Source organism: Cervus canadensis, chromosome 29 (assembly GCF_019320065.1).
Source record: "Cervus canadensis isolate Bull #8, Minnesota chromosome 29, ASM1932006v1, whole genome shotgun sequence".
NCBI lineage: Eukaryota > Metazoa > Chordata > Mammalia > Artiodactyla > Cervidae > Cervus > Cervus canadensis.
The window spans coordinates 12,936,135-13,080,313 of record NC_057414.1 but is presented as its reverse complement, the minus strand read 5'-3'; positions in this window follow the sequence as shown (position 1 = coordinate 13,080,313).

Here is a 144,179-nt window from a genome sequence, read left to right as displayed (position 1 = left end):
TTTAAGCACAGGGTATAAAAGAATTTCACACATACATGACAAAATATAGAAGAGCTGATTTGCACTAACATATTATAAACCAAGACAAGTGATTTGGTATTTCACCAAAATAATTATTTGGAGGGAAGATCTGAATCAAAAAGCAATAGTTATGCATTTCAGCCTTAACACAGAAGTGATAAAACCCTCCTTGATAGTTTGCAACTTTAAATAATGTGCTTTAAACATTTCATTCATTCAACACACATTTATTTGGTGTCTAGTGTGTATCACTCTTTGCTAGGAATTGATGCTGAAAAGTGAATTGTCCCTCCCTTTGTGGAATTTATAGATTAATATGGGAAGTATTCCCAATAATGCTGCGATAAAATTATGCATAGGGTAAAGAGATGACCTAAAGGATGGGTTGGACAAATTCACCTGAAAAACAGAGGGAAGATTAATGAAAAGATTCAGGGAGGCATGAACTGGTGAATCTTAACAATTTAGTAGGTCATCAAGCAGACATGGCAAAATCCAAATGGAATGAAAATTAATCTTAATTATAGCCCTTAGTAATGCAAACTACCCTGGTAGCACCAAATGTGTAACACTTGACAAATGCTCTTTTTCACATTAAACATACATTAATTTTATTCATTTTCTTCTTGTCAAATTGCCATGTACCAGTTTTTCAATATCATTTCTAAATTGTCATATGCTAAAATAAGGTTTTTTAAAATAAGCCAATTTTAACATGTATCGATTGAAGCAATCCCATTAGCCGCCAAACAAGACTCCTAGTGTTGCCATCACGTCCTCCCTACCTCCTCACGCTTGTTTTCCGTCACCACGGTTTCCTGCCTATGAGAATGTCGTCTGTATTGAATCGCTGAGTCTGTGAGTTTTTCAGACCGGCTCCTTCACTCAGTTTAATGCACTTGAGGTGCGGTCAGGTTCTTGTGGCATCGACAGTTTTTTCTCATTTTACTGCCAAGTTGGGTTCTTTTATATGTACACCAGTATATATGTGTACCAGTTTCCTTATCCACTTACCTGTTGAAAGAAACTGGAGTTGTCTTCAGTTTTTGAAGATGATGAATGGAACTGATACAAAATTGTATATAGGTTTTGGTTTGAGTTTAAAAGTGGAGATGATGAGTCACGTGCTAAGTATATGTTGACCGTTTTAGGACACTTAAAAATGGTCTTGCAGAGTGGGTGCACTGTTCTGAATCTCCAGGGCGATGTACGCATGTTCTATTGTTTCACTCCTTTACCAGCACTTGGGGTTCCTGGTTTTTCTTTTTTAAAGTTTAGCTATTTTAATGGGATAGGTGGTAGTGTCTCATCATAGTTTTATTTTGTATTTAGTTTTAATGGGGGTCAGTTTGTCAGTTTTCTTTTCTTTTATGGATTGTACTTTTGCTATCATGTCTAGGAATTCTTTATTTCACCATCATTCTTGAAATATATTTTTACTAGACACAGAATACTGACATGATAGCTTTTTCTTTCAGCATTTAAAAAGTGTCCTGTCACTTCCTTTCGGTTTCCAAAGTTTCTGATGTGAAGACTATAATAATTTAAGTTGCTTTCCCTGCATGGAAAATGCTTCTCTTTCTTCTAGATATTTTTAAATTATTTTCGTTGCTTTTAGTTTTCAGATTTTGATATGTCTGGACATGGACTTTTGGGGTCCTGCTATATGTTTGCTGAGCTTCTTGAATGTATAGCTTTATGTCTGTTATCATATTTTCAACCATTGCTTCTTAGGATATCTTCTCCGTATTACACTATTGTATGTAAAACGGATAGCCAGTGGGATCTGTTATATGACTCAGAGAACTCAACCTGGGCCTCTGTGACGACAGCCTAGAGGGGTGGGATGGAGCAGGACGCAGGAGGGAGGTGGGAGAGGGGGAACATATCCACCTGTGGCTGATTTCATGTTGATGTATGGCAGAAACCGACACAATATTGTAAAGCAATCACCCTTCAATTAAAAATAAAAGAATTTTAGAAATAGAAAAAAATCAAATTTTTTGTTACTGTCACTTAGGTCTCTGATGTGTTATTCACTTAGTTTCATATTTTTCCCCTGTGTTTTTCAGACTGAATAATTTCTGTTGATCTGTCTTCACTGAGTACCTTCCTTGTAATCTCCATTCAAAGATTTCAAAATTTCAATTATTTTACTTAGTTCTAAAATGTGCTTAGATATTATTTCTTCTTTTTGCTGATAACTTTTTTCTATTCATTTCAATAATGCTTATGATTACTTGTTGGAGTAATTTTTTAGTAGCTACTCTAAAATCTTTCTCAGAAAATTCCAAGATCTGCATCACTTTGTACTGATGTCTATTGATTAACTTTTCTCACGAGAGTTGAGGTTTTGTGTGTGCTCAGTAACTTTGAATTGTATCCTAAATATTTTGAGTATTATGAATGTATTTGTCTTTTTAAAAGTCTATGGATAATTTATTTTTGTTTTAGTTAACAATCTAATTAGGTTCAGATTGCAAGTTCTAGTTTATCTTCTATCAGTAATGGTTCCTTTGCTGGTTCAGTTTCAAAAGACCTTATTAGACTATTTGCATCTGTCTCCCACCTGGGGACAATCTGTGTGTTGGTTTAGTTCTCAAATTGTTTGGTATTTTTATTACTATCAGATCCACACACAAACAGCTCAAGATTTAGCTCAGAAGTTTATAAATTATTCTATGATGTTGCTTTCCCAAGCTCCATCCACACCATTTGCAGTCTCTCTGGATGTTTTGGTTCCTTTTTCCTGGAGCTCCCCTTTTAGGTCACGTGGCCAGAAAGCTGGGGTTTTAGTTAATCCTCCCTCCTTGCCCTTTCATAAATATGCCTGCTTCTAGGATGAAGCAGAGATACAGTGGAGTGAGAGAAAAGGCAGGGAAGGATCACTTCACCTCCTTGGGATCAACTTTCCACTGAAGGGGCTGAGTGTCCGCCTGTTTCACAGTTTTGCTTCCTATGGGTTTCTGTTGTGTGTGTGCGTGCTCAATCATGTCCAGCTCTTGCGACCCCATAGACTGTAGCCTGCCAGCCTCCTCTGTCCATGGAATCCAGGCAAGGATACTGGAGTGGGTTGCTATTTCCTTCTCTAGGGGATCTTCCTGACCCAGGGATCAAATACAGTTCTGCATTACAGGAGGATTCTTTACTGACTGAGCTATGAGGGAAGCTCTGGTTTCTATTAGAACTTTTATTTACCTCAGGCTTCCCTGGTAGCTCAGGTGATAAAGAATCTGCCTGCCAACACAGGAGGTTCACAGGAGAATCCCTTGGACAGAGGAGCCTGGTGGGCTACAGTCCCTGGGACTGCAAGGGGTCGGACGTAACTGAGCGACTAACACACACAGAAGTGTTGTTGGGGGTTCGAATGCAAGAGAGTGGGAAAAAGAGGGAAAAATGCAAAAAGGTGATTTCTGTAGTCTATCTCAACATTAGATGTTCCTTTTCCTGCTTTTTAAGTCAGAACTAGAGTGGTCTTCTAGAATGCCCTCTGGATGAACCCTGTGCCATTTCCTTCAGGCCTTATTTAATTTAGCTCTGAATGTTGTTGTTTAGGCCATTGTGTCCAACTCTTTTGCGACCCCATGGACTGTAGCCCTCCAGGCTCCTTTGTCCATGGGATTTCTCAGGCAAGATTACTGGAATGGGTTGCCATTTCCTTCTGCAGGGGTTATTTCAGACCCAGGGATCAAACCTGTATCTCCTGTATTGCAGGTGGATTCTTTACCGCCGAGCCACCAGGAAAGCCTTAAAGGATATCTTGGTAAAAGTAGTAATCTCACCTCTGGTTTGGTATTTGAATTCTAGTCATGATACACAAGTTTCCTGTATTACTGTTTCCAGAACCCTCAAAATCTGCTCCATGCATTATATCCAGGTTTTATAGTTGCATTCAGTGGGAAAGACAGGGTAAAATGTGCTTATTCTGTTTCACTCAGGATTGAAAATGCATATGCTATTTTTCAATATCTGTTCTTATTTATTAAGTCTTTACTTTTCCTTTGAGGAGCTATGAAAAACTTTTCATGTCTACCAGGCGTATTTATGTAGAATCAGCAGTGCCACTTGTGAATATATGACCCTGTCAAAGGGCATTGAGTAAGACTTGATCTCAATAAGTTGAAAATTGCCATTTGCTATTTTGCAAGTTATAAAAACCATTTTGTATTGTCTTAACTAGTTCCAGAATGGCATAAATGATCAACATTCCAGAATTAAAGTAACTTTGGTTTAGTAATATTAATGTATCTATAATTTTAGTTGTAAATTGTAAATTGTTTTTCTCTTTTTTTTTTTAATTTGAGGATATATATTTATATTTAAAAATATTGGTCCATACTTTGTATCTTTCTTCAGATAATTTAAATCACTGGGTCTACTAACAAGATAAAATAGTAAAAATTTGAATTAATACACATCTTTGAGACTCTAATGTAAGCAATGGACCCCTTTTCCAGAAAAAAAAAAAAAAAAGAAGCACAAAATTTAGGACTTTACAGATGGATTAGAGTTCATCTGTGAAAACTAGGTAAGAATCTCTATTATGATCAGCATATTTATTACTATTAAGTAGTCAGTCATTGAAGTCTGGTTAAAATTAAAGTTTTGATTAGAAAAAGCTGAAAGAGAAGACCCAAGAATGAGTTTTACATGCATTTCAAACAGGATAATCAAAGACTAAAGTCTGAAGAACTATAAAATATTTTCCTGTCAGAAAGTCTACTTTAGTTCAGCTTGAATATTCTACTTTCATCTGATATTACATTCAGTATTCAGAAGAAGAATATTTTGAGAATTTATGCCAAAGTCTTTTCACAGAGACACAACTGAGCTCTCAGAAATCTGAGCTATATCGTGACCAAATTGCTGACAGCATCTTCTAATGCAGACAGCACATCTGTTGACCTAGAGAAGCGATGACTGGCAGGATTGGCATCTCCTTCTTCTATATTAGGAAAGGGGAATTTATAATCGTGTGTGTGATTGGAGCAAACATTAGCATTTTGGCTGCTAGAACTATCATCTTAGTGCTTTGCCTGAAAAGACTGATCTGGAAGCAATTTAGAGAGTTTGATTTACAACCAACTTTGAAAAGAATAACACATGTTCTCAAGACGTCTCAACATGCAGTGAATAGGGAGCTGTCCAGCCACTTAAACTTGCTTTAATCTTATAGTTTAATCAAAGATTCCCTCACAAACTTCACCCTTGGGAAATTGGGGACACTCCTCGGAGAGCCTCAGGTCAGAAATCTACGTGCAGTTTTACTGCAGTTACCACATGCACCTCATGTTTGCAAGACATGTTTCAGCTTACGTGCCAGGCTGGACTTAATTGTTTCAGAACTGCAGATACCCCCAGAGAATGAAGATCAGAAACTGCACAGAACACTACAGGGACACAGCACGTCCTGACAATGAAATGAAAAGCATTTCTCCAGTGATCCTGGAGATTCTGCGTACTGGGTATCTGCTTGTTGAGTCTAAAGTGATGGAGCTAAGACATAATAGACTGAGCAGTTCAAATCACACTGTATACCTCGGACACCCTATGATAACACCCTGGTAGATACAGGGAGGGGAAAGAGACTTCAAGGAATTCAGCAGTTTTTAAATCTGTGATTTGAACTATAGTTTCACAGTTTTTGGTCTACCCTCTTAGGGTACGCACACATACAATTTTTTTCCCAAATAATTGTCTCTCCTTTATTGTTGTTAAATTAATAACGCCCATTACAATACTCTCATTATAAGAAAAAAAACACAGTACTTTTGCTAGAAAGAGATGGTAACCATATGGAGAAATATAGGGAAATACAATGAAGACAAAACAATATTAAATTATATTAACTATGTTAAGTTATGTTATTAAATAACATTAAACATTAAAGTAGAATTAGAGATAAATAAGGAAATTCAAATGCTAATAAATTTAGCTATTTATAAAATGTATTTCTAAATTACAAGAAAAGAAATTGCTCTTCTGGAGAAATGGAATATATTTTCCCTGGTCCTCCTGCTAAATACACCTAGAAATCTTGGACATCACACATAAAACAAACACAAAAAGAAAGATGGAGAGAAGAAGGCAGACTAACTAGGAAGGAATCTTGGGACCAAGGGAATGACACAGAGTATCCCCGAATTTTCTTTTTATGTATATCCCAGGCTTGGAGCTGAAGAGGCCAGCAAACGGAAAACACCAAAAATCCCAACAGGAACCTGCTCTTATTCACTAAATGATCAAAAAAGGGGCAATAGAGCAAGATAGAAAACATTTAGACACTTACTGCCCTAAACTAGTCAAATACCATGGTTTCTGTGGTCCCACCCCTGTCTATGTCAGCAAAAGCCCTAGGGAACCTAGACATATACCCTCTTGAGGCTGTAACAAGATGCTAATCAACAATGACAGGTGTTGTTGGGAAAAAACAGAGACTCGAGACTTTCATTGCTGCCAGCTGGTAACGAGCTGTCTTTCCCCCACAGTGCTGTTGGAACTCATGTGGGGAGCCTGGCTTTTTAACCCCTACTTTGCAGTAAGGCATCTCTCCTATCTGCTGAAGAGGGTATTGGTGGGAGTCAGAAGGTTCAACATCTCCCAGGGATAAGAGGCCACCCTCAGTTCAAGGTGAGTGGAGACAATAAGGGGAACCAGAGCTCTTACTAAGCCCAGAAGTAACAAGGACCACCCACCCCTCAGGTATCAATGGAGGCTGACTGGGAATCCTGCCTCTCTACCTCTACCTGGCAATAACAAGACAGCATTCACTTTTCTCCCAATTGAACAGTGTCAGAGAAAGCCAGTTAATATAAAAATGTTTAAGTAAGATCTAGAGTTCCTATATTGTATGAAAATATTCAGGCTTAATTGAAAATCACTTGTAGCAAGAGCAGGAAGATTTTAGACTGAATGGTAAAAAACAATAGATGCCAACAGTGAAATGACAGAGAAGTTAGAATTATCTGGCAAATAACAAGGCATCCATAATAAAAATGCTTCAGTGAGCAATTATGAGCAATCTTGATATAAATGATAGACCAGGAAGCCTTAAGAAAGAAAGAGAAACATTTCAACAAGGGAATAAAAGATATAAAGAAGAACATGTAGAAAATTTAGACCCAGAAAATACAATAACCAAAATAAAAAGCACAGTGATTGGGTTTCCAGTATGAAGGAGGCAGAGAAAAGAATCAATAAACTGGAAGATAATACAATCTGAACAGCAGAGAGGAAATAGAGACGATGAATGAACAAACCTTAGATGTCTGTGGGATTATTAAAAAAAAAAAAATTGAATATCCATGTGATCAGAATTTCATGAAAGAATAAAGGGGGTAGGACTAAAAAAGAAGATGGCTCAAAACTCTCAAATTTGGCAATACATGTAAACCTATAAATTCAAGAAGCTGAGTTAAATAGGCCAGATAGAGAAAGACATATACTGTATGCTGTCACTCACATGAGGAATCTAAAAAAGTCAGAGGCATAGAAACAGAGGGTAGAATTGTGGTTGCCAGGGACTGGGGACAGGAGAAATTGGGAGATGTTGGTCAGAGTATAAACTTTCAATTATAAGATGAAGGAGCTGTGGGACTCCAGTGTGCAGCATGGTAAGTATCGTTAGTGAAACTGCCTCCTATCCCTGAAAGTTGCTAATAGAGTGGTAACTATGTGAGCAGATGAATGTGTTTATGAACTTGATTTTACTAATCATTTCACATGGAATCCATTTATTAAATTATCGCATTGTATATACCTTGAGATAATTAAATTTAGAGAAGAAACACTTAGAGAGTAAATCCCAAACAATATAAACCCAAAGATATCCATGCCAAAGCCCATCATAAATAAACTTATAAAAGCTGAAAACAGAGAAAAAATTCTTAAGGCCAGTGAAAGCAAAATAACATTTCTAGGGAAAAACAATTTGAGTGACAGTGGCTTTCACATCAGAAATTGAAGGACTGAAGGAAGTGGCATGATCCTTCTTCAAGTGCTAAAAGAAAAGAACTGTCAACCCAGTCCTAGTACACAGTGAAAATAACCTTCAGGAATGAAAGGGGAATCAAGACATTTTCCGATGAAGAAAGCATAAGAGAACTTGTTGATGGTAGTTCTACTATAAAAGAATGGTTAAAGGATGTTCTCTAAACAGTAAAGAAATGAAAGAAATACGAACTTGGGAACATCTAGGAAAGAAGAAAGAATATGAAACACAAAATATGGGTAAACATAATAGGTTTTTCTTCTCCTCTTGCGTTTCAACTCTGAAAATTGAAACAAAAATTATTGCACAGTCTGATGTGATTCTAAATGTTTCTGGAGGAAATATCTAATTAAATTGCATTATAAATGAAGGAAATTGAAGGAATGTAAAAGGAGGTGCGATTTCAATATTTCATTTTTCAGTCCAGTCACTCAGTCATGTTCGACTATTTGTGACCCCATGGACTGCAGCATGCAAGACTTCCCTGTCCATCACCAACTGCCAGGGCTTACTCAAACTCATGTCCTTTGACTCGGTGATACCATCCAACCATCTCATCCTCTGGCATCCTCTCCTTTCTCCTCCTGCCTTCAATCATTCCCAGCATCAGGGTCTTTTCCAATGAGTCAGTTCTTTGCATCAGGTGGCCAAAGTATTGGAGTTTCAACATCAGCATCAGTCTTTCCAATGAACATTCAGGACTGACTTCCTTTAGGATTGACTGGTTGGATCTCCTTGTAGTCTGAGGGACTCTCAAGAGTCTTCTCTGACACCACAGTTTAAAAGCATCAATTATTTGGCACTTACCTTTCTTTATGGTCCAACTCTCACATCCATACATGACTACTGGAAAAACCATAGCTTTGACTAAATGGACATTTGTTGGTAAAGTAATACCTCTGCTTTTTAATATGCTGTCTAGGTTGGTCATAGCTTTCCTTCCAAGGAGCAAGTGTCATTGAATTTCATGGCTGCAGTCATCATCTGCAATGTCTTTGGAGTCCAAGAAAATAAAGTCTTTCACTATTTCCATTGTTTCTCCATCTATTTACCATGAAGAGATGGGTCAAGATGTTATGATTTTAGTTTTTTGAATGTTGAGTTCTAAGCCAGTTTTTCACTCTCCTCTTTCACTTTCATCAAGACGCTCTTTAGTTCCTCTTTGCTTTCTGTCATAAGAGTGGTGTCAAAAAAAAAAAAAAAAAAAAAAGAGTGGTGTCATCTGCATATCTGAGGTTATTGATATTTCTCCCCACAATCTTGATTCCAGCCTGTGCTTCATCCAGCCCAGCATTTCTCATGATGTACTCTGCATATAATTTAAATAAGCAGGGTGACAGTATACAGTCTTGACATCCTCCTTTCCCGATTTGGAACCAGTTTATTCTTCCACATCTGGTTCTAACTGTTGCTTCTTGATCTGCATACAGATTTCTCTAGAGGCAGGTCAGGTGACCTGGTATTCCCATGTCTTGAAGAATTTCCCACAGTTCATGGTGATCCACACAGTCAAAGGCTTTGGCATAATGAATAAAGCAGAAGTATATCTTTTTCTAGAACTCTCTTGCTTTGTCTATGATCCAACAGATGTTGGCAATTTGATCTTAATATTTCACTTTAACTGGTAATAAAATGATGACACCAGTAGACCAGATATGTATATATGATGCAAGACATTGAACAACCACTAAAAACACTATATAATGATACATACTAAAAACACTGTTGCTAAATCAAGATCATGCTGTAAAATATATTCAACTACTTTAGAGGAAGGCAGAAAAAAGAAAACAGAGAAACAAACCCCAAAAGAACAGAGAACAAAAGATAAAATGCCAGACTTTAATCCAAAATATGACAATGAATAAACTACATATACATTTTCTAATAAACCAATTATAAGACAGAGCTTGAAATAATGAGTTGAAAAACACGATATAACTATATGTTGTCTATAAGAAATTCATGTTAAATATAAATATTTGTAATGTTGAAAATAAAAGGATGTATCAGTTCAGTTCAGTTCAGTCACTCAGTTGTGTCCAACTTTTTGCTACCCCATGAATAGCAGCACGCCAGGCCCCCCTGTCCATCACCAACTCCCAGAGTTTACTCAAACTCATACCCATCGAGTTGGTGATGCCATCCAGCCACCTCATCCTCTGTCGTCCCCTTCTCCTCCTGCCCCCAATCCCTCCCAGCATCAGGGTCTTTTCCAATGAGTCAACTCTTTGCATCAGGTGGCCAAAGTACTGGAGTTTCAGCTTCAGCATCAGTCCTTCCAATGAATACCCAGGACTGATCTCATTTAGGATGGACTGGTTGGATCTCCTTGCAGTCCAAGGGACTCTCAAGAGTCTTCTCCAACACCACAGTTCAAAAACATTAATTTTTTGGTGCTCAGCTTTCTTCACAGTCCAACTCTCACATCCATAATACATGACCACTGGAAAAACCATAGCCTTGGCCAGATGGACCTTTGTTGACAAAGTAATGTCTCTGCTTTTTAATATGCTATCTAGGTTGCTCATAACTTTCCTTTCAAGGAGTAAGCATCTTTTAATTCCATGGCTGCAATCACCATCTGCAGTGATTTTGGAGCCCAAAAAAATAAAGTCTGACACTGTTTCCACTGTCTCCCCATCTATTTCCCATGAGGTGATGGGACCATATGCCATGATCTTAGTTTTCTGAATGTTGAGCTTTAAGCCAACTTTTTCACTCTCCTCTTTCACTTTCATCAAGAGGCTTTTTAGTTCCTCTTCACTCTCTGCCATAAGGGTGGTGTCATCTGCATATTTGAGGTTATTGATATTTATCTGGCAATCTTAATTCCAGCTTGTGCTTCTTCCAGCCCAGCATTTCTCATGATATACTCTGGATATAAGTTAAATAAGCAGGGTGACAATATACAGCCTTGGCATACACCTTTTGCTATTTGGAACCAGTCTGTGTTCCATGTCCAGTTCTAACTGTTGCTTCCGGACCTGCATGTAGGTTTCTCAAGAGGCAGTCAGGTGGTCTGGTATTCCCATCTCTTGAAGAATTTTCCACAGTTTATTGTGATCCACACAGTCGAAGGCTTTGGCGTAGTCAGTAAAGCAGAAATAGATGTTTTTCTGGAACTCTCTTGCTTTTTCAATGATCCAGCGGATATTGGCAATTTGATCTCTGGTTCCTTGGCCTTTTCTAAAACCAGCTTTAACATCTGGAAGTTCACGGTTCACGTATTGCTGAAGCCTGGCTTGGAGAATTTTGAGCATTACTTTACTAGCGTGTGAGATGAATGCAATTATGCGGTAGTTTGAGCATTCTTTGGGATTGCCTTTCTTAGGGATTGCATAAAGATATATAAAGCACAGTTTAATCAAAGAAAAACAAGAAGAGCTATTTTTATAATAATTATTTATATATAAATATATTTTAATAGCATTTGTTAATAATTATTAATTACTATAATTATTAATACTTATTAATATTAAATAAAATAGATCAGAGTGAAGAAAAATTTTAGAGACAGAATGGAGCATTGTATAATATTAAGCAGGTCATTTCACCAAAACAGTCCTATGTATGCAACCAGCAAGAGAGTCATGATATAAATCAAACAAAAACTGACAGAGCTGAAAGGAAAAATAGACAAATCAATGATATAGTTGGAAACTTCAAAATCCCTCTCTCAAGTATTGACAGAATCACTGGACTTATAATCATCAAAGAGATAGGAGAACTCTGCAACATATATTAATAGGATGTAATAAGCATTTAGAGAGCACTCTATCCATAGTTCTCAGAATACAAACTTTTCAAGTACACATAGATCATACACCAAGATAGACAATATCATGGAATATAAAACAAATCTCAGTAAATGTCAAACAATTACAATTATGAAAGTGAAAGCATTAGTCACTCAGTCATGTCTTACTCTTTGGAAGTCCATGAACCGTAGCTTGCCAGGCTCCTCTGTTCATGGGATTTCTCGGTCAAGAATACTGGAGTAGGTAGCTATTCCCTTCTCCAGGGGAATCTTCCCAAACCAGGGATCAAACCTGCTATCTCCTTGTAGATAGCAGTTAAAATGATAAGTTGTATGCTATTTATATATACACAATAGAAAAAGTCAATTCCAGAATAATAATAAAAAGGTAATTCTTTAGGCTGACAAAGAATATGCATGCAGCATACAGAAGTCAGGAAAGTGAATGCCTTCTGGGAGTAGTAAAGGAAAAAAAAGTAAGAATAGCTTTGCAAGACTTCTTGATATGGGTTCTTACAACACAAATATTTCAGTTTATGGCATTTCACTGAGCTACACAAATAGGACATGTGCCCTTTCATGTATGTTTAGTATACCTCAAGAATAAATAAAAGCTAAATATTTCTAAAAATTATAAAAAGTGTGTCCTCTGATTACAAAATAAATCTAAGTAGAAATCAACAACAGAGACATAATAGGTAAATCTCTAAACATTTGGAAACTGAGTAGAATACTTCCAAATAATTTATGAGTCAAAAAGGAAGTCTCAAAAGAAATTAAAAAGCATTTATTGAACTGAATAAAAATGCAAATACATTATATCAAAGCTTTTGGAAATAGCTGTAATGAAAATTTATGGCACTAAGTGTATGTATTAGAAAAGAAGAAATCAGAAACTAATCATCTATACTCCAACCTTAGTAACCTAGACAAAGGTCAAAATACCCATAACAAAGAGAAGAAGGAAAATAGTAAAGATAAGAGTAGAAGCCAAAGAAATTGATAGCTGAAAACAATAGAGGAAAAATTAATGAAATAAAGAGCTGGTTTTTTGAAAATATCAATAGATAGTCAAAACTCTACCAAGATTAACAAAGGAAAAAAAAAGACAGAAGACACAAATTCCAATATCAGGAATGAAACTGGGATATCACTACAGATTTTACAGACATCAAAACAATAATTAGGAAAGTACTACGAAAATATCTACAAATAAATATGACAGTTTACAGAAAATGGATCCAACTCCTCAAGAAACAAAAAAAAAATACCAGAACTCAGTAAATAGATAATTTGAATTGCCTTAAAACTATTAAGGAAATTGAATTTATAATTATTATTCTCCCAAAAGAGAAATCTCCAGACTTAATTTCCCTGGAGAAATATATCAAGTATCTAAGGAAGAATGAACAGCACTTCTACACACTTCTTTCCAGAAAATAGGAAAAAACAAACAAACACTTCCCAGTTGATTTAATGAAACTACTATTATCCTGACACCCAAACCAGACATAGACATTCCAAAGTAAGAAAAGGTAGACGTATATATTCACTACTGTAGATACAAAATTCTTTAACAAAATATTAGCAAATGAAATTTATAGATGTATAAAAAGAATTACACGTAATGACCAAGCAGATGAAAAGCTGATGCAATATTCAAAAATCAGATGATACAATTCACCACATTATGAGGCTGAAGAAAAAGAAATCAATGAGCATATCAATTAATGCAGAGAAAGCATTAACAAAATTCCCCACTAACTTATGCTAACAGCTTCTGGAAAAATAGAGTGATAACTTTCTTAGTTCGACAAAAATTACCTTTGGAATTTTAGCTAACATTATCCTTAACCTGGAAAGACTGAATGTGCTTCCCTAAGATTAGGAGCAAGGCAAAGATGCTGATTTATTCTCACTCAACACAATGCTGGAAGTCAGTGTAATAAAAAAATACAAAAAATGAAAGCAATATCGACAGAAAAAGAGAAAATAAAATTGCTCCTATTTGTTAATGAGATGATTGTTTAAGTACAAAATTCCAAAGAATCTCCAAAAAAATTTAAAAAACCAATGCCTTAAACTAGTGAGTTTAGCAAGGTTGCAGGATACAGGATAAGTATACAAAAATCAATTGTATTTCTACATACTTACAATGAACGTGTGGACCTCAATTTAAGAATACAATACCATTTACAGTTGGTATTGGGATTGACACATACACTGCTGTGCGCGCTTAGTTGCTCAGTGATGCCCGACTATGCAACCCCCTGGTCTGTAGGCGCCAGGCTCCTCTGGCCATGGGACATCTCCAGGCAAGAGTACTGGAGTGGGTTGCCATGCCCTCCTCTAGGGAATTGTCCCAACCAGGTCTCCCACATGGCAGGTTGATTCTTTACTGTCTGAGCCAGCAGGGAAGCCCAAGAATACCAGAGAGGGTAGCCTATCCCTTCTCCAGGATATCCTTGTGTATCCCTTCTTCAGGGGATCTTCCGGACCCAGAAATTGAACAGGGGTCTCCTGCATTGCAGGTGGGTTCTTTCCCAACTGAGCTACCAGGGAAGCCCTATATACATACTGCTGCTGCTGCTGCTGCTAAGTCGCTTTAGTCGTCTTAGTCGACTCTGTGCGACCCGGTAGACGGCAGCCCACCAGGCTCCTCTGTCCCTGGGATTCTCCAGGCAAGAACACTGGAATGGGTTGCTGTTTCCTTCTCCAATGCATTAAAGTGAAAAGGGAAAGTGAAATCGCTCAGTCGTGTCCGACTCTTAGCGACCCCATGGACCGCAGCCTACCAGGCTCCTCTGTCCATGGGATTTTCCAGGCAAGAGTACTGGAGTGGGGTGCTATTGCCTTCTCCGATGTACATACTACTATACATCAAATAGATAACTAATAAAGACTCACTGCATAGTACAAGGAGCACTGCTCAGTACCCTATAATTACCTCTATGGGAAAAGTATCTAAAAAAAGAGTGGATATATGTATATGTATAACTGATTCAGTTTGTTGTACACCTGAAACTAACATAGTAAATCAACTATACTCCAATAAACTTTTTTTAAAAATTGGTGAAAAATAGAAATAGGTGTAAATCTAATAAAATATTTTCAGCACTATGTGCACAGGACACATTGCTGATGAAAGAAATAAAATAAGATGTAAATAAATAGACATTCTATGATTCTGGATTAGAAGACTGAGAGTAAAAATGATGTCTATAAAAATGATGTCTATTCTACCCAAGTTGGTATGCAAGTTTACCACAACTCTTGTCTAAACTCTACAAAACTTTTTGTAGGTATATGCAAAATTAATTTAAAATGTACAAGGAAAAGGAAAGGAACTAGTAAAAAACAAACCGCTGGTTACCAGAGGAGAGAGAAAAAGGAGGGAGTGGTTAAGTTAGGGGCATGGGAGTCAGTTATACCATCCACCATGGATTGATCTGCCCTTGTAGCTCAGTCAGTAAAGAATCTGCCTGCAATGCAGGAGACCCGGGTTTGATTCCTGGCTTGGGAAGATCCCCTGGAGAAGGAACAGCAACGCACTCCAGTATTCTTTCCTGGAAAGTCCCATGGACAGAGGAGCCTGGAAGGCTATAGTCCATGAGGTCGCAAGAGTTGGACATGACTTAGTGACTAAACCATCACCACCATGTATAAAATAGATAACAAGGGTACATTGTATAGCACAGGGAATTATAGCCATTAACATATAATGACTTTTAATAGAATGCAATCTGCAAAAATACTGAATCACTATACTGTATATCTGAAATTAGCATAATATTGTAAATCAACTCTACTTCAGTTAAAAAATAAGCTTGAAAAAGAAGAACAAAGTGGAAGGAATCAGTCTATCTAATTTCAATATTTATTATATCACTACAATACAGTAATAAACTGTGTGGTCCTGGTGGAGGGATACATGTATAGATCATTGGAATAGAACAGAGAGCTCATACAAATTTGCTGAAAAGATTGTTGACAAAGATGAAAAAACAATTCAATGTGGGAAAGATAGTCTTTTCAACAAATGGTAGTAGAGTAATTGGACATCAATAAGGAGAAAAAATGAACTTCAATCCAATTCTCATACTTCATACAAAAACTCAAAATTGATCATGGACTTAAATGTGAAATATAAAAGTGTAAGTCCTTTAAAAGAAAAAGGGAAATTTGGAGATTCCAGAGTTAGTAAAAAATGCTTAGCTTTGATGGAAAAGCCACAGTCCACAAAAGGAATAATTGATAAAATAGAATAAACAAAGAGTGGGAGGAAATATCTTTAAACCACATATTCAACAAAGAGTTCATATCCACAATATGTAATTATTTCAAAGCTCAACATTAAAAAATAATGTACTCAGTTAGAAAAATAGGTAATTCAGGAAATATTTCACTGAAGAGGATATGTTTACAATGACAACTGAATATATGGAAATGTTCAACTTCATTAGCCATTAGGAGTATTCAAATTATAACCACAATGGGTTATCACAATATGCCTATCAGAATGGCTAAAATAAGAAATAGTTGGATTACTCTCAACAGTTGTCTTTGAACCCAACTTTTGGTTCTACTCTCTTCTGGGTTTACCTTCTTGGAATTCTTTGAAGTCTTACCTTTGAATTTCTATCTCCCTCTAGATATGCTTACCCAGTGTGGAGATACATGATTTTCTAGTTATAACTAGAGGTGGAAAGTCAGTAGGCATCGCAGGTTGGTGTTGAATAAAATGAGTTTAAAGGTATTGCTCCTCTCTGCAGACAGTAGGCCATCTCAACGTGTATGCACATGTGATTCTCAGTGAAATAGTGTTTTTCCAGAAAACCAAGACCTAGCCGTCTTTAAGGTTAGAAAGGCAGGTGAAAGCAAGAAATAATGAGTAAGACATAAAGTGAACTGTTTCACAAATGTGAGGGAAATGGCAATTGTGAGCACAAATAGTTTCCCCTTTATAATGGGAATGTATCAGCCAAGAGGGGCATTAATCTCATAAAAATGACTTTTCTGTTAGAGAACCACCAGCCTAAATTCCAAAAAGAAGGCATACATGATCTTGGGGAATCTTTGGCACTCTGGGAACTCCTAAAGATGGCATGGGCATATTTGGCAGCATTTACCTCCTTGGGATGGTAAGAATCATTTCACGCTCTTGGTTTCGCTAATGTGCCTATAGGCGAGGCAATGAGCTGGCAGCCCGCAGACACTGGGGAAATGAAAGCATGAGCGCGGTGCCTTCCCTTTCCTTATCCTCCATGTCCTTTTGCTCCTGCTGCTATTCCTGCCACCATTCCTGCCCCTGCCTCTGCTGGAAACCAGAACGCTGAAACATTGCCATCAATGCAGCTTAGGGCTCAGACCAGGAGAACAAAGGAACAGTAAGTATCAGCCGGATTTTATGGGGAGGCTGAGTCCTTAAACACAGACTGAGCCTATGAGTGGAATTCACTCAGAATCAAATGCTCAGATTTCTAACATCCTGATTCCCCCCCACCCCACCCCACCATTTAATTTTTACTTCTGGGATGGTGATGTCTACCTTGAGTTGACAGCTTTCCTCCTCCTCATCTTTGACTCTGTTCAGCCAGTACTGATAATGGTGTATGTACAGGAGAAACAGAGAGCTGTTGAGATGCAGAAGTGTGTCTGGTCCCCCCGCTTAGCATGGACACCCTATGAGCTGAGTCCAGCTGTCAGTTAACTTAGTTTGCATTAGCAATAGGCACATATGATGTTATCTTCATCCATACCTGTTTCAGATGAACCGGAGTCTTGTTTTTCACTTGCCTACAGCTTTGATCCTTCAAATACTACTATCCAACTTTGTGCTTACATAGTGTGTTAATTAACCTCATTCTTACAACTGGGTAAGGCAAGCAGGATAGACACTATCATCATTTTTCACAATGGGAAGTTGTGGTGATTTGAAATGGTGCCATTTTACTTAATGTTTAATATCTGTACTGTTCTGTGTTGTTTCTGCTGCCCGCTGTCTACATAGCTATTGTCTGTATGACTACTTTGCTTTGAAGGTTGATCCTAAATCCTTATAAGCCTAGAAAATAGGTATTGTTGGCCTTGATGTGCTTTTGTCGAGGCCAAAATGGATCAATCAAAATAGCTCTTTAAACTTATCCCCAAACAATTTTTCTTTTGGTCTGGGATCACAATTTTATTTTCTTGTCTATCTTTCTCATTAAGAGAAATTGTGAGCTTAGGAGGAAAAATAACTTTGGATAATAAGTCAGAAAAAAATGAAATGACTGTTGACTGAGGGCTGACCTCACGCTGATACTCTGTGGGGCATAGTCTTTCAGGCTTTGAAAATGGTACAACTTACTGAGGTTCTTAAAAAGTAATCCTTCACATGACTCTGCTGGCTGTGTCTGGAGCCAGATCAAAGTTCTATTTGGCTTGTGATAGAGCCTCCTGGGGAAGGGGTCAGTACTTTGGCCTGCGTTTGTATTCTGCTCCATCACTGATTTATGTGTGACAGGTGAAATTGTTCAGTCTTTGTGCCTGAGTATCCTCATTCACAAGGTGAGGCTTGTAATAATACCTATCATAGGATTGAGAGCCTCCAGGAGATAGTATATCTCAGTTATGTAAAATAACAACCAGATACTCAGTACACATCAACTATATTATTGCCGATTTTCCCTTAGTCTGGCTGCTTGGAAAATATATACATTTTTAAACTTTTTTCTGAGCTTTTGATGGTAAATTCTAAGCTTTTTAAATTAAGGGGGCTAGTGTTCATGCTTTTGTAGGAATAAGTAATATTAGAGACAAGTCACTAGATGAATAAAGGAGTAGAAACCCAAAACTATGATCACAGTTTTGTGCAGCAAAGAGTGGATTTTAGGCTAATTAAGATTGTCTTGTTACTTATTAACTATGTGTTCTTGGCTAATTAAATAACATTTTGACTATATATCTCTGTAAGATGGAAATAATAACACTTCATCTCATCTTTGGTTGCTGTAGTGCTCAGAAATCATATTCAAGAAATGGTTCTGTGAGTGTCAAATTGTAAGAAGGTTGTTTATTATAATTCATGTTTAGATGAAACTTCAGGGTTTTTAAGTGAAGAAATCTGCTTTCAAGAGCTGTTAAATGAGCCACATAAGTTCTAACCTAGAGACTCTACTTCCTAAACTGCATGAGAACCTAAGTGTCTCTAATGACTCACTGAAATATTAATACATTAATTTCTTGATTATAAATGAGTCACAAGCCATTTTATATTTGTTTTAATGTTTTAAAGTTACAAGCTGTTTTCATGTTTGTAATCTAGAATACAGCTGTTGTTCAGTCGCTCAGTTGCGCCCAACTCTTTGTGACCCCATGGACTGCAGCACGCCAGGCTTCCCTGTCCATCACCAACTCCCGGAGCTTACTCAAACTCTTGTCCACTGAGTCGGTGATGCCATCCAACCATCTCATCCTCTGTCGTCCCCTTCTCCTCCTGCCTTCAGTCTTTCCCAGCATCAGGGTCTTTTCCAATGAGTCAGTTCTTTGTGTCGGGTGACCAAAGTATTGGAGCTTCAGCTTCAGCATCAGTCCTTCCAATGAATTTCCAATGAAGGAAATCAGTGTTGATACATTCAGAGTGCCATTTTCAGTTTCTGCCTGGCTCCTGTGACATCTGCAACACGTAACTAGAAAGGCCAGCAGTCTGTGGTGGTGGTGTTTCTTCCTCCCTCCCTCCCTTCATTCTTGCCTTTTTTTCCCTCTTTCCTTTCTTGCTTTCTCTTAATGAGTAGCACTGAATAGCTCAGAGGATGATTATTCCACTTTGAGGCTTTTCAGAAATTAACTTTCAATATTTCCATTTGGAAAATCAGCTCATCCATTAACTATTTCTTTCAAAATATCTGCTATGCTGTATACTGATGGGGATAAAATGAAAGCATAAGATATTTATGCTCGAGAATTTGAGGCAGCTGGCAGTACAGAATATTCTCACAACATTTATTTGACATTTTTTAAAGATTATACATTGTTTTTGATGTGCACTATTTCACTATCATCATGATATTACCTATTAATAATATTGCTACCATACTTAATGAAACTCCAAGAAACAGGGACCTCCGATATATGATACCTAATGACAAAAGTAAGGAATGCAATAAAAATGGAAGAGCGGGATACTACGAAAAGGTATAATAGAGGGATCTATTGTAGTCTTTGAAAGGAGGAGGCTGGAGTGCTCATGGAAAGATTCGAGAAGGAATTAACTTCAAGGTGATTTGCAGTGAAGCATATGGGGTTGGGTTGGGGGAACACTGGTGTTGGATGGGGGGAACATTGCAGACAGAAGAAAGTTCAGCAACCAGGAGGTGAGCATGCATTTGACATAGAGAACAGAAATCACCCTGTATAGCTAGAGTAGGGATGACAAAGGGGAAGGGTAGCCAGACCTTAAACTGGTGAAGCAGTCATGGGCCAGACCATGAAGAACGCTGTAAACATTGCAATGTGTTTTAGATTGTACCGTGATTGTGATGGGAAATCATTAAGAGGTTTTGAGCGGAAGGATGACTTGATTTTAAAATATCACTCTGGTTGTAAAATACATTGCTGTGTTTAGTCACTAAGTTGTGCTTGACTCTTTGTGACCCCATGGACTGTAGCCCAGCAGGCTCCTCTGTGGGATTCTCCAGGCAAGAGTACTAGAGTGGGCTGCCATTTTCTTTAGCAGGGGATCTTCCCCACCCAGGGATCGAACCCACGTTTCCTGCTTAGCAAGCAAATTCTTTACCACTGAGCTGCCTGGGAAGCCCTATAAACTATGTATGTGCTGGTTTGATATTGGAGGGCCAAATGAGCAGAGCTCTATCAATTTCAGGTAAGAGCTGACCTTTGAATTGGCGAAATGGAGGAGCTAAGAATTTCAAGTTGGATAATAGAGAATATAGAATTCTAAGTAAGAGAAATTCCATGTGAAAAGGTATTAAAAGGGGGGCATCAGTTCAGTGCTGCTTCCAAGGACCAAGGTATACTGTGACTAAGGGTTTATAGTGATCCATCTGTTTCTGGCCTTGGCAGGTGACAGTTCTAGGATCATATGAACAGTAAGGCAGTGGGTTAGGGTTAGTATGAAGTACTTCTTGTATTTCTTGGCATTAGAATAGCAGTGTAATGGCCTTGATCTTGAAAATGGGATCTATCAGATACTTTGCTTTAGGAAGCTTAGGATAAAAGGTTGGCAGAATAGGGCAAAATAATACAAGCATTTTAATAATAAAAAGAGACAATAGAGACCTAGAAATAGTGGAAAGATTTTTAAATTAAAGATACCTAAGCCACAAGTAAAGAGTGTTTAGTTGAACTACATTAAAATTAGGAGTTTATGTCCAGCAAAAGTTTTCATTAATGAGTCCAAAGAAAAGTCACTCAGTGGGAAAATATATTTATAACACATAAGCTGACAAAGGACTTGCATGCAGAATATATAAAGAATGGATATAAATCAATAAGGAGAAGGGCCAACTCAATACAAAAATAAGAGACTCTCTTCTTTTGCTAAATTGTTTTCATACATATCATTCCTCTGTAATGGTTCATTGTGTGACTTCTCCATAATTATCTAATATTGATGGATGTCTGGGTAATTTCCAGTATTGGACTATTAATAGCTCTATCAACATTCTTATATATATATATCTTTTTGCAGAGATAAGTACATGTTTATAAATTGTGCATCTAGTAGTGGAACTTCATAAAAAAGGGTTCATTGAATGTTTTAAAATTGCAAATATTATTTGTAAAGAGAGAAATAAAAATTAAGTCATATGAGCTTTCATTCTATACTAAAATTGAGAAGACCCAAATTACTATGAATGAAAAAAAAGTTGATGCAAAGATAATTGTCAGGAATGAAATTGGGATATTCTATTCGTGGGAATTCAAATGGCTGCAATGATTTTGGAAATGAGCTTTGCATAATCTCCTAATGCTGATAGTACACATGTCTTTTGCTTCTGGCTGGGAGAGTGATTGGAAGGGGCACTAGCGTAGTACTGGAGATACTCTGCTTCTTAGTAGTTAGTGGCTACAAAGGTATTCATTCTGTCTCAGTTCACTTAAGTATTTGTGTTTTATGTAATTTTCTGAATGTATTATACTTAAGCAATTTTAAAATATGAAAATAATTTGCCTTTTAAGAGAATTCTCCAGTGTGCCATTCATTTGAGTTTCCAGATTATATGTAGCTTCTAACTTATAAACAGATGAGTTGGCTAGCTGGATCATACATTCCACAGCTGAAGTTTCCTCTATATTGGGATTTTGGCCAAAAGATTCCATGTTACAGAAAAACCCAAACCAACATTTTAGCCAACCAAATACCATATATCCCTTTGGAAGAATTAATGAAGGAATATGAAATACTAGCAACATTTGGGGAAAATCTAATAAAAATTATATCAACCCTTTGACATTACAGAGGCTAACCCCAAAACATTTAATTTATTTATTCTTAAGTGGCTTGATGCTTTTGAACTGTGGTATTGGAGAAGACTCTTGAGAGTCCCTTGGACTGCAAGGAGATCCAACCAGTCCATCCTAAAGGGGATCAGTCCTGGGTGTTCATTGGAAGGACTGATGCTGAAGCTGAAACGCCAGTACTTTGGCCACCTCATGCGAAGAGTTGACTCATTGGAAAAGACCCTGATGCTGGGAGGGATTGGGAGCAGGAGGAGAAAGGGACAACAGAGGATGAAATGATTGGATGGCATCACCGACTCAATGGACATGGGTTTGGGTGGACTCTGGGAGTTGGTGATGGTCAGGGAGGCCTGGCATGCTGCGATTCATAGCGTCGCAAAGAGTCGGACACGACTAAGCAGCTGAACTGAACTGAAGTGGATCAATACTAGTCAGTTTACATATACTGGACTTGTTATTTATTTCAGACATCTTTAATAAAAATACGAAAATTATTATTCCATTTATTGGTAGGCAGGATTTTTTTCAGAAGTGATTTCCATAAATGAAAAAAAGGAAACTTGTTTTGACTAGTGTGAACACTGCAAATTTGGGAATTAGATAATCTAAATGGCAGCCCAATCCGGTATTCTTGCCTAGGAAATCCCATAAACAGAGGAGCCTGGAGGGCTACAGTCCAAAGGGCTACAAAGAGTCGGACATGACTGAGCACACACACCCCCCACACACAAACACACACCCACAGTTTGTCTAATTTAAAAATTCCATAATTACTTCTTATGATACTGGAAAGTGAGGCAGCTAAATGTATATGAAAAGTGTAAAGTAATGGTAAAATAATCCTTTTGTTATCAAGAGATGGATCACCAAACAAAAGCAAGGAAAATCATGTAATTTGCAAGCAATATTTCCATGAACATAATTGGAAAACTGAATGCATGTCAATTCATTTAGCAAATTCCTTCTTAAAACTGTAAAGTCCATACATTTTCAGAAATTTCGAAGTATCCTGAAAAAAACTTAACAAAGTTTGCATACATTTCAGGAAAACTCTTGCTTAACCTGCAGGAAAATTCCTCTAGGTTAGCACGATGAGAAGTGAAAAACAAAAACAAAAACAAAAACAAAAATACTGTGAAACAAAGAAACTAACAGAAAGTGAAGAGTTAGACAAAATCCTTGCATACCACATGATCTTCTGTCGCTTTATTGCAGTCTTTAATCACTTTTCCCTGAGGCATCTTAACTGGTGGCCCTGCCTTTCGCATTAACATTCACACTCAAGGAGCCTCTTCTTAGTCTCCTGTTGTGTGAGTGACAGTTAGCTTGAAAAAGAAAGAATAACAGAGCTAAAGCAGAGAAGATAAACATGAAAAAAGGAGTCACTGGGATCTCATTTATTTCACTTTATAGTAAAGAGCACATTTTAAACAGTTTCAGGAAACAACTAAAAATTTAACCAACTGGATGTGAAATATAAACTGACAAGTTCCCCCTCCTCACTTTTACAACAGTGGCCAAATCATAAATTTTACTCATGACTGAATAACAACAGGTATTCATTTTCTGTATCTGTGTGTGGGGGGCGGGGAAGGGGTTAATTTATTAGTTGGTAAATTTCAAGAAAGTGGGAATCATGTCTTACTTGTCACTCTTTAATCTCTACAATCTGGTAACAGTGATTTGCCCATCATAGACTCTCAATAATTACATCTAATCACATCTAGTCTATGAACACTGAATTCTAGTTGTTTGTTCCAAGAAAGGATGATTATTAGTTGAAGTGTGATTCTGATTATACCTTTATTAGGAGGGATCATGTGCTTCAGTAGATGCTCCAGACAAAAAAGAAAAAGAAAAAAGTAATGAGTAGACTATTTGGCTGAGTTTGTGACAAATGAAATTCAAGGAAACTTGTAGAAATCTGAGCATTTTAATCTGTTGTGGCGGTGCTAGTGATAAAGAACACATCTGCCAGTAAAGGAGACAAAAGAGATGCAGATTTGATCCCTGAACCAGGAAGGTCCCCTGGAGGAGGGCATGGAAACCCACTCCAGTGTTCTTGTCTGGGAAATCTCATGGACAGAGGAGCCTGGTGGGTGACAGTCCATGGGGTCGCAGAAGAGTCGGCCATGACTGAAGCGACTCAGAATGCACACACCAGCAGACTTTATCAATGCATGTGCTCTTAATGAAAATAAGGATACCTGGGCAATTAATAGAAACAGAGCTATTAATGGTTCTTATTTGCTTAGAATATTAGATTTTGGAGTTGACTCATAATTTAAATGGACACATTATGTACAGTATTCATACCTGTCTTCACAATATTTATTCTGATATTAATTAGGTTGACACCTAGGTTCTCATCTAAAACTAACTTCAGAACCCTCAAAAGTGTTGTAAGTATTACTTACCAGAGAACCACTTCAGAGCCTCTTCTCTATGTGACACATATACAGGTGCTGGAGTTTTAATATAAATCCATCAGAAGCAATTCCTGCCTTGCATGGTCTTAGAGTGTAGCTTGAAACATGTAGAATACAGTATAGTTTAAAATATGGAATACAGAACAATGTGAACATTTTAGTATAACCATGACAAGTATGAATGAGCAATCCTGATAAACATCCAGCTTCTTTCATATGTGTTCTTAATATTATCATGCAATTTACAAAACATTAAAATCCAAATGATCTGCATATTGTGTTTAGCTCTGGCTGTTGCTAATGTCTGTTGATGCCCAAGAAATGGTGAATGGTACTGAAACTTAATCTCCTATTAAGATCAATTTGCGATATGAGTGAGACAAGTTGAAGTCAGAGAAAGAAATAACATTTTTTAGGAATCCTCCAGTGAACTGAAAGGAAAAGGAATTAAAACTCAAAGAAGATGATCTGTGAACAAATGGTGTGTTTTATTCCCAGATAAAAACATGCTGTAATTATACAATTGTGGTTAACTCAACACACAACTCGACATATACATACATATATATTATTCCCTGTTCTCTGACTGGAATATCTATGTGGGTGCCTGTTAATTCACTTCAGTTGTGTTTGACTCTTTGTGACCCCATGAACTGTAGCCCTCCAGGCTCCTCGGTCCATAGGGATTCTCCAGGCATGAATACTGGAATGGGCTGCTTTGACCTCCTCTAGAGGGTCTTCTCAGAGAAGGCAATGGCAACCCCACTCCAGTACTCTTGCCTGGAAAACCCCATGGACGGAGGAGCCTGGTAGGCTGCAGTCCATGGGGTTGAGAAGAGTCGGACATGACTGAGCATCACTTTTCACTTTCATGCATTGAAGGAAATGGCAACCCACTCCAGTGTTCTTGCCTGAAGAATCCCAGGGACGGTGGAGCCTGGTGGGCTGCCGTCTATGGGGTCGCACAGAGTCGGACATGACTGAAGTGACTTAGCAGCAGAGGGTCTTCTGGACCTGGGCGTCTTCTGGACCTAGGGATCCAATCGGCCTCTCTTAAGTCTCCTGGATTGGTAAGAGAGTTCTTTACCACTAGCACTGCCTGGGAAATGAATACCTGTAATGCAATAAAAAACATAATGCACTTATTTTATTGTTTCCTTGATTCGTATACATTGCAGATATTTCCATGAGTTAGAAAAGACAATGTAGCTTATTTCCAAAGGAACATGTACAGTAGTTTTTTATGTGACAATCATAAAACGTAGCATTATAAAACTGTTAATTTGTTTTCATTTTCTATTCAGTTTACTATTTAGTTGATTATTTAATTCTTCCAAGTAACTGAATGATCACCTAATGTCTAGAGGTAGATTTAGAAGGAAGTATCTTCCTGTCTACTCATATGAGTAGAAAAAAGTAAAGCTAAAATAGCTTTGTCTCAATGAGGAGGAACATGGGCACCCCTAGCCCAGGCAGAGTTTGAGATATAGAGATTACTGTTCCTGGTAAAGTGAGATGCATGGAGAAGGGGTTTGCCTATGTTCTGGTGGTGAGATCTGCCACCTTGTTCATGTAAAGCAAAGATGGAAGTTCTTTTCAGAGTTTCTAGCACTGTAGCAGCATAAAAAACCAAAGTACATATCTGACAATTTCAGAAAGTCTCAGGGACCATAGAACAAATTTTTTTTAACATAGTCAACTCTTTTTGGGAATAGTGTGCAATTATGGACTGTCTCTCTTCCCCATGCTTATACAAGCCATTGATATTTCTAAAAGTTATTCCTAAGAGCCAATCACTTCTTAAAAGTTAAAATATAGCTGTTGTGCCTACATTCCACCACCCGCACCATCATGAAGGAGCACTACCTTGATTATTAATGCAGGTGCAAAAGACATCACCTATCTGGGGAACTAATCCACGAGGTCCATAACTGCTAACCATTGCTGATTTTTTTCTACTTCTTTGGATTTCTTTACAGTACGTATCTGGAAATGATTCAGAGCTGGCATGCAGGTACTATCAACTGAATTGCATTTACTGAAGATTCATTTCTCGCAATTGCAAAATGAAGCCTTTGAGAAAATGATAATGGATTTGGGATAATTTAGCCTACTAAGGAGAAAGCCTGCTCTTAAAATATTTTCATAATATTTTGTCCTATTTATACATCCATGATTTCCCATTTACTTGCAAAGGAATAAAACCTATTAAGAAAATGTTGGTAACAGTTGATCCAGGAAACAAATTACCAGTAAATCAAGGCATTTGTTGGGAAGTCCCTGGTTCCATGAAATAGAATTATTCCCAGGATCTCTATCAACTTACCTTGCTGAAGTTTTACCTTTGATAAATACCTGATGATCACATATGTGCATATACTGAGTGAGTCTGATTAGAGAAATACTTTCTAAATAATAGCCCTTCAGTTTGTAAAAGCCTCAATTTAATTTTCTACAGTCCATGCTTCAAAGGCCGCCTTTGTACCCCCACAGATCTTGAATGATGCCTTGCACAGAGCAATGGTCAAGAAACATTTCTTGAACAATATCTCACTTCTCCTGAAAATGAAAGCAAAAATTTGATGTCTAAGTTATCAGGACTTCAAATAGAGGCAACATGGAATATCATCATCAAAGTAGAGTTACTACCAATAATGTTTTCTTTTAATTGTTCATAGTTTTCTCATTGATTATTATATAGATCTGCTTTGTGGAGAGATTTGTGATCCTTGATAATTCACAAAAAAATTTAACATTGAATATTTCCTAGCACTTCCCTTGTTTTCTTCCATACAAAGATTTTTCTCTTTTGGCATCTAAAATGTTATAAATCTATCGGAGTTGAAAGGGGTATGAAATTTTTATACACAAATGTTCTGTTCCTGCTATATTCTCTATAGTGGAGAGAACTTGGCATGAATAGAAGCCAGGACTGCCAGTGCTCATAGGGAATGATACTGTCAGTGAGGGCTTATGTTGGTTTTCTTTCATGGGTTCATGGACTTTGCTATCTGTTATGTGAGTTCAAACTCTTGATGAGATTTGCATGTCCTAAGTGCCCCCAAAAAATCAGATGCTGCAAATTATTAAAAAACTTCCTGAAGAATATATTTTCAAGCCATATATCAGTACATGTTAATTAAATAAAAATATTTTGTCATTAAGATTTTAATCTTGTGTTTTGCAACCATAAAGTTTGACTCTCTAGAACAATTATTAGTATGGACACCTGAGAGTAGACATAGAATTTACCTAGTTAAAAGAGCTCAAAAAAAAAATTTAGTAGCCTAAAGTATCTGTTTCTTGGGCTGGAGTATAACTTGGGTTTTGCATTTGCAATGTTAGATTCATTTTTGTGGGCAAGAAAAACATGTTTTCATAAGTAAACTTGGAATTTCAGTGGAGGGTGATTTTCCTTTGTCTTTCTTTTTTCCCCATAAAAAGGCAGGTATATCTCCCGTTGAGTCACAATTTCACATGAGCAATGTCAAAGCAGTCTGGTTTCTGCTGAAAATACCATGTCAAGACTTGCCACATTCCTTGTCTGGTTTATGGCATGATAATATGAACTATGCTTCTGGTATCTTTGAATTTCTCTGCTCAGCTCCTGATGATGCTAGATAATATACTGAGTTGACTATATTGTTGAGTAGCCTAGATCAGGAGAGTAACCAGACAATCTACCTTATCCTAAGTAGCAGATGGGATTACTGTGGCTATTTGATATTGGAATTTGGTAACCTGGTTCGGTAGCTCAGATTAAGTAATTTGGCCTCTAGACCCATTTCCAGCAAAGACTTTGGCAGAGTGCCTTGTAATAAATTGAAAGGAGCTACAACTCCTCCGTATTTCCATACCCTGTCATGTTTTTTTACCCAGTTACCTCAGTGTTAAGGGAAGGTGTATAAGCATTGTTGCCTCATTTGTCAAATTTCAGGGAAAAGGAACTTTCATACTATATCCACCTGTACCACTTGCCCTTTGCAGCCAGTTGAGGATCCAAATAACTTCACGAGGCAGTTCTGCTTGTGCTACATCCATTAAGCAACCACATCCCTGTAATATCAGAGCTCCCAGCCTCCACCAGCCAGATGCCCTGCTGTATGCTGCTTGCTTTGGGAATGAACCACTCACTTTATCTTACGGTGGCATAAATTGTATTCATACAGGCTTCCCTGCTAATAGATGATAAGCTGTATTCCAGAAGAATTGCTGACATAGTAGGCTTGTGGAATGGGATGAGTTGTATGAGTGGCATAACAACCTGAGAGATATAATAGAAACATCTATGATCTGAGGAGCAGTAGACCAGGAGTCTGCCCTCAAATAAGCCCTTTGAGGAGGAGCAGCATGGCTAATAACTATCTAAGATTTACAATACACCATGCTTGGAGCTAAGCACTTTTAATACAATATTCTGATTAATCCTTACAGCATAAGGTATATGCTGTCATTCTCATTTTACAAATGAAAAATAGGAAACTTGCTGTTCAGTTGCTCAGTTATATCCCACTCTTTGTGACCCCATGGACTGCAGCACTCCAGGCTTTCCTGTTCTTCACATCTCCTGGAGTTTGGTTAAACTCATATCCATAGAATCAGTGATGCCATCCAACCATCTAATTCTCTATCATCCCCTTCTTCTCCTGCCTTCAATCTTTCCAATGAGTCAGTTCTTCCCATCAAGTGACCAAAGTATTGGAGCTTCAGTTTCGGCTTTGCTTCTTTCTTCTATTTCTTTGGATATTTTCTGTATATAATCCAGAGTTAATTTAAAGGCATTCAATTCCAATCAACTGAATAGTGTTTATTAAAGACTCATTTCAAACAATTGCAACATAAAGCCTATGGGAAAATGATAAAGGATTTGGAATGATATCACTCACTGAAGAGAATGTGTGCTCTTTAAACGTTCTGATATTTATTTTGTCCTTTTTATGCACTAGTAATTTCTCATTTACTTCATAGAAATGTAGCATATTAAGACGTTTCAGTAACTTCTTTCTCTGTCTAGAGTGGTTTTATGTTAATGTTTTTCAAATAGATACAGGTTTAATGCCCAGCTATTCTCCATTTCTATTGCTGACAGAATAAAAGGAAATAGACTTAAAATTATACCATGAGTATTTAGATTACATATAAAAAAGAGGACTTCCCTGGTAACTCAGTGGTAAAGAATCCACCTGCAAGAGATGCAGCTTCAATTCTTGGATCGGGAAGAATCCCTGGGAGCAGGAAATGGCAACCCACTCCAGTATTGCTGCCTGGGAATTCCCGTGGACAGAGGAGCCTGCAGAAGGGGTCAGACACGACTTAGCGACTAAACAAAAACAGCCAGAATAGACATCTTGAAAGTGAGATTGGTGAAAAAGTCGACTGGTAGATTGATGGTGGCAATGCGGTGACCCTTTTGAAGTCCATGCAGTCAGACAGTGCGGCCGTGGGCCCATGACATTGAACAGTTTGGTCGGCCTCGAGGTTCTCGGCTCCTATGGGCTCTCTACGCAGGTCAGATGGGCCCTCGAAGAAACGATGGACAGCTCACCTGTGGCATGTCTACTTTGTAGCCTGTACTCAGCAAAAGGGAAATCATGGTGAACAAGATAGACTTAGTTCTTGCCTTCATAAAGCTGACGGTACAGTGGGGCAATCAGGTGGAAATAATCATTTTCCATAAAATTTTGCAATAATTGAAGACAAATTATATAAAATAGTAAAAGTTGGTTGTTATCACCATATTTTTAGTTACAACCATAATCAAATAAGTTCTTCATGACTGACCAATGATGTGTTTCCATCAAGAGGCTTCTATGTCAGGTCAGAAGAAACTTCACACTTTTTGGAGTATCAAAAGTCATATAATTAGGATTTGGAAATCTCTCCAGTTCTGACTTTATAATTATAAAATGCTCTTACATTGGCAAGGGTGGAGAGAGGATAGCCCATGTCAAAATGAACTTGCCCCTTGACCTATTTTGGCAAGGCAAAGACATATTGCTTAAGAGAATATTATTTTGAAAGACTGCCCTCTGTATGATACAATCAATATTGTTTAATTAAAGGATGATACTATTGATTCTAATTAGCCAAAACTGCCTACTTCATTAGTCTGAGGTTTATATGTGTTTCTAGATACGGGCTGATTTAGTGAATGCAATCCTACTCTCAATGTATGGGATAGAGATGCTTATTTAAAAAATGCTAACTCTGGTGCTCCAGCTTTGGGTCGTCTTTGCTCTTGATGAATGAACAATTTTGCTTGTATATAAGTTATTTTAAAATAATAGATTATGTAAGCATTCGTTCTAAATGTGCAAACATTGGATTTTGGAAAATTGAATTATTAAATGCTGGAACAATTTGATTACTCAAAAATTGGTACCACCATCAATGCTAGATTCTAATATACTTTTGAATGAATACTTTTCATTCTAAATGATCTGTCAAAAGCCTTGTTTATATTTCCGTGGCCTACCATTTGTTAAACACAAGGTCTTAGAGTATATTGGATCAGCTTGTCTATTTTGGGGAATATATGTAGGGATATATTTAGATAGTAAAACACAAGGGTCTTTCTTATCTGCTTTTAATCAGTGAAATGAAGACTAATAGGGATAGTCATATGCTGGGAATAAAAGACAACACAGTATCTCTGTTGTCCCTATATGGTAGAAATATGAAAATGAGGGAGAAAAGAAGTATTAGCTTGCACTGAACATCTGCTTTCTACCAGGAATAGTGCTTAGCACTTTGTGAACATGATCTCATTTAATCCTCATAAAATCCAGGATTAGAGGTTGAAGTTAGCCCCATTTTGTGTTTATAAAATAAACACTTCGGGTTTGGAGTTTAAGTTTCCCAATATTGTATGGTTATTAAATTATAATTTAAAATGATAACCTGCTGACTCTAGGTAACTGCTTTTCTTTTTCTTTTTAAGAGAATGGTATTCAAAACAAGTTAAAAATCAAAGGGTATAGGGTTTTTTGTTTGTTTGTTTGTTTTTTTGAATCTAGCCAAGAAAGAGAACCATGAATGGGAGTACTGAATCTCCTTGTGTATGGATATATGTTTATCATTTATGAATGCCTAATATGGAATCATGATTGCCAGGAGAAATATCCATAACCTCAGATATGCAGATGACACCACCCTTATGGCAGAAAGTGAAGAAGAACTAAAGAGCCTCTTGATGAAAGTGAAAGAGGAGAGTGAAAAAGTTGGCTTAAAGCTCAACATTCATATCATGGCATCTGGTCCCATCACTTCATGGCAAATAGATGGGGAAATAGTGGACACAGTGGCTGACTTTATTTTTTGGGGCTCCAAAATCACTGCAGATGGTGACTGCAGCCATGAAATTAAAAGACACTTACTCCTTGGAAGGAAGGCTATGACCAACCTAGACAGCATATTAAAAAGCAGAGACATTACTTAGTCAACAAAGGTCCGTCTAGTCAAGGCTATGGTTTTTCCAGTGGTCATATATGGATGTGAGAGTTGGACTATAAAGAAAGCTGAGTGCCAAAGAATTGATGCTTTTGAACTGTGGTGTTGGAGAAGACTCTTGAGAGTTCCTTGGACCGCAAGGAGACAGATCAGTCCTGGGTGTTCATTGGAAGGACTGATGCTAATGCTGAAGCTCCAATACTCTGGTCACCTGATGCGAAGAGCTGACTCATTGGAAAAGACCCTGATGCTGGGAAAGATTGAGGGCAGGAGGAGAAGAGGATGACAGAGGATGAGATGGTTGGATGGCATCACCGAATCAATGGACATGGGTTTGGGTGGACTCTGGGAGTTGGTGATGGACAGGGAGGCCTGGTGTGCTGCAGTCCATGGGGTCATGAAGAGTGGGACACGACTGAGCGACTGAACTGAACTGAACTGAATATGGGCTCCCCTGGAGGCTCAGACGTAAAGAATCTGCCTACAATGCGGGAGACCTGGCTTTGATCCCTGGGTGGGGAAGATCCCCTGGAGAAGGAAATGGCATCCCATTCCAGTACTCTTGCCTAGAAAATCCTATCGATGGAGGAGCCTGGTGGGCTACAGTCCATGGGGTTGCAAAGTGTCGGACATGCCTGAGTGACTTCACTTCACTAATATTGCCTTAAATAGCTGTTTTTTTAAGGACTAGCTTGTTAGGTGCTGTTCAAAATGTCTTATGTATTCTAATTATTTTATTCCTCATAAATATATAATATAAATAAATATTATCATTATCATCACTTTAAAGAAGAAAAAAATAAGAGAAAGTGAAGTGATTTATTTTTATATTTTACACCTAGGAAAGCCAAGAGATTCTAGTTTAAAGCTATGTGAACCAATAAAAAAATTTCCAATACTAATGAACTCAAGAATATATAAAATTCAAAGCTATTTTTCAATTAAGGAAAAAGCAGGAAAAAGACATGAAAAAATATATCCGTATTAGTAACAAAGACTATGTACATTTAAGAATAATAAAATGAAAAAAGATACAGGATATAAATTAAGTCTTTTATTGAGAAACAATAAAGCAATGCCTTATGTTTTTTTTTTTTTTTCATTTATTTTTATTAGTTGGAGGCTAATTACTTCACAACATTGCAGTGGGTTTTGTCATACATTGACATGAATCAGCCATGGATTGACGTGTATTCCCCATCCTGATCCCCCCTCCCACCTCCCTCTCCACCTGATTCCTCTGGGTCTTCCCAGTGCACCAGGCCCGAGCACTTGTCTCATGCATCCCACCTGGGCTGGTGGTCTGTTTCACCATAAATAGTATACATGCTGTTCTTTTGAAATATCCCACCCTCACATTCTCCCACAGAGTCCAAAAGACTGTTCTATACATCTGTGTCTCTTTTTCTGTTTTGCATATAGGGTTATCATTACCATCTTTCTAAATTCCATATATATGTGTTAGTATGCTGTATGGTCTTTATCTTTCTGGTTTACTTCACTCTGTATAATGGGCTCCAGTTTCATCCATCTCATTAGAACTGATTCAAATGAATTCTTTTTAACGGCTGAGTAATATTCCATGGTGTATATGCACCACAGCTTCCTTATCCATTCATCTGCTGATGGGCATCTAGGTTGCTTCCATGTCCTGGCTATTATAAACAGTGCTGCGATGAACATTGGGGTGCACGTGTCTCTTTCAGATCTGGTTTCCTCAGTGTGTATGCCCAGAAGTGGGATTGCTGGGTCATGTGGCAGTTCTATTCCCAGTTTTTTAAGAAATCTCCACACTGTTCTCCATAGTGGCTGTACTAGTTTGCATTCCCACCAACGGTGTAAGAGGGTTCCCTTTTCTCCACACCCTCTCCAGCATTTATTGCTTGTAGACTTTTGGATAGCAGCCATCCTGACTGGCGTGTAATGGTACCTCATTGTGGTTTTGATTTGCATTTCTCTGATAATGAGTGATGTTTTGAATGGAGATATTAAAAATTAATTTTCACAAAAATTAATATATTAATTCAGTTATCTGCTAATTAGTAAATTGAGGGCTTTCTGGGTGACTCAGTAGTAAAGAATTCCCCTGCCAATGCAAGATATGCAAGTTCAGCCCCTGGGTTTGGAAGATCCCCTGGAGAAGGAAATGGCAATTCATTTCAGTATTCTTGCCTGGAAATCCTATGGAGAGAGGACCCTGCCAGTCTACAGTTGATGGGGTTGCAAAGAGTCAGAAATGACTTAGTGACTAAACAAGAGCAACAACAATTAGCAAATTGAAGATTTTCTTGGGAAGATACTTTATCTTTGAAATAGATAAAATGATTTTTAAAATGTGTATATAAAAATAAATGCCCAAGAAAAACAAAGAAAATTATAAAAAGTAGAAAGGAGAAATAGGAGGGGATTTGCTTTGCTTTGAAGAAGGGCATGGCAACCCACTCCAGTATTCTTGCCTGGAGACTCACATGGACAGAGGAGCCTGGCAGGCCACAGTCCACAGGGTTGCAAAGAGTCTAACACAACTGAGTGACTAACACTTTGCTTTGCTTAATACAGGAAGCTTTTGTAAATGCACCATAGTAAAATTAATATTATAATGGCATGAAAGTCAGCAAAACAACAACAAAGTACAAAATAATACAACACAGTAGAGACTCTGGCAATAAATCTAATATAGTAGATTATTTAGTAAATGATTGAGATAACAGTTAAACTCAATGGGAAAAGGATGGTTCATTTAAGAAATGATTAACCATTATAAAAATAAAATTATATTCCTATTATCACATCATGTGCAAACCTAAATTTGAAGTAGATTATGTATTTCCTTCTAACATAGTCATGTACATAATGCCAGGTTAGAAAAATATCTAAGATGTTACATGATGTACCCAATAATATAAATGATTTTATTGACCAAATAAGACATTCAAAATCTGTAATAAAATATGCTGATATAAGGAAGTATGATTTTTAAAGTTTCTATGGCAAAAGATAATATGAAAAAAACTGATAGACCACTGTTTGGAAAATATATTTGCAACATAGATGGCACATAAATAACACTCTAACAAATTAGTAAAATGAGCAATATCTCAAGAAAATAGACAATTCAGAGAAAAGTAAAACTAAATACACATATACATATACATGTGTACACACGGCTCAGTGATGAAGAATCTGCCTGCCACCTCCTGAGTGCAGGAGATGCAGGAGATATGGGTCTGATTCCTGGGTAAGGAAGATTCCCTTGAGGAGGCAATGGCAACCCACTCTAGTATCTTGCCTGGGAAATCTTATGAGTAGAGGAGCCTGGTGGGCTTCAGTACATGAAATTGCAAACAGGGAGACATGACTGAGCACACACATGCACACACTATACATATATAGTCAATGACAAACACTAGTATTCAGAGACATGCAAATTAATGCAAAAAGAGAAAAGGGCATCTAAAAATAATATTTCTCCCATATGAATAGATTTCTTCAAAATATGCAACTTTCTATTTTTAAAAAAGGGTTTTAAAATATTTGAAACTTAGAATCCTGAATGCAGTCCAGTGCTTGTACTGAAACAGAATTATGCTTTTCAGTAAGCTTTGTACTCTGCCTCAATATTGATGAGACTAGCCAGTCTCTGATTATATAAATAAGATCTATGCCAGACTGAATTTTAGTAGTTCACTATCTTGTTCAGAATTAGTAGAAACAAAGAAAAATCAATTGGACAGTGCTGACACCCAGCCAAAAAAGAGTATTTAGGAAGTTCTGACTCAGATGTGGCTGTCAATTTTAACAGCTTCTATGGGGAGTAGGCATAACAGGCTATAATGGTTATTGTGTGGAGAACTTGCAATATTGACAGAAATAGAAAGATTAAAAATGATGAAAATTGACATTTTACAGAGAAATTAAAGCATAGTGATTTTTAAATATATGTATGTATTCAGGACCAGTTTGAGATAATGTTGGAAGAAAGGCACTGAATTCCACCCTATCGATTTATTCAATCAGAAGACTAAAAGGAGCAGAAGAGAATTGCTAAATACCAATGTCACATTGACCATATTTGTCTGCAACCCAGATCTCTTACAGAAGAAGGATTCCAAAAAGGAAGTGAAAATAGTTCTCAGATAAAATGAGAAGATGATGAGAACAGTAATCATATAGTTATGGTTTTTCTTGCATGGCTAATGACCATGACTTTGGGTCCTTAAGCTGCTAGAAAGACAGATAATTAGGTGAACAATTGGTTTGCATGGTGCTAGTGACATCTTAATTCATCTTTAATTTGTATTTCCTTTAAATGTAAAAGAAGTTAGGAGATTTGACATCATTTATGAATTTGCCAAAAGCCTGGTCCTTGAACGCTGAAGATATTTAAAGTTGACTATTAAACATTCTATTAAACATAGAATACAGTTGGATACTCTGTAAGAGAGATAATAAAGATGACTTAAGAAAAGTTTGCAGATTTATGAACAGCCATTATAAGGAGTGTGGTTACCAGCTGTTGTACATGTCCAGAGAGACTTGTGCAAGAAGTCCTTAACTGCAAGGGTAATTAAACACAGAAATAAGTTGCTGAAGGCATGGCTGTGTAATTTCCTTTTGGGGAGTGAGTTCTGAAATAAGGCGGTTATCTTTAGGGGGGTTGCTTGGAAACAAGAGGATAATCTATGTGACCTCTTTGAGATTTCTTATAGCCCAACAATCCCTGAAGTGAGCTCTATGAAGTATAACCTCAAAGAGCCACTGCTTCAGTAAATGTTTTCAGTGATAGAAATGCTAATTGAAGTAAAGACATTATTATAAAAAATAACAGTGGAAAAATGTTTAGAAAAGCAGGTTGGGGGAGGTTCAAAAATACAGTTTGGTACTGTTGTTTAAAATGAGGTTGAGAGTCTAGGTTGTATAAATAGGAGAATTATCGCAGAGACTGTGAGACAGTTCTCTATACTTAGCAGACATCGGGCTTTTATTGTAGTCTTATGACATTTTTGAGGGTCTCAAAACTTCACCTAAAATTGGGAGATTTGGAGCAGCTCCAGCAGAATGAAGAAACAAAGATGAGTGTTTGTACAGAGCTTCTTTCACAGTGACAAAGAACAGGGGAAATGAAATTTGAAATGGGAAATCACTTTATTTGCTTTGTCCTTTCTTTGTTAGACATCTTTCTTGCTACCTACACTTTAGAAATAAAGCTATATGGGATTTAAGCATGCTGTGGTCCATGGGGTCACAAAGAGTCTGACAGGAAAAACTACAAGGATGGGATTGAAAATTGAGGTGTGTCCCATGGATTTGAGTACCTTAAGATGAATTAAATCATATCTGTCTATCTAGTCATTAATTTTCCATTCCTGTGTTAAATCTTTTCTGTGCCTCTTTTGTCATTTTCTGCTTTCCTGGGCAATCACATCTTCTGATAAGGCTTTGATTTCCATTCATAATCTTCCTCCTCAGTGTGATAGGCAGAAGTCTAAGATAGCCTCTAAGGCTTTTGCCTTCCGATGAATGCACACTGCATGATCTCCTCTTCATGGTGGAGGGAGCATGTGCATACTATGAAATATCAGTCTATAATCACATTGCCTTGTATGGTAGAAGGGATTTTGCTGATATAATTAAGTTCCCTAATCAGTTGAGTTAATTAAAAGGAGATCATTCTGGGTGAGCCTGAGATAACAGTGTGTTAAAAGACAGGAGATATTCAAAGCAGCAGAAACACCCTCCTGAGGCAGGGAAGGAATAAACTGCTCCAGGAGCTGACAGCATCCTCCAACTGACAGCAAGAAAATGGAGACCTCAGTCTCACAGCCATCAGAAAATGAATTCTTCTCTCAACCCAAGAAAAGCTGTGAGTGGATTTTTTTTTCTCCTAGTCAATTAGCAGGTACCTTGATTTCAGCCTTTTGAGATCCCAGGCAGATGACCTAACTAAAATAGGTCAGACTCTTGACTTGCAGAAGCTGTGAGATAACACATCTGTGTTGTGTTAAGATGCTAAGGTGTGCTGAAGTGTTACCCAGCGATATAGAGTTAGTACATGAGCTTGGCCTACCTTATGTGCCTTCTCACTTGGAATGGCACATGTGGCCACATATGGATCAGCTCCCCCTTCATCCCTCGATTTTTCAGTGAGAACGTTTGATTTTAATTTAAAATTAGTCTAAAGCAACTGGCCACAACCTTCCAGGTCAGGCTCCTTTACATCTCTTGTGTTCTGGTGCTCATCTCCTACTCAGTCTCCCTACCTCCAGTCTTGTTTCCCCCTAATACTTTTGTGTCTGGGCTGTCAGAGTAAACATCCTGAAATAAATATCTGTTGACAGCTTGCTGTTGCTATATCCTATACGAACTTTGTGCTTCAACTCTTTTCCATAACGCCTTTTAGGACTGGTTCCGGACTGTCCTTCTCATCTCAGTGACTCCAAATATTTTCAGGACATCAACTTCCACCCATAAGTCGCTGAACAAATAAGTAGCTCTTTTTTTTTTTTTTCATTTATTTTTATTAGTTGGAGGCTAATTACTTTACAATATTGTAGTGGTTTTTGCCACACATTGACATGAATCAGCCATGGATTTACATGTGTTCCCCATCCCGATCCCCACTCCCGCCTCCCTCCCCATCCCATCCCTCTGGGTCTTCCCATTGCACCAGCCCTGAGCTTTTGTCTCATGCATCCAACCTGGGCTGGTGGTCTGTTTCACCCTTGATAGTATACTTGTTTCAATGCTATTCTCTCAGAACATCCCACCCTCACCTTCTCCCACAGAGTTCAACAGTCTGTTTTGTACATCTGTGTCTCTTTTTCTGTTTTGCATATAGGGTTATCGTTACCATCTTTTTAAATTCCATATATATGCGGTAGTATACTGTATTGGTCTTTATCTTTCTGGCTTACTTCACTCTGTATAATGGGCTCCAGTTTCATCCATCTCATTAGAACTGATTCAAATGTATTCTTTTTAATGCCTGAGTAATATTCCACTGTGTATATGTACCATAGCTTCCTTATCCATTTGTCTGCTGATGGGCATCTAGGTTGCTTCCATGTCCTGGCAAGTATAAGCAGTGCTGCGATGAACATTAGTAGGTAGCTCTTTTGCAATATTTTTCTTCACACTCTTTATATGGACTGAAACTTTCATTGCTTGGCTAGCCCCTGCTGCTGTTGCTGCTAAGTCACATCCGTCATATCTGACTCTGTGTGACCCCACAGACAGCAGCCCACCAGGCTCCTCCATTTCTGGGATTCTCCAGGAAAGAACACTGGAGTGGGTTGCCATTTCCTCCTCCAATGCATGCATGCATGCTAACTCACTTCAGTCATCTCCTACTCTGTGAGACCCTATGGACAGCAGCCCACGGGCTCCTCTGTCCACAGGATTCTCCAGAAGAATCCTGGAGTGGGTTACCATTTCCTTCTCCCCAGCTAGTCCCTACTCCATCTTCAATAGACAAGTAAAATGTCGCCATTTTGGGAAATGCTTCCTTGATTCCCACACTCACTGAATATGTCCTTTTCTCTGTCTGCTACATAGGCTGTCCTATATTTTAGTTGTGGAGCTCTTTGTCTCACCTTTTCACTTAATTGAGAAATCCTTGAAATTTAAAAGTTGGCTCATCTTTGTAATCCTATCATCTTGTAAACAGTCCAACTTGTGAAAGGAGCCAATACATGCTGAATTTACAAGTTGAAGATTAGATTTATTAATAATGAAAAAAATTAAAGGCTTTGGCTTAAAGAAGTTTTTATAGTCTTTTCACATAAGTGTCCAGAAGAAGGGTGAAATTAGGAAAATTGAAGACACTTCAAATGGGCAAAATGTGAAAGCAAAATCAGGGATTCTGTTTATAACAGTTCAGTTCAGGTACTCAGTTATGTCCAACTATTTACGACCACATGGACAGCAGAATTCCAGGCTTGCCTACCCATCACCAATCCCTGGAGCCTGCTCAAACTCATCTTCATCGAGTCAGTGTGATGCTATCCACCATCTCATCCTCTGTCTTCCCCTTCTCCTCCCACCTTCAGTCTTTCCCAGCATCAGGGTCTTTTCAAATGAGTCAGCTATTTGCATCAGGTGGCCAAAGTATTGGAGTTTCAGCTTCAGCATCACTCCTTCCAATGAATATTCAGGACTGATTTCCTTTAGAACTGACTGGCTGGATCTCCTCACAGTCCAAGGGACTCTCAAGAGTCTTCTCCAACACCACAGTTCCAAAGCATCAGTTATTCAGCAGTTAGCTTTCTTTATAATCCAAATGTCACATCCATACATTACTCCTGGAAAAACTGTAGATTTGACTAGATGAGCCTTTGTCAGCAAAGTAATATCTCTGCTTTATAATAAGCTGACTAGGTTGGTCAAAATTTTTTTTTCAAGGAGCAAGCATCTTTTAATTTCATGGCTGCAGTCACCATCTGCAGTGATTTTGGAGTCCAAGAAAATAAAGGCTTTCACTGTTTCCATTGCTTCCCCATCTATTTGGAGGAAGTGATGGGACTGGATGCCATGGTCTTAGTTTTCAGAATGTTATTTTAAGCCAGCTTTTTCACTTTCCTCTTTCACTTTCATCAAAAGGTTCTTTAGTTCTTCTTCACTTTCTGCCAAAAGGGTGTTGTCAGCTGCATATCTGAGGTTATTGATACTTCTCTAGGCAATCTAGATTCAAGCTTGTGCTTCATCCAGCCCAGCATTTCTCATGATGTACTCTGCATATAAGTTAAATAAGCAGGGTGACAATATACAGCCTTGATGTACTCCTTTTTTCTACTTGGAACCAGTCTGTTGTTCCATGTCCAGTTCTAACTGTGGCTTTGTGACCTGCATACAGATTTCTCAGGAGGCAGGTCAGGTGGTCTGGTATTCCCATCTCTTGAAGAATTTTCCACAGTTTGTTGTGATCCACAAAGTCAGAAGCTTTGGCATAGTCAATAAAGCAGAAGTAGGTGCTTTTCTGGAACTCTCTTGCTTTTTCGATGATACAGTGGATGTTGGCTATTTGATCTCTGGTTCCTCTGCCTTTTCTATTTCCAGCTTGAACATTTGGAAGTTCATGGTTCACATACTGTTGAAGCCTGGCTTGGAGAATTTTGAGCACTACTTTACTAGTGTGTGAGATGAGTGCAAATGTGTGGTGGATTGAGCAGTCTTTGGCATTGCCTTTCTTTGGGGTTGGAATGAAAACTGACCTTTTCCAGTCCTGTGGCCATTGATGAGCTTTCCAAATTTGCTAGCATATTGAGTGTAGAACTTTCACAGCATCATCTTTCTGGATTTGAAATAGCTCAACTGGAATTCCATCACCTCCACTAGCTTTGTTCGTAATGATGCTTCCTAAGGCGCACTTGACTTCTCATTCCAGGATGTCAGGCTTTAGGTGAGTGATCACACCATCATGATTATCTGGGTCATGAAGATCTTTTTTGTACAGTTCTTCTGTGTATTCTTGCCACATCTTCCTAATCTCTTCTGCTTCTGTTAGGCCCATACCATTTCTGCCCTTTATTGTGCCCATCTTTGCATGAAATATTCCCTTGGTATCTCTAATTTTCTTGAAGAGCTCTCTAGTCTTTCCCATTCTATTGCTTTCCTCTATTTCTTTGCATTGATCACTGAGGAAGGCTTTTTATCTCTCCTTGCTACTCTTTGGAACTCTGCATCCAAATGGTTATATCTTTCCTTTTCTTCTTTGCCTTTAGCTATCTTTTCTCAGCTATTTGTAAGACCTCTTCAGATAACCATTTTGCCGTTTTGCATTTCCTTTTCTTGGGCATGGTCTTGATCTCTGTCTCCTGTACAGTGTCATGAACCTCTGTCCTTAGTTCATCAGGCACTCTGTCTATCAGGTCAGTCTACCTCGAACCTATTTGTCACTTCCATTGTATAATCATAAGGGATTTGATTTAGGTCATACCTGAATGGTCTAGTGGTTTTCCCTACTTTCTTCAATTTAAGTCTGAATTTGGCAATAAGGAGTTCATGATCTGAGCCACAGTCAGCACTTGGTCTTGTTTTTACTGACTATATAGAGCTTCTGCATCTTTTGCTGCAAAGAATATTATCAATCTGATTTTGGTATTGACCATCTGGTGATGTCCATGTGTAGAGTCTTCTCTTGTGTTGTTGGAAGAGGGTGTTTGCTATGACTACTGCATTCTTTTGGCAAAACACTACTAAGCTTTGCCCTGCTTCATTTTGTACTCCAAGGCCAAATCTGCCTGTTACTCCAGGTATCTCTTGACTTCCTACATTTGCGTTGTAGTCCCCTATCATGATAAGGACATCTTTTTTGGGTGTTAGCTCTGGAAGGTCTTGTAGGTCTTCATACAACTGTTCAATTTCAGCTTTTTCAGCATTACTGGTTGGGGCATAGATTTGGATTACTGTGATATTGAGTGGTCTGCCTTGGAAAGGAACAGAGATCATTCTTTCGTTTTTGAGACTACACACAAAAACTGCATTTTGTACTCTTGTTGACTATGAGGGTTGCTCCATTAATGGTCATTTGAATTAAATTCTCCCATTCCAGTCCAGTTTAATTTACTGATTCCTAAAATGTCGATATTCACTTGACAGATAATTTATATCTGATGCAAATATAAATGATTTTAGACCTTAATCATTTTTATCTGCATCAGATAAAAATTGTATGGAAGAGATCCTATGGATTGCGAGAAAATATTTGCAAGTGATGTTATAGACAATAACTTAATTTCCAAAATATATAAACATCTCATACAACTCAATATAAAAAAATAACCCAATCAAAAAATTTGCAGAAAGCCTAAATAGACATTTCTCCAAAGAAGATTTACATTTGGTCAACAAGCACATGAAAAGATGCTCAATGTCACCAATTATTAGAGAATGCAAATAAAAACTACAATGAAGTGTCACCTCACTAGTCAGAATGGCTATCATCAAAAATTTTACAAATAATAAATGCTAGAGAGGATGTGGAGTAAAGGGAGCTCTCCTACATTCTTTGTGGAAGTATAAATTTGTGTAGCCACTATTCCATATATATATATATATATATACACACACATACACACACACACACATATACATATATATTATTCAATCACAAAAAAGAATGAAATGATGTCTTTTGCAGCCACATGAATTGATCTAGAGAATATCATACTAAGTGAAATAACTCAGACAGAGAAAGACAAATATTATATGCGGAGTGTAAAAAAATAATACAAATGAATTTGTTTACAGAATAGAAACAGATTGCAGACCTGGAGAACAAACTTACAGTTACCAAGGGGAGGTGGGAGAGGAGTACGTTAGGAGTACGGGATTAACAAAAAATAAATTACATGCAACTTCTCAATCTTACAAAAGTTAACATCTTATTCTATAGAATCTGGGCTTGAATAAATAGTAAATCAAGTAAGGTAACCTTTTTCTCTAGTATATCTTTAGACAGTGATCCAGTTTGACATCAGTAGGGCACAGCATAATGTTTTTTTTCCCTCTTTCCAATTTTGGGATAAATTTTAATGGAATAGCCATTCTCTCCTTCAAATATTTTCACTGCTGCTTTGTAAAAAGCAAGAAAATCTGTGTGTTAACAGGACAGGAAAGGTGGTGTATGCCGGGCAGAGGTGTTCTTTCTTTTCTTATTGCACTACATCTCTTTAAGAATTAGGCAAGTTTAGCTGTAGAATTTAACTCTAACCAGTTGATTTCCTCTTGCCTGCCTTACGATATTCATATTCTCTCTGTAACTGCATAATTTTGGCCCTCTTGCCAATTTGACGTGACATTACAAAGCCTACTTTCTTTAATTCAACACTGAAACATATTATGTCACATCTTCCCATTCCCCTTCATGATTTTCCCTGACACAGAAGGAAGGAAACCTTTAAGAATAAGACTAGAATATTGCTGAACCACGCAAGTCAAAGCACGGGAAATTCTATTAACAAACAAACAGGCAAACGAACTAAGCTGCACTGATAAATTAGATTTAACTTTTCCTTTATTCTTTAGAACCTGGAGTCAATATCCATGATCACTCCGTAACCTTTCCCATCTCCTTTTCCTGTATATATAACTTATTCCATTATTATGTATATTTTTTCTCTCTGTCTTAAAGGTATTTTGTTTTATTCTAGTGACCAACACCTACAACTTAGGTCAATAATAAAGATTTCAATCAATAATATTTAGCCATAAACAAAATTGTGTAATTTTTTCCTTTCTAGATAAAATTCTTACATCTCAAATAGCTTCCTCCCAAGGGGGTAAGACTGATCTGAGTTCTAATATGAAACAAGCAAAAATAAATTGTTCTTATATTTGTAAATTAAGCTACAGAAAATAATTTTGAGTGTTTGTAAAATTTTCTCTTTCTCTGGACAATCTTTAATTCTAAGGATATCTAATCTGGTCTTTCTGGTATAGTTTCTAATCATAATATAAAATGTATTCATCACTTTGAAGATTGTAGTTTAGTCGAAAGTAGCTTTCACAGCAAATCTGAGAGCTTAAATTCTCATTTCTGTTCTATTCCAAAGAGATTGTGTACCAGTCTTCCTTTCTGAGTGCCAGGTAAGCAGAAATGAACCAATTTCCTCATCTGCAAATTGAAGGATGAGTACATGAGAACTTTCTCAACTTTATTCAGCAAAATTTTAATAGTGAGAATAATGCCCATTGTCACATAAACTAGAGAAAAATTGGGTAAACAAAGGGAGTCATTAACAAGTCTATGCCCCAACCAGTAATGCTGAAGAAGCCAAAATTGAACAGTTCTATGAAGACCTACAAGACCTTCTAGAGCTGACACCCAAAAAAGATGTCCTTTTCATTATAGGGTACTGGAATGAAAAAGTAGGAAGTCAAGAAATACCTGAAGTAGCAGGCAAATTTGGTCTTGGAGTACAGAATGATGCTGGGCAAAGGCTACTAGAGTTCTGCCAGGAGAACACACTGGTCGTAGCAAATACTCTCTTCCAACAACATAAGAGAAGACCATACACATGTATATCACCAGACAGCCAACACCGAAATAAGACTGAGTATATTCTTTAAGCCAAAGATGGAGAAGCTCTATCAGTTCATTTCAGTTCAGTCGCTCAGTCGTGTCCGGCTCTTTGCAACCCCATGAATCGCAGCATGCCAGGCCTCCCTGTCCATAACCAACTCCCGGAGTCGACCCAAATCCATGTCCATTGAGTCAGTGATGCCATCCAGCCATCTCATCCTCTGTCATCCCTTTCTCCTCCTGCCCTCAATCTTTCGCAGCATCAGGCTCTTTCCCAATGAGTCAACTCTTCGCATGAGGTGGCCAAAAGATTGGAGTTTCAGCTTTAGCATCAGTCCTTCCAATGACCACCCAGGACTGATCTCCCTTAGGATAGATGGGTTGGATCTCCTTGCAGTCCAAGGGACTCTCAAGAGTCTTCTCCAACACCACAGTTCAAAAACATCAATTCTTTGATACTCAGCTTTCTTCACAGTCCAACTCTCACATCCCTACATGACCACTGGAAAAACCATAGCCTTGACCAGACGGACCTTTGTTGGCAAAGTAATGTCTCTGCTTTTTAATACGCTATCTAGGTTGGTCATAACATTCCTTCCAAGGAGTAAGCATCTTTTAATTTCATGGCTGAAATCACCATCTGCAGTGATTTTGGAGCCCAAAAAAATAAAGTCTGACACTGCTTCCATTATTTCCCCATCTATTTGCCATGAACTGATGGGACTGGATGCCATGATCTTAGTTTTCTGAATTTTGAGCTTTAAGTCAACTTTTTCACTCTCCTCTTTCACTTTCATTAAGAGGCTTTTTAGTTCCTCTTCCTCTTTCTGCCATAAGGGTGGTGTCCTCTGCATATCTGAGGTTATTGACATTTCTCCCAGCAATCTTGATTCCAGCTTGTGCTTCCTCCAGCCCAGTGTTTCTCATGATGTGCTCTGCATATAAGTCAAATAAGCAGGGTGACAATATACAGCCTTGATGTACTCCTTTTCCTATTTGGAACCAGTCTGTTGTTCCATGTCCAGTTCTAATTGTTGCTTCCTGACCTGGATACAGGTTTCTCAAGAGGTGGGTCAGGTGGTCTGGTATTCCCATTTCTTTCAGAATTTTCCACAGTTTATTGTGATCCACACTGTCAAAGGCTTTGACATAGTCAATAAAGCAGAAATAGATGTTTTTCTGGGACTCTCTTGCTTTTTTTATGATCCAGTGGATGTTGGCAATTTGATCTCTGGTTCCTCTGCCTTTTCTAAAACCAGCTTAACATCTGGAATTTCACAGTTTACATATTGCTGAAGCCTTTCTTGGAGAAATTTGAACATTACTAGCGTGTGAGATGAGTGCAATTGTGCAGTAGTTTGAGCATTCTTTGGGATTGCCCTTCTTTGGGATTGGAATGAAAACTGAACTTTTTAAGTCCTGTGGCCACTGCTGAGTTTTCCAAATTGGCTAGTATATTGAGTGAAGCACTTTCACAGCATCATCTTTCAGGATTTGAGATAGCTCAACTGGAATTCCATCACCTCCGCTAGCTTTGTTTGTAGTGATGCTTTCTAAGGCCCACTTGACTTCACATTTCAGGATGTCTGGCTCTAGGTGAATGATCACAGGTATAGAGTCAGCAAAATCAATACCAGGAGCTGACTGTGGCTCAGATCATGAACTCTTTATTGTCAAATTCAGACTTAAATTGAAGAGTGTAGGGAAAACCACTAGATCATTCAGGTATGACCTAAATCAAATCCCTTGCAATTATACAGTGGAAGTGACAAATAGATTCAAGGGATTAGATCTGATAGATAGAGTGCCTGAAGCACTATGAATGGAAATACATGAAATTGTACAAGCGGCAGTGATCAAGACCATCCCCAAGGAAAAGAATTGAAAAAAGGAAAATGGTTGTCTGAGGAGGCCTTACAAATAGCTGTGAAAAGAAGAGAGGTGAAAGGCAAAGGAGAAAAGGAAAGATAAACCCATCTGAATGTAGAATTCCAAAGAATAGCAAGGAGAGATAAAAAGCCTTCCTCAGTGATCAATGCAAAGAAATAGAGGAAAGCAATAGAATGGGAAAGACTAGAGATCTCTTCAAGAAAATTGGAGATAGGAAGGGACATTTCATGCAAAGATGGGCACAATAAAGGACAGAAATGGCATGGACCTAACAGAAACAGAAGAGATTAAGAGGATGTGGCAAGAATACACAGAAGAACTATACAAAAAAGATCTTCATGACCCAGATAATCATGATGGTGTGATCACTCACCTAGAGCCTGACATCCTGGAATGAGAAGTCAAGTGGGCCTTAGGAAGCATCATTATGAACAAAGCTAGTAGAGGTGATGGAATTCCAGTTGAGCTATTTGAAATCCTAAAAGATGATGCTATGAAAGTGCTGCACTCACTATGCCAGCAAATTTGGAAAGCTCAGCAGTGGCTACAGGACTGGAAAAGGTCAGTTTTCATTCCAACCCCAAAGAAGGGCAATGCCAAAGAATGCTCAAACTACCGCACAGTTGCACTCATCTCACACACCAGTAAAGTAATGCTTAAAATTCCCCAAGCCAGGCTTCAGTAATACATGAATTGTGAACTTCCAAATATTCATGCTGGATTTAGAAAAGGCAGAGGAACTAGAGATCAAATTGCCAACATCCGTTATCATCGAAAAAGCAAGAGAGTTCCAGAAAAACATCTACTTCTGCTTTATTGACTGTGCCAAAGCCCTTAATTGTGGATCATGACAAACTGTGGAAAATTCTTCAAGAGATGGGAATAGCAGACCACCTGACCTGCCTCCTGAGAAATATGTATGCAGGTCATGAAGCAATAGTTAGAACTGGACATTGAATAACAGTCTGGTTCCAAATCAGGAAAGGAGTATATCAAGTCTGTGTATTGCCACTGTGCTCATTTAACTTATATGCAGAGTATATCATGCAAAATGCTGGGCTGGAGGAAGCACAAGCTGAAATCAAGATTGCCGGGAGAAATATCAATAACCTCAGATATGCAGATAATACCACCCTTATGGCAAAAAGTGAAGAAGTACTAAAGAGCCTCTTGATGAAAGTGAAAGAGGAGAGTGAAAAAGTTGGCTTAAATTAACATTCTGAAAGCTAAGATCATAGCATCTGGTCTCATCACTTCATGGAAAATAGGTGGGGAAACAGTGGAAAAAGTGACTGACTTTTTTTGGGAGGCTCCAAAATCACTGCAAATTGTGTCTGCAGCCATGAAATGAGAAGACATTTGCTCCTTGGAAGAAAAGTTATGACCAAACTAGAGAGCATGTTAAAAAGCAGCGACATTAACTTTGCCAGCAAAAGTCCATCTAGTCAAAGCTATGGTTTTTCCAGCAGTCATGTATGAATGTGAGATTTGGACTATGAAGAAAGCTGAGCACTGAAGAATTGATGCTTTTGAACTGTTGTGTTGGAGAAGACTCTTGAGAGTTCCTTGGACTGCATAGAGATCCAGGCAGTCTGTCCTAAAGGAAATCAGTCCTGAATAATAATTGGAAGGACTAATGCTGAAGCTGAAACTCCAGTACTTTGGCCACCTGATGTGAAGAGCTGACTCATTTGAAAAGACCCTGATGCTGGGACGGATTGAAGGGGAGAGGAAAAGGGGACAACAGAGGTTGATATGGTTGGATGGCATCACTGACTCAATGGACATGAGTTTGAGTAAGCTCCGGGATTTGGGGATGGACAGGGATGCCTGGCGTGATGCAGTCCATGGCACTGCCAAGAGTCAGACATGACTGAGCAACTGAACTGAACTGAACCTGTAGCAATTCTTAAGATCACTTATTTCATAGGAAAACTCTCGTTGGTAACACCTCCTAATTATTGCATCATATTATAATGGGAAACAATCCCCTGGAGAAGGAAATAGAAGTCCACCCCAATATTCTTTCCTGGGAAAACCCATGAACAGAAGAGCCTGGCTGGTTATACTCCATGAAGCTCCAAGAGTCAAATATGACTTAGGGACTAAATCACCATACTGGGAAAAGAATCCAGTTAAACGTCAGGTAAATTATATGTTTGCATTCCATTTTTTCAGTTCCTGGCTGTACGACCATGAATCGATTACTTAATCTTTCTGTGTATCTTTGCAGCGATGACCACACTTTCCTCTTAGGTGTTGTATGCTAATTAAATGAGATGACCTATGTAAAGTTTCTCGCATAGAATATGACAGTTATTTTCCTGTTTGGAAGTTAATTTTTTCCTACCATCACTCTCTCACATGTTCTGCCCTGAGAATTTCATATCCTTCATATTTTGCTTTGGTATAAATCTTAGCCATTTATTCATTGTCTCAGATGAAATTGCATTTCTATTTCAGTATTTGCATACCAATTTCCAGTCTCTTCAGAAAAGGTGGTGAAACAAGGTCTCTTCCTCTATATTGTTAATTCTATGGATTTATAATTGTGATGAAAGGGGTGGAAATTAATAATGAACAGTTCTTAATTATCACATAGGTCACAGATAAAATTACACATCCATAAGTTTAATAAATTAACTGGCTTGAGATTGCAGTGGCGTGATATTATTTGGCTTGGACATAGGACCTGAATCTTAAATTATAGTCACTTATATACCATTCTTAGTTTCATTGAGTTAGACAAGGCTGTGATCCATGTGATCACACACTGGTTTTCTGTGATTATGGTTTCATTGTGTCTGCCCTCTGATGCCCTCTTGCAAAACCTACCGTCTTACTTAGGTTTCTCTTACCTCAGGCGTGGGGTATCTCTTCACAGCTACTCCAGCAAAGCACAGCCGCTGCTCCTTACCTTTTATGAGGGGTATCTCCTCACAGCCGCCACTCCTGACCTTGAACGTGGAGTAGCTCCTCTGGCCTCCTGCACCCACGCAGCCGCTGCTCCTTGGACGTGGGGTTGCTCCTCTCAGCCGCCACCACTAACCTCTGGTGTGGGACTGGAAAAGATGAGTTTTCATTCCGATCCCAAAGGAAGGCAGTGCCAAAGAATGCTCAAACTACCGCACAATTGCCCTCATCTCACACGCTAGTAAAGTAATGCTCAAAATTCTCCAAGCTAGGCTTCAGCAACACGTGAACCGTGAACTTCCAGATGTTCAAGCTGGCTTTAGAAAAGGCAGAGGAACCAGAGATCAAATTGCTAACATCCTCTGGATCATCAAAAAAACAAGAGAGTCCCAGAAAAACATCTATTTCTGCTTTATTGACTATGCCAAAAGCCTTTAACTGTGTGGATCACAATAAACTGTGGAAAATTCTGAAAAAGATGGGAATACCAGACCACCTGACCCACCTCTTGAGAAATCTGTATGCAGGTCAGGAAGCAACAGTTAGAACTGGACATGGAACAACAGACTGGTTCCAAATAGGAAAAGGAGTACAACAAGGCTGTATATTGTCACCCTGCTTATTTAACTTATATGCAGAGTATATGATGAGAAACGCTGGGCTGGAAGAAGCACAGGCTGGAATCAAGATTGCCAGGGGAGATATCAATAACCTCAGATATGCAGATGACACCACCCTTATGGCAGAAAGTGAAGAGAAACTAAAAAGCCTCTTGATGCAAGTGAAAGAGGAGAGTGAAAAAGTTGGCTTAAAGCTCAACATTCAGAAAACTGAGATCATGGTATCTGGTCCCATCACTTCATGGGAAATAGATGGGGAAACAGTGGAAACAGTGTCAGACTTTATTTTTTGGGGCTCCAAAATCACTGCAGATGGTGATTGGAGCCATGAAATTAAAAGATACTTACTCCTTGGAAGGAAAGTTATGACCAACCTAGATAGCATATTGAAAAGCAGAGACATTATTTTACTAACAAAGGTTCGTCTAGTCAAGGCTATGGTTTTTCCAGTGGTCATGTATGGATGTGAGAGTTGGACTGTGAAGAAAGCTGAGCTCTGAAGAATTGATGCTTTTGAACTGTGGTGTTGGAGAAAACTCTTGAGAGTCCCTTGGACTGCAAGGAGATCCAACCCGTCCATCCTAGGGGATATCAGTCCTGGGTGTTCATTGGAAGGACTGATGCTGAAGCTGAAACTCCAATACTCTGACCACCTCATGTAAAGAGTTGACTCATTGGAAAAGACCCTGATGCTGTGAAAGATTGAGGGCAGGAGGAGAAGGGGATGACAGAGGATGAGATGGCTGGATGGCATCACCGACTCGATGGACATGAGTTTGAGTAAACTCCGGGAGCTGGTGATGGACAGAGAGGCCTGGCGTGCTGTGATTCTTGGGGTTGCAAAGAGTTGGACTTGGCTGAGCGACTGAACTGAACTGATATACCATCTGGAATAGGTTGCTCTTGTTCCATGGCTAAGTTGTGTCTGACTCTCTGAGACATCATGGACTGCAGCACACCAGGCCACCTGTCCTTCTCTGTCTCCCCGAGTTAGCTCACATTCATGGCCACTGAATTGGTGATGCCATCTAACCATCTCATCCTCTGTTGTCTCCTTCTCTTTTTGCATTCAGTCTTTCCCGGCATCAGGGGCTTTTCCAGAGAGAGAGAGAGGAGAGAGAGAGAGAGAGAGAGAGGGAGAGAGAGAGAGGGAGATTTATCTGGGCCAGAAAAAGGTATACTCCCTGTAATGAAGATTTTCCCCCAAACCTAGCATGAATTACATGGAACCACATTGGAACCAAACTGCAAACCCCTTGCTCCTTGACTTGTTTTCCCCTAAGTCTGTGCTTGTTACTATTTCTGATTCCAAAGGCAATCTAAAGGCAAATCCTGTGATATGCACAGGCTTGAGTGGGGGAGGAGAAGGGGAGGGAGAGGGAGGGACTGTATCACTCTCTCTCTGATATCTATCAAGACGTTTTCCCTAATCTGTCCATGCCACTTCTTTCTAAAGCACATAGATTTTCCCCAAAGTCATCTCACTGTCAACCTTGAGAGAGAAAGGAAAGCAGTGATATCCCTATGTGATAAAAGCCTTATTACAGGGTCACAATGCAAATGCCAATGGTGGCAAGACAAGTGAGTGAACGAGTCAGGAAAGTAGGCAGGGTGGACTTTGGATAGTACTTGGCCTTTCTGAAGGGAAGAGCTATTCCCAGAGCCTGTAATTATTACCACATAGGAATGCAGAACCAATGTGCTCAAATTTCCTCATTTTCATAAGATATTTTAAATCCAGATTTTTATCTAAGATTTCTTGGTAGAGAATTGTTTGTAACTTACAAACCAATAAGCTGGTTCAACAAAATATGTTTTTATAACATACACAGAAAGAAAAGAGAAGATAATGAACTTTTCAGGCCAGGAGACAATGTTTGAATTTATTGTCTTAAAAATGTTAAGTGCCCAGTTTAAATTTGCTCTATTGTATTCTGTGTGTGATCTTCCCCGGCGGCTCTGCAGTAAAGAATGTGCCTGCGGGGCAGGAGATGCAAGGTTCATCCCTGGGTAGAGAAGATTCCCTGGAGAAGGAAATGGTGACCCACTCCAGGATTCTTGCCTGTGAAATCCCATGGACAGAGAAGCTTGGTGGGCTACAGTCCATGGCATCACAAAGAGTAGGACACAACTTAGCAACTAAATAAGAACAATATTCTGTATGTACCCTTCTGTATTCCATCTTAAAAAATAAGCCCAACTCATTTGAATCAACTCACGAAGATTTTGGTTGTTCATGTCAAGAAAAGCTTCATTTTTTAAAAAATATATTGTTAGAGTGTACTTGTTCTTAAAGGATTTTAAGAACATTTGAAGTTTTATTGCTGCTGTTGATTTTGAAATTCAGTAACATTTCTTTAAAAAATAATCTATGTTTTTCTGTGTTATATGTATTTGAGAGGGTTAGTTCTGTTCCTTTTCTGTTGTTGACATTTATTTATTTTTTTATTTTTGTTGCCATTTATTTTTTCCTGTAATGAAGTTTCACAGTTGAAATCTAGAATACAGGGATTTATTTTTAAAAGAATGGCACCCAAATAAAGATCAGAACATGTGGTTTAAACATATGATGGATGAAAATATATGGCAGTTGAAGGTAGCTTATGCCAAAGGTCAGTGAGAAAATCAGATTGTTTGAGGAATATATGCTACAAGAGAGCAGTAACCGTGACATATTTTAGAAGAAGGGATTTCTGTAATGAAGAGAGCTGGTAGAGATGTCTCACTGATAGAGACTTGGCCAAGCATTACTCAGTATGCAAGTTAGAGAAGAAAATGCAAGAATGTATCATGATGTAATTAGGAAGATAAACAAGTTTCAGTTTGCTGTTTTCTCTTTGCTAAAAATGTTTTTATGAAAGAAGTGATTTGGTTTACTTTTCTGATGAATGATGTTTAAGTAGTTACTTAAGGAGTTATGGCCCTTCTTGAGTAGCACTAGCAGAGAATACCTAAAATATAATTTATCCATGAGTCACTCTCTGGTTTGTAGATTTCAAACTCACCTACTGAGAGAGGGCACAGGGCAAGGGCCATGACTCCTTGGATGATGTTTTCATATGTCTACATTAGCTTTGCTTACTTGCTCAGACCTCAGTGATTCAATGTAGTAAGCAACTAAATGATGTTCACTGTTTAGCTGAAATTAAAACCAGTGGCTTAAAACTCAACATTAAAAAATCCAAGATCATGGCATCTTGTCCCATCACTTAATGGCAAATAGACGGGGGCAGAATGGATACAATGGCTAACTTTATTTTCTTGGGCTTCAAAATCACTGTGTATGGTGACTGCAACCATGAAATTAAAAGATGTTTTTTCCTTGGAAGAAAAGCTATGACAGGCCTAGACAGCACATTAAAAAGCAGAGACATCACTTTGCTGACAAAGATCCGTATAGTCAAAGCTACAGTAGTCATGTATGGATGTGAGAGTTGGACCATAAAGAAAGCTGAGCTCCAAAGAATTGATGTTTTCAGACTGTGGTGTTGGAGAAGACTCTTGAGAGTCCCTTGGACAGCAAGGAGATCAAACCAGCCCATCCTAAAGGAAATCAGTCCTGAATATTCATTGGGAGGACTGATGCTGAAGCTGAAACTCCAATACTTTGGCCACTTGATGCGAAGAGCTGACTCGAGGGAAAAGCCTCTGATGCTAGGAAAGATTGAGGGCATGAGGAGAAGCGGGCAATAGAGGATGAGATGGTTGAATAGCATCACTGATTCAGTGGACCTGAGTTTGAGCAAACTCTGGAAGATAGTGAAGGACAGGGAAACCTGGTGTTCTGCAGTCCACGGGGTTTCAGAGTTGGACCCAACTGAACAGGTGAACAACAACAATAACAAAGCCAGTGGGGGGAAATGTTAGTTACATAGAACTTTGATTTGGTCCATTTGTTATTTGATCTGAAAAGAACTAAATAGCACTGGAAGTGACAAAGTTAAGGAGTTCACAGTAACAGTAATAAACACACTTTGTTCACAATAGCAGTAATAAACTCACTTTGTTCTCCAGTTTGCTCTTTTCTTGTTTCTATTTTCTTGATTCTCTTCTCCTTAAATCATTAAAGGGAGACAACTTTTGTTGTTTAATAGGATGCATTGTTTTGGTTGGCAAATATACTAGTCATTCTTCTGGTATTGAGTAAAGTTGAAGTTTATTTATAATGATGCTCAGTTAATGTCTCTTTGTTAGACAAGAAGATACTTTGTGACTTAATTCTAGACTCCCAGTAGAACCAGAGAATGTGAATGCCTACATAAAGAAGTCAATGTGACTATATATATTACTGTGTCAATAGTTTTCTTGATGTGCCGTAGGCCTTATGCTTCTGTGCATTTTCCTACTTATTTCCTTAAGTTTAAATGCCTTTTTCATTCATACTCCTAGCTTACCTCTCTGTCATTGATCTGGTTAAATTTGTTCCAGTCACCACTTTTTGTAAATTGTTTGTCTGATTAAAAAAAAAGGGAAAATGTCTAAGAGATCTAAGGACATCTAGTCCTAAAAAGAGAGAGAGAGAGATCGTTAGAATGACTAATTCAAAGAAGCAATTAAAGTCATCTATGAAAGATACTTAAGAGGTAATAGCAGAGCTCAGATAAAGAGGTGAATGGCCAGTTTATATGCAACATGAACATGTACGTCCCAAATTCTGTATTCCTAGGCAAACATACATACATAAGCATATACATTTATATAAAAGTTGGATAGAATAAGCATTTTATTTTCTCAAGGGAATTATTACATAATGGATTGTGGAATCTTATTGGGTAAGGAAGAAAGTAAAGAAATGAATAGTAGGGTCAGAGTAAGTGGAAGTGCTGGGGGAAAAAAAAAAAAAACCTGTGTGGAAAAAGGACCTGGGAAAAGAAACTTTTGGAGTTTATATAATCAATGTGAGTAAGTAGCTGAAAAGCAATGCAAAAAAAAAAAAAGTTTTTGTTTAAGATAGTCAATGAACTGAGAAGATAGGGAAGAGAAAACAAAATGCAGCTTGAGCTTCAAAGAATCTAGTATCTGGTCATTTAGAAATATTTAAGGAAATTTTCAAGCTTGTTTTTGACTTTTAAAATTTTCTTTGGTAAATTTTAGCTCCTACTTAGTTCTTCCATTTAAGCCACTTCTAATTTGTAATAGTTTTTCTTAGTCTAGAATTTCTGATCTAATCTTTTTTTTTCTTTTCTGTAATTACTTAATTTCATTTTCCTTTTTAATTATTTGGTTGTGTTATAAATTATATCTAACATAAAGCCATGATACATTTTTTGGAGGAGGCAGAAGATATAGAAATAATTGCCAATAATGAACAGGGACTCTGGAAAATATGAAACTGAAAAGTAGTTGTTTACAAACTGACTTAACTTTTCCCAATGGATGCTGGTTGTAATAGTCATTGGATTTTGGTGGAAGGATTTCTGAGTAAACAACATATTGGTAATCAGAGTTCCGCGAGAAATCAGTAACAGACTAGAAATTCTCTCTGCTGCCCTTTTTTTTTTTTTTCTTCAATTAACCATGTTTTGCATGCTTTCTCTTTGTCCTTTGGTGATATGTATAAGATGCCACCCTCAGAAAAGTCACTGAAACCACATTTATTCTTCACTTGAATCCTGGCCAGAATCCTCAAAATAACAGATTTATGTGGCCTACTGGTCGCCCATATATTTTGTTCTATCTGCCTTTATATTCCATGTATTTATTTTCCCTGTCTTCTAGAGTTATCTTCCTCAGGTTCAGGGCATCCAACCTTGTCTTCTGTCTAGACTTTATTGTTTGACTTATTCCTTTATCTAATTTTAATAGCCAAGGCTCTGCTTTAAAGCCAGGTTGTATTCCTAACCTCTTTATACTTTGACCATTTTTGGATCCTCTAAAAGGATCACATTCTGTTTTGCATTTTGGCTTAGCTTATTATTTGCGTTTTATTTAATCTTTAGTTCTTGGAAAATCTTACTCCTGGTCCTTGGCCCTCTCACCTCCATTTATCTCTAACTGGTGAATTGATGACCGGTATAAATATTGGAATACGATTCATTAACATCCTTCATAGCTTCTGAAAATTGATCACTTCCCAGCTCTTTAGAGTTTAAACAATTTGACAAGCAGGTGTGCCGTGAGCTCAAGTGACGTGGATAATATAGGGCACATATCCTTATTGTAACTCATAATTTCCAGCTTAAGTTTCTGTCTTCCTGCAAGGAAAATGGGATTATAATCAGGCTTTACTGTTGATCTTTTTGCAAAGAGAATGGTCTGGCACGTAATAGGTGCCCAAGAAATACTTACTGAATAAATGAATAGGTGCTATGGAAGTAAAGACGATTGTTGTTATTCAGCTGCTCAGTCAGGTCCAGCTCTTCCTGACCCCATGGGCGCAGCACACCAGGCCTCCCTGTCCTTCACTGTCTCCTGGAGCTGTTCAAACTCATGTCTTTTGATGTGGTGATGTTATCCAACCATCTCATCCTCTGTTGTCCCCTTCTCCTCCTGCCTCCAATCTCTCCCAGCATCAGGATCTTTTCCAAGGAGTCAGTTCTTCACACCAGGTAGACAAAGTATTGGAGTATCAGCTTCAGCATCAGTTCTTCCAGAGAATATCCAGGACTGATTTCCTTTAAGATGGACTGGTTGGCTCTCCTTGCAGTCCAGGGAACTCTCAAGAGTCTTCTCCAACACCACAGTTCAAAAGCATCAATTCTTTGGCACTCAGCCTTCTTTACGGTCCAACACACATCTACATGAGTACTGGAAAAAAACATAGCTTTGACTATATGGACTTTGTCAGCAAAGTGATGTCTCTGCTTTTTAATGTATTGTCTAAGTTGGTCATGGCTTTTCTTCCAAGGAGCATGCATCTTTTAATTTCAAGGCTGCAGTCACCATCTGCAATGATTTTGGAACCCAAGAAAATAAAGTCTGTCACTCTTTCTATTGCTTCAGCATCTATTTGCCATAAAGTGATGGGCCTGGATGCTATGATCTTAGTTTTTGAATGTTGAGTTTTAAGCCAGCTTTTCCACTCTCCTCTTTCACCTTCATGAAGAGGCTCTTTAGTTCCTCTTTGCTTTCTGTCATTAGGGTGGTGTCATATGGATACCTGAGGCTGAGTACAGCCTTGCCATACTTCTTTTCTGATTTTGAACCAGTCTGTTGTTCCATGTCTGGTTCTAACTGTTGCTTCTTGACCTGCATACAGATTTCTCAGGAGGCAGGTAAGATGCTCTGGTAGTCCCATCTATTTAAGAATTTTCCACAGTTTGTTGTGATCCACATGGTCAAACGGCACGCTGCAGTCCATGGTGTTGCAGAGTCGGACACAACTGAACTGAACTGAACATGGTCAAAGGCTTTAGCATAGTCAGTGAAGCAGAAGTAGATAATTTTCTGGAATTCCCTTGCTTTTTCTATTATCCAATGGCTGTTGACAATTTGATCTCTGGTTCCTTTGTCTTTTTTAATTCCAGCCTGTACATCTGGAATTTCTCAGTTCATGTACTCTTTCTGGGGACATAGCTAAAATTCATTCCCCCACTACACATACATATAGTTATATGTCACTCTGGGGTGAGGCAATTTGCAGTGTGTGAGCCATTTCCAAGTTTTTTCTTTTCATTTCGTGAATATTCTATATTGAAGTAGCAGAACTGTTAAATATTAGGATCCTGGGTAGCCTACCTGCTGTTTGGAGGACATATGCCCAGGAGTAATACTTCTCAACCAGGATTTTCCATATTGACCTTACATAAGTTCAGCCACTAATAATTGAGGTTGTTTGTAATGATACCTTTCTTTCCTCAGTCTCAATAATTGAGGAACTTAGCTTAAAAATTTCCTCAGAAAAGTTTTTCCTGAACTACCTGCCATTCCCAACACACACGCACACATAAATTCTCATGGAGTCATTTAATTTCCTTTTATAATAATTACCCATTTTGCATTGACACTATTATTTGTGTGATTAATATTCACTTCTACTGGATTATATCTTCCATGAGAGTAAGGCTATGTCCTTTTCCTCACCAGTTTATCTGCTTTAGGCATTTCATAAATATTTGTTGAATGGATTAATTGTAAATTGACCATCTGGAACTATCATTATTCCTGAATTTGTGGCTAGAAGATTCTGATACTTACTTTTTTCTGGACTGCATTTCTTCTTCATAAAGTGTGACAAAACCTTGCCCTCCATCTCAACTTCTCACCCAGTAAGTTATACACAACTACTCTTTATCAACCAGGTTAGTTTCTGGATGTGAAATTTCATTCAGATTTCCACTTAATCCTGGCCCCTGCCCCTTCCCATCAGCAGATTGCTGAGGCAGATCCCACCTCATGCCCAGATCTGCTTTAATTATGACAGTTTTGTTCAAAGCCTGGACTTCCATTACCCAAACAAAATTTTTTTAAAAAGTTGCTTTTGAGAATTTTGACCTGTATTCTTATCTGCAAAGCTGCAAAATCTACAACACCTGATGTTGCTTGATTTAGTTTTCTGGGTGGACACATGCACGTACATGTGCTCAGAACCTTTACAGGAGTTTGCTCATTTAGATTCCAAGAAACCTTCACTACGAAGAGAAATAAAAAGTCCTTGTGCCTTTCTCTCAAGCATGGAAATGTATAATGCAGTTAATTTGGTTATTTTCCCCATAATTACCATTAGTTAACCTTGAATTTCAATTTCACAATGTAAGCTACAAACTATTAAGCATGTTACAGTGTTTCCTACTAAAATAGTATGGTAAATCACCCCCCCCCTAAAATATTTATGATATAATATACATGTTTTATTAAGTGCTTTGGCTGCTAAGTTCATTTTTTATCTTGGAACATTAACATCTACATCATTACTGAATCTGCAATCTATTAACCTAGTGGTATTTTCAGTACCCACATTCCATGCAAATGCTAAACTTTGGCTGAAAAATTATAGAACACCTTAAGTTTACATTGTGTGATTTATAGTTTTGGAGTACATTCTATGCACATTACTTTTGGATCTTTGTCAAACAAAAGCACATATAATTATGCCATTTTGTGCTTGTAGAATCCAGGCTTCTGGGAAGTGATATGGTTTATCAAGTTCATGAAGCTACTGAAATTCAGAGTCAAAGCTTGTCCTTTGAGTTAAGTTTTCAAAGGTCTCAGAAGACTTCTTTTATTTCTTATTTTCCCTAGAAACCCCAGAATGAGGATTCTAAAGGGCTACTCTTTGCCATCCAAACCTTAGTTACTTAGGATTTTCCCATTGCCATTCTGATACTTTTTCATGGTGTTGACAGTGGTTCCATCTAATGCCAAGGTCACTGGTAAAGGTATTGCATTCATCACAAAGCCAGACTTGGTTATTGCTGCGACTTTTTCCAGCTGAATCAATCAGCAAGTACTTTTTCAGTATCAATTAGCTTGGCATTGTGAAGGACACATTCAAGTAAATACATCTCAGAGCCTGACAGTTAAGAAGTAGACAAATCAAGGAACCAAATCAGCACACATGAAGCAGTGAGGAAGAACACAAACACCATAATACTTGAACAATTTTAGAGTCCCCGAAAGGCAGACGGGACCTGACTGAGACTGAGGGAGATGGAGGAGTGTATCCAGTCAAACAGCACGCAGGCTGGCAAAGGGATTCAAAACCAACCTTTGGCCACAGCCCGTACGCTGGAGATGAGAGATTTGAGATTAGGAAAAAAGAAGAAAAAAAAAGATACCTTATCATGAAGCCTCTTCAAGAAGGTTGGATAAAATCTACTTTAGAAAGAAGTAATGGTGTTTATTCCACATGGAAAAATATAGTAAAGGCACCAATGAGGAGATGGGCGTGGAGGTTTCATAGGACAGGAACCAAAACTGACCCATTTGTTAAAAGCAAGATGTGCCGAACACTGAAATGAGCAGTTTTCAAATATTATTTCATCTTATCCTGACAACGGGCCCTCCTCAGTGGCTCAGCGGTAAAGAATCTGTCTGCAATGCAGGTGACGAAGGAGATGCTGGTTCAATCCCTGGGTCAGGAAGATCCCCTGGAGGAAGAAATGGCAACCTCTCCAGTATTCTTGCCTGGAAAATCCCATGGACGGAGAGGCCTGGCGGGCTAAGGTCCGTGGGGTCTCAAGGAGTCGAACCTGACTGAGTGACTGAACACATCTTGACAATGTATCTGAAAAAAAGAGATATTACTGAGATAGCCTTCATATATTCTTCTGTTTTCTTCATAACTGTTTCTTGTTTCTATTCCAAAAATACACATGAGCCTGGTATCCATGCCTTCTAGCATACTTGATGGAGCTTTAAATTTTGACCATTATGGACCAATGCTTAGTATTATGACCTGTTGTCACCTGGGAGAATGTTTTTTAGTAGCAGCTATGATTTCACAGAAGACTTTGCTTCTTCCGTTTCCTTTCAATGAATATATATCATGAACTTTACAAGATGGTGAGGAAGAAAAATTCAAAACACCTAGTCTTTGCCTCTGAAAACTTAGAGTCTAGTAGGAAAACAACACAAATAACATTTGTAGACTAACAATGCCCAGATAAGAGATAAATAATTAATACTAAGTGAGCACCTGCTTATATACTTTTAGACATACACACCATCTGCATGTGTCATCTCATTTATCTTTCAATAACCAGCCAAGAACATTACTATGCCAGTGTTAAGACAGGGAAAATGAAATATCAGAGTGATTCAGAAAATTGTCCTTAGTCACACAGCTGCTACCATAGTTAATCTTGAAGCCAAATCTGTCTAACCCAGAAACCATGTTCTTCATAGAGCCAGTGCCTAATAAAAGATAGCAGTTACTATTGTTTTATGTTTGTTTGGAATATCTGTTTAACTGTTTCACTACACAAGCCCATGCTTCCTTAACAGCAAATCAGAGAGAACTTCGTTTAACCACACAAATTCGATTAATGTCTACAGTTTTCCTAAAAGAAATGATTTTGTCTTACTTTCTTCTCAGATCCTGATTTCTTACCGCATACATAGTCTTATTAAGTCTAACAAAAAAAGAGAAATTTATTATTTTTTTGTTTTTTAATTTAAGGACAGCTTGACAGAATTTTGTTGTTTTCTGTCAAACATCGACATGAATCAGCCATAGGTATACTTATGTCCCCTCTCTCTTGAAGCTCCCTCCCACCTCCCTCCCCATCCCACCCCTCTAGGTTGACAAAGCTCAAGCCCCTGTGTGAGTTCCCTGAGACATACAGCAGATTTGCATTGGCCGTCTATTTTACATACGGTAATGTAAATTTCCATGTCACTCTCTCCATAGGTCTCACCCTCTCCTCCCCTCTCCCTGTGTCTATAAGTCTGTGCTCTATCAGACCTGTTTTAAGTACTGTGTAGGTCTCACTACAGCAGAAATTTAGAGAATAGCATCACTGACCTAAATTCTGCAGGCCTAATCATTCAGGACCTTTAAGTGACAGCTTTGCTGCAAGTGGGAACTCAGGCTTGACTTGAGTACCTAATGCTTGTTCCCAGCTTTTCTGTGATTTGGAAGTGACTTGCTGGAGTTGAAGTATTAATAGAGCATTGTTCCTTCTGATTTGCAGAAGGGAACTTGTTTCTCTTCCAAACGTATACAGCAGTGAAGCTCAAGTATGCGTCTCCTAAAATGAGTGACAGTCGCTCAGTCGTGTCTAACTCTTTGCGACCCCATTGACTATACAGTCCATAGAATTCTCTAGGCCGGAACACTGGAGTGGGTAGCCTTTCCCTTCTCCAGGGGATCTTCCCAACCCAGGGATCGAACCCAGGTCTCCCTCATTGCAGGTGAATTCTTTACCAGTTGAGCCACAAAGGAAGCCCTCCAAAAACAAATCATTATAAAAACAAGAAGTTGATCTTATGTAAGCTATATTTAATCAGATGGTTGTTGCTACCTGCACATCAACATAGCAATTCATGTTCAAATGAATTTCTGAATCAGATAATGACAGGTACATATTTTGTGAGTATTGATATTCTGTCATAAGTATATCTTTTTTATTAAGAGGCTTATGTGCTTTTAACTTAAGGATGATTTGTTGTCCTCTTTTTGGCAGTTTTAGGTGAGTTCTAATTTAATTTTCTTTTCCTGGGAACATGAGTCAGTATTACATAGTGATGGAAAGTCCTATGGCTGGTGGTGTCTAGTGTTGAAAATAGGAGTGAGTTTCTTTCTTGACAAATTGAGAACAAAAATCTTAGCACTGATTCTCATTTGTGTGTGTGTGTGACTTTGCTGAAGTCACAAAGACTCTGACTTTCCTTTCACTCATGTGTTAAATTATTTAGTGTGAGTATTAAATAATGTGCTCCTGAGTACAGAACAGGCATATAGCAAATTTTTTATACCTTGCCTTTGAGAAGTATACCTCATTAATATTTCTCTTCTTTGCTTGTACTGATCCTTGAATTTATGAATGATGCGAGGGAGCAAGAGACAAAAGCATCCTTAAAGAGGAAATTAAAATGAAATCTGTGAGATGTAGCTCCATAATTATTAATATTAAAGCTGAAGTATCAAAGATCTGGGGGACAATGCAATGAGAACAAATATGTAGAAATTTTACTAGTTCTTCCAGGAGGCTGCAGACCCATGTTCTGAGAGATACAGACTACTATATACGGTCCTGCTTGGTATCCTAATTCATTTTGTGGCATTATGAACCTAATCTGTATTATTTGCAATCTTATCAGTCACCTCTTTACTTCTATGGTTTAGGACTCAACTTAAGAGGCAGTGGCCACCTTTGTCTCTTTCCTGAGTATAGAAGAAACCCCCTCCCACCACAGCAGACATCTCATGCTTGAGAGAATCTTGTAAAGTCGACTACTTCCTTCCTGTCCTTAAAGCATCTTATCTGCGTACTGCTCAGATCCAGCTCTGCAGAGTGTCAATGATCGGGAGGGATGAGGCATGTTCAACATAGTCTGACTACAGTGTTCCCAACGAACCCAGGTTTAGCTTGAACCATCTTTCAGAACTGATGCTGTGTCATTATGTATTTTTTAAGTTCTTACAAAGCTGCCCCAGAATGCTGTGGGAATCTATTGCTGTGGCTACATTGTTTCATTTTGCCTAAAAACTCACACTTACTTCTACAGCAATAGACACATGTAACAGCTTTTTATACATTACAAATCTACATGAAGTACCTTTTTGCCTTTTCATCCATGATCTTTTTCTATTAACCCTTGTCTCTGTTTTCTCTGTAACAAGTTTGATAGCAGTATTTAAATTCACTTAATTTTTTTTGTCAATTCACTTAATTTAATTTATTTATCAAGCTAACTCTATGTAACATAGAGAAAAAAAAAAACCTCACAGATCATGAATACAGTTACATACATTTTCAGAGAAAGAACCTATTCATGTTGCCAGAAGCCACTGAAGAATAGATAAAGAGATAATTTTACCAGCATTTCAGAAACTCCTTAATTCCCATCTAGTGACTCTCTCTCTTCGAATGGTACCACATCCAATACAACAGATGCATTTTGCAAGTTTTTAATGAGTTCAACAATTGCAGAATTTTTTTTTTCACTTACATTTTCCTAAACAAAAATTTCATTTCAAGATCTACATATAATTGGTGAAATATAATCTCTATTATTATTAACATTATCATTTTAAGACCAAGTATATCCTTTAAAGTGTACATTTTAAAAATAATAACTTTTATGCTTAAAATTCTCAATGTAGACTGACAAAATTTGGGGAGAGAAGTTAATTGGACAACATGTATCAGCTTGGTCAATGTGCGCTTCATTACACAGAAATTCTAACTGAAGACTATAACACATAGAAATAGACATCTATAAGCATAGATCTGCATGTTTTAGCTTGCAGAATTGTTTAAAATGGAAGATCTGAGGGGCCAAACCTAAACAGCGTTTGATATGGTAGGAACTTTGCAACTTGTGGTGGTCCCACTTTGAAAATCTGAGTGTATGTGTTAATTGCTCAGTCATGACTGACTCTTTGTGACTCAGGGGCTGTAGTCTGCCAGGTTCCTCTGTACATGGAATTTTCCAGGGAGGAATACTGGAATGGGTTGCCATTCCCTGATGGCTCAGACAGTGAAAATCTCAACCTGCATGCAAATACTTATAGGAATTTTTAGTTATAATCACCCAAAACTGGAAGCAACAAAGTTTTTCATTAAGAGAATTGATAAGCAAGCTATGGTATATCCATAGAATGGAATATTACTCAGTGATAAAACTGAATGAGATATGAAGATGTAAAAAGACATGAATGAAAGTATGAAAGTACTAGGGAGAAAACAATGATGGAAGTAGGTTAAAGGTACACAGGAGCCAACTGAAAGAGCGTGTAACAATTTACACAGCAGAATAAAAAAAGTAATATATATAACTCAAAGTATAAAATAAATATCAAAGAGGCTATACTTACATGAATAAATTATTGAATAAATAAAGAAATGAAAGAGAAGAGTCAAATCTCTTATACAAAAGATTCCAAATAATTTGTTTTGTTATTCCAAGTTCAAAATTTCCCCATTTGGTTAAGTTTCTTTAGCTCAACTCTGTCACTGTGTAGAAGTCATTTGAAGATATATTGCATGCTGTTTTCTTACTGAAAGATTTTATTTGGGAAAAAATGCTTCTTACAACAGCAGCAAAAACAAAAACAAAAAAATTCCAATAAACATGTGTACTTTTTTTTACGTTTGCTATAGTATATTGCTGAACCAATATTGATACATTATTACTAACTAAGGTATACACTTTATTTAGATTGTCTTAATTCTAACCTTATATCTTTATCTTTTTAATTTCATTCAGTATTTCATAATGCATTCAGTTATTATGTCCTGTTGGGTTCTTATTGGCCATAACAGTCCTCAACCTTTTCTTGTTTTTGATGACCTTGCTAGTTTTCGGGAATACTGGCCAAGTATTTTGTAAGGTGTCTGTCAATTTGAATGTGTCTGATTTTTTTTTTTTTCGTAATTAGAATGAGATTATGGGTTTGGAGAGGAAGACCACATAGATAAAGTGTTATTTTTATCACATTAAATCAAGTATAGATAATATCAGCATGAGGTAGCATTCTTGCTACTGACCTAGATGACCTAGTTGAGGTAGCGTTTGTCAGATTTCTCCAATATAGTTATGTTTAAAGTCATTTTCCATATTATACCATTTGGAAATCACTATGGCCAGGTTACACTTCATATTTGTAAAGAACTTCTATTAAAACAAAAAAATTAATCCCCTGATTAAAAAATAAGCAAATGATTCATACAGTTCACAAAATATGGAAATACAAATGGTTTAAGCATGTGAAAAGTGTTCAACTTTACAAATAATAAGAGAATTGTAATTTAAACCATGTAGGTTGGAAAGTTTGCCAACATATTGCATTGGTGTGGAATCAGGAAAAGGCCAGACTCATGTATTTCTTGTTGAAGTGTAGGTTAATATGACTTTTGTGGGAGGCCTTCATTAAATCTATCAACACTTAAAATGCACATTTACTTCCATCTAGTGAATCTTACTCTAGTAATGTTCAACAGATATGATTGCTCATGTCCAAAGTGACATATGATGAATTGTCATAATTGTATGTTTTTAATTGCAAATATTAGAAATGATGTAATTTTACATCTATAGTCCTGCTCATTGCAATATCATGATTGGTGTGTTCTTTAGGAATTCAATTGCAAAGTAATTTAGAAGAAAGACAATTAGCATTACTTGGTGCTTGCCATATGCCAAGTTCAATGTTTCATGCCTGAAGATTCGGTAATTAAAAAGATATTATACCTTCCCTTCAGAGGCTCCGTGACTAACTAGTGTTGCTGTGCTGTTGTTCATTTGCTATGCTGTATCCGACTCTTCGCAACTCCATGGACTGCAGCATGCCATGCTTTCCCGTCCTTCACTGTCTCTCAGAGTTGGCTCAGATTCATGTCCATTGAGTTGGTGATGCTATTTCATCATCTCATCCTTGGCTGCCCTCTTCTTTTGCCTTCAATCTTTCCCAGCATCAGGGTCTTTTCCAATGAGTCAGCAACATCAGGTGGCCAAACTATTGGAGCTTCAGTTCCAGCATCAGTCCTTCCAATGGATATTCAGGGTTGATTTCCTTTAGGATTTATTGGCTTGATCTTGCTGTCCAAGGGACTCTCAAGTGTCTTCTCCTGCAACACAATTCAAAAGCATCAGTTCTTCAATGCTCTTTATGGTTCAATCCTCATATCCATACATGCTACTGGGAAAACCATAGCTTAGATTACATGCACGTTTGTCAGTAAAGTGATGTCCCTGTTTTTTAATATACTGTCTACTTTTGTCATAGCTTTCCTTCCAAGTGTCTCTTAATTTCATTTCTGCACCATCTGCAGTGATTTTGGATCCCAAGAAAATAAAATCTGTCACTGCTTCCACTTTTCCCCCCATCTATTTTCCATGAAATTATGGGACCAGATACCATGATCTTAATTTTTTGAGTGTTGAGTTTTAAGCCAGCTTTTTCACTTTCCTCTTTCACCTTCATCAAGAGGCTCTTTAGTTCCTCTTCATTTTCTGCCATTAGAGAGGTATCATCTGCATATCTGAGGTTGTTGATATTTCTCCCAGCAATCTTGATTCCAATCTTTATCCACCCCAGAATTTTGTATGATATACTCTACATATAATGTAAATAAGCAGAGTGACAATATACAGCCTTGCTGTGTGCCTTTCTCAATTTTGAACCAGTCTGTTGTTCCATGTCCAGTTCTAACTGTTGCTTCTTAACTTTTTCTCATACAGTTTTTCAGGAAACAGGTAAGGTGATCCGGTACTCCTATCCCTTTAAGAATTTTCCACAGTTTGTGGAAACTGTGACCCACACAGTTCGGTAAATAAATTTATGTAAAATAAGATTATATTGATATCAAAAGTGACTCTTCACCACACATTGTGAACGTTTAATGGAGACTCTGATTGCCTGGGGACAGGAAGGGTGAGTGTAACAATGGACTCAGTAAAGGCTTTATAGAATAAATGATGATTATAACTAAACAAATGTCCTAGACTAAGAAGAAGCAGAGAATAGCATGAACAATGGAAATAGCATTAGGCAAGCAAGATCTGTTTTAAATGCCTTTTTGTGTGTCTTAAGTTGTTCATTATCAATATTTTTATGCTTATCTTGGATGTATTCTGTTTCTTAGAAATATGACACACCTCAAAGTTCCAGAGTAATTCAAAGTACAATTGTATGTCTGTCCATAATTTTGTTGAATAGTGACCTAGGGTGTTGCGAGAAAAATCCTTCAGTTCTTTATGTTTCATGTAAACCCATTGTATGGATACTTTCAAACATTAGGTGAAAGCACTTTATAAAGTCTAAATCCACATGTGTGAGTTTGACAAAAGGATGACGATGGTAATGATAGCGATGCTGGTGATGGTAGTGATGATGATGATGAAAAAACATAGAATCTACTTTGTTTCATGAAAGAAGAGACTTCTCTTACATATGATCAATTTGTTGATAAATGAAGACTAGTTCTGCATGAGTTAAAATCCTGAACAGAGTTGCTTGACAAGAGAAAATGGATTGATACCGTCTCACATATCCCTATGAGCTGAAAAGCAGATGATTTCCCCTGGTATCTGAGAGCTTGGAGAAGACAGACTGTCTCACTAATAACTCCACTTCTTCCACCAAAAGCTTCAATAAAAATGATATATTTTGATCTTCAGCATATGTCCTTAGTTGAGAACGGAGTCTGGCCTTTTTGAAATAATAGGAGCAGGGAGATATAAAAGTCAGTGAGATTTTGTGTGCATTTTTTGTGTAACTGCATGTGCATGTGCATGCTCACATATACTGATCCATGCATACATATACACATAGAAGTATGCACATATGTCTACATATGTCAATATCATATACATATACTCATATCTAATGTGTTATTTGCAAGTGTCTCTCATACACTTTTCCAATCTGTTAATTTCTTTTTCTTCCCCCAAACTGCAGGCATATTAATTTGAGCCAGGGTACCTTAACATCTTTCTATAAACTGATGCCATTACATCACTGGCACAGTATTCATAAAGAAATCATCAGGAGTGACTGGTATCTAATGTCGTGCACGCTGCTTCCGTTGTGTGTGAGTTCACAATAATTAAACCGGCTGTTTTGAATGCTTTGACAAAGAACTTGAATTGGAAATACTTTTCCTCACTTGTTTAAATACAATTATTTCAATGAGTGCTTTTAAATAATTTGGGATAATATAAAATACTTTCCTCCAAGGTTTAAATGAGCAATGAACTGCATAATAATTTTTTCTTTGCCTTCTATTTCTCCTGCATTAACCACACAGAAGTAAGGCATAATAAAGAGGATAGATGGAGGAGTGAGCCCATTGTAAATAAATATACGTCCAAGAAATATTATGTGTCATTGGGCTGGACATGCACCTAAATATCAGAATTAGCTAGGAAAATAAGACAATAACCTTATACCTCAGATTTAGGTTTCATTGCCCAAAGAGGCATATAGATGAAGAAATTTGAGTTGCAAAGAAAATAGACCCAATAAAATTTGTTCAAATATGGATGAGGGGAGAGTTTATTATATAAATATGATGAACAATCTCATTTGCATTAATAATAAGGAATGAAGTATATAGCTAGGCCTCAAAGGCCTGATTCTGGATTGTCAGGAGCTAATCTCTCTCTCCCTCCTCTCTCTCTCTCCCTCACACACACACATACACAAATGCAAATGCACTATGGTCTCCCTTCCTTCCTTTTATAATATACCAAAAATCCCTTCCTTCCTTTTTTCCATCCTTCTATATCAGTTTGTCTGATGCATTCTACCCACTGCAAACCAGCTGTTCTATTAATGTCTGTGTTATTTTCCCCGCAACTATAGCTTGAATGTGGCTCTGATTTATCTTGGCACAAACCCTGCAGTCTGGCCTCAACAATACATAGATTTTTATCTATAGAAAAACATACTCTCCTGTGGCTAACCTCTCTGACTTCTAGTTCATTTTCTCAAGAAGAATCCACTGTGCCAATGGGCCGCCTAGTCTTGCTTAAATTTAGGTATTAGCACTTTTGTTCAGTGGAGATATGTGCTCATCTATGTCACTCCTCTGGAGTTCTGTGGGACTAGCATATTGACTCTTATGCTCCAGTATGTTACAGACAGTGCACATTGTTTAGGCACCTATTGTCTGCCTTATTTACTAGTCGTCCTCTGTAATCTGACTTTCCAAATGAAATTTAATCAATTAATTGACAGGTATACCGATTTGAACACTTGTAGATCATCGTTACCTTAAACTCTGGATAGGTTGTAAGACAATCATAAGATATATTACTAATTTTAACAGAATTTAGAAAACAGCTGCGGGCAAAACCAACAAAGCATTTGAGACAATAAATAAATCACTCATTTCTGCAGCATATATGTATAATAGTTAAATAATAGCAGAATTGTGAGTGAATATAGTCTTAGATTTCATAGACAGGATAGGAATTATATATGTGCCTCCAATGATGTGTAGGACTTCCAGAATTTAGGAGAAAGGGTGGTCAATATAATGTTAAGTCACAGGTAATATCATCCTTTCTAAAGAGAACATCTAGTACAAGACAGAGGAGACAAAAGAATAGAGGAAAATAAGTTGGGGATCAAGATTATTGAGGGATTTAAGAGTTGAACACAGAAGACTATTCTATAGTAAGGGTATAGTGGAACTAAAAGGAAAAAAATAAATATGGGAGAATGATAGTGTGCAGGTGGGTGGACTGTCTTGGAAGTTTAAAGTGAGATTACCGCCTTTATTTCATTTTAATGTGATGGTTGTAAGTTTGGAAAAAAACACGAGCATGGGAGATGTCGTGAAATGAAGCATTCTTGAGAGCAAAGGATTTATTAGAGTTCTAGCACTGACTCTGTTCTCTTCTGTTTGTATCTTGGAGCAAGCCACTTGTTTTCTCTGGGACTTGGTCATCTTCACGATGCCTTTTGGAGGAGATCATTAAGAGACCATGATCATTGGTTGCCGTGGTTGGTCCGGAGTAATCAGAGGCTCCGCATGTCTTCTCCATCCTTGGAGTGTCTTTTCCACCCATAGTTCCCTCAGTGGGAGCCATTTTCAAGGGCCAGACTTGAGAAAGCAAAGTGCTATTGAGACCATCTGAATGGTCCACGTGACTGATTACTCACATTGGAGCATCTACAAAAGCTTCGAAGATTCTGGTGGGAGGATGTGGAGATCTACTCATCTTGAGACCGCCCAAGACAGGCCTTGCATGTAATTCCTTTGTTCGTAAACCTGCCTCCCGCCAACCTCGAGAGGCTCCCCCCTTTCTCCAATCTCTCCTTGTCCTCTGTGTACAGAGTCAGTTTCAGATTTCACCCATGAAGCTCCTGAGTTTTCAAACCAACATGTCTGTGTTATAATATTTCCTTAATTTCCTTTCACCTTGAGCCTGAAAAAGTCAGTGATACATGTGGGAGAAAGTCTTCATTATTGTATTTTGTGACAGAAAGAACAGAAGGATAAAGGGGAGAGAAAAATCAGGAGTCACATCAGTGTTTCTAGTCTAGTTTTATGAATTTTTCTTATAAGGATAGTCTGTTTTGAGGTCAGTGTAATGCTAAAAGTTTTAAGCCTAGAACTGAGATAAATGCTTAGTGTGTTTAAGAAAGGTAATTGCTTATCACAGTTTCCATGTGTATGTGATTTATATGTATCTTTGCAGTAAAGCTGGAGTGAAAAGTTTGTTTTTTTTTTATTTTTTATCCTGGGTTAAAAAAGTGATTTTTGATAAAGTAACTCTGCTATGCTTTGGAAATTAGTTGTGGATTTCAGCAAACCTGATTCCCTGCTGTGTAAAATGAGAAACCCAAAGAAGAAAGATCTGTCAGGAGGATAAGTGAACTCAATACTTTGATTAACAGGCGGCCAGGTGTTAAATTTAATTGCCTCTAGAAGAAAAGAAAACTTTGCTTTTCAACATTAGTCTCACACTTCCTAATGATGGTGCACTTTTTCATGTGGAAAGAAAGGAATGGTGTACCTAGCAAAGCTTTTATTTTAAGGAAATATGTTGATGGTGGAGACAAAATTACTCTTACTTTAATAGATTTTTATTATAAAAATTATTAGATTTTAATGTAAAATATATAAAACATACAACAGAGAGAGTAAAAAGATACACATCTATATTCCATTTTTCTCAGTTACTAGCATTCACCATATTTACTTCATATTCACTTCTTAAGAAGCCAAGTAACTACAGATCAAAGTGGTAACCCCAAGACACTTTCTTTTATCAAATTTCCTGATTTTCTCACAGAAATTTATTATCTTAAATTTATTTTCTTAATCAGGAAAAGGGAGACACAATGTTTATGGCCACATATACTTTCTGCATGTTTACATATTCATAAAGATACACTGTAGGATTGCCAATGTTGCATGTTCATGTGTATTTTTAAATGAATGTTTGCAAAATTTATAAAACTGGGTCTAAGTTTTTCATTTTAAAACACTTTATGGGAACTTCACTGGTGGTCCAGTGGTTAAGACTCTGTACTTTCACTGCAGTGGGTACAGGTTTGGTCCCAGTGTAGGAAGTTCCATATGCTTCCTGGAGCAGCCAAAAAAAATAAAAAAAAAAGAGAGAGAGGTAATCACCTATATGGAAACATGCTAACTCTAGTTAATTTCATTGCGTGAATATGCCACCATTTATTTGTTCACTCTTTTGCTAGTAAGTATTTAAATGGTTTCCATTTTTAACTTGTTAGCCACATGAACATTCTTGTTTATATCTCCAAGGAGATGTGTGCTACATTTTCTCTATAAATCCACAGGTATAGTAGTTGGTTTAAGGATACATGCTCTTTCATTTTACTTTTCACTAACCAACTATTTTTAAGATAAATTGTATTAATATAAATTAATAAAAATTATAAAATCCCATAAATAATGTATTTGATATCTGACTTGTTCATATCTTCACTATTAATTGAGAAGTTCAGACTTCTCAAATTTTCAGCATACTGGATGTTGGAAAATATTGCAGCTTGTTTAATTTATATTTCCTGAATAATGACAGAATTAAAATATTTTTGCATATTTACTGTTTATTCTGTCTTCTATAAATTAAAATATTTTTGTAGGTTTACTGTTTATTCTGACCTCTATAAATTGTCTTTTGTAGTTTTTGTCAATTTCTCACTGCATTGGTTATGTTTTTGCATTAAGATTTCTAAAATATTTTAAAATAAATTATTGATGCTTGTCCTTTATTATTTTCCTTTATCACTTGACTTTTAAAATTTTTAATGTTTTCTTCTGTTCACAGACATTTTAATGTACTCACATTTATTGATGTTTTTTTCTTTATATGGCCTGCAATTCATGAATTTTGCAACAAAAATTTTTCCGTCTTAAGTTCATAAAATGTTATATTTTACTTGGTAAAATTTTAAATGCGTGTGTATGTGTGCCAAGCTCCTTCAGTCATGTCTGACCCTGGGCCTCTATGGACTATAGCCTGCTGGGCTCCTCTGTCCCTGGGATTCTCAGACAATGATGCTGGAGTGGTTGCCATGCCCTCCTCCAGGGCATCTTCCCAAGCCAGGGATCAAACCTGTGCCTGCACATCTCCTGCACTGGCAGGCAGGTTCTTTACCACTAGTGCCACCTATCAGCATTTAAATATAAAAATACCTATGTTCACACTCATTTAAAATGCTTTATTTTAAATGTATTGTTATTTTTTCCACAAGGATAACTAACATTACTGAGTAATCTGAAATTTTCTACTGGCTTGTCATGCTGCTACAAACCTAAATCAAATTTATGTATGTGTTGCTCTCTTTCCAGGCTCATTATTATAAAGGAAATCCTACTACATGGTTTTTCTTTCAAATTTTGTTTTATTTTCTTTCCACTTTCTTTTTTTTTATTATTTATTTATTTATTTTTCATTTATTAGTTGGAGGCTAATTACTTTACAATATTGTAGTGGTTTTTGCCATACATTGACATGAATCAGACATGGATTTACATGTGTTCCCCATCCTGAACCCCCTCCCACCTCCCTCTCTACCCGCTCCCTCTGGGTCTTCCCAGTGCACCAGGCCCGAGCACTTGTCTCATGCATCCTTCTTTCCACTTTCTACATGAATTTATGATTGGGGCTGTACCAAAAAGTAGAAAAACCTATTTAAATATTAATTTTATGTGTATTAATTTTATAGGTTATAGTGGAGACATTTACATCTTTATGACTTCAGATGTTTTCATCTATGAACATGGCATATATCTCTATTTGTCCATGTCTTTTTATTTTATTGTTTATTTTATTTGTTCTTGAACAAAATATTCACATCTTTTGATAAGATGTTCCTATGCCTCTCATAGTGATGGTGCTTATTAAATATGAATCATTATTGTTATTGCATCAGTTATTTTTTACTAATAAGAATGCTATAATTGTTTGAAGATTGGACTTTACCAGAAAAAGAGGTGAATGCTCTAAGTTTTATCTTGACATTTTTGGTAGAAAATATTTTTATTCAAATAGAATTTTTTTAATTTTTATTTCCAATTATAATACATTTTATTTCTCTTAATTTGTCTTATGACTTGGTAGGACTTATAGTAACAATTTAAAATTTTATTAGGTTACTCAGAGTTTCCCATATAGATATTTATATCAACTGCAGATGGGGACTATTTTATTTCTTCCCTTCTCATCTGTATGCCTTTTATTTTATTTTCTTGCCTTATAATGCTGGCTAGTACTTCTATTACTATGCTGAATAGCAATGGAGAGAATGAGTATCTTTGAGCCTTGTTCCTGTTGTCAGGGAGTGAGTGTTCAGTCTTTTACAAATACGTCTGATGTTAACTTCAGTATTTTTTTAATATTTAATCTATTTGAAATATTTCCCTTATATTCCTAGTTTTCTGAGGATTTTTATGTTACAAATAGTGTTGAATTTTGTCAAATTTTTTCTCTGCCTCAGGGGTTTTGTTCACATAATTTTTCTCATTTATCCTATTAAGATGGTGTGTTACATTGATAGATTTAAAAATATTAAATCAAGTTTACACCCCTGAAATAATCATAATTGGTCCAACAGAAAAGGTGCTTTACTGTATCTTCTAGCTTATTGCCTTTTGACCATCTTTGTAAAACTTTTTTGAAATCCCTCTTTTTCATTATAGAATGAATTCAATCAACTAGGGTATTGCTGTTAGGCTAAGAGGCTTATGTTTATATATTTTATATACATGTATCATTTTTCAACTGTAATTTCATATCACCACTATGTCAATGTTCCTTTTGCTCATGTAGAGTTATTGCTCTCCACTTACAGACTTTACCCTTCCTTATAGGTCCTGTTGAAGCTCTGCTTCTCTGAAGAACTTGTTCCAGTTTCCATAGTTGTGCAACCCTGATGTGTTTATGACTATGTAATTTAGCAATTATTGAAGTCTAGTGCTTCTTCACCTTATTATTTTATTTGTTGAAGTGCTGCCTTCCATCTGGTCTGTACTTGACAAATTAAACTAAAATCAGTGTGTGTAACTCAGGTATCAATATTGTTTAAAGCACTTCCAGTTGATACCAATATGTAGCCAAGTCTTTAAGACAACAAAAGTTGTCTCAAAGTTGTGATTCTCAGAATTTAGCACATGAAAGAATCATGAGAATGAGGGGAGGTTAATGAAACCGTTTCCAGGTTCAACCTCCAGCATTTCAGATTTAGTAGAAATCTAAATATGTGAAACCCAACAATTTGCATTAAATAACTGACTAATTGCTTGCTCCCTGGTTCACAAAACCCTATGGAAATAACAGATGCATATACACTCAGTGACCAGTCACATCACTCCTATCAGACCTGGCAGTGACTGGTCACAGTGCGGTGGGCATCCAGTTCTCTCAGGGGCAGCAAAGCGGTGTGGTACTACCTTCTCAGCTCTGGGTGATAAATTCACATGACACTTCACAAAAATGGAGGACTGGAGGATGAAACCGGCCAACAAAGATGAAAGTGCAACGAAGAAATAAGAGGCAGTGATGCTGAAACTGAAATCTAGTGTCAATGGAGTTACAGAAAAAATAGCTGACAGTGGGAATGTTCACACTGATACTATTATATATGCAGTGAGAGAAACTTACTAAAAGGGAATTTATCAACAGAAATAAGGGCTACAATAGTGATGACATGAACAGCAATATCCCAAAGAAGACACAATCGCAAAAAAGCTTCATGCTATAGGAAATCAAGGAGATCTTGCATAACATTTTAAATACAAAAAATGAAATAGTAGAAATTAAGGCAATTCACAAAGGCATAGAAGAGATGCTTATCTCAAATTATAAGTTATCTGATGAGAAGGCAAGAAGTATTTACTTCTGATATCTTTTACAAAGAAAGAAAACATTAATTCTCAATATTTTGGTATTTAAAGTATAGTGTACTAAAATACTTTTATTTTAAAATTTTCTATATATTTATTATCTATAGGCAGAGAGTTTTAAATGTTTTGACAAAATAAATCAGAGAACAATTATAATGTTTTCATGATCATTAAGACTGTTTTACAAGGTTTCCGTTTACTTGGTTATTTTTATGATCTCTCACTATTGTACAAAATGAGAATTGCTTAGCTTTCTTGCCTGGAGGGTCCCACAGACAGAGGAACCTGGTGGGCTATGGTCCATAGGGTCACAAAGAGTCAGACACAACTGAAGTGACTTAGCATGCACACAAATAACTGCTATCTAAGAAAATCTTTATCCTTTGTAAAAGGAGTTGACTGTATTCTTGGTAGTCATTAATCTGTATCAGTAAGAAGAGGAAAGAAGGGGTTTAGTTTCTTATCAGCACCATCTTATTTTCCTTTTATGAGTAATGTTTTGAATTCCTGACATAATTCCATTAGCAAATAAGTAACCACAACTTTGTTATTTATTAGTGGAAACAATTTTTTTTAGACGGAATAGTTCAAGCCCAAAGAAGCTAGAAAACAATGCAATAAAAATCCATTTTCAATGCTAACATTGTGCCATATGTGTTTTATGTCATCACACTTTAAGAAATAAAACATTACAGACAGATCGTAGTTGAAGCTTTCATTTCCCCTATCTTCTTCCCCAGAGGTAAGTAGGATCCTGAATTTGGTGTGCATCAAGGTAGGAGAAATATTTATGATAATATGATGTTTTGAAAGAAGCATTAACTTCAGAATAAGGCAGGTTGTGCTTTATTAACTTTATTAATAAGGCAGGTTGCTTCCCCTAACCAGTCACTGGAGATGAGTCATTAAATTCTCTGAGCCTCAGTTTTCTCATGGATAGAAAAGGAATAATCCTACTTCTCTCACAAAGTTGAGTAAGGATGAGAAACGATTGAATCAAAGCTTTCCACACTTAAGACACAGTAGGTAGTACCTATCAGCTTTACTACTGTTACTATTTTATCTGCTATAGGCTCAGGAGAGCTCGGCGTGGAGAGACGTCTGCGATGTTTCCTGACGTAGGAGTGTTCTTTCTCTTGAGCTAATCCGCAGCTCTTCCCCTGGACCATGGAGCCATTCCTCACTTTTGTCTCATCTTTCGGTTTCTGCAGGCAGCTGTGGTTAAGTAACTCATTGCAGTCTCCCAAGCAGCGGTGCCTGAAGCTGACAGTAGCCCTACAGCAAATGATAATATGAAGTGAAGTTCTGGAGTGGGAATCCTGCATTAAAGAGAAAACGATTCTGTGTAATCATTGGAGGTAGGAACCCTTTTCATGTTGTATACATGTCAGGCAATTTGCCATGTGCAGCATCCTCCTCCCAGCCTTCAAAGGTTTGGGAGATTTTGCCAAGTGTGTTTGTGTAGCATCAAATAGTATTTGCTCCCTTCTTGTCACAACCTATAGAATGGCTTAAACAAAACTGAAAAGGGCACCCCAAAGCGTGGCTGGCATCGGACAATTTATTTCTGCACCAACATAGCCAGAAGAGCATTTTAAAAAATTCCCCTCTCCGAAAGCAGGCCTCTTTGGTTTCCTCCTACCGATTTCATTGGCAGTCTGCTCCCATTCCAACTAATCAATAAGTAAAACCCAGTTAAGCCACATTTATTTCTAGAAGCAAATAGCAATCAGCGCATTACCATGGAAGCTCAGGCCCTGTCCATCAACGGAATCAGTGAACAATGAAGGTTGGGGCTTTGAGGCTCCATTCTAAAGGGGAACTGCTGCCTTCAAGGCAGAGAAATAAGCCTGGTAACTTAGATTTATATGTTACCCTACTCCATTATCTGGAGAATAAGATCAACCCCTCATTTCACTTAAGATGTACAAGCGTCACCTTCTTTGATGTACTGTCTTTTACCAACACTTTGTTGTTGTTGTTTTTTCATCTCTTAGTGATTTTATAGCAATTAGTAACTTTAAAGAAAAACATTTTATAATTACCTACTATTTTCAGGCACTGCTTTATATTTTATCACATGTAATTCTCATATGCTGCAGAATAAAAAAAAAAAAGAATCCAGGTTTGCAGTGATAATAAGCTAGGTGTTTATTATTCAGTTCTCATAGTCTGTTTACTTTATTCTTTCAAATGAATTGCTGTCTCCTTAAAGGCACAGAACAGGTCTCACTCAACTTGTGGCCTTCCTAGAACCTTGTCTGGTAGATGCTCATGTGTGTGTGAGTGCTAAGTTGCTTCAGTCATGACTGACTCTTTGTGACCCTATGGGACTGTAGGGTCCGAGATCCCCTGTTCACGGGATTCTCCAGGTAAGAACAGTGGATTGGGTTGCCCTACTCAATAAATACAATAAACGTGTATTTACTGAGCCTATTTAGTAGGTGCTCAGTAAATACATATTGATTAAATGAATGTACTAATAAGTTAAGATTAGCTATTCCCAGAAGTGGGCTTCCCAGGCGGCTCTGGTGGTGAAGAACCCACCTCCAGATGCAGGAGACATAAAAGGCCTGAGTTTGATCCCTGGATTGGGAAGATACCCAGGACGAGGGCATGCAACCCACGCCAATATTCAGTCTTTAGCGTCGCAAAGAGTCAAATGTGACTGAAGTGACTTAGCATGCATGTATCCTCAGAGGTATTTATCCTATTTGCACACTCTTGCCCTCTAAAAGTAATACCATGTGATTTTCATTTTGATATGATGAAATCAAGAGACTTTGCTACAGAACAGCTGAGTGACCTTGGGCAAGCCATTGCACTTACTTGGGATCCACTTACTTCATGAAAGGGGGAAAGGATACTTTCTGAATGCCCCTTCTGCTTCCAAACTTCAGGGTAATTTATCTGGGAAAGAGTTGAAATAAGTCTAGTTTTATTTTTCATAAATATTCTGAGTACCTTTTTTGTTATAGTGATACCATGAGACATATCACTGCAGATGTGGAAATAGAGCAGTTTTAATACATTTGAGGAAGGTGTGGTTACATCTTCTTTCTGTGAAAGTTCAGAATCTCTGACCCCACACAGCAATCATCACCAAATGTGTTAATGGTCATGCAGTGCTTCGTTCTGCCGTGTTTTCATGAGAAGAGAGTATAGCTGAGAACCACAATTTAAATCAAGACCCTTCAATGCAGTTGTAATTTAATCAATCATATATACAACTATTTGCATATACCTCCAACCTCAGGTTTCTGGAACTCTTAATCCATTTATGGTGTGTGACTGTGTGAACATATATATATATATATGTGTGTGTGTGTGTGTGTGTGTGTATGGATGTGTATATGTGATATGAGTAAGCATTCAAGTTCTAACATCAGTGTTTATTTACTGTTTTTTATAGTAGTAGATATTTTCAGACCGATTCAAATCTTTTAACTTATATTTTACAGACACAATGCTGCTGGGTAAAATCACAAACCTGCTGCTTCAGACCCTCCAGCTGTGTTTCCACAAGCCAGTATGTAGCATCAGATCCACGGTAAGCCAATACTCCAGGCTACTGTGGAGAAAGGCTGCTTATTTCTCTGAGGTACCCTCAGGGGCTTCCCAACAGTGAGTTTTGTATATCTCATGGAGCCTATTTTTCGAGTGAGAGCATCGAATTTCTTTCTTTTTTTGAAAATTGGGTGAAAATCCACCTAGTCATTTTTTTTCCACTTAAAGGAAAAGTACATCGATCAAATTTACCTATATAAGCATATTTCTATCTTTCAGTGTATTGCAGGAGAATGGCTATGATGTGATAGAATAGGATTTGCATTTTTAAAACACTTTGTCTTCAAAAAGGAGAGTATTTTGACAAGGGATGAGTCAAAATATTGGAGGGCCCAGGGAGGAGACGAAGGCAGTAAGTGGTTCACTGGAGAGTTGACTGTTTTGTGGGCAATGGTGTCATTATTATGAAATGGGGGGAAAGGTACATTTGAGAAATGCACAAATGTAGAATTCACTGTACTTGGTGGCTAATAGGATGTGGAACATAAGCAAAGTTTCAACACATCAGGCTTGAGGTTTATGAGGGAAAACTGATTGATATAAATTTGATGAATTACTATAAAGCTTATTAGCCTTTTCATTCAACTTCTTCATTCTTATTTAATTTTTGTGAACTTAGGACAGAAAAAAAAAAGATTTGTATAAAGTCTCATTTTCATATTTCTTCTATGGGGAGCAATATGTCAGTGTTATAGTTTACTTTTATTTATTATAAATAATATTTTTGTTGAATAGTGAATTTTCTAGCTAGTTAAAAATTAATGTTGACCTTTTTATGTTTATTTCCATTTGTCTGAAAAAATATGTGATGACTATATCTTTGATGTATTTTTAAAATCATTTATAAAGAGAATACTTGTTGCTCAACCGAAGCACCTTATAAGAATATTTTCTGTTTCAACTGATATATTTTAGTTTGGTTACTTATTTCTACCTTTTCCTTTTATTTTTCTACTTACTTTCTATGAAATGTATGTTTGTTTTGCTCAGTTATTTTTAAACATATCAATTACTTTTAAGTTTTCCAAGATAGTGTTTAATCTGTATTCTCTGATTATTGAAATAAAATAATGAAATGGACATTTTTATTTATTTTCAAAGACTAAGAATAGGTTTCTAAGGAGAGATAAGAAAGCCTTCTTAAATGAAAAATGCAAAGAAGTAGAGAAAAACAATTGAATGGGAAAGACTAGAAATTTCTTCAAGAAAATTGGAAATATCAAGGGAACATTTTATGCAAGGATGGGCATGAAAAAGGATAGGAATGATAAGGACCAAACAGAAATAGAAGAGATTAACAAGTGGTAAAAATAGACAGGAGAGCTATACAAAAAAAGATCATGATAACCTAGGTAACTGATCACTCAACTAGAGCCAGACATCCTCAAGTGTGGATTCAAGTGGGTCTTAGGAAGCAAGACTACAAGCAAAGCTAGTGGAAGAGATGGAATTCCAGCTGAGCTATTTTAATCCTAAAAGATGAGGCTGTTAAAGTGCTGCACTCAATATGTCAGCAAATTTGGAAAACTCAGCAATAGCCATAGGATTAGAAAAGGTCAGCTTTAATTGCAATCCCAAAGAAAGACAATGCCAAGCAATGTTCAAACTACCACACAATTGTACTCATTTCAGATACTAATAAAGTAATTCTAAAAATCCTTTAAACTAGGCTTCAGCAGTATGTGATTTGAGAACTTCCAGATATACAAGCTGGGTTTCAAAAGGATGAGCAGCCAAATTTCCAGCATTTGTTGGATCATGGAGAAAGCAAGGAGATTCCATAACAGCATCTACTTCTGCTTCATTGGCTAAACTAAAAGCCTTTGAATGTGTGGATCACAGCAAATTATGGAAATTCTTAAAGAAATGGGAATACTAAGCCACTTTACCTGCCTCCTGAGAAATCTGTATGAGGGCCAAGAAGCAACAGTTAGAACCAGACATGGAACAATGGACTGGTTCAAAACTGGGAAAGGAGTAAGACAAGACTGAACATTGTCACCCTACTTATTTAACTTACATGAAGAGCACATCATGTGAAATACCAGGCTGGATGAATCTCAAGCTGGAATTAAGATTGCCAGGAGAAATGTCAACAACCTCAGATATGCAGATGATATGACTTTAATGGCAGAAAATGAAGAGGAATTAAGGAGCCCCTTGTTGAAGGTGAAAGAGGAGTTGAGTCTTAAAACTCAACATTCAAAAAAACTAACATCATGGCATTCAGCCACATCATTTCATGATAAATAGATGGAAACAGTGAGAGATTTTATTTTCTTGGGCCCCAGAATCACTGCAGATGGTAACTGCAGCCATGACGTTAAAAGATGCTTGCTCTTAGGAAGAAAAGCTATGACAAACTTAGATGGTGTATTAAATAGCAGAGACATCTCTTTGCTGACAAAGGTCTCTTTAATCAAAGCTATGAATTTTCTAGTAGTCGTATGGATGTGGCAACTGGACCATAAAGGAAGCTGAGCACCAAAGAATTGATACTTTCAAATTGTGGTTCTGGAGAAGGCTCTTGAGAGATCCTTGGATGACAAGGTGATCAAACCAGCCAATCCTAAAAGAAACCAACCCTGATTTGGAAGGACTGGTGCTGAAGCTGAAACTCCAATACTTTGTTCACCTGATGCGAGGAGTTCACTCATTGAAAAAGAAACTGATGCTGGGAAAATCGAAGGCAAAGTGAGAAAGGGGCAGCAGAGAATGGGATAGATAGGATCACCGACTGAATGGACATGAATGTACACAAACTCCAGAAGATGGTGGAGGACAGACGAGCCTGGCAGGCTGCACTCCATGAGGTCACAAAGAGTTGGACATGAATTAGCGAGTTTACAACAATAACATACGTAAGTAAATCTAGGCTGCTTAGCAGAAGCACCACAATGCTTTTACAAGTTCTGAATCCCAGGCCTCATATCAAAAACACTAACCAAATTAGAAAATTTAGACTTGAACCCAATTATCCTCATTTAATAATAACAACAAGAACAACTCAAGGAGTCCTGATTTTCAACTGTGTTCCTCTTCTTTCTACCCTCTTCTCTTTATTATTCTCTTTCTCTTATCCATCAGTTTAGTTCAGTTCAGTTAGCTTAGTTCAGTTCAGTCACTTAGTTGTGTCCGACTCTTTGTGACCCCATGGACTGCAGCACACCAGGCCTCCCAGTTCATCACCAACTACCAGAGCTTGCTCAGACTCATGTCCATCGAGTCAGTGATTCCATCCAACCATCTCATCCTCTGTCATCCCCTTCTCCTCCCACCTTCAATCTTTCTCAGCATTAGAGTCTTTTCTAATGAGTCAGTTCTTCACATCAGGTGGACAAAGTGTTGGAGCTTTAGCTTCAGCATCAGTCCTTCCAATGAGTATTTAGGACTGATTTCCTTTAGGATTGACTGGTTTGATCTCCTTGCTGTCCAAGGGACTCTCAATTGTCTTCTCCAAAACCACAGTCCAAAAGTGTCAGTTCTTAGGCGCTCAGCTTTCTTTATGGTCCAACTCTCACATCTGTACATGACCACTGGAAAAACCATGACTTTGATTAGATGGACCTTTGTCAGAAAAACAATGTCTCTGCCTTTCAATATGCTGTCTAGGTTGGTCATAGCTTTTCTTCCAAGGAACAAGCATCTTTTAATTTCAAGGCTGCAGTCACCATCTGCAGTGATTTTGGAGCCCAAGAAAATAAAGCCTGTCAGTTTCCACTGTTTCCCATTTATTTGCCATGAAGTGATGGCCCAGATGCCATGATCTTATTTTTTTTATATTTATTTATTTTAATTGGAGGCTAATTACCTTACAATATTGTGGTGGTTTCTGCCATACATTGACATGAATCCACCATGGGTGTACATGTGTTCCCCATCCTGAACCCCCCTCCCACCTTCCTCCCCATCCCATCCCTCTGGGTCATCCCAGTGCACCAGCCCTGAGCACCCTGTCTCATGCATTGAACCTGGACTGGTGATCTATTTCACATGTGATTTCACACATGTTTCAATGCTATTCTCTCAAATCATCCCACCCTCACTTCTCCCACAGAGTCCAAAAGTCTGTTCTTTACATCTGTGTCTCTTTCGCTATCTCACATATAGGGTCATCGTTACCATCTTTCTAAATTCCATATATACACGTTAATATACTGTATTGGTATTTTTCTTTCTGACTTACTTCACTCTGTATAATAGGCTCCAGTTTCATCCACCTCATTAGAACTGATTCAAATGCATTCTTTTTACTAGCTGAGTAATATTCCATTGTGTATATGTACCACAGCTTTATCTAATTTTTTGAATGTTGAGTTTTAAGCAAATTTTCACTCTCCTCTTTCACTTTCATTAAGAGGCTCTTTAGTTCTTCTTTGCTTTCTGTCATAAGGGTGGTGTAATCTATGTATCTGATGTTATTGATATTTCTCCTGGCAATCTTGATTCCAGCTTGTCCTTCATCCAGCCCAGCATTTCGCATAATGTCCTCTGCATAGAAGTTAAATAAGCAGGGTGACAATATACAGCCTTGATGTACTCCTTTCCTGATTTGGAACCAGTCTGTTTTTCTATCACACCAATCCAATCCAATCCAAGCCTTTTGTTCCAGTTACCTATTGGAATAGTCTACATCAAAACTTTGTGTCACAGAGTATCATTTTTCTCTCTCAGGATACTATAGGTTAGGAATTTGGCAGGGTTCAATGGGGGAAAACTTTAATTACACATAACATGCAGAGGTGAAAGGGTAATTGTACTGGCAGATGGGCTCTTCTGTAGGATCTAAGTAGTTTTACTCACATGCCAGGCCTCTTGGCAGTGATCATCTACTGGAGGACTGGACTCAACTAGAATTATCTAATGTAATATTTAATTGTGGCCTTTCTAGCATATTTTGTGTGTGCATGTATCAAACAACTGTGGAATATTCTTTACTAGAGTAAATATGATATTTTATTATAATTTTTAAAAACAAGAGCATATTTGTTTTGCATATAGTATTCCCTTAAAATGAAATATTCTATTTTTCTAATACATTTATTTGTTTTTATTTTCTTTCTAACTATAAAATTCCTTAGAGTGTGTCATCACTACTGTTTTCACTCAATATCCTGTTTCCTTTCTCGTTATTTTTTTATTGTGCACATACAGTTAAAATATACATACATAGAATAACACAAATTTTAAGTACACTGCAAGTTGGATTTCAAAACATGAATCATCCAAAAGAAAATATGCAGTCATGAAAAAATGTGTAGACAAATGTTTATGGAAACTTTATTTGTAGTAGCCACAAACTGGAAACTATTTTTTTTGCCATTTATTTTTATTAGTTGGAGGCTAATTACTTTACAATATTGTAGTGGTTTTTGCCATACATTGACATGAATCAGCCATGGATTTACATGTGTTCCCCATCCCGATCCCCCTTCCCGCCTCCCTCCCCTCCCATCCCTCTGGGTCTTCCCAGTGCACCAGCCCTGAGCACTTGTCTCATGCATCCAGCCTGGGCTGGCGATCTGTTTCACCCTTGATAGTATACTTGTTTCAATGCTGTTCTCCCAGAACATCCCACACTCACCTTCTCCCACAGAGTCTAAAAGTCTGTTCTGTACATCTGTGTTCAAAGCCATAAAAAGGAACAAAATTGGGTCATTTTTAGAGATGTGAATGGAACTAGAGACTGTCTACAGGATGAAGTAAATCAGAAAGAAAAAAACAAATATTGTATATTAATGCATATATGTAGAATCTAGAAAAATAATATTGATGATCTTATTTGGAAAGAAGAAATAAAGACATCAAGGTAGAGAACAAACATATGGATGCCAAGGGGAGGGAGGGTGAGATGAACTGGAAGGTTGGAATTGATGTATGCACACTGTTGATACTATGTATAAAATAGATGACTGGTGAGAAACTATTATATAGCACAGGGAACTCTACGCAGCGATCTGTGGTGACTTAAATGGGAAGGAAATCCAAAAAGAGGTGTCAGCATAGGTGTAACTGATTTACCTTGCTGTACAGAAAAAAACAATACAACATTGTAAAGTGACTATAGTCCAATAAAAATTGATTAAACATAAACAATATTTCATGTCACTATCCTGCTGGACACATGAGTTGTTTCAATGTCTTTTTTTATCTTGTGGCTGTGAACATTATCATTTATGCCTTTTGTATGTTTTTCTACTATTCTTCCAGAAGCAGCATTGAGAAGTGATAATTGTATATCATATAGTATGTGTATGTTTCCATTTTTAAGAAAATGCTAAACTGTTTTCCAAAGTGTTTGTATCATTTCTATTCCAGCCAGTAGTATTTGATATTTTGAAGTCCTTTCTATTTCCATCTTATTTCTTCCAGTTAGCCTTTTTTTTTTTTTAATTTTTTATTAGTTGGAGGCTAATTACTTCACAACATTTCAGTGGGTTTTGTCATACATTGATATGAATCAGCCATAGATTTACACGTATTCCCCATCCCGATCCCCCCTCCCACCTCCCTCTCCACCCGATTCCTCTGGGTCTTCCCAGTGCACCAGGCCCGAGCACTTGTCTCATGCATCCCACCTGGGCTGGGGATCTGTTTCACCATAGATAGTATACATGCTGTTCTTTTGAAATATCCCACCCTCACATTCTCCCAGAGAGTTCAAAAGTCTGTTCTGTATTTCTGTGTCTCTTTTTCTGTTTTGCATATAGGGTTATCGTTACCATCTTTCTAAATTCCATATATATGCGTTAGTATGCTGTAATGTTCTTTATCTTTCTGGCTTACTTCACTCTGTGTAAGGGGCTACAGTTTCATCCATCTCATTAGGTTAGTTAGCCTTTAACTTGAGATATTGTAGTAAGTGTGTAGTATTCTCTCCCTACATTTTAAATTTTAATTTTCCTAAAGATTAAGAGGTTGAGGATATTTCCGTGAGCATATGGGCCATTTGTATACCTCCTTTAGTAACGTGTCTGTTCAGATACTCTACCCATCTTTTACAGGTATATTTATTTCCTTATTAATAAGTTTCCATGTTTCTGTAAATATTCAGGATACAGGAATTTTATCAAATATGAAGTTTGCAATATTTGTTTCTTGGTCAGTAGCTTGTCTCTTTACTCTCTTAATAGTGTTTGCTGAGAAACAAAATTTCCCGATTTTGGCATTTGATTTGCAGTTTTTTCTTGTATGGATCATGCTTTTAGTGTCTTTTCTAATAAATCATTGCCTAACTTATGATCACAAAATTATTCACTTATATTTTACATCAGAGATTTTTAGCATTAAGGTATCCATTTAGACTTTTAATTCACTTTCATTTTGAGTTAATTCTGTATACCATGTGAGGTATGAATTTAAGTTCCTTTCTGTCACATCAATATCCAAGGAGGGGGAATCGGGATGGGGAATACGTGTAAATCTATGGCTGATTCATATCAATGTATGACAAAACCCACTGAAATGTTGTGAAGTAATTAGCCTCCAACTAATAAAAAATTAAAAAAAAAAAAAAAAAAAGACTATTCTCCAGTGAATTTTGTTACACCTTGGCAATTAAGTGTGTGCATATGTGCATTGTTTCTGCACTTCTGTTTAATTGATTTTTTTTTTTTAATCTACATGCCAACACCACTCTGATTGGAATTTGGTAGCTCTTGAAAAGTCGTGTAGTTGGGTTATGAAATCTCCCAGCATTACTTAACATTTATAAAATTGTTTTGGATATTATACGTCCTTTTCACTTCCATATGAATTTTGAACTCATATTTCAGTGTCTACAAAAAAATTCTGTTAAGATGTTGACTGGGGAACCACTGCTTTTATATATCAATTTGGGAAGAATTAACATCTTAATATCTTAACAATATTTACTATACACTTATTTAGTTAATAATTAGACATATTAATATTTAGTTAATAAATATTTAGTTAATAAATAGACATATAACAATATACAGTCTGGATGTACTATTTTCCCAATATTGATCCAGTCTGTTGTTCTATGTTGTTGCTTCTTGACCTGCATACACGTTTTGCAGGAGGCAGATAAGTCCAGTGGCTCAGTCGTGTCCAACTCTTTGCAATCCCATAGACTGCAGCATGCCAGGCTTCCCTGTGCCTCACCAACTCCTGGAGCTTACTCAAATGCATGTCCATCGAGTCGGTGATGCCATCCAACCATCTCATCCTCTGTCGTCCCCTTCTCATGCTGCCTTCAATCTTTCCCAGCATCAGGGTCTTTTCAGATAAGTCAGTTCACATCAGGTGGCCAAAGTATTAGAGTTTCAGCATCAGTCTTTCCAATGAATATTCAGGACTGATCTCCTTTAGGATGGACTGGCTGGATCTCCTTGCAGTCCAAGGGACTCTCAAGAGTCTTCTCCAACACCACAGTTCAAAAGCATCAGTTATTCTGCTCTCAGCTTTCTTTACAGTCCAACTCTCGCATCCATACATGACTATTGGAAAAATCATTGACTTGACTAGATGGACCTTTGTTGGCAAATTAATGTCTCTGCTTTTTAATATGCTCTCTATATTGGTCACAACTTTTCTTCCAAGGAGCAAGCACATTTTAATTTCATGGCTGCAATCACCATCTGCAGTGATTTTGGAGCCCCACCCCAAAAAAAGTCTGTTACTTTGTCCATTGTTTCCCCATCTATTTGCCATGAAGTGATGGCACCAGATGCCATGATCGTAGCTTTCTGAATGTTGGGTTTTCAGCCAACTTTTTCATTCTCCTGTTTCACTTTCACCAAGAGGCTCTTGAGTTCTTCACTTTCTGCCATAAGGGTGGTGTCATCTGCATATCTGAGGTTACTGATATTTCTCTCGGCAATCTTGATTCCAGCTTGTGCTTCATCCAGCCCAGCCTTTAGCATGATGTACTCTGCATATAAGTTAAATAAGCAGGATAACAACATACAGCCTTGATGTATTCCTTTTCCAATTTGGAACCAGTATGTTGTTCCATGACCAGTTCTAACTGTTGCTTTTTGACCTGCATATAAATTTCTTAGGAGGCAGATCAGGTGGTCTGGTATTCCTAACTGTTTAAGAATTTTTTACAGTTTGTTGTCATCCACACAGTCATAGGCTTTGGCATAGTCAATAAAGCAGAAGTATACGTTTTTTCTCGAACTCTCTTGCCTTTTGGATGATCCAGCAGTTGGCAATTTGTTCTCTGGTTCCTCTGCCTTTTCTAAATCTAGTTTGGATATCTGGAAGTTCACAGTTCACATACTGTTGAAATCTGACTTGGTGAATTTTGAGCATTACTTTGCTAGCATTTGAGATGAGTGCAATTGAGAGGGTAACAGGCAGGAAGGCCAGGGGTCTCCAAACAGAGGAAAGAGGCTGCAAGTGCCAGACATTTTTATCTCTCTTAAGCGGCAGGAGGAAACAAACCAGCTATATTTTTTCTTCTCTATGCAAATTTAAAAGGAACTTTCTCTTAAAATGCTGTGTTGCCATGACACCTGGTTTCACCTGAAGCTAACTACTCTCAAACCTTGAGTTAACCAATACATTTCTTTTTCTTATGGAAATATTGTCTTAAGCTATGACTCTATCTTCAAGTTGGTTCCACCAAATGGCCCAACCTACTTACTTAGATTGTGAGTGACTATATAACAATAATGTATCCTGCCTGAGGACAATCTTTGGATTAAACCTTCTGGCCAACTCTGTTATCTTAAAATGTAAATTATGGGAGTAGGTCTGGTGAGGTCTTTACAACCTCCAGACATTCTTTGGATTCATTGGAGAGAATATAACTCCATTGCTAATACTAGCAAAGGGGGTACTCTTTTGCCCCCTTCTGATGCCTATGTCAGAAGCTTTCTCTATCTCCTTTATATTTTAATAAAACTTTATTACACAAAAGCTCTGAGCGATCCAGCCTCGTCTCTGGCCCCGGATTGAATTCGTCTCCTCCGGAGGCCAAGAATCCCACATCTTATCGTTCAGCAACAACCTTTCACAATTATGTGGTGGTTTGAACATTCTTTAGCATTGCCTTTCTTTGAGGTTGGAATGAAAACTGATCTTTTTCAGTCCTGTGGCCACTGCTGAGTTTTCCAAATTTGCTGGCATATTGAGTTCAGCAGTTTCACAGCATCATCTTTTAGGCTTTGAAATAGCTCAACTGCAATTCCATCACCTCCACTAGCTTTGTTCATAGTGACACTTCCTAAGGCCCACTTGACTTCTCATTTCAGGATGTCTGGCTCTAGGTGAGTGATCACACCATTGTGATCATCTGGGTCATGAAGATGTTTTTTGTATAGTTCTTCTGTGTATTCTTGCCACCTCTTCTTAATCTCTTCTGCTTCTCTTAGGTCCATACCATTTCCATCTTTTATTGTGCCCATCTTTGCATGAAATGTTCCCTTGGTATCACTGAATTTCCTGAAGATATCTCTAGTCTTTCCCATTCTATTCTTTTCCTCTATTTCTTTGCACTGATCACTGAGGAAGACTTTCTTATTTCTCTATGCTATTCTCTGGAACTCTGCATTCAAATGAGTATATCTTTCCTTTTCTCCTTTGCCCTTCATGTCTTTTCTTTTCTCAGCTATTTGTAAGCCCTCCTCAGATAACCATTTTACCTTTTTGCATTTCTTTTTCTTGGAGATGGTCTTGATCACTGCCTCCTGTACAGTGTCTCGAACCTCCATCCATAGTTCTTCAGGCACTCTTCAGATAGACATATCAGATCTAATCCCTTGAATCCATTTGCCGCTTTCACTGTATAACCATAAGGGATTTGATTATGGTCATACCTGAATGGTCTAGTGGTTTTCCCTGTTTTATTCAATTTAAGTCTTAATTTGGCAATAAGGAGTTCATGATCTGAGCCACAGTCAGCTCCCAGCCTTGTTTTTGTTAACTGTATAGAGCTTCTCTATCTTTGGCTGCAAAGAATGTAATCAATCTGATTTCAGTATTGACCATCTGGTGATATCCATGTGTAGAGTCTTCTCTTGTGTTGTTGGAAGAGGGTGTTTGCTATGACCAGTGCGTTCTCTTGACAAAACTCTGTTAGCCTTTGCCCTGCTTTGTTTTGTACTCCAAGGCCAAATTTGCCTGTTACTCTAGGTGTCTCTTGACTTCCTACTTTTGCATTGCAGTCCCATATAATGAATAGGACATCTTTTGTGGGGTGTTAGTTCTAGAAATTCTTGTAGATCTTCATAGAAGATACACCATCAGCTTCTTCAGCATTACTGGTTGGGGCATAGACTTGGATTATTGTGAGATTGAATGGTTTGCCTTGGAAATGAACAGAGGTCATTCTGTCATCTTTGAAGGTCTTGTACGTCTTCATAGAACCTTCAGCATCAGCTTCTACAGCATTACTGGTTGTGGCATAGACTTGGATTACCTGTGATATTGAATGGTTTGCATTGGGAACAAACAGAGATCATTCTGTCGCTTGTAAGTTGCATCCAAGTACTGCATTTCAGACTTTTTTTTTTTTTACTATGATGGCTACTCCACTTCTTCTAAGGGATTCTTACCCACAGTAGTAGATATAATGGTCATCTGAGCCATTCCAGTCCATTTTAGTTTGCTGATTCCTAAAATGTCAAAGTTTACTGTTGCCATCTCCTGTCTGACCACTTCCAATTTGCCTTGGTTCATGGACCTAACATTCCAGGTTCGTATGCAATACTGCTCTTTGAGGCATCGGACTTTACTCCCATCACCAGTCACATCCACAGTTGGGTGTTGTTTTTGCTTTGGCTCCATCTCTTCATTCTTTCTGGAGCTATTTCTCCACTGATCTCCAGTGGGTACCTACTGACCTGGGGAGATCATCTTTCAGTGTCCTATCTTTTTGCCTTTTCATACTGTTCATGGGGTCCTCAAGACAAGAATACTGAAGTGGTTTGCCATCCCTCCTCCAGTGGACCATGTTTTGTCAGAACTCTGTGAGTTATTACTCCAAGATATCAGAGTAGAAAGATGTATGTGTGCTCATCTTCTTCTGCAAGAACTCCAAAATTACAACTCACTGCTGAACAACCATTGACATGAGAATGTTGCATCCCACCAAAAAAAGATACCCCATGTCAAAGGGCAGAGGAGAAGCCCCAGCAGGATGGCAGGAGGGGTGAAATTGTGTTTAGAATCAAACCCCATACCTGCCAAAGATGCTTGGAGGAATCAAACAAATCTTATGTGCACCAGGACCCAGAGACCCCACAGAGACTGAGCCAGAACTACATTTGAGTGTCTCCTGTGGAGGTGTGAGTCAGCAGTGGCCTGCTGCAGGATCAGGGGCTCTGGGTGCAGTAGACCTGGGTATGGCATAAGCCCTCTTGGAGGAGGTAGCCATTAATCCCCCCACAGAGCTGCAGAACTTACACAGAACTGGGGAAACAGATTCTTGGAGGGCCCACAGAATACCTTGTGTGCACGAGGACCTGTAAGAAAGGAGCAGTGACCCCACAAGAGACTGACCCAGACTTGCCTGTGAGTGTCCAGTTGTCTTTGGTGGAGACATGGGTTGGTGGTGGCCTGCTGCCTGATTGGGGGTACTGACTGCAGCAATGCATGCATGGGGCCTTTTGAAGGAGGTTCCCATTATCTTCACTACCTCCACCATAGTTTGGTCTCAGGTCAAACAACAGGGAGGGAACACAGCCCCAGCCATCAACAGAAAATGGATTGAAGATTTACTAAGCATGCCGAAAAATTGATGCTTTTGAACTGTGGTGTTGGAGAAGACTCTTGAGAGTCCCTTGGACTGCAAGGAGATCCAACCAGTCCATCCTAAAGGAGATCAGTCCTGGGTGTTCATTGGAAGGACTGATGCTGAAGCTGAAACTCCAGTACTTTGGCCACCTCATGCGAAGAGTTGACTCATTGGAAAGACCCTGATGCTGGGAGGTATTGGGGGCAGGAGGAGAAAGGGACGGCAGAGGATGAGATGGTTGGATGGCATCACCGACTTGATGGGCATGAGTTTGAGTAAACTCCGGGAGTTGTGATGGACAGGGAGGCCTGGTGTGCTGCGATTCATGGGGTTGCAAAGAGTCGGACACGACTGAGCAACTGAACTGAACTGAACTGAAGCATGACCCTGCCCAACAGAATAAGACCCAGTTTCCTCCTCAGTCAGTCTCTTCCATCAGGAAGCTTCAATAAGTTTCATATCCTTCTCCATCAGAGGGCAGACAAGATGAAAACCACAATCACAGAAAACTAAACAATCTGATCACTTGGACCACAGCCTCTTCTAACACAATGAAACTCTGATCCATGCTATGTAGGGCCACCTAAGATGGAGGCAGGTAAAGTGTTTTGGTGTTCCCATCTCTTTAAGAACTTTACATGATTTGTTGTGATCCACACAGTCAAAGCTTTGGCATAGTCAATGAAGCAGAAATAGATATTTTTCTGGAATTCTCTTGCTTTTTCTATGGTACAAGGCATGTGGCAATTTGATCTCTGGTTCCTCTGTCTTTTCTAAAGCCAACTTGAACATCTGGAAATTCTCATTTCATGCAGTGTTGAAACCTAGCTTGGAGAATTTTGGGCATTACTTTGCTCGCATGTGCAATGAGTGTAATTGTGCAGTAGTCTGAACATTCTTTGGCTCTGCCTTCCTTTGGAATTGGAATGAAAACTGACCTTTTCCAGTCCTGTGGCCACTGCTGACTTTTCCAAATTTGCTGGCATATTGAGTGGAGCACTCTAACAACATCATCTTTTAGGATTGGAAACAGCTCAGTGGGAATTCCATCCCCTCCACTAGCTTTGTTCATAGTAATGCTTCCTAAGACCCACTTGTCTTCACACTCCAAGATGTCTAACTCTAGGTGAGTGATCACGCCATCATGGTTATCATTAAGATTTTTTTTTTTTTTTTTTACTTTTCCAGTATGGTTTTTTTTTTTTTTTTTAATTTTTTAAATTGAAGGATAGTTGCTGTAGAGAATTTTGTGGTTTTCTGCCACATATCAATGAGGATCAGCCATAGGTTCACCCATGTCCCCTCCCCATCCCACCATTCAGCTTGTCATAGAGCCCCTTTTCGAGTCCCCTGAGTCAGACAGTAAATTCACTTTGGCTATCTATTTTACATATGGTATTGCAAATTCCCATTATTCTCTCCATACATCTCCCTTTTCCCTTCTCTCCTCCCACTGTGTCCACAGGTCTCTTCTCTATGTCTGTTTCTCCATTGCTGTCCTTAAAATAAATTCATCAGTGCCATCTCTTCAGATACCTTATATATGTGTCAGTGTATGATATTATATTTCTTTCTTTGAGTTACTTCACTCTGTATAAAAGGCTCTAGTTTTGTCCACCTCTTTAGCACAGATTCAAATGTGTTCCTTTTTATGGCTGAGTACTATATTCCATTGCATATATGTACCACAGCTTCTCTATCCATTCATCTGCTGATGGACATCTAGGTTGCTTCCATGTTCTAGCTATTGTAAATACTGCTGCAATGAAAAACGTGATACATGTGTCTTTTTCAATTTTGTTTTCCTTAGGGTATATGCTTAGGAGTGGGATTTTTGGGTCATATGGTGGTTTTATGCCTACTTTTTAAAGGAATCTCCATACCTTCTTCCACAGTGGCTGTGTCCATTTACATTTCTATGCAATGCAAGAGAGTTCCCTTTCTCCACACCCTCTCCAGCATTTATTGCTTGTAGACTTTTTGATGATGGCCATTCCAACTTGTATGAGGTGGTATCTCATTGTAGTTTTGATTTGCATTTCTCTAATAATGAGTGATGTTGAGCATCTTTTCATGTGCTTGTTAGCCATCTGTATGTCTTCTTTGAAGAAATGTCTCTTCATGTCCCTTTCCCACTTTCTGGTTGGGTTGAGCTACTTGTATATTTTGGAAATTAATCTTTGTCAGTTGTTTCCTTTTTTATAATTTTCTCCCATTCTGAGGGTTTTCTTTTCACCTTGTTTGTAGTTTCCTTTGCTTTACAAAAGCTTTTAAATTTAATTAGGTTTATTTTTGTTTTTATTTTCATTACTCTAGGAGGTGGGTCATAGAAGATTTTGCTTTGATTTATGTCATCAAGTGTTCTGCTCTAAGAGTTTAATAGTTTCTGGTCTTACATTTAGGTCTTTAATCCATTTTGAGTTTATCTTTGTGTATGGCATTAGGTGCGATTTAATTTCACTCTTTTGCATGTAGCTGTCCAGTGTTCCCAGCATCATTTATTGAAGAGGCTGACTTTTCCCCATTGTATATTCTTGCCTCCTTTGTCAAAAATAAAATACACATAGGTGTGTGGGTTTATCTCTGGGTTCTCTATCTTGTTCCATTGGTCTGTATTTCTTTTTTTGTGCCAGTACCATAGTGTCTTGATGACTGTAGCTTTGTAGTATAGTCTGAAGTCAGGAAGCTTGATTCCTCCAGCTGCATTCTTATTTCTCAAACTGCTTTAGCTATTCGGGGTCTTCTGTGTTTCCATATGAACTGTGGAATTTTTTGTTCTAGTTCTGTGAAAAATGCCACTGGTAATTTATTAGGGATCACATTGAATCTGTAGATTGCATCTGGTAGAATAGTTATTTTCACAATACTATTTCTTCCCACCAAGGAACATGGAATACCTCTCCATCTATTCATGTCATCTTTGATTTCTTTCATCAGTGTCTTATAGTTATCCATATACAGGATTTTGTCTCCTTAGGTAGTTTTCTTCCTAGATATTTAATTCTTTTTGTTGCAATGGGGAATGGGATTGATTCCTTAATTTCTTTTTCTGAGTTTTCATTGTTAGTATACAGGAGTGCCAGTGATTTCTGTGTATTGACCTTGTATCCTGTGACTTTGCTGAATTCACTGATTAGCTCTAGTAATTTTCTGGTAGTTTCTTTTGGGTTTTCTATCTATAGCATCATGTCATCTGCAGTGAGAGTTTTACTTCCTCGTTTCTGATCTGGATTCCTTCTATTTCTTTTTCTTCTCTGATTGCTGTAGCTAGAACTTCCAAAACTATATTGAATAATAGTGGTGAGAGTGGACACTCTTGTCTTGCTCCTGATCTTAGAGGGAATGCTTTTAGTTTTTCACCATTGAGAATAATGTTTGCTGTAGGCTTTTCATATACGGCCTTTACTATGTTGAGGTAGGTTCCTTCTATGCCCATTTTTTGAAGCAATTTTATCATAAATGGATGCTGAACTTTGTCAAAGGCTTTTTCTGCATCTATTGAGATGATCATCTGGTTTTTATCTTTCAGTTTGTTGATATGGTGTATGATGTTGATTTATTTGCATATATTGAAGAATCCTCACATCCCTGGAATAAACCTGGCTTGATCTTGGTGAATGACCTTTTGAATGTGTTGTTGGATTCTGTTTGTTAGAATTTTATTGAGGATTTTTGCATCTATGCTCATCAGTGATATTGGCCTGTGATTTTCTTTTTTCGTGTTGTCTTTGCCTGGTTTTGTTATGAAGGTGATTGAGGCCTTATAGAATGAGTTTGGAAGTGTTCTTTCCTTTGCAATTTTTTAGAAGAGTTTCAGAAAAATATGCATTAGCTCTTCTCTAAATGTTTGATAGAATTCCCCTGTGAAGCCATCTGGCCCTGGTCTTTTGTTTTTTGACAGATTTTTTTCACTGTTTTGATTTCAGTGTTTGTAATTGCATTGTTCATAATTTCTATTTCTTCCTGGTTCAGTCTTGGGAGGCTGATCTTTTCTAAGTATCTGTCAATTTCCTCTAGGTTGTCCATTTTATTAGCATATAGTTGTTCATAATATTCTCTTATGATCCTTTGTTTTTCTGTGTTGTCTGTTGTAACCTCTCCTTTCTCACTTCACTTTGTTGATTTGATTTTTCTCCATTTTTTTCTTGATGAGTCTAGTGGTTTATCAATTTTGTTTATCACAGTTTTTAGTTTTATTAAGCTTTGCTATTGTTTCCTTCATTTCTTTTTCAATTATTTCTGCTCTGATTTTTATGATCTCCTTCCTTCTGCTGACTTTGGGAGGTTTTTTGTTCTTTTTAATAGATGCTTCAGATGTAGAGTTAGACTGTCTATTCGATGCTTTTCTTGTTTCTTGAGGTATGACTGTATTGCTATAAACTTCCCTCTTTGAACTGCTTTTGCTGAATCCCATAGGTTTTGTGTTTTCATTGTCATTTGTTTCTAGGAATCTCTTGATTTCCTTTCTTATTTCTTCAGTTACCTCTTTGTTATTTAGTTACTGTATTGTTTAATCTCCATGAGTTTGTGCTTTTTGCTATTTTTTTCCCCCTGTGGTTGATATCCAGTCTCATAGAGTTGTGATCAGAGAAGATACTTGATACAATTTCAGTTTTTTAAAATTTACTGAGGCTTGATTTGTGGACCAAGATATGGTTTATCCTGAGGAATATTCTGTGTGCACTGGAGAAGAACGTGCATTCTTCTGCATTTGGATGGAAAGTCCTGAAGATATCAATTAGGTCCATTTGGTTTCATTTAAGATTTTTGTTTTCTTATTGATTCCCTGTTTTGATGATCTGTCCATTGGTGAAAGTGGGTTGTTAAAGTCTCCTGCTGTTTTTGTGTTGCTACTGATTTCTCCTCTTATGCCTTTAGTGTTTGCCTTATACATTGAGGTTCTCCTATGTTGGGTGCACAGACATTTACAGTTGTTACGTCTTCTTCTTGGATTGATCCCTTGATCATTATGTAGTGTCCTTCTTTGTCTCCTATAATATTATTTATTTTAAAGTCTATTTTGTTTGAAATAAGGATTGTCACTCCAGCTTTCTTTTGGTTTCCCTTCTCATGGAATATCTTTTCCATCCTTTTACTTTCAGTCTGTTTGTGTCTCTAGGTCTGAAGTGGGTCTCCTCTAGGCAGCATATATATATATGAGTCTTGTTTATGTATCCATTCAGCAGTCTGTATCTTTTGGTTGGTACATTTAATCCATTTACATTTAAGGTAATTATTGATACATATGTCCCTTTTGGCATTTTCTTGATTGTATTGGGTTTGGTTTTGTATGTCTTTCCTTTCTCTTGCATTTACTGGATATGTACATCCCTTTAGTATTTGTTGCAAGGCTGGTATGGTGGTGATGAATTCTCTTAATTTCTGCTTGCCCGTAAAGCTTTGAATTTCTCCATCAATTTTGAGTGAGATCTTTGCCAAGTATAGTAATCTTGGTTGCAGGTTTTCCTCTTTTAGAACTTTAAATATATCCTGCCATTCCCTTCTGGCCTGTAGAGCTTCTGATGAAAGATTCACCATTAATTGTATGGTTTTTTCCCCTTGTATGTTACTTGTTGCTTTTCCCTTGCTGCATTTAATATTCTTTCTTTGTGCTTAATCTCTGTTTGCTTGATTAATTTGTGTCTTGATGTGTTTCTTCTGGGGTTTAGCCTGTAAGGGACTCTGCTCTTCTTGGAACTTGACTGACTATTTCCTTTCCTATGTTGGTGAAGTTTTCAACTATAATTTCTTCAAAACATTTCTCAGTGCCTTTCCTTTTTTCTTCTTCCTCTGGGACCCCTATAACTCGAATTTTGGTGCATTTAATATTGTCCCCAAAGTCTTTGAGGTGGTTCTCAATTATTTTCATTCCTTTCCCTGTGTTCTGCTCTTCAGCAGTTATTTCCACCAGTCTATCTGTTTGCTTATTCTTTATTTCATCTATGTCGTTGGTGATTGTATTAACTGTGTTGAATGCTTGTTGCATTTTCTCCATTCTATTTTCATGTCTTTGGAGCACTGTTACTATCAGTATTCTGAATTCTCTTTCAGCGAGACTACTTATTTCCTCGATGTTTATTTGGTCTGATGAGTTTCTACCTTACTCTTCATTTGTGCTGTATTTCTCTGTCTTTTCATGTTTTGTTTTTTTTTTTTTTCTATCTTGCTCCACTTGAGATCTCCTTTTCCAAAGCTTTAGGGTTACATTACTTCTTCCTTTTGATTTTTTTCCCTTGGAGGGAAATGTTGGTTCAGTGGTTTGTGTTGATTTCTTGTTAGGGGTGACTTGTGCCTGTGTTCTAGTGGGAGGAGATCAAGCAGGTAGCTACAGAAATACTGGGACATATGCACACACACTTCCACACATACAGTTATAATCCAAGTGTTCTAAAGAAAAGAGTACAGGAGCTTGACTTGGGGAGCAAGGGAAACCAGAGGTGATATCAGCCAGTTGAAAGCAAAGTTAGCTAATGCTCAACCTGGAGATCTGAGCCTGAGCAGAGGGCCAGCTGGGGGATATAGCCGAGAGAGCTCAGCAACATAACTTACCTGGTGAAAGATGAGAGAGTGAAGGAAAAAGGGAGAAAATAAAAGAGAACAAAGGGGAGAAGGGAGGGGAAAGAGAAAAGGAGGGGTGGAGAAGAGGATTAAAACAGAGAGAGAAAAGAAAAATAGAAAAGCAGACACGAATACACATGTAGAAAAGATTTATATATATATTCAGGAATAGCTAAAGCTGGCAAAGAACTATAGGAAGAGCAGTTGAATATATCAAAAATAAAATTAAAAAGAAATCAAGAAAAAAAAAGTGAGAAAGTGAAAAAAAACGAAAAAAAATTCTTAAAATGAATTTTTTTTCTTTTGACAAGAAACTGAGAAAGGAAAACTCCCCAGCACTGCAGAAGGCTAACATGGAGGTGGCAACATGTAGGGGGAATAAACCATATGATTTATAAGAAAAAACAAACAAAAATCTTAAAATGAATTTTTTTTTTTTTTAAACAAAGAAAACAATGAGGAAAACTCCACAACACCACAGAAGGCTATTTTGAAGGTGGAGATATATTGAGGGGATAAACAGTGTGATTTACAGAAAAAAAGAGAAAAGGAAAAATGTGAAAAGAGGTTCTTGAGGCCGCGGCTCTCAGTTGTGGAGCCGGCCTCTGTGGATGCTGGGTTACTGTCCTGTGATGTCTTTCTGGCTGGGGGAGCTTGTGCCTGTGTCCTGGCTGGGGGAGCTGGGTCTCACCTCTCTGAAGGGCAGTGCAGTATCCAGTAGTATATTTTGGGGTGTCCATGGGTTCGGTATGCCTTTGGGCAGTCCTTCAAGCTTCAGCGGTGTTAGGCGCATCTATTTCCGCGGCTGCTTCCAAGTGGGGCTCTCAGCATAACTGCAGTGCCGCCGGCCCCTGCGTGTCCCTGGGATCCGGCCGCTGCTTCTGTTCCCCTGTCCCGCCCTGCACAGCGGGCCGGAGCCTGCTAGGCGGGTGCTTGTGTGGCTCCTTCCGCTTCATGGGTACTTGTGTGGACTTCCCTCCGCCCCAAGCTCACCCTCTGCGTCGCAGGGCTTGTGTGCGCGCTTGTTTGGGCTCCCAGGGCCTGCCCTCTGCTTCACCGGGCTGTGTGCGCTTGGCTCGGCTCCCCGGGCAGGCCTCTGCGATGCGGGGCTGGTGTGCCCTTGTTTGGCTCCCCAAGTGCGCCCTCTGCATCACGCGGTTTATGTGCACTTGTTTCCTCTCGCCGCCTACCCTCTTTGTCACTGGGGTTATGTGTTCTCCTTTCCACTGTGCTGGGAGGGCTGTGCGCGCTGCCCAAGGTTGCACGCCTCCCCTCTATTGGCGCCCTGGCCCACTCTGCACCGGCTGTGGGTCTGCAGCATCGCCCTCGGCTGCCTGGCCCCATCCTCTGTGCCGCAAGAGTTGGGTGCGCTGGCTGGTTTTTTTTTTTTTTTTTTTCACTGCACTGTTATAGCCACACTTTCCGGGAAACAAACTCACTCAGAAGGACAATACAGATAGTGGAGTGCAGTTTATTATACCGGTGGGCCCAAGGCAGAGTCTCCTCTTAGCCAAGGACCCCGACCAGCATTTGTGAAAATCTTTTATACCCCATGTGCACGTGTCCAAACACACCACCCCAATTCCCTTGAAACTTGCATAAACAAAGGTAGGGTAAATACAACTACAATAACCCCATCATTCACGTGTTATGTGTTCAAACAGTTAATAATCAATAAGCCTGCAGTTACATTCCAAACAGTTAATAATCAATAAGCTTGTGGTCACATTCCAACCAGTTAATAATCGATAAGCCTGTGATTACATCCCGATAGATATGGAAAAAAATTTATGACCTGTCTGGAGACAGGGGTGATTACGTATGTTTCCTCTTAGGCAATGAGTAACCTGGATGTGGTCTTCAAGACTCCCTTGCCCAGAGAGGGTCTTATCCTTCCATTGTCATTCCCACAGGCGCTAAGCATAGAGTTCAGAGTCCACTGGAGAGGTGGCCGCGCACGACCAGCACAGACAGGCCTGAGATGGAGTCCAGGCCCTATGAGTTCCTTCTTCATCACCACTCTCAGTTCCCGGAGCCCGCCTTCTGTTTGGGCCACAGTCCATGAGCTGTTAATGGGCTGAGAAGAGCGGCTTTCTGTTTGCTGCCCTCCAAGTCCGTGCTTCGCCTGGTTTTCTGTATATCTCAGCTCTCCCGGGGACCCGCCTGTGAGGGACCGTCCCTGAGCAGGGGCGCTCCTGTTTGGGGCTTCCTCCCTCCCTTGGGGCACAAGCTCCTGCCCAGAAGGTCTCCATCTATCCCCTTTTGTGTCTCCATCCTCTCTCCTACCTAATTTCAGGGAGCTTAGCTTGTCCCCTGGAGGCCTGTGGTCTTCTGCTTTCACCTAGAGGATGCTTTGTAGGAGTTATTTGATATCTTGATGAGTTTTTGATGCATTTGTGTGGAGGCTAGTGATCTCCTGTCTTACTCCTCCACCATCTTCTTCCATCCCCTCATTAAGATCTTTTTGTATAGTTCTTCAGTGTATTCTTGCCACCTCTTCTTAATATCTTCTGCTTCTTTTAGATCCATACATTTTCTGCCCTTTATTGGGCCCATCTTTGCATGATATATTCCCTTGGTATCTCTGATTTTCTCAAAGAGATCTCTAGTCTTTCCCATTCTATTGTTTTCCTATATTTCTTTCCATTATTCACTTAGGAAGCTTTTCTGTCTCTCCTTACAGTTCTTTGGAACTCTGCATTCAGATGGATATATCTTTCCTTTTCTCCTTTGTGTTTCACTTCTCTTGTTCTCTTAGCTATTTGTAAAGCCTTCTCAGACAACCATTTTGTCTATTTGCATTTCTTTTTCTTGGGGGTGGTTTTAATCACTGCCTCCTGTACAATGTTACCAACCTCTATCCATAGTTCTTCAGGTACTCTGTCTATCAGATTTAATCCCTTGAATCTATTTGTCATTTCCATTGTATAATTGCAAGAGATTTAATTTAGAGAAATGCCAGGCTGGATGAAGCAGAAGCTGGAATCACGATTGCCCGGAGCTATATCAATAACTTCATATATGCAGATGACACTACCCTTATGGCAGACAGAAAAGAGGAACTAGAGAGCCTCTTGATGAAGGTGAAAGAGTAAAGTGAAAAAGATGGCTTAAAACTCAACTTCACAAAACTAAGATCATGGCATCTGCTCCCATCACTTCATGGCAAATAGATGGGGAAACAGTGATAAACTTTATTTTCTTGGGCTCCAAAATCCCTGCAGATAGCAACTGCAGCCATGGAATTCCATGCATCTTGGAAGAAAAGCTATGACAAACCTAAACAGTGTATTAAAAAGCAGAGACATCACTTTGCCAACAGAGGTCCATATAGTTGAAGCTATGGTTTTTCCTGTAGTCATGTGTGAAAGCTGGACCATAAAGAGGGCTGAGAGTTGAAAAATTAACAGTTTTGAACTGTGGTGTTGGAGAAGACTCTTGAGAGTCCCTTGGACTGCAAGGAGATCAAACCAGTCAATCCTAAAGGAAATCAACCCTGAATATTCTTGAAAGGACTGATGCTGAAGCTGAAGCTCCAATACTTTGGCCATCTGATGTGAAGGGCCAACTCATTGGAAAAGACCCTGGTGTTGGGAAAGATTAAAGGCAGGAGGGAAAGGGGACCACAGAGAATGAGATGGTTGGATGACATCACCAATGCAATTGACATGAGTTGAGCAAGCCGCGGGAGATGGTGAAGGACAGGGAAGCCTGGCATGCTGCAGTCCATGGGATCGCAAAGAGTTGAACGTGACTGAGCAATTGAACAGCAATTTATTTAATTATTCTTCAATTTCTCTCAGCATTGTTTAGTAGTTTCCAGTACATTAGTATGCACACCTTGTGTCACATTTATCCATAAATATTGTATCTTGATGATGTTCCTATAAATAATATTTTTAAATGTCAGCTTTTGAGTGTTCATGACTAGTAACAGAAATATGGTTGTATAGATTAACCTTGTATCTTGCAACCTGGGTAAGCTCACTTATTAAGTCTCTTGACATATTTACAGGTTTCATAGCATTTTCTACATAGAAAATAAAAAATAAACTGCAGATATGCAGATAGAGATTTACTTATTCATATCCAACCTATCTCTTTTGGTTTCTTTTTTGTATCTTATTGCCTTAATCATAAACTAACTTGATTAGAAATAGTGAGAGCAGCTACACTTGCTTTATTCCTCATGTCAGGGGAAGACATTCAATATTTCACCAATAAATTTGCTATTGAAATGAAAGTGAAAGTCGCTCATTTGTGTCCGACTCATTCATGTCCAACTCTTTGCGACATCATAGACTATACAGTTCATGGAATTCTCCAGGCCTGAATACTGGAGTGGGTTGCCTTTCCCTTCTGCAGAGGATCTTTCCAACCTGGGGATCAAACCCAGGTCTCCCGCATTGCAGGCACGTTCTTCACCAGCTGAACCACCATGGAAGTCCAAGAATATTGGAGTGGGTAGCCTATCCCTTCTCTAGTGGATCTTTGGGACTCAGGAATTGAACCAGGGTCTCCTGTGTTGCAAGTGGATTCTTTACCAACTGAAGTATCAGGGTAGCCCATCAAGTTTGCTATTACTTGTATGATATTCATGAAAAGTGAAAATATTTTTCCCTCAGTTGTGTCCAACCCCTTGCAACCCCATGGACTGTAGCCCACCAGGCTCCTCTGTTCATGGAATTCTCCAGGTAAAAATACTGCAGTGGGTTGCCCTTTCCTTCTCCAGGGGATCTTCCCAACCCAAGGATTGACTCTGGTCTCCTGCATTGCAGGCAGATTCTTTACCATCTGAGCCATCAGGGAAGCCCTACCTTTTATTAGTTACAGGAAATTCTAGTTGCCAAATAGTGTATAGCAAATCATAACAGACTTCATGGCTTATAACAATAAATATTTATAATCTCACGGTTTTTGTGGATTAAGAATCTGGAAGCAGCTTAACTTGATGGTTCTGGGTTGAGGTCTCACATGAAGTTGCAGTAAAGCTATATGCTTGGGCTACCCTGATTTTTTACTTTTACATTATTTTTATGTAGTTAGGTATTTTAAATTAGTTACAGTATCTATATGGTTATATAACATATATTATTCATAGGTATAGATACACACTGACAAATATGTATATATACATGTATGAACATGTATGCATTATATATGTAGATTCACACTACATGTAACATGTAGTACTATATATATATATATATAATATATATATGAAAAATACATATATTACATATAAATTTAGATTCAGTGAATTCTTTGAGAGAGCACCGGAAATATTAAGTTGGTAAGCATAAAAAATTATATTTTTCTTCTTATAATCTTTCTGGAAAGACAGCACAGTGTGTTTAAAACAAATAAAACCAGCAACAAGTGGCAGGATATATTTAAAATGATGTAAAGGAAGAACCTACAATCATGAGTACCCCACCCACCCAAGACTCTCATTCAGATTTGATGGAGGCACCCAAAGCTTTACAGACAAGCAACAACGAAAAGAATTCAGCACCACCAAACTGTGTATAACAAATGTTAAAGGAAGTTCTCTAGGTGAAGAAAAAGTGAAAACAAAGGCCACAGCTAGGAATAAGAGAATTAAGAAATGTAAAAGCTCACAGATAAAGGCAAGCACACAGTAAAGTTGGGAAATCATCCATAGACAAAGAGAGTAGGGAGGTTAAAAGACAAAAGTGGCAAAATCATCTATAGCCACAGTAAGCAGTTAAGGGATATATGAAACAATTAGATGTAAAATCAAAAACAGTAATCAGGAAGGGAGGAGAGTACAAATGCAGGGTTTTTAAAATGCATGTGAAATTGAGAGATCAGCAGCTTAAAACAATTATGTGTATATATAGACTGCTATATAAAAACTTCATGGTAACCACAAACCAAAATTCTTCATATATATTTATATATGACTCAGTTAGTGATTGCATTTTATATATGGTTTTATCTCCCTATCTTTATGTGGAAAAATTAGAGGTTAGGTTAACATAAGGAGTGAAAAAAAGAGCCATATCAAAGCTTGTAAGCTATGCAAAATTCTTAAAACTGTATACATTCAGTTTGAGATTGTCAAATACTTAATTTAGATCTTATCAAATTAGCATAGCAGCATAGTAAGGTATATTTGTACTCACTTTTCAGCTAGCAAATCGAGCAAATCTCTTCCAAACTCTATTGCAATATTAAAATGAAATAATAGTTTATTTAACTTGCATCTGCTGATTATTTTAACCTGGAGATCAGGAAAGAAACGGAATTTTCTGTAGCATGGTAAAATGTCCAAAGCCCAAAATATTTCAAAAGAAATACAGTGAAGTATAACTGAAAACAATTAACTTGGCAAATTATACTCAAAGCTTTCTCTTAGGAACAATATCTTTCTCATGGAAAGCATCATGACTTCATGTATAGTAGAATTCGAGGAAAGACAATATAATGTAATAGAAAAACATATTGGTATGGGAGTAATAAAAACTAGATTACCAGAAAGACACCTCTTGCTTTGTGACAAGGTTTGCTAAGTAGGTAGAAAAAGAGTGAAATGGGCCAGGTGAGTATTAAACAATAATAAAACCCCCAAATAGGTAGAACTCACATTCAGTCTCTGTGCAGAAGAATCTATTTGGTATTTGGAGTTGTGGTGAACTCCTGGGATCATGCCTTCCTAAAGAGAGGACTCCAAGAAAATAATAACTTGTAACTGGGATGAACTGAGTTTTATTTGTGTTGTTACCAAATTTTTGTTTTTAATATTATCTGAATTGGATGCAAATTCAAAACCAGAAATAGCAAATCGATAAAGATGGATAAGACATTTTTTAAAAAGAGAGGACACAATACTCCTTTTGCCTAGTTAGTGACCGCTATTGTCAACTACAGATCGGCACTTACCAAGAGCATTGCCAACAACTGACAACAAAGGCATTTGCCATCTGCCTCTACGGAGACTGAACCCCATGCTGCTATAGCTGTCGACCTTCATCAACCCCTGAGGGAATTCAGGGTGGAGTGAGGCGCTCTGTGCTCCAGGGAATCTGGTGGGACAGGTCTTTAGATAGTTGGATGTTTACAGGAACAGATTTTATGATCTCAATCCTTACATCTCCTCTTATCTAGAGAAGCACTAAATCCCTTCGTGGTGACATCAGATCCTTATGACTAACAAAAAACCTTTTGTAAAATGAGTGCTTCAAGGTATTGAACTCCCTCTTCACCAAAACCTTATACATTGACTTTCCCCCACTGCTGCTTGGGAGCAGTCTCTCAGAGCTATCTGAGATGCTGTCTCCCTGCCTGCAGTCCTCATTTGCCCCAAATAAAACTCAACAACTCTCAAGTTGTACATCTGTTTTTAGTTGACACTATATGCATTTTAGCGCAGCCGCCGCCCCGCAGCCCCCCAGCCCGCGCCTGGGCTCCAGCCCTGCGGGACTCAGAGTTCAGGCTTCAGTAGCGGTGGCATATCGGGGGGCAACGGCACCCACTCCAGTGCTCTTGCCTGGAGAATCCCATGGACGGAGGAGCCTGGTGGGCTGCGGTCCATGGGGTCGCGAAGAGTCGGACACGACTGAGCGACTTCACTTTCACCTTTCACTTTCATGCATTGGAGAAGGAAATGGCAACCCACTCCAGTGTTCTTGCCTGGAGAATCCCAGGGACGGGGGAGCCTGGTGGGCTGCCGTCTATGGGGTCGCAGAGTCGGACACGACTGAAGCGACTTAGCAGCAGCAGCAGCAGCAGCAGCACCGTATACATTTTTTCTAGATTTTCAAAAAGAAAACAAATCCAGGTTTTTACTTTAAACCTCCTAATTTAAAAATACTCACAAGTTAATTTTTAACTAATGCTATGCTGAATTTCCATTTCAGCTCTAAGTAAATGATAATACCAGACTAGGTCCCCAAGCCAAAAGAAATCATAAAACCAAAATTATAGGAGGCAACTAATTTCAGGCATAGGACAACAGGCAGCATAAAACCTCAGTTCCTTAGCAAATCATAATGATCCTCTGATTTTGCAAAAATGAAAAATCCCAACTATGGAACTGTGATCTGAAATCCAAGTGAAGCATGGTGATCCCTTTGAGCTGAGGAGGCAAGGACCAGAATTTGTGGCAGCTGATAAAGTTGGAATCTGAATGTCAGTGGGAGTTGGGGGTTTTCCCCAATTTCTTGGCAGATAATTTTGCTACTCATGCCTAGGTAGAGACTGTATAAGGTTTACTAAAGAGTGAATTATGCAGGGTTGAAAAAGAAACAGAAATATTCATGTCAAACAAAGTTGGAGACATTGTTTTCCTGGCTCAGCCAGTCTGAAGAGACTTCGTTAGGGTACATAGCACTTGGCTGAAAACTCAGAAAGTCCAGGCCATAGAAATAAAGACTGCATCTTAAAGAAGGGCTTGGTCTATGCTTATCCTAACAGTAGCTCAAAATAAATTCTAAAAGATAAACAAGGAGGCAAATTTTGGTGGTTAAGTAACCCAAATTTTGAGAAATTTGAGAAACACTTTGGGCTTTCAATAAATTTACCCTATCAGGCCTTGAAACTGAGCCTAAACAAGTTCAAGACAGAAAGCCAATAATTATACTATTTACCAGATCAAAAATACATACTCTTCAGAGGAAATTTATAGAACTTACTCTTTACAATGTTCCACCAACAATGTCCAGAACAGAATTTAAAAATTAGTAGCCATGTAAATAAACAGGAAAATGGAGTTCGCTGTAAAATAATTCAATAGATATTTATCTTGAGATGACTCAACTTCACCAAAAAACTGAAGATTAATTAGATATAGACTTTAAAGCACCCCACAGAGTAATGTGCAAAGAAACAAATGAATATACTTTTTTTAAAAAGAGAGAAATTTGATCTAAATAAGTGAACAGATAGCAATCTACAGTAGAGAAAAATATTTAAAAAAATATAAAATGGATATTTTAGAACTAAAAATTAAATTTCTGAAAATAGACAACATTAACATCAGATTAAAGATGTCAGGAGAAAAAGGATAGGTAAATTTGATTGTAGCTCAATAGACATTATCTAACAACTGGAGTTTCAGGAGTCCATGGAGCAATATCAAATTCTATAACCCATATATAATAATTTACTTTAAAAACAGAAGGGAGGAACAAGTGGAGAGAATCAAATTTTGAGTTATAATTTCTCAAATTTTTTCAAGTTTAATTTAAAAAAATTGACTTACATATTCCAAAGTCCTGAGCAAAACCCAATCTAGATATATACAAAGAAAATCACACACTGGCACATCAAAATTAAACTACTAACAATCAAAATAAAAAGAAAATCCTTACCATATACATTGTGTGTGTGTGTTCTGTTGCTAATCCATGTCCTAATTATAGCAATCCCTGGATTGTAGCCCACCAGGCTCCTCAGTCCATAAAATTTTCCAGGCAAGAATACTGGAGCAGGTTGCTATTTCCTATACCAGAGGATTTTCCCTATCCAGAGATCCAACCCTCCTGCATTACAGACACATTAAATACAGACAACAATAATAAACAAATAAGGCTGACTTCTTATCAGAAATATTGGAGACCAAACAGCAAAAGAACATATGTATTGTTGAAAGAAATAATAATCTCTTAACACAAAATATATGTATCAATGAATGCTTTACCAGCATTCCTAAACCACAAAAATGCTAAAATTTATTTTTCATGATGAAGGGGAATTTTATTAGAAGAAAACTTGTATATACACTAAGGAGAGAGAGGCACCAGAAATATTAAGTGGGTAAACATAAAAATAATACTTCTAATAATATTTATGAAGAGATAACACATTAAAAAAACAATAATACTTAAAATGCTGTTTTAACATATACAGAAATTAAAATTAGGCAATAATAGAACTAGCAGACAAGATGGTTAAATGGAATTTGCTCTTGTAAGTTTGTTATACTTGTGAAGTGGGAAACTGGAATTGAGAACTCTGAAATATCAGGTGTGAATTGAGATGTAGGACATAGAAAGCATAACCAATGAAGAGTGAGACTGGAAGTGAGAAAAGCACAGTGGTGAAGTACTGATTTCAAATAAATATCAGTTAGATTTAGTATGAACGATCTAGGTCCTAGAGCAACCTCTAAAAATAACTTTTGAACAACAAAAGAGAAAACAACCAACAATCTGGTAAATTTAAATCCAACTACATCAATAATTCTTGAGAAGGGAATGGCAACCCACTCCAGTATTCTTGCCTGGAGAATTCCCTGGACAGAGGGGCCTGTCAGGCTGCGGTCTGTAAACTCACAAAGGGTCAAACACAACTGTGTGACTGAGCACATATCAATAATTACAAAAATTATTAAACATTCCAATTAAAGGACACATATTCCCTATTAGCATAGTTGGTAAAGAATCCCTTGCAATGCAGGAGACCCCAGTTGGATTCCTGGGTCCAGAAGATCCACTGGAGAAGGAATAGGCTACCCACTCCAGTATCCTTGGGCTTCCCTTGTGGCTCAGCTGATAAAGAATCCACCTGCAATGTGGGAGACCTGGGTTCGATCCCTGGGTGGGGAAGATCCCCTGGAGAAGGGAAAGGCTACCACTCCAGTGTTCTGTCCTGGAGAATTCCAGGGACTGTATAGTCCTTGGGATCGCAGAGTCGGACATGACTGAGCGACAGTCACTTTCATTGTCAAATGAAAATAAAGACTTCTACATATGCTATAAAAAAAAGCACTTTAAATATAAAGATACACAAAACCTGGGATTTAAAGGATGGAAAAAAATATGTGAAAATATATGTAACAAACCCCCAAACAAATGTGGTTTTATCTGGATGAGAAAAAAGATTCAGTAAGAAATATTATATGAAATAAAGGACAGTTCATTATGGCATGAGATACAATTAATCAGGAAGATATAAAATCACAAATACTTATACACCTAATAATAGAACTTCAAAATTCACCAAAGCAAAAACTTGTAGCAAAGCAAAAAATCCTCATGGATTTTAATGTTTTCTCAGTCACTGATAAATTAAGCAGAGAAAGAAACATAAAGATATAGAAGATCTGAACAATCATCTTGTATACTTGATGTTTATAGAACTGTATATCCAACAAGTTCAAAATCCCCTTTTTTTCTGTACATGTATATTGTCATAATTTTTCATAATTAATTTTAAGAGATTAAAATGCTGTAGATTCAATTCTCTGATACAAAATTAAATAAGAAATTAATAATAATAAACTATCTAAAAATTCACAAAGCATTTTGACATTAAATAATAGATTTCTAAATGACCCATGAATCAAAAACTACAGGGAAATTAGAAAACATATTACCTGATAATATATATCAAATTTGGCAGTTTGCAGCTAATCCAGTGTATATAAAGAAATCTGTAGCTATATTTTTAAAGAAATCTGTAGTTTTAATTTCTATATTAAAAAATAAAAAAAGTTAAATTTAACGACAATTCCACCTTAAAAGCCAGAAAAAGGAGAACAACTTAAACTAAAGTAAGTAAAAGATTCTTAACATTTTTTAAAATATGAGCTGAATGCTATGCAGAGTACATCATGAGAAATGCTGGGCTGGATGAAGCACAAGCTGGAATCAAGATGGCCGGGAGAAATATCAATAACCTCATATATGCAGATGACACCATCCTTATGGCAGAAAGCAAAGAAGAACTAAAGAGTCTCTTGATGAAAGTGAAAGAGGAGGGTGAAAAAGTTGGCTTAAAGCTCAACATTAAGGAAACTAAGATAATGGCATCTGGTCCCATCACTTCATGGGAAATAGAAACAGTGGAAACAGTGACAGACTTTATTTTTGGGGCCTCCAAAATCACTGCAGATGATGACTACAGCCATGAAATTAAAAAAGATGCTTGCTCCTTGGAAGAAAAGCTAAGACCAACCTAGACAGCATATTAAAAAGCAGAGACATTACTTTGCCAACAAAGGTCTGTCTAGTCAAAGGTATGGTTTTTCCAGTAGTGATGTATGGATGTGAGAGTTGGACTATAAAGAAAGCTGAGCGCCAAAGAATTGTTGCTTTTAAACTGTGGTGTTGGAGAAGACTCTTGAGAGTCCTTTGGACTGCAAGGAGATCCAACCAGTCCATCCTAAAGGAAATCAGTTGTGAATATTCATTGGAAGGACTGATGTTGAAGCTAAAACTCCAATACTTTGACCACCTGATGTGAAGAACTGACTCATTGGAATAGACCCTGATGCTGGGAAAGATTAAAGGTGGGAGGAGAAGGGGACGACAGAGGATGAGATGGTTGTATGGCATCACCGACTCAATAGACATGAGTTTGAGTAAACTCCGGGAGTTGGTGATGGACAGGGAGGCCTGGCGTGCTGCATTCCATGAGGTCACAACGAGTCAGACATGACTGAGCGACTGAACTGAACTGAATGCTATCCCAATGACATTAGGAACAAAACAATAGTGTCTGTTATCAACATTTCTTTTCAAAACTATGCTGAAAGCCCTAGCCAATGCAAAAGTCAAGAAAAAGGAGATTTACCTTTCACATTTGAAAGAAGTAACAGTGTCTCTGAAGACATGGTTGTTCACTTAGAAAGCTGTTATGAGTCTCATGGCAATCAAACTTTGTTATAGAGGCACAGAAAAGCACTAATTATATAAGATAAAAAAAATCAGATTTCATCACAATTAAACCTTTCTTTTCTTCAAAACAGTTTTAAGAACATAAAAAAAGATGCCATAGACAGGGAGAAAATATCAATTATACACACACACACACACACACACACATATATATATATCAGGCAAAGGATTCATGTCCAGAGTATATAGTGACACTTTACCTACTAGAAAGGCTAAAATAAGCAAAATGAAACACTGACAATACCAAGTGTTGGTTCAAGTTTGTAGTGCTCAGATAGTGTTGGTTGTAACAAAATTAGTATGATAACTTTAGAAACAATTGGGCAGTTGCTTATAAAGTTAAACATATCTTTAATGTATGGCCCAGATTTTAACTCCTAAGTATTTACCTAAGAGAAAAAGAAAATGTGTACGCAGAGAGTTGTACATTAATATTCATAGAAGCCTTATTCATTTTAGCCAAAAGCCTGGGAGCAGCTCAAATTCCCATTAATAGGTGAACTGACAAATGTTAATGTAACCATATGATGAATATTATTCAGAAACAAAAAGGAACAAAACTGTTTGTACATGAAAGAAGCCAAACACACGACTACACTCTGTAGAATGTAATTGTATGAAATTCAAAAGCCAGCAAAATCAATTTACTGTGATAGAAATCTTAGTGATTATCTGGGTTAGGAAGGTAAGAATGTATTGCATTTAAAGAGAAATGATGGAAATTTGTGGGCATGATGGAAATGTTCTAAATCTTAACTGATGATGCATGTGGGAGTATATGTGTTTATGAAAATGTCACTGTGTAAACTTAAATCTTTACTAAATTTAAATTATACTTCAAAAGGTTGACTGAAGAAAAATACTATAGGTTGACCAATTAAAATACATCTTTGAAACAAAATTCAACCCCTAGACTAAAAGTTAATAATCTTTGCACATGTGTGTGCAAAGATGCTTCAGTTATGCACGCCTCTTTGCAACCTTATATACCATAGCCCACCAGGCTCCACTGTCCACAGGATACGCCAGGCATAAGTACTGGAGTGGGTTGCCTGCCCTCCTCCAGGGGATCTTCCCAATCCAGGAATTGAACCTGAGTTTCATGAGTCTCCTGTATTGGTAGGTGGATTTTTTACCACTAGTGCTACCTGGAAAGCCCAATAATCTCTGCTTTATTCTCTAAATATGTTCCTCAAAATTCTTGAGTAAATATTGAAGAAAAAAAAAAACTATTCATCACTGCTAATAAATTTAGAGGACTATCATTCCTAATGATAGGAATAACAATGAATTCTAATCTGTACTAATATAATAACCCACAGATTTAAATTAGCAGAATGTAATTTAGGTTTTCAAAGAATATAATTTAAATAATTATTCTTAGGAAAGAAAAAAAATAGGGAAATGACTCTATAAGCTAAGATTGAGGAAATAAAAATATATTTTAAATGGAAAGATCATATTATTCCTGAAAGTCATAAATGAAAACTTGTATAACGCAAGGCCTTGTGTGACCTAGTTGAGACAATACCATCCAGCGCCTGGCAGTGTGGACTCCAGAGTCATCGTTCTTAGGTTTGAATCCTACTTGTACCACTTACTAGCCACATGGCCTTGGGCAAGCTAGAAAACTTCTCTGTGCTAGGAAGACATAAGCCCTCTCTTCTTGAATGCTCTCAATTGTAAAATGAGGTTACTACATGATAAGTGCTTAGAATAATATTTGGAACAGAGTAAGTGTTCAATAATATTAGCAAGATACCTTTCAGTTTCTTAACTCTAATTAATGTAAGATCTATCTTGGAGGGTGGTTGAGGGACTTTATTTTAAAAATATTGTTTTAAAAGTAGTAAGAAGGGATTTCTGATGTATTTCCTTTAATCCTGTATAAAATTCTATCAGGAAGAAATGAAAAAAAAAGAAATTGTTTGACACTTTTGTGAAATTAAAACCTTCTACTTTGAATGAACAAGGTACTTTATTTAATCAGGTACTTTAATTTTTATATTGCTCTGTTTAAAAAAATGTTCAGGTAGTTTAAAAATGAAAACATATTAAAAAGACTAAGAAAAGTACAAAAGGAAAATAGATACAGAAAGAGATAGCTATCAGCTTGTTCCAGATAGGAAAGAAATGTGGCTCTGATCTTGCAAGGGGTTGATCTGAATAGGCAAATAGGCTTTTGTATAAGATTCCTAGTGTTCATAAACTAAAAATAAACTATTGGCTTAGGAATTGCACAATTAATTATATTACTAAGCTCAAGGAGAAATTTCTCTCCTTTGTTCTCATAAAGGCACAGTATAAAATAAAAAACAATAGTACTTTACAGTAAATATGATGACATGCTTTCTATGAGGCTATTTCTTATCATCTCCATCAAACAGGGAAATGGCAAGCTTAAATAAAATTTCATAAACGCAATCTCAAGAGAAGAATTATAATGGAGTACAGATGCATGGCTCTTTGATCACATGCCATAGTTTGGGACAGCTCATTTGAGAAGCTAAAGGAACAGATGTAATAAGTATTGTGTCAGCTGGAGTCTGATTAAGGAGGTAGAATTGCTATAAGTAATGTAAACTGAGGCATTTTCTATGGAGAGCTGAGGTGCCATCTATGAAAGCTGGTGATCCTACACCTAGCCTTAATGCTCAAGTCCGTCTACGGAGGTTGGTGCTCTTTAAGCCTGAAGTCAGTGTAAATCAGCTGACAAGCAGCCAAGAAGCAAAGCCTTTGAGGGCAAGCACAAAGTGAAACGTGCTCAGGCAGACTGTCCTCTGTGTCTGGCCCTCGTGATCTCCAATCTTAGTACTGCAGTTGACCTGCAGGGAAAACTGGCCATCTTTGCCATGGAGCCATGCAAGTCTAGGCTTGGGACTCTGAGTAGTTTAAAGAGATCTGGCAGGAGCTATAGGACCCAGGTGCTGCTCCATGCCATCAGCTGAGAGCAGAGTAGTGTGAGAGCTGCTTCCTAGCTTGGCCTCATCCAGCCACCTCCAGAATGAGGCCTGGAGTCTGGATCTTGGTACTCTTGCCATGCCTGTCTTCTACTGCTCCCTCATGAAGCAAAATAAAAACTCTCCTGGATGACTTCGTGACAATTAAAACCCTAATGGCAAAAAAGTGTCAGAGTCTGCTACCAGCTTTCATGAGACATACCATTCACTAAAATAAAATCCCCATGATATAGTTTGAAAAGTGAAAGGTGCTTGGTTATGTCCAAATCTTTGAGACCCCATGGAGCCCACCAGGCTCCTCTGTCCATGGAATTCTCCAGGCAAGAATACTGGAGTGGGTAGCCATTCCCTTGTGCAAGTGATCTTCTCAACCCAGGGATCGAACCTTGGTCTGCTGCATTGCAGGCAAATGCTTCACCACCTGAGCCACCAGGGAAGCAACTATATGATAGATTTTAATAGTAAAAAAAGATGCTTTTTACTAATAATTCCACTGGGTTTGAGAATCTCAGATTCATTTAATTTCTTTATCTGCAATTATTGCTCTTGTATAATTTTCTAAGCATGATAGCTAGTGATAACAACTCTTCTGCCTTTTAAGTAATTCTGAAAGGTGAAAGTGAAAATCCCTCAGTCATGCCTGACTCTTTGTGACCCCATGGACTATACAGTCCATGGAGTTCTCTAGGCCAGAATACTGAAGTGGGTAGCCTTTCCCTTCTCCAGGGGATCTTCCCAACCCAGGAATCGAACCAGGGTCTCCTGCATTTCAGGCAGATTCTTTTCTAACTGAGCTATCATGTAAGCCCTTGAACAATTCTACTTACTAGCAAAATGACTGATCTGAAATAGAGCTAATCCCAGTAACTTTTAGAGTTTCTCTTCTTCTATGTCATTAGTAAGTTGTTTCTACTTCCCATTTCTCTCCTTGAGCTTCAGACCTAGACAGAATAGTGTAGACGGTGAGTCAAACCTAGATATGGATCCTATTTTTACAACCTGAGTAATTATTTAACTTTTATAAATCTTAATGCTTCATTTGTAAAATGAATATCCTGATTGTACCTGGTTGTAGTAGTGATTGAAAAGACATCAAATCAAACCACTCAGAACAGTGTCAGATGCATAATAATAGCTCGAAAAATGTTTATGATTAACGTTTTAAGCAGAATCATTAAGAGGGATGGGTTGGACTTGAAGCATGTTTTAAGACTTTGGTTCTCTACTCAATTAGAGGAATGCCTAAAGTAGAAGTAACTAATAATATTGGCTTTTTTCTAAATCTTGAAAGGCCTAAAATTTGCAAGGTACGATACAAACATTGGGCTTCCCTGGTAGCTCAGATTGTAAAGAATCTGCCTGCAATGCAGGAGATCCAGTTTCAATCCCTGGGTTGGGATAATTTCCTGGAGGAGGAAATGGCCACTCCTCCAGTAGTGGATAGCCCCATGGACAGAGGATCCTGACAGGCTACAGTCTGTAGAGTTGCAAAGAGTCAAGCACAGCTGAATTAGAATGGTCATGGTCCAAAAATTTAATATACATAAACAAAAATTCATAACACATTACTTCTGGGCTTTAACATATTTGGGATTTGGATAAGCCTGTGAGATTTTCATTACCTGCTTGTGTAGTCAGATTATTTTAAATAACAAAAATGTAGGAGGCTGAGCTTGGGCTTTCACTGTGGTATTCAATAAGGAAAAATATTAATCCTTATGTAGAGAATAATTTCCTAGAATCATAGAAAAACATATCAGTGTAGCTGAAGTTGCTGTCAGTTTCCTTGCATGTACACTCTCTAAGTAGCAACTTTTAAAGCAAGTGTTTTAAAAGAACACATAAAACTGTTGTAAAGTCAAGTGGCACAGGTGTTCATTACAAGCAGTGGTTCTTTTGAAAGTCATCGTAAGAGGTATTTTCTGACTGAGTTCATTCTTGTTTCACTCTGCAGTCACTTGAAAACCATTGCACTACTTTCTGGCAAGGATTGAAATATATGGAGGGCCCTTGAGTCTCATGAATTATCATGGTGATTCAACAGAACGCTCTCTTTTTTAGCCCAGGTGTTTCTATAATTGTGAACCATGGGGGACATAACTATTGTGTTCAATTGCCTTCTCAGTCTCTTTATACTGAAGTAGAGCCAAGGTTGTATAAGTAGCTGTCAATAACAGTTAAAAATTACCTAATGGTGACTTGGATTTTATTTATAGGACATATAGGTAAGCCTTGAATTCATGCTTCATAGCTATCTCTCTGAGGATAACACTTCTAATGATCATGTTCCCAAATAATTTGCAAAACAGATACTTTTGCTATAAAGGTATCCATAAATTATGAAGAACATAAAAGTACAAAAAGCTGAATGCTTTTCAAATTGTTTTCACAAATCTCACATAAAACTCACATTGGTGCTGAGGATTAGGCCAGTACCCTAATTTACAGAAGAAGAAATCCATTCAGAAAAGTAAAATGACTTCTTTAAGATCACTTGACAAGTATCAAGGCAGAGACTCAAACCTGGATTACTCAATTTCAAGTCCACTGTCTTTTCTACTACCATATAAATTCTGGACACAAATTGTTGGAGGATATTTTTATTTTTTATTGATACATCAGCGTTCTGGCTTTGCAGGTTACTCTGCAGGTATTGGTGTTCATTATGAAAACAATGTAAAATGCCAAATACAGTGAAATGAGATAAAAGCCAATGAAAAGGACATTTTTACAACTGTTTGAAAGACATATTTTACCTTAGAAATATGGTTTTCTGGGGCTGCAAATAAATTACTTTTTGTATGTTGAATTCTGCCTTGAAAGCTTCTACAGGTCATAAAACTATTTCAAGGAAACTCTTCTTAAAATGGTTTTGTAAAGCAAATATTCTTTCTCCACATTTTAAATTAAAGACTAAAAGTATATCTTTTAAAGTAGTTTGTCAAGTGTAATAATCTAGAAATCAGCTTTTTGAGGGTATGTGTGTATGATTCTTTGTAACTCCACAGACTGTAGCCCACCAGGCTCCTCTGTCCATGGGATTTCCCAGGCAAAAATACTGGAGCGGGGTGCCATGCCCTCCTCCAGGGGATCTTCCTAACTCGGAGATCGAACCCGCGTCCTATTGTGTCTCCTGCGTTGGCAGGCAGATTCTTGACCACTCTGCCACCTGGGAAGCTGTTTGTTCAGGGTATATCCTCAAATAAATCTAATAACTACAATTGGCATTCTGAATCTCAATCTGTGGATCAACATTTCCTACAAGATTTCTGACGAAAGTTCAAATTGAGGTTAGTTTGTTTTTTCCCCTCATAATTTTAGAGAAACCACAGCATAGGAGGGTTTATCTAATTTTGGTCATCCTTCAGAGCTTAAACACTGGAGGCACTTTTCCAGAATACTTAGAAAATCTAAGGTTCTTCTGTTACATTCTTTTGAAGTGTTTTCTCCTTCTCTCCCTGGTCACATTTACTATACATGGAGCAAGGAACTGTTCATGTGATTTTATTTTTTACTATTAACTTTTATTGAAAAGCTGCATACTGCAGTCTCTGCTAGCTCCACCACACCACTGTATTCTTAGCACATACCATAATGCCTGAAACAGATTAGGAGGAAAATCAGTATTTGTTCAATAAACCAAAAAGGCTTAAAAATGTATAGTTTATTCATATATTATATTTCTAAACTAAATTGGTCAATGATTAATCTATATATTTGGAAAAATATGTGCCAGTATTGTTAGAGACTATCTCTAGGTTATGTAAAGTTACCGGTAATTTGATTTTGTTCTTTGTTCCTAATGGCATTTGTCAATATTTTTATGATTGATGTATATGGCATTTTTATTAAGACCAAAACTTATAAAAATAAATTTCTGCATTGTGAACTTAGTATCACCATAAAAAAGGGTAGAATAAGAGGCATTTAGTCAATAATGAGAGGAACAATTTGTTGGCTATAAGGAAAATTTGTTAGATCCTCATATTAAATAATACACAAAAAATAAATCACCCCATTAAAATAATTATATTTTAAATGTAACAATGAGTTGAAGGTGCAATTGAAATATTTCTGGGTGTAAGGGGAGCATTAAAGTCATAAATCAGTGATAAAATGCCTCAAGGATATTTGACAGATTGAAATATCCATGTCATAAGAAATAGAATAAAATTAACTAAAAGCAAACTCCAGAAAATGTTTTAAATTTAAAGAATTATTATAAAAGAATAAAGAAAACGTAAGACCCAACATAGATAAATAAGCAAAGAGGTCCTATTTGCCTATAGGAGCTCTGCAAAAGAGAAAACTCAAATGGCTAATTGTTGTTCAGTCACTCATTCGTAATGCATATGGTACGAAGCATTACGATGCCATGGCATGCCAGGCTGCCCTGTCCTTCACCATCTCCTAGAGCTTGTTCATACTCATGTCCATTGAGTCGGAGATGGCATCCAACCATCTCATCCTCTGCCATCCCCTTCTCCTTCTGCCGTCAATATTTCAAATGGCTAATAAATGTATATAATGATGCTTGGGCCTTCTCTGGTGTTTCAGTGATAAAGAATTTGCCTGCCAACGCAGGAGATGCAGGTTTGATCCCTGGGTCAGGAAGATCCCCTGAATAGGAAATGGCTACCTGCTCAAGTGTTCTTGCCTGGAGAATTCCATAGACAGAAGAACTTGGTGGACTATGGTCCCTGGGTCACAAAAGTCTTAACTTAGTGACCAAACAAAAACAATGTTGATACTCACTAGGAATCAAATTCAAAGTAAAACATCAATGAGGTATCATTTTTTATCTCATCAAGCTGGTAAAGATGTTTTAAATACACTTAATGTTGGCAAGGTTGCGGTGAAACAGGAGCTGCTGTTTGTATTATAAGTTAGATCAACTTTTCTGGAAAGCAACAAGTATGTATGTATGTATAAGAAAACTGAGCTCAATAATTCTTTTAGCAATTTATCTAAAGGGGAAAAATATATGATATATCAGGGATATTTATGCAAGGAGTATCACTGAAGATTTATTCATAGTAGTAAACAACTGGACAACTTAAATGTTCATCAACAAGTAATACTTAGGCAATTTATCAGGTATTTGATCATCATCATTACACAGATATAAAAATGATTTTAACAAAATAATGATATAAAAGAATCATACTGTAAAGAAACAATAGGAAGTTTGAAAATTGGTCATGCAGAATAACCTACATGGTGTTAAAACAGGTGAAATATGATGAAAATATAACTGAAAACAATTTATTAAAAGTAAAGCTTTATTGCACCTGGTTGATGTCACATCTGATGGTGCTGAGACAAGGGTAACCACTTACACATAGTGAACTCTTAACAGACACACACTGTCCTAAGCGCGTGGCATGTACCATCTCCTCCAGTTCTCTTAACAGTCGTATTAAGCCAGTACCATTTTCTCCATTCATATATAAGACTTAAAGAATTTAAGTGACTCACCCAAGCTTGCACGGCTAGCAAAGAGCAAAATAGAACATCAAAATGGACATATCTCTACTGCACGGTTACTAAACTTGCATTCATTATGTCAGTTTCTTTTCAACAAACATTTAAGACAAATATTTAGTAGCTCATTTCATAAGGAAATTATAGCTGCCATTATGAAAAATAATATCTGATTAAAGTCTGATATAATGCTTCTCAATATGTTCTAAGTATACTATAAACATTTTAGAAAGCAAGAAGAAAAATAATAGAACTGGATCTCTATCTTGCACAACACACAGAAGTCAACTTAAAATAGAGCAAAGACTTGGATGTAAAAATGGAAACCATGAAAGTCCTAGAGGAAAACAAAGAGGCTAAGATTCTTGACATTTTTATTGGCAAAGATTTTTTTGGGTTTGACACCATAAGACAAAGGAAACTAAGCAAAAATAAATAAGTGGGACTACATCAAACTAAAGTTCTTCTGCAACAGCAAAAGAACCATCAGCAAAATTAAGAGATGAGCTACAGAATGGAAAAAAAATTGCAAATGTTCTATCTGATAAGGGGTTAATGTCCAAAGTTTGTAGAGAATTCATGCAACTCATAGCAAAACAAACAAAAACTCAAAGCAACTTGATCAAAAATGGGCAGGACAATAAGATAATTTTCCAATGACGCTATATGAATGGCCAATGAAAACATGAAAATGTGTTCAACATTGTTAATCATCAGAGAAATGCAAATTAAAACTACAATAAAATACCACAACATATCTAGTAGAATGGCTACCATCAAGAAAACAAGAAAAAGCAGATGTTCTCTCCTGATAACAAGTGATGCAATGCAATTTTATTCAGCCATGAGAAAGAACAAAATCCTTACATTTGCAACTTAGATGGAACTTGAAGGCATTATGCTAAATGAAATAAGACAGACAGACAAATACTGCATGGTGTTACATACATGTGGAAATGGAAAAACAAACAAACAAACATAGAAATAGTGAGTAGAAAAGTAGTTGCCAGAAGCTGGGATGTGGGAGAAATAGAGATTGGTGTGTGTGTACTCAATCGTGTCCAACTCTTTGCAATTCCATTGACTGTAGCTCACCAGGCTCCTCTGTCCATGGGATTTCCCAGGCAAGAATGCTGGAGTGGGTTGCCATTTCTTTCTCCAGGGAACTGAATCCATGTCTCTTGTGTCTCCTACACTGGCAAGCAGATTTTAACCACTGAGTTATCTGGGAAACATGCATAAACTTTCAGCTATAAGATGAGTGAGGTCTGAGAATATAATGTAAAGCATGAAAATAGAGTTAATAACATTGTATTGCATTGAAGTTTGCTAAAAGAGTAGAATTTAAATGTTTTAAAACACAAATAAAAAGACAAATATGTGAGGTGATGGATGTTTTAGTTAAGTAGATGGGAGAATCTTTTCAAAATGTATATGTATATCAATCATCATGGTGTACCATTTAAATATCTTACAATTTCATTTATAAATTTTACCTCAATATAGCTGAAATTTTCAAAAAGCAATTAATAATGAAATAGAATTTTATACATATCCCAATTGCACTAAGAATTGCATTTCGTATTATAAGGCTGAAGAAGAAATAGTCATTGGCCATTCACATAATAAAAAATATATCTCTGATTATGTGTAGAAGTAGAATAAACATAACATGATGAGAAAAAAAGACAATGGGCTACATGCACTCTTCTCAGAAATACAACAAGCATATATTTAATCTCTAAAATATGTGAGGATTATTTTCAGATCTAAAGTGCAAAACACCATCTTACTGGATAAATGGTTAAAGAGTTAGGCATTCATTTACTTAGTCATTCAATGAACACTTACCACCTTCTATGTACCATGTACTGTGAATACACAAAGAGTTATGAACATTAAACAAGTACCTTTTAAAAGTCCAGATAACTAATAAATTAGTAAAATGCTAAAAAACACACGAAATATTATATCATTCTAGTGTATAAGAAAACTTTTAATTGACATGAACTTAATATCTCCAGGCTGAGTGGGAGCAAGTAAATTTCTACATAAGTGCTGATACCAGAAATTCACGCAATATAAGCCAGTTGACAACTCATGACACAAATAATAAAAATCATGATTTTTTTAACCTAGTAATACCATGTCTTAGAACGTATCCCATGGGAATAATGCAAGAAGTGAGAAAAGCCTCTATGTTAAAAAATGTTTACAGCCACATTATCTAATATACCTGAAAAATGAAAAGTAAAGCCCAAATGACCAATTGTGAAAGAAATGCTAAGCAGATAGGATCGTGCTATCTTAAATTAAAAAACTATCATCTTGCCATCAGAATTAAAAATGTAAGATCTATGCACGAACTGAGAATGAATAACATAATTGAGAAAAGGTAGAACGTGAAAGGCAGTATACATAATGATTACAACTATAAGAATCAGTCTACACAATCATAATAATAAACACAGTATACACTATGATGTTTGCATATAGAGATAGAAATGGGCTTTTCATAGTCTTTATATATATATATATACATATATGATTGATCTAGAGACAGTATAATGTAGTAGAAAAGGATATACTCAGTTAGTCAAAATCCACATATAGAGACAAATAGTAAACTGTGAATACATTGGATATGATTGTAGAAAGACTCATCACCTTCTTATTAACATTAAGAAGCTGTTGGGCACTTTCTTCATTGTAATGAGGATGAATAGCAGGTTCACCAGTGGAAGGAAATGAAACGATTATTCTAAAATTTAAATCAAAATCTTTTTGATGGCTTAGGTAGCAATGTTATTTAAGCAGATGGTCCAGTTTTATTCTATAAAATGATAAAAAGACCATAATGAATTCAATGAAATGAATTATGGTAGTAGGATTAATCTTGAGTGAAAATGAGTATATCAAGAATTAGAAAGAAAGGAGAAAGGAAAAGTAAATTATATCTCCCTCTGTTCAGCTTTTGAAATTAAGTCATTTCCACTCTCAGCCCTCTAAATGAACAGAGCTCCCTGGAGAATATTCTGGATAATCAAACAGTCAAAACTCTTTAAATATATTGTTCAATTTCTGTATAGTTCTTGCTGAAATTTTTTTCTCATTCTCTCAAGGTTTAACTTTATTTTGTTCTTCTCCTACTCATTTCCACAAGGCAGAACTCAAAAAGTAGATGAAGTGAAGCACTATTGATTTTAATACCCACTCTTATGGTTTTATGTTAGCTTGTTTGTTTCTTTATAAGATAATTAACTCTACGAGTCCAGGAGGATGCTTGCTGACCTTAATCTAACACAGAGGCTCACATAGAATACACTCGATAAAGCTTTACTGAGCCACTTGAGAATTCTGAAACTCACGTAGAAATTTACTTGGTTCTCATTATCCAAGAAAAGCATATTCCTGTTCCTCAGAAAAAACAAATGAGTATATCAAGAAAAAGAGTGAAAGGGGAAGGGAAAAGTAAATTATATCTCCCTCTGTTTAGATTTTGGAATTAAGTTATTTACTTGCTTAGCATGAATGTAGACTCTTCAAGGCCATTTCAACAGGCTGTTATTAGAGAATAATATCTTTCAGATGACAGCAGTCTTAAATATCCAGAAAGGGCTGCCCCCCAAAATTAAGTAGAAAAGTTTTAATTAAAGAGACAATACAGTACCTACTACGAACAATACCTAGTGCTAGACCTGGCTAGTTTATTTAGGTTGGCAGAGATCTGTCCATTTCCTTATCCCACAATTCTATGTATTCTCCTCAAATAAATTCAAAGACCAGTATCTGAAAGAATGAAACACCTTCTATGTAATTCATCATATTGAAAATACCAGAGTAAAAATAGAAAATTCTTGCCATAATATACATACATCAAAATTAAACTGAATTTTCCATTGTTGGTGTCATCATTTCTAGTCAGTTACAGTTAGTTCAACAATTAACTTCAGTCTCTATTATACAGAGTCTGATTTGTATTTTTCCCTATTGTATACACCAAACATACTCACTAAACATCTTAGGAAAATTACATTTATTACTTTTGGATTCTTTTCAGCTAACTTTGACATTTACTTAAGTAAACAGTAAAAATAATGAAAAACCAAAATATTTCCAGGAGAAATCTCCTGATACAAAAGGATGGAAAGATCTCTTATGGAGACAGATATAGTGACATTAAAATTACTTTATGTGTCTTTAAGTATAATATCTCATGTCATAAAACTTATTATATTTCGAAAACTAAATCCTATGAAGTTCTTTTTTAGAAGACTGTCCTCTGTAGAACTCAAGAGATTTTCTTCCTGGTTACTATAGTTCATGCAGATTGAACTTATATAATGATATTACATATTATTTTCCTGTATTTTGCCTCTGAGATGGACAGTTCACTTTTGCCTATGAAGAGCCATTTGTCATTTAGATGATACAGACTTTTCATGAGTCATTAAAAGATAAATGAAACAGCTTTAAATATTATCAGGAAATACTTTTGCATTACTTCTGGTAAAAAAAAAAAAAGAGAGTTTGAGGGAGAATGGATTCATGTATATGTATGGCTGAGTCCCTTGTTGTTATCTTGAAATTATGACAAGGTTGTTAATCAGCTATACCCCAAAACAGAATAAAAATGTATTTAAAAAAAGTTTCCCTAAAAGTCTTTAGGGAGTTTCGACCTTCTAAGCACTAGTTGCCCTGGCATCCTTGCCTCCAACTTTGATACACAGAGCCCTCAGTCTGTCTAAATATAAATGTTCCTTCCAAACATAGTTTGCCTAGTAGGACAAGAGATTTTGACCTCTGAGGACCTGGTTAAGTTCTTGTTCTGTATTCTCACTTTAAGGCTTTTGAGAGCCAATAAACTATTCTATTTCTTTTCCACCCATTAAATAAAAATAGTAAGGTAACATTACCAATTTTCAGGATTGTTGAGAATATTAGATATGGTGCTTAATAAAAGAGGATGTAATAATATCATCATGATTAATAATGACAACGATAATAATATTCTTTGCATTTATGTTCATTAATATTATTTATTATTAATTTAAGTGTCATTTAAAATAAATTTCTATGGCAAGGTTTAATAGCAGCACTGATATTTTAATGAACAGTTTGTTTTGTTTGGCTGCATCTAAATTAGTTATATTCAGGTATTGTCTCTAGCTCCTTACCCATTAATAATAGAATGATTTAAATGCTTCATTTACACACCTAGTAAATTACCTGACCTATAAGTCTGCAGCAACTTGAATTCTGAGGATACAAACTCAAAATCAGAGAGTTCTGTGTGTGCTCAGTTGCTCAGTCGTGTCTGACTTTGGAGATCCCATGAGCTGTAACCCTCCAGACTCCTCTGTGCATGGGATTATCCAGGCAAGAATACTAGAGTGGGTTGCCGTTTCCTACTCCAGGGGATCTTCTTGACTCAGGGATCAAGCCTGAGTCTCTTGTGTCTCCTGTATTGGCAGGTGGACTCTTTACCACTGAGCCACCTGGGAAGCCCAAAAGTAAGGTGAAAGTGTCAGTCATGTCCCATTCTTTGTGACCCCATGAACTGTAGCCTGCCAGGCTCCTCTAGTCACAGGGTGCTCCAGGCAAGAATACTGCAGTGAATTGCTGTTTCTTTCTCCAGGGGATCTTCCCAACCCAGAGACTGAACCCATATCTCCTGCATTAGCAGGTAGATTCTTTACTGCTGAGAGCATTAGACCATGAAAATCATTATCTTTAAAGAAAATTAGTATAAGTATATACAGATTGTGAAGGATAATCAGATATAATTTCAAAAAATTTGCAATCTAGTTAGAAAAGCCAAAAGATATATCAACAATATGGGTATCTGTACCTCTACTTCTGGGACTTTATGTATATCTATATGTTTACTTCTATATATACTACCCTCTGTTTGGGGTAATAATGCTAAATATCAAGCAAACTGCATGGCCTCATTCTAAGTTCCGTACTACTTCAGGGATCCACTGAAGGGAATGGTCACTGTAGATAGATGTTTCTGGAGAGGTCAGAAACAAGATTAAACTGAGTGAGTTGAGCTCAATTTGAATAACAGAGAAGAGAGACAGCAATTTAGGTATGATACCTTAAAAAGAAAATACGGAAATGGGGATGTATGGGAAAAGCAATATCTACTACTGTGGGCAAGAATCCCTTAGAAGAAATGAAGTAGCGATCAAAGTCAACAAGAGTCTGAAATGCAGTACTTGGATATAATCTCAAAAATGACAGATTGACATCTGCTTGTTTCCAAGGCACCCATTCAGTATTACAGTAATCCAAGTCTATGCCCCAACCAGTAATGCTGGAGAAGCATTGAACAGTTCTATGAAGGCCTACAAGACCTTCTAGAACTAACACACAAAAAAGATGTCCTTTTCATTATAGGGGGCTGGAATGCAAAAGTAGGAAGTCAAGAAATACCTGGAGTAACAAGCAAATCTGACCTTGGAGTACAGAAGGAAGCAAGGCAAAGTTTTGCCAAAAGAACGCACTGTTCATAGCAAACACCCTCTTCCAACAAAACAAGAGAAGACTCTACACATGAATGTCATCAGATGGTCAATACTGAAACAAGATTCATTATATTGTTTGCAGCCAAAGATGGAGAAGCTCTATACAGTCAGCAAAAACAAGATTAGGAGCTGACTGTGGCTCAGATCATGAACTCCTTATTGCCAAATTCAGACTTAAATTGAAGAAAGTAGGAAAAACCACTAGACCAATCACATATGACCAAAATCAAACCCCTTACTATTACACAGTGGAAGTGGCAAATAATTTCAAAGGATTAGATCTGATACTCATAGTGCCTGAAGAACTATGGATGGAGGTTCATGACTGTACAGGAGGCAGTGATCAAGACCATCCCCAAGAAAAGGAAATGCAAAAATGCAAAATGGTTGCCTGAGGACACTTTCCAAATAGCTGTGAAAAGAAGAGAAGCAAAAGGCAAAGGGGAAAAGGAAAGATATACCCATTTGAATGCAAAGTTCCAGATAATAGCAAGGAGAGATAAGAAAGTCTTCCTCGGTGATCAGTGCAAAGAAATAGGGGAAAACAATAGAATGGGAAAGCCTAGAGATATCTTCAAGAAAATTAGAGATAATAAGGGAACATTTCATGCAAAGATGGGCACAATAAAGGACAGAATTGGTATGGACCTAACAGAAGCAGAAGATATTAAGACAAGGTGGCAAGAATACACAGAAGAACTATACAAAAAAAGATCTTTATGACCCAGATAACCACAATGGTGTGATCACTCACCTAGAGCCAGACATCCTGGAATGTGAAGTCAAGTGGGCCTTAGGAAGTATCACTATGAGCAAAGCTAATGGAAGTGGAGGAATTCCAGTTGAAGTATTGCAATTCCTCAAAGATGATGCTGTGAAAGTGCTGCACTCAATATGCCAGCAAATTTGGAAAACTCATCAATGGCCACAGGACTGAAAAAGATCAGTTTTCATTTCAATCCCAAAGAAAGGCAATGCCAAAGAATGTTCAAACTACTGCACAATTGCACTCAGCTCACACGCTAGCAAAGTAATGCTCAAAATTTTCCAAGCCAGGCTTCAATAGTATGTGAACCTGAACTTCCAGATGTTCAAGCTGGATTTTGAAAAGGCAGAGGAACCAGAGATCAAATTGCCAACATCCGTTGGATTATCAAAAAAGCAAGTGAGTTTCAGAAAAACATCTACTTCTGCTTCATTAGGACTTCTCTAGGGGCTCAGATGGTAAAGTGTTTGCCTACAAGGTGGGAGACCTGGGTTCAATCCCTGGGTCAGGAAGATCCCCTGGAGAAGGAAATGGCAACCCACTCCAGTACTCTTGCTTGGGAAATCCCATGGATGGAGCAGCCTGGTAGGCTACAGTCCACAGGGTCACAAAGAGTCAGACACGGCTGAGCAACTTCACTTTCACTTTTCTGCTTTATTGCCTATGCCAAAGCCTTTGACTCTGTGGATCACAACAAATTCTGGAAAATTCTTCAAAAGATGGGAATACCAGACCATCTGACCCACCTCCTGAGAAATCTGTATTGCAGATTAAGAAGCAACAGAACTGGACAAGGAACAACAGACTGGTTCCAAATCAGGAAAGGAGTATGTCAATATTTTATATTGTCACCCTGCTTATTTAACTCATATGCAGAGTACATCATGAGAAATGCTGGACTGGATGAAGAACAAGCTGGAATCAAGATTGTTGGGAGAAATATCAATAATCTCAGATATGCAGGTGACACCAATCTTTTGTCAGGAAGAAAAGAAGAACTAAAGAGCCTCTTGATGAAAGTGAAAGAGGAGAGTGAAAAAGTTGACTTAAAGCTCAACATTCAGAAAACTGAGATCATGGTATCTGGTCCCATCACTTCATGGGAAATAGATGGGGAAACAGTGGAAACAGTGAGAGACTTTATTTTGGGGGGCTCCAAAATCACTGCAGATGGTGACTCCAGCTGTGAAATTAAATGATGGTTGCTCCTTGGAAGAAAAGTTATAACCAACCTTGAAAGCATATTAAAAAGAAGTGACATTACTTTGCCAACAAAGGTCCATCTATCTAGTCAAAGCTATGGCTTTTCCAGTAGTCATGTATGGATGTGAGATTTGGACTATAAAGAAAGTTGAGCGCTGAAGAATTGATGCTTTTGAATTGTGGTGTTGGAGAAGACTCTTGAGAGTCCCTTGGACTGCAAGGAGATCCAACTAGTCCATCCTAAAGGAAATCAGTCCTGAATACTCATTGGAAGTACTAATGGTGATGCTGAAACTCCAACACTTTGGCCACCTGATACGAAGAGCTGGCTCATTTGAAAAGGCCTTGATTCTGGGGAAGTTTGAGGGCAAGAGGAGAGGTAATGACAGAGGATGAGATGGTTGAATGGCATCACCGACTTGATGGACATGAGTTTGAGTAGGCTCCAGGAGTTGATGATGGACAGGGAACCCTGGCGTGCTACAGTCCACGGGGTCGCAAAGAGTTGGACATGACTGAGTGAGTGAACTAAAGTGGACTGAACTGAACTGAGGAAAAGCAGATTGGTTCTACAGAAATGGAATTGCTTAAGAATCTATCAAGAGGTAATATTGTAGAGTTGGTTCCAACTGGATTTTAGTAAAAATCATAAACCATAATATATATCAATAATATAATCTGATGGACTGATGCTACACAAATGTGCACATATGACTCATTTGTCACAAGTTCTCAAAGACATTTATCATACATTTCTAAGCTTAAATAGTTAGACAAAAGATACAGCAAGGAAGCAAAGATGTACAGACCCAACCACGAAATGGATGTCTGTGCCTTTTGTGTTACTATGAAGATGGTCCCCTCTACCTTAAACATGAAATATCATTTTCCTGTCCTTTCCTTGTTGACTGTAATGGATTCTTGATACCTCACTCTAGATGTTAGCCTCATTTAGTTTACTGTGCACTCCGATAGCATTCCCCACTCATTTACTGTAGGAGATATTTTTCTGTATTATGATTAATTAATCATAGTACAGACTAACCAATTTATTTTTCAGTTCAGTTCAGTCACTCAGTTGTGTCCGACTGTTTGCGACCCCATGATCCACAGCACGCCAGGCCTCCCTGTCCATCACCAACTCCCGGAGTTTACCCAAACTCATGTCCATTGAGTTGGTGATGCCATCCAACCGTCTCATCCTCTGCCATCCCCGTCTCTTCCTGTCAGATGACACCACACTTATAGCAGGAAGTGAAAAAGAACTAAAGAGCCTCTTGATTTATTCTTAGGTATAAAGTTTTCAAAGCAAGTTGTCTTTTCACATTTCCATTCCAGGTATCCATAGAACATAATAAAGTACCTAATTCATATAGGGCTTCCCAGGTGTCTGAGTGCTAAAGAATCTGCCTGCCAATGCACTAGAAACAGTTTAGATCCCTGGTTAGGGAAGATCCCCTGGAGGAGGGAATGGCAACTCACTACAGTAATCGTGACTGGAAAATTCCATGGATAGAGGAGCCTGGTGGACTACAGTTGATTGGATCACAGAGAGTGAGATAAGACTGAGCATGCACACAACCCATATGTATTAGTTTGTCCAGGCTGCTATAACTAAGTACCACAAACTGGATGGCTTAAATAACAAAAATGATTGTCTCACAGTTTGGGAGGCTAGAAATCTGAGATTAGCGACTTCACAGATTTGGTTCTTTTTGAGGATTTTGGGGGAAGGTTCTCTTAAATGTCTCTCTAATCAGCTTGTAAATACCTATCATCATTTTCATATGTTGTTCTTCCTGTATCTTCCTATCATTGCCTCTTTGTTCCTATCTCTGTGGCCAAATATCTCCTTTACATAAAGACACCAGTCATGTTGGATTATGGAACATTTTGGAACATTTATGACCTTACTCTTATATGATTATCTCCATAAAGACCCTCTCTCCAAATACAGTCACATTTTGAAATACTGAGGATTTAGGATTTTAACATATGAAATATTGTGAGAAAGAATTAAACACATGACGCCATAATAGATATTTGTCAAATCAGTGATTGCATGAATTGATAACACTTACATAAAATTTACTTTAATAATCCAACTTGTGTGTTTCCCCCATGACTGTGAGCTCCTTTAGAGCAAAGTCATATCACATTTATGCTTGAATCTACAGGGCTGAAAACAAAGACCAACACAGAGTTGATGCTCAAAATGCTTTATTAAGTGAATGGTAATTAGCAAATCATGTAAATGTGCTTTCTGTAAAAATACCTCTGGAAGAATCTTTCATATGGGTCTGGGTTAAAGCTCTGTTTAATGATTTTTTTTGCTGATCACTACAGATTGTACAGTCCCCAGAGTTTCAAAGCCTCAGGCAATTTGAAAAAGTTTCTATGTGTCATTCAGAGCCTGGAAGTATAAATATTTCCGTAACCTTAATGTCTTGCTGCCTTATTAGAAATCAGCTCTCATTTATGCTTTTGTGTCATTTTCATACTGTGTATTTTATTTTTCTGATTGATCAAAACAGATGCTAAAAATAAAATATAAACTGACTTTCAGTGGAAACTGTCAGAGATTTGAAAGTGTCTTTAGAAAGTAAATAGAAAGATAACAAAAACTGGAGAGCCTGAGTGTGGGAATGGAGCCCAGAGGATGCCAATGTTATTGTCTAGTTCAGTATGACCACCTCAATTATCATCAGGAAAGTGAGTAAAATGTTGATTAGTTTCACAGTTTTTCTAATTTAGGATATATAATCAACACCAGTAGTAATAAAACAAGTAGAGATAAAGCTACTCTCTGGAGAAATTCATGAACGTGAAGTTATCTAATAAGACAAACATGGACTAATTGTACTTATTGGAAAAAAGAGAGTAAGGCTGGGTAACCTAAGGAATGGATAAGGCAGAGTGACCTAAGGGATGAAGAGTGCCATGCCCCATTTGTATTCAAGCTAACAAATGGCATTCATGTGCATCCAAAAAGCATTTTCCAGGACTTCTTAGTGATATTAGTTATAATAGTCTTACTATTGAGTTACTTTCTGAGTAACTCCTAGTTTTAAAGAATAGAAAGAGATGTTAGGAAGCAGAGTCCAAATGAACAGAGCAATTGTGAAGTTTTGCTTGAAGAAATTTAAATTAGAAAAGTATTTATATTTACCCAGCAGTTACCATATCTGCCATCCTAGTTCTTTTTTTTTTTTGCAGATCCAGATTGCTATCTGGTAAAATTTTCCTCCTGCTTGGGGCAGGGGGTGGGGGTGGGGGGCTGTCTTTAATATTTATCAAACTGTTAGTCTCCTAGTGATCAATTTTTTCAGTTTTGTATATATGAAAAATTCTTAATTTTAAGGTATCTTTTAAGATCTTCTCTGGTTTTAAGTAATTTGTCTTTTGTGTAATTTCATATTTTGTTTTCTTTGGATTGGTTGATTTTTTTGTATCTATAATTTTAATCAAATTTGACAAATATCTAACTATTATTTCTTTTCATATTTTTCTATCCAAGTCAATACCACCTTTCTTTCAGACTCTAATTATACATATAATAAGACGGTTGAAGTTGTCTCACAACTAAATGATGTTCTATTCATTTAGTTTATTCATTCATTTTAATTCTTTTTTAAAATTCTTGTGTTTCCTGTTAGATAATTTTTTATTGCCATGTCTTTTCATTCACTCACAGTTGTAACACCCAATCTGCTACTAATCCCATTTAATGCATTTTTCATCTCAGATACTTTTGTTTGTATTTTCTTGACGTTCTATTTGGATCTTTTCTTTTTAAGTATCTTCCATGTCTCAACCTTTCATCTAGCTTCTTGAGCAGATGGAATGAAGTTACAGTAATCATCTCAATACTTTTTTCTACTAATCATATCACCTGCCATTTGTTTGGGTTTTGATTGAATTTTTCTCTTATTTAGAGGTTGTATTTTCATACCTCTTAGCATACCTGGTAATTTTTTGTTGCTAAATATTGTAAATTTTGGGGTGCTATATATTTTTTCATTCATCGGCTATTCTTGGCCTTTCTTTATGGAATAATGCAGTTTGGTTACTTAGAAACACTTTGATCTTCTCCGGTCTTGCTTTTTAGTCTTCTAGGGAGAAGAAGGGTAACATTAGTTAGGGCTAATTTTGCTCCAGTACTGTAGCAAAACTTTTCTGAGGACTAAACCCAATGTCTCATGAATTATATGATTTTCCACTACTGGTGTGATCAGGCACTATTACCAGTCATATGTGAGTGCTGGAAATGGTTTCCTCTAATCTTTCCAAGAGATTCTTTCTTGGGTAGAATCCTCACACGAACGCACTGGTTAGTCCTGAGATGAAGATTCCGCAGATCTCCAGAGTTCTCACTCTGCACTCCTGTCTCCTTGCTGATAATCTGCCCTTTCAGCTCTTGCCTATTTTCTCCAAACTCAGGGAAACTGACTGCTGGTTCCTGATTCAGGCCTCCAACTGGGTCCCACTTCTCCATGCAATTACTTGGAAACTGTCTCTAGGTAACAAGTCAAAACAATCCTAAGACTTGCCTTCACATGTCTTATTTTTCAGAGATCACTGTCCTTTACTTCCTTATACTCAATGTCTTAAAATCTGTTGTTTCACACAGTCTGTCTTGTTTGTTCAGCTAATTCAGGTAGAAATATCCTTGTGAAAATATTTTAAAACGTCACAATTCTGTGTAATAAAAATATTAATATACAGCTTATGTAGAAAAACTCCTACTTGTTAGGAGGTTTCTTGCTGTCAAGCAATGTATGCTAACACTGAGGTCAGTATATCCTAAAGTGTAAGTTATTTCAGTGGCCCCTGACCTCAAAATAAACTTGAATTTTCCATCACAATTTCTCTTCTTTCTATTTTCTTTCTAGCACAGGAAAAAATTTATCTTTGCCAGACTGGTCCCTAGAGCCTCTGTAATATAAAATGAGAATTCATTCGTTCACTTCTTCAACAATATTTATGAAGTACTTGTTCTATGCTAGGCACTGTTCTGGGTATGTGAAACATACCAAGTGAACAAAGGAGAAAACATTCCTGCCCTCGCAGAATTTTTATAGAGCAAAGAGAAAATAGCACTACTCTATTAACATGGAAAATAAGTAAATTGTTTATCATAGAGGAAGAAAATGTGTAGATCAGAGAGAAAAAGAAGAAAAGGCAGAAGTGTCAGATCAACATCTTTAATAAACAGTTGGAAAAGAAGGGAGTAAAAGGAATAATTGTCTGGAAAAAGTTGAGAATTTATTATGAGGGAGGTTCTTCAGCTATTCAGGGATATAAACAAGTTGTGCAAAAGCAAACAGAGACTGCTAAGAAGAGTTATTGGATATTATAAACTAGAATTACCTGAAATTCTCTCTGAAAGATTAAATATTAAATATTAGAAGGAGATGGCTACCCATGCTAGTATTCTTGCCTGGAAAGCTCTATGGACAGAGGAACCTGGTGGGCTACAGTCCATGGGGTCACAAAGAATCAGACAGAACTGAGCAACTAACACTTCTCATGTTCATGATCTTTGAAATATGGGAATAATCTTCCTTGAAAGTTATATTATTTTCAGGAAAATGGAGGGCCCTATTTCAAGTACAATCTACAAACGTGTTGCCATCATTCTCAACTTTTAAATAGTATATTTTATTTTTGTTTTATAGATGAGGGAACTAAAGGTCAAAAATTTAAAAAAAAAAAAAAAAAAAACCTTGTTCAGCTAGCAAGTGATAGCCAGAACTGGAGTCCAAGTGGGCCTGTTTCAAAAATCAATACATATATTTGTACAAAAACTACTCTATAACCTTATTTATGATGTATCAAAGGTACATTAAAATGGAAGAGGTACAAACAAGTGCTTAAATAATGTTTTCATGACCTTTGGTCTCAGAGAATTATCTAGACCACTTCCATGGCTAAGCATCACCAAAAAGTTTGTTAATTTTATAGTTTAGGACTTTTAGGTGGAAAGTCATAATTTTTATGAAAGAGATTAAGAAATAGAGCAGAGGTCTGATAACTGTAGTTAATGATGCAGAAATTAGCCCATCATATACTTTTGTAAATAAATTTTATAGGAACATAAGCTCACTTATTTGTTTTCTTATTGTCTGTGACTGCTTTCAGTAGAAAATGATAAGCATGAGAGCTGTGAAAAAGACTCTGTAGGCTGTAAGCCTAAAATATATACTATTTTTTTTTTTAACAGAAAAATTTGCTGATCCCTGAATAGATCTTACTTCTATAAAGTCTTAGTGGTTCTTAAATGTGGGACATCAGATCTGTGCTGATCTTCAAGTCTGGAAGATTAATTAGGTAATTTCCTTACTGCTACATCTTTTTTATATTAATTTTATTATTGATTTACAATGTTGTGTTAGTTTCAGGTGTACAACAAAGTGATTCTGTTATACATATACATGTATTCATTATTTTTTGGATTCTTTTCTCATAAATTATCAGAAAACATTGAATAGTGTTTCTTACGATACATAGTATGATCTTATGGTGATCTATCTTATATATGGTAGCATGTGTATTTTCATCCCTGGTTCCTAATTTACCTCCCTGCCCCATGTGTCTCCTTTGGTAATCATAAGTATTGGGCTTCCCAGGTGGCTCAGTGGTAAAGAACCGGTCTGCCAAGCAGGAGATACGAGTTTGATACCTGGGGCGTGGAGATCCCCTGGAGAGGGAAATGACAACCTCCTCCAGTGTTCTTGCCTGGGAAATCCCATGGACAGAGGAGCCTGGCAGGCCACAGCCCATGGGGTTGCAAAAAGAGTAGGCACGACTTAGTGACTAAACAACAACAATCTGAAGTGTGTTCTTGAGATTTTTAAGTTTGTTTCTGTTTTACAAATGAGTTCATTTGTGTCACTTTTAAAATTAGACTCCTCATATGAGTTATAGTATATGGTATTTGTATTTCTCCATCTGACTTACTTCACTTAGTATGATAATCTGTAGGTCCATTCCTGTTGCTGCAAATGGCATTATTTCATTCTTTTTTATAGCTGAGTAATATTCTGGTGTATATATGTACTACATCTTCTTTATCCTCTCCTCTGTCGATGGACATCTAGGTTGCCTCCACGTCTTATTTATTGTAAATAGCACTGCAATAAACATCGTGGTGCATGTTTCTTTTGGGACTGTGGTTTTCTCTGGGTACGCCCAGGAGTGGGATTGCTGAATCATGATAGTTCTGTTTTTAGGTTTTTAAGGAAATTTCATACTGTTCTGTGTAGTGGTTATACCCATTTACATTCCACCAATAGTGTAAGAGGGTTTCATTTTCTCCACACCCCTCTAGCATTCATTGTTTGTCTACATTTTGATGCTGGCCATTCTGGCTGGTGTAGGTACTATCACATTGTAATTTTTATTTTTATTTCTGTGATAATTAGTGATGTTAAGAGTCTTTTCATCTGCTTTTGACCATCTGTGTGTCTTCTTTGGCAGTCTTACTGCTACGTCTTGAGGAATAAGAATTCTTGCAGCCCATCCTCAGAGAGACTATCAGCAGAAAATCCCCTGAAGCTGTCTTTCTTGAGGAAGTTTTGCTCAGCCAGCAGGCCATGTGTCACATAATCTCCCCTGTCTTTTTTTTTTTTTTGATCCTCAGAAGACTGGATGTTTTTATTAAATGGTCCTTCATCACAGTTTGAGAACCACTATGGAAAAAAAAACAAAACAACACAACAGTATGATGAAGCAGGCATGGTAAAATGTTAACACTGAGGAGACCTGGTTGAAAGGTATATGGAAATTTTGTATTTTTAAAAAATATTCTAGAAATCTGAAATTAATTAAAAGTAAAATGATTTTTTTTTTAAAGTTTGAAGACTAATGAATGTAGATAACAAATTAGGGGATTAATCTTTTTCTTTTTTTTTTTTTTATTAGTTGGAGGCTAATTACTTCACAACATTTCAGTGGGTTTTGTCATACATTGATATGAATCAGCCATAGATTTATACGTATTCCCCATCCCGATCCCCCCTCCCACCTCCTTCTCCACCCGATTCCTCTGGGTCTTCCCAGTGCACCAGGCCCGAGCACTTGTCTCATGCATCCAACCTGGGCTGGTGATCTGTTTCACCATAGATAGTATACAATGCTGTTCTTTTGAAATATCCCACCCTCACCTTCTCCCACAGAGTTCAAAAGTCTGTTCTGTATTTTCTGTGTCTCTTTTTCTGTTTTGCATATAGGGTTATCATTACCATCTTTCTAAATTCCATATATATGTGTTAGTATGCTGTAATGTTCTTTATCTTTCTGGCTTACTTCACTCTGTATAAGGGGCTCCAGTTTCATCCATCTCATTAGGACTGATTCAAATGAATTCTTTTTAATGGCTGAGTAATATTCCATGGTGTATATGTACCACAGCTTCCTTATCCATTCATCTGCTGATGGGCATCTAGGTTGCTTCCATGCCTTAATGAGAGAAGTTTGAGAAGGCAGTCAGAGGCCTGGAAGTCTTTGTTACTACTTGTTTCCTAGTTTCTAGTATATTCTTTAGTGAATGAAGTAACTTTAAGAATGACAATTCCATGGTTTTCAAAATATTTGGAACTTGACTTTCAATAACATCTGAAATTAAAGTAAAGAATAGAGTCACTAATCATTTTATGTTGCTAATCATTTTATTACCTCCTTTAAATAGCACATTCTGGTAAATAAAGAATTTGCATGAATAACAACATAGAATTTTGTGTTGTGATTTTGGCATTTTAGAAAATAATACAGACTGGCTGTGTGGAAACTTTGATATGTCATTGAAGGATTGGGAAATGCCCATAAAAAAAATGTCCATCTATTTTTTAAAAAATATATATTTTTTTCCATTTATTTTTATTAGTTGGAGGCTAATTACTTTACAATATTGTAGTGGTTTTTGCCATACATTGACATGAATCAACCATGGATTTACATGTATTCCCCATCCTGAACCCCCCTCCCACTTCCCTCCCCATCCCATCTCTCTGGGTTTAAGCTTCCATATTCAATGAATTTTAGATTTATACAAAACTGACAGAATAATGCAAAGTTCTTATATTCCCCCACTCAGCTTTTTCTAATGTGAAGATTTTACATAGCCATCATACAATTATAAAAACTAGTAATTATCATCTGTATAATGCTATTATTAACTTTATAATTCATTCTAATTTCACTAGTGTTTTTTTTTTTTTTTAACAAAAAATCTCTAATAAGAAGCTCTTTTGTGGTTCTAGGATCTGATTTTGCATTTAATCCCCTCAAATCTGTATATGGTTTTTCATATCTTTCACGATCTTTACAATCTTGAAGAGCCCTGGACAGTTATGTTGACATATTTGTTTTCTTATGTAATGATGGAAATCTGAAGTTCCTCCCCATGGGCAAAGAAATAGTCTGCAGACCTTTGCAGAGTTCAGATAGCAAATAACTAAGCTCTTTAGTCCACTGGCTATGTCTGGAGGCTCTTCTCCCAAGCAGAGCAAAAGTGGGAAGAGACTGGGAAGCTGAGGTTCTTCCTAATATTTACTCTGGCACATTCTCCAGTATATTAAGATGGTAAGTCAGAAACTGAGCTACTTTCCACATCTGAGTTTAACATCTCAGTACCTATCTGAATAAAAAGTGGATAACATACACCTAAGCTGAAATGTAATAATTAATATATTCAGAGAGCCTTTCTTTCATTTCAAATGAAGTTTGAAAATGCATATGAAGATAATGTGTTTACTTGTTCAGAAAATGACCCATCTTATTATATTCATAATTCCCAAATAAATGGTCAAGTTATATAAACCACTATCCTTTCAAGATTGAGATTTTAAAAATAACAATAATGATGAAGTACACAGAGGTTTCCTCAAAGCATTGTAATCATATTATTATTGAGATAACATTTATTAAAAATAAATAATAGTCATAGAGTTTAAAAACAACAGCATATCAATTAGAGAAAGAATATTTTATAGAAAAGAGACTATTAGGAAAATACTTTTAAGGAACTTTCTCCCTTGGTTTAGTAGAGTAAATTATTATCCCATTTTTAACTATCTATTGAGACAAAGCCTAAACAATTGAAGGAGGAAACAGATAGAACAGGCTGGACCCCATCTTGGGCCGGACTGTGGACTTTGAGCTATGTGCCCGGTATCTATGGAAACAACAGACCAACTAGAAAACCAGACCTCCGGAAGGAAGAGCCCCAGGGCTTGTACCTAGACACTCCTAAAAGAATACCTTAATTATCTGTGTAACAGAATAGAATCATACATTCTATTATGCTTATTGGGGTATGACCACAGGCCTATTGATAATTGTCAACTGTTAACTACCTAGGCTTAAGGCATAATCATGGGTTAAGTTTGTATCTTTCTTTTCCTTTGTTCAGACTAGTTTTCAGGGAATTTGGGAAGGTGAGTTTGGGCATGTACACTTAGGGTACAGAAGGTTTTCACAAAAACTGGTCAGGATACTTGGCTAAGAGGAAACTCTGCCTTGGGCCCACCGATGTAATAAACTACACCTCACTGTCTGCATTGCCCTTCTGAGTGAGTTTGTTTCCCCGGAATGCATGGCTATAACACAATAATGTTTTCCCTAGCTTAATATAAAATAAATTGTTGCCTGAGGAAGCCTTTTTGTCTGGTAACAAACACTTTGTCTTTTGTGTAATTAATCTTAATCTGTCAGGTGGGCCAAATTTCTTAGCCATTTTCCTACAGGGGAGCTGGATTTTCAGGTGAAGAGAGAAACAACAGGATAATGTCACATCCATCTCATTAATTTGCATTCCAGGTTGTCTGAAGAGAGATACAGTAGAAAGCATAAAATAATCGTCTTGAAGATAAATTTTGTTATTTTATCTCATCCTCCCCAGTGTTGGTCACAGACAATAAACACATTTTAAAAAAGCTGTTGCCCCAGGCAATTGGCAAATATGGAACTTTACCTGCTCTCGTGGTAGCTATAGTCAACCAGGGGACACAGAGTTTAAACTGATAAGTTAAAATATAAAAAAGGGGTGAGCAGTGTGATAAAGGAATACATGTTGGTTATGAGGAGAACTAGAGATTTCATCTCCAGATGGAATGAAATAGGAAAGGGAATGCAAATGTGGTCAGGGTACAAGGTGAAAGAACTCTGTCCTGAGCTCATCCATATGTATTTCTAGAAGAATAAAAATTTGCTTATCACCAATGTTTAAATTAAGAAGTCAAAAATTGTCAATGTCATGTTGACATGGTTTGAATGAAATGTAATAAAATATTATCTAACGTTCTTCAGTGATCATAGCAGAACAGCCCAAACTTAAAATATAAAAATTTGAAAAATCCTCAAACATCATTTAAGTGAAAACTCAAGAAGATTAAGAAGTTTGTGAAAAAGTGAAATATATCTTTAAACTATGTTAAAATCTAATTTGTCATGAGAGATTTAAGGTGTTAGGGGATTTTTTAAGTACTCATTTAGGAAATATTTTTTAAAATAACCAGATTTAAAGCTGAAGGAAACACTTGCTAAATATATTTGTGTAAAACCATTCTAACTATCACTAATTACTATAGGAGAAAAATCTAAAATAGAGGGAGAACATGTGCTCCTAGGTGAGAATGTCATGTTAGCATCTGGAGGCAAAGAACCAAAAGCAGAAATCTTTAAATATTTTAATGAATCAGTGGACACTTAAATAGGTTCAGGAAAACTCTTAGTTTCTTCAAGTTGTATGTTCCAGATAGAGGATATTTTAATATATTTCCCAAGGACAAAAGTAATCTCTGATAGATAGGCTAGCTGGTCTTTCTAAACTTTTTGTCTGTCACTAACATATGTAAGTTCTTTCAGAGTGATTGGCAAATTTTTTTAGTCTCTTTACCAAAGAGATTCAATCTTCTCTATGACAGCAAATCATAGACTTTCTGTCTTTAACTAGTTTCTCAGTTTCTTGAGAATTTAAGCTTGTACCATATCTGTTTACAAGGTGTTACTAGTAGAAGGAAGATTATAAAACCAACTAACACAGTTACAGTTTAAAAGTGCCATTTGTAACCCATCCTATCTTGTGCTAAATGAGCCAATTAATATCCAAAAAATGGCTTCAAGGATAAACAAAAGCTTGTTTTCATTTCCAAAGCAAAGTTGTGTTCAATCAAGAAAGGCCATCTGGCTCATTTCCTGATTAAATATTGGAATTCTGTGTCAGATAGAACATAGCTGGACCGTCTATGCAGTGTGTAGATCCTTTGTCTATTCCCTAGGATTGAAATGATTACTTCAAGGGATATTAAATCAGTTCTTCAGTGACAACAAAAAAAATTAGATCACCTAATTATGCTATCTTAACTTCCTAACAAGTGCCAGGAGCATACCAGACCTGGGGATAGAGAGAAATTAATATATTAACTTTGCCTAGCAAATACTCTGTTTATTTCATATCTGCAACATGGGAGACTAAGTGAAATCTTTTGTTAACCCAATGTGACATAGTGAAGGAAAAGCTATTATGTCAATTTCTTAACCTATATGTATAGTATCAGATTTTAATGGCATGTTATTATTATTTTGTGAAAAATATTGCATGATCTTGATATGCATAAGTCATGGATAAAAATATGAATCTATGTAATGATTATGCTTAGTGACATAGTTGGAATATCAATGTTAGAGAAATGAAAATGGATCAATCTCTTTATACTTCTATAATTTCAAGAGGTACTAAGGCCAAGTACATAAAAAATCAGAGCAAAATTATTAGTATTTCTAATATGGCACATTCTTAAAATTAAAAACTTTATCACAAGTTTTGAAGTAGGTCAATCAATATCTTGCTTCTATTAATATCTTTCACACTTAGGGGAAAAAAAAAAGAAACAACTGTCAAATGCTACCTAATCTTGCCAGAATTCTACCTCATGTCCTCACTTTCTAAACTTTGGGTTTGCCAGAACAGATCATGTCATTTGCTAGCTTTTACTAAAATCTATTGCACACCATTTCCTTTATTCATTATTTCATATGTAGATGGTGTCTTTGGCTTTAAGTTTTTGTGCTACTTTTTGGGAATGTTTGCTATCACTTATAAAAGTTTTAAACATAGGATGTTTAAGTCATTTTAGTGAGGCTACTTTTTTTAATATAAATTTATTTATTTTAATTGGAGGCTAATTACTTTACAATATTGTATTCGTTTTGCTATACACTGACATGAATCTGTCATGAGTGTACATGTGTTCCCCATCCTGAACTCCTCTCCCATCTTCCTACCCATCCCATCCCGCTGGGTCATCCCAGTGCACCAGCCCCAAGCATTCTGTCTCATGCATCGAACCTGGACTGGCAATTCGTTTCACATATGATAATATACATGTTTCAATGCCATTCGTGCAAGTCATCCCACCCTCGCCCTTTCCCACAGAGTCCAAAAGACTGTTCTATACATCTGTGTCTCTTTTGCCATCTCACATACAGGGTTATCGTTACCATCTTTCCTAAATTCCATACATATGTGTTGGTATACTATATTGGTGTTTTTCCTTCTGGCTTACTTCACTCTGTATAATAGGCTCCAGTTTCATCCACCTCATTAGAACTAATTTAAATGTATTCTTTTTAATGTATGAGTAATATTCCATGGTGTATATGTACCACAGCTTTCTTATCCATTCATCTGCTGATGGACATCTAGGTTGCTTCCATGTCCTGGCTATTATAAACAGTGCTGTGATGAACATTGGGGTGCACGTGTCTCTTTCAATTCTGGTTTCCTCAGTGTGTATGCCCAGCAGTGGGATTGCTGGGTCATATGACAGTTCCATTTCCAGTGTTTTAAGAAATCTCCACACTGTTCTCCATAGTGGCTGTACTAGTTTGCATTCTCACCAACAGTATAAGAGGGTTCCCTTTTCTCCACACCCTCTCCAGCATTTATTGCTTGTAGACTTTGGATAGCAGCCATTCTGACTGGCGTGTAATGGTACCTCATTGTGGTTTTGATACTTTAACTAAGCCTAGTCTTAGACATAACTTCTGAAGTAGTATTAGAGGCAGTATTTAATGTTTCCAAGACCTCAATAGGTTGGAAATACTACAACCATGTAGTCAAGAAATTGATGCTTTTGAATAGCGGCACAGGAGAAGACTCTTGAGAGTCTTGGACAGCAAGGAGATCAAACCAATCAATCCTAAAGAAAATAAAACGTGAATATTCATTGGAAGGACTGATGCTGAAGCTGAAGCTCTGATACTTTATCCAGCTGATGCAAAGAGCTGACTCATTGGAAAAGACCCTGATGCTGAGAAAGATTGAGTTCAGGAGAAGAAGTGGGGAACAGAGGATAAAATGGTTAGGTGGCATCACCAACTCCATGAACATGAATTTGAGCAAACTCTGGGACATGGTGATGGACAGGGAAGCCTGGCTTGCTGTAGTCCATGGGGATGCCAAGAGTCAGACATGACTTAGCCACTAAACAACAAAGTCATGAAATGTATAAAACATCTAATAAAATAGTCCTTTGTATACCCAACACTGTAGAGTGTGTGTGTGTGTGTGTTCATGTATGTACAAATTTCTGAAACTTAGGGAATGTGAATAAGAAGACTGCACCAAGGAAATGTCACTCATCTATTTTGTCAAAAGATTTTAGGTAACAGAAATAGATTCAAGAAAAATACAAGGAAAGAGAGCACAATCACTAGGTTTTTATTTAAAAAAAAAAAAAAAAAGATGACTTTGAATGCTGCTCTGGCTACATCTAGTATGAATAGTATGCTGCTGCCAAGTCACGTCAGTCGTGACTGACTCTGTGCGACCCCATCGACAGCAGTCCACCAGGTTCCTCTGTCCCTGGGATTCTCTAGGCAAGAATACTGGAATGGGTTGCCATTTCCTTCCCCAGTGCATGAAAGTGAAAAGTGAAAGTGAAGTCACTCAGTGGTGTCCAACTCTTCGCAACCCCATGGACTATATAGCCCACCAGGCTCCTCTGTCCTTGGGATTCTCCAGGCGAGAGTACTGGAGTGGGGTGCCATCGCCTTCTCCATGAATAGTATAGTCAAGGACTAGTTAAGAAAACAGAACTGTAGGAGGAAACAAAAGAATGGTAGTTAGGCTTTTTCCCCCCCCCCCCATATCTTTCTCTTCTGCCTTATTATTACTAAATTTTCAAGTTACAATAAAAAAAATCACAACGTAATGACTGACAAGTCATTGTACTATGGAGATGTGATAACTTTGGGGTCAGACACATCTGAGTTCAACTTGAGCTCTTTGTGTGACTGTGTTGAGCATATTATTCACACCACTGTGTAGTTTCTGATTACTTTACCTCTGGGCATGTTCTGATCATGTGTTGCCTTGGCCAGTTGAATATTAGCAAGTGTGACAAAAGAAGAGTTTTCATAAGCCCTTGAATACTGAGGCTTTTTACCGCTGAATATATGTTCCCCGCAAGGGACATATGTGAAAACCATGGGGATGTCCAGCCCCAGCTAGCATCTGACTGCAAACATGAGACCCCAAAGGAGAACAGCAGAACTGTCCAGCTGAGCCTTTCCCAAGGCGCAGAAACATGAACACTGATAAATAACTGTTATTTTAAGCTACAACATTTGGAGCTAGTTTGACAGGCAGCAACATATAATTAAAGTAGTAGCCTAGATCATATAACTTAAGTTCAACGAGTAAGTCTAGATTATGGCTTTGCATTTAACAGATGAGGGAGAAAACAAAGT